General features: G+C 39.4%; 5 protein-coding genes across 12 annotated transcripts in view; 1 reads left to right on the top strand and 4 right to left on the bottom strand.

Annotated features, from left to right (window-relative positions):
• The first annotated feature begins 353 nt into the window (after nucleotides 1-353).
• cd9b (CD9 molecule b) lies at nucleotides 354-19,958 on the top strand. Of its 2 annotated transcripts, none has more exons than XM_017693988.2 (8): nucleotides 354-568; nucleotides 12,648-12,750; nucleotides 17,283-17,380; nucleotides 17,539-17,613; nucleotides 17,780-17,881; nucleotides 17,969-18,058; nucleotides 18,638-18,721; nucleotides 19,439-19,958. In XM_017693988.2, exons 1-8 carry the CDS (start codon nucleotides 500-502, stop codon nucleotides 19,502-19,504), a joined length of 687 nt encoding a protein of 228 aa, XP_017549477.1. In that variant the 5' UTR covers nucleotides 354-499; the 3' UTR covers nucleotides 19,505-19,958. The 2 variants fall into 2 exon arrangements, with proteins under 2 accessions (XP_017549477.1, XP_017549476.1); XM_017693987.2 differs by lacking the exon at nucleotides 354-568 and adding an exon at nucleotides 10,242-10,465.
• Nucleotides 19,959-21,365: 1,407 nt separating this feature from the next.
• Nucleotides 21,366-26,293, bottom strand: LOC108425322 (small lysine-rich protein 1). Its single transcript, XM_037547734.1, has 3 exons — nucleotides 25,051-26,293; nucleotides 24,708-24,747; nucleotides 21,366-22,201 (listed from the first exon to the last, which is right to left on the bottom strand). Exons 2-3 carry the CDS (start codon nucleotides 24,708-24,710, stop codon nucleotides 21,944-21,946), a joined length of 261 nt encoding a protein of 86 aa, XP_037403631.1. The 5' UTR covers nucleotides 24,711-24,747; nucleotides 25,051-26,293; the 3' UTR covers nucleotides 21,366-21,943.
• A 2,560-nt stretch (nucleotides 26,294-28,853) lies between these two features.
• strip2 (striatin interacting protein 2) lies at nucleotides 28,854-78,940 on the bottom strand. 2 transcript variants are annotated; one of them, XM_017693989.2, is made up of 22 exons: nucleotides 78,730-78,940; nucleotides 69,545-69,614; nucleotides 68,586-68,660; nucleotides 64,683-64,817; nucleotides 59,670-59,790; nucleotides 54,725-54,793; nucleotides 52,996-53,102; nucleotides 52,783-52,910; nucleotides 52,444-52,632; nucleotides 50,954-51,004; nucleotides 46,802-47,034; nucleotides 42,716-42,781; nucleotides 42,500-42,563; nucleotides 41,093-41,164; nucleotides 40,338-40,412; nucleotides 39,604-39,701; nucleotides 37,883-38,009; nucleotides 33,545-33,645; nucleotides 33,379-33,445; nucleotides 33,134-33,238; nucleotides 31,399-31,603; nucleotides 28,854-29,439 (listed from the first exon to the last, which is right to left on the bottom strand). In XM_017693989.2, the coding sequence occupies exons 1-22, from the start codon at nucleotides 78,847-78,849 to the stop codon at nucleotides 29,189-29,191; spliced, it is 2,529 nt and encodes an 842-aa protein (XP_017549478.1). In that variant the 5' UTR covers nucleotides 78,850-78,940; the 3' UTR covers nucleotides 28,854-29,188. The 2 variants fall into 2 exon arrangements, with proteins under 2 accessions (XP_017549478.1, XP_017549479.1); XM_017693990.2 differs by lacking the exon at nucleotides 50,954-51,004.
• Nucleotides 78,941-86,649: 7,709 nt separating this feature from the next.
• On the bottom strand, nucleotides 86,650-129,661 carry ahcyl2b (adenosylhomocysteinase like 2b). Of its 4 annotated transcripts, none has more exons than XM_017693993.2 (17): nucleotides 129,279-129,661; nucleotides 104,345-104,453; nucleotides 103,859-104,002; nucleotides 101,875-101,975; nucleotides 101,656-101,758; nucleotides 101,478-101,572; nucleotides 101,007-101,113; nucleotides 100,272-100,388; nucleotides 98,076-98,139; nucleotides 97,738-97,826; nucleotides 96,232-96,302; nucleotides 94,061-94,155; nucleotides 93,564-93,662; nucleotides 92,195-92,263; nucleotides 91,334-91,412; nucleotides 88,127-88,247; nucleotides 86,650-88,025 (listed from the first exon to the last, which is right to left on the bottom strand). In XM_017693993.2, the coding sequence occupies exons 1-17, from the start codon at nucleotides 129,594-129,596 to the stop codon at nucleotides 88,019-88,021; spliced, it is 1,788 nt and encodes a 595-aa protein (XP_017549482.1). In that variant the 5' UTR covers nucleotides 129,597-129,661; the 3' UTR covers nucleotides 86,650-88,018. The 4 variants fall into 4 exon arrangements, with proteins under 4 accessions (XP_017549482.1, XP_017549480.1, XP_017549483.1 ...); XM_017693991.2 differs by having other exon boundaries at nucleotides 104,345-104,456; XM_017693994.2 differs by lacking the exon at nucleotides 129,279-129,661 and adding an exon at nucleotides 108,184-108,281 and having other exon boundaries at nucleotides 104,345-104,456.
• A 1,387-nt stretch (nucleotides 129,662-131,048) lies between these two features.
• tmem209 (transmembrane protein 209) overlaps nucleotides 131,049-144,179 on the bottom strand; it is a 15,699-nt gene continuing 2,568 nt past the window's right edge. For all 3 annotated transcript variants that reach the window (XM_037540158.1, XM_017693996.2, XM_017693995.2), the window contains 14 exons: nucleotides 143,123-143,261; nucleotides 142,984-143,042; nucleotides 140,691-140,822; nucleotides 139,507-139,733; nucleotides 139,199-139,403; nucleotides 138,539-138,714; nucleotides 135,691-135,762; nucleotides 135,472-135,568; nucleotides 135,265-135,390; nucleotides 134,590-134,687; nucleotides 133,267-133,381; nucleotides 133,075-133,172; nucleotides 132,899-132,972; nucleotides 131,049-132,731 (listed from right to left, as the gene is read on the bottom strand). In XM_037540158.1, the coding sequence (XP_037396055.1) occupies nucleotides 132,677-132,731; nucleotides 132,899-132,972; nucleotides 133,075-133,172; nucleotides 133,267-133,381; nucleotides 134,590-134,687; nucleotides 135,265-135,390; nucleotides 135,472-135,568; nucleotides 135,691-135,762; nucleotides 138,539-138,714; nucleotides 139,199-139,403; nucleotides 139,507-139,733; nucleotides 140,691-140,822; nucleotides 142,984-143,042; nucleotides 143,123-143,261 (1,673 nt within the window). In that variant the 3' untranslated portion in view covers nucleotides 131,049-132,676. The remainder of the gene's footprint in view (nucleotides 132,732-132,898; nucleotides 132,973-133,074; nucleotides 133,173-133,266; nucleotides 133,382-134,589; nucleotides 134,688-135,264; nucleotides 135,391-135,471; nucleotides 135,569-135,690; nucleotides 135,763-138,538; nucleotides 138,715-139,198; nucleotides 139,404-139,506; nucleotides 139,734-140,690; nucleotides 140,823-142,983; nucleotides 143,043-143,122; nucleotides 143,262-144,179) is intronic.

Genomic DNA, 144,179 nt, shown 5'->3' on the forward strand with positions numbered 1-144,179 from the left:
CATATGCTTGCTACAAATCTGAATACACTCTGTGCACTAAAGCAAACAAACAAACAAGCTTAAGTTTCAGAGAGGGACATCAGACCAACCCATACTGTGAGCACAAATTCATGCAGACTTGCTCTAGTCAAAGAGCCACAGTTTGGGTCAGGACTGTGGTTGATTTCTCACTCAATAAACAGTCTAATAATAAGCAGTGTCCACTCCCGGGTCACGTACTCTCACATTTTAACGGAAAAAACAGAGTACATAAAAAACACTGGCGCTGTTCTGAGCCCCCTCTTTCTCCTCTGTGGTGGGAGTGCACCGTTACTCACGCGGTCATCCCGTAGGCGGAGCAGCGCTGACCAGCGGAGAATAAGCGAAGTGCATCAGCACAGCCACTTTTTCATCAGCACAGCTTTTTGGGGTATAATCGCTTTAGAAGCCGAAAGCGGGAGAACAAAAGGTCGTGCTGACGTTGATTAGGCTGCAGGTCGCAGTTTCAGCACCGGTCATCATGGCAGCGCTGACCAGCGGAGAGGTGTGCATCAAATACCTCCTCTTCATCTTTAATTTCGTCATTTGGGTGAGTTTCAACAAACACTTGCCTTCACTTTCCTGTATTTAGGATTATATTAAGGTTCTTCTTTATCTGCTTTGCACTAAAGAGCGTGTTGAATCATATCCACACCCCTCTTCCACAACAGTCAACAGTCTGGAATCACGTGTCATATTTTCATTAACAGTCATTTTAATGTTCATTTATATTAAGTAATAGGTAACACAATGTAGACCTAAACATTATAAGCTGGATAGCAGAATGTTTGACTGTATATTAAATAAACATGTCGGGGAAAAAGTTATTAAATGATAAATCATATACTGTTAGAATCTGTACAATAATGTTTGTCCTTTCTCATAAGATGCCAAGATAAGATGTTTTGGAGGAGTACCCTCAGCTGGACTGAGCACATTCTTCTTTAATAAAGTTGATGGAATACAAAAGTTTGGGCACTCTTGTAAATATTATTTAAAAATCATATTTTGTAGAATTTTTTTTGTAAGTAAAAATAATTCAACACATTATCTACGGAAAACACACTGCTCGAATTGAATGCACAACTACTGTTTATTTGCTGATCTGAACTGTCACACTTTATCTTCATGGTCCTTTACAGTTACTTCAATTATTAACTTTCTGTTGAAACCTAGTTGATTATTAACAACATTGTGGAGAAGGTTTGGTTTAGGAGTGGGTAGGTTCTGTGTCGAAGTTAAGGTTAGGTTTAGGTTTAGGAGTAGGGTTAGATATAGAATCTGTCGCACTCAACTTTAAGTTCAGTTGCATTTAATAGAATATAGCTGAATGTTACTTAAAGACAGACTGAGCATCTACAAACCATCTACAGTGAGATGTCAGAATAAAGTGTCACCAGAATTATTTTCACTTAGAAAATGAACAAAACACAAATATGACTGAGGAGTGTTCAAACTTTTGCATACCGCTGTGTATTTCAATGAATTTAAAATGTTTTTGTGATAGCTGTGCAGGATTGTTTGATATGAAGGAAGCGGCAGGTTTGCTGTGTGTTTTATCTCAACATGACCATCTTTGTAGAGAGGTTTGAATTGTTTATACAGCCCTTGTTGCTCACTAGCAGCTCAACACCGAGTCGCAACATTTCACACACAGAGAGCCAACAGTGTTCTGGTTAATTTAACAACAGAGTTACGGAGAAAGATCCTTTATTTGATTACATAAATTCAAAATATCCAAGTCGATTTCCATTCTGCTGGTGGGATGGCCACTAGAGGGTCTGCACAGGGAAGCTATGTTACCTGATTTGAGATTTGATTCATTTTGATATACAAGGCATTATTTATTCATGTTCTTGATTTAATTTTTGTTGCTATAGAGGTTTCTCACTTATTGTCATGGTCCAGAATGGGAACATCTGGCTTAGTGGAACTAGTACACACATATATTAGCAGCTATAAAAATAGAAAAACATAAGCAACACACTTATGATTTCAAATTTCATGGCCAGCTAGACCAGATTCTGCATATGATGTTGTGGACATGTTCAAAGTTAAGGTGACAGTTGCATGAGATCAGTCTGTGCCTTTACACACAAAGTATTTGCTGATATCTGTGAAACTTGCAGATTACGTTTCTCCTGTTTGTGCCCACGATAGATTGCATTGCACTGAAGTAATGTCTCTGCTCTAAGTTCTGTTAAGTTGCTGATAGGTGTTGATACAACAGGAGGCATCTACATGGTGATTTTAATATCTGAAGGGGGAGCAGTGATTTATATGTCCAGCTTCTGTTTAAGGCTATATTTTCTGTGTTTTTCCACACTCATTTCCATATATGGTAACTTGATGAACAAAAATCACTGACCACAGAATTAAGATTTTGCCTTGGTCGCCCCAGATCCCTGATGTTAAGCCCTTAGAAAACCTGTGGGATGAGCTGAAGAGGACAGTCCACAAGCATAGACCTTAGAAAGTGAAGGGTCTGAAGAGGTTCTGTATGTTGGAGTAGCCTCAGATCTTTTGCCAGGTGTCTCAATAAGTCTCAATATGCATTATAGAAAAAGACTCTTGGAAAGAACTCTAGGAAAAGCTGTTAGCTTTACACAGTATTACATGAAGGGGTGCCAATAATTGTCTCACACAGATATGAGAGAAATATGTATTTTCTGATAAGATTTTTTTTAATCAATGTACTTCAAAAAACATTAGATTTTATGAATAATTGTTTTTATTCTTGTGTGCAGTGTGCAGTATGCAAATTCGCCTCTATCCACACACACACACACACACACACACACATCTTCTAAGCCGCTTCTCGTTCTGGGTCGCGGGGGTGCTGGAGCCTATCCCAGCTGTCATTGGGTGAAAGGCAGGATACACCCTGGACAGGTCGCGAGTCCACTGCAAGGAGCACCTAAACAATCTCACACAATGTTTTATTGTGTGCTGTGAGCATCCTGACCAATCCCAGATGTTCTGTGGGCACTGGGTTGAATCAAGTCATCCACATGATCTGACAAATTATTTTGGTAAAAAGAAGAAGAAAAGCAGTTTCTATAATCATCACATCAATAGGTAATCCATGTTTTTTCAACTGTAATATGTAGCAATATAACTGCAGTTTGGTTTAATTGATTGTATTTGTCCATATAGTGTCCTAAACAAAATACTAAATACTGCCTGTGAAAACCCCTCAAATTGCTACTGACAATTCAGCACATATGAGAATAGCTTATCTATGTATCTTTTTGACTACTTCTTGTTTTTGTAATATCAAATTATTTATTATATTTTTCCCCAATGTTGTTAATCCCTAACTCAAAAGGAGCCATACTACTGCTCATCCGAAGACAATGGCTATATTCATGCATTGAAAAAAGGACACCCCAGTGATTAGTCAATAAAAATTTAATTTTTTTTTAATTGAAAAGAGGAATACTTACAGATACCACAGTAGAGATTTATTCATGATCAGTATCCATTAAGATTCAACCAGCGGTCGAACCAGGGTGCCACTGCCTATCCATTTAATAGCCAACACATGATAAAGCTTCATGAAAAAAATGTTCATTCCAATTTAATCAATACTCATTTTGGGAAACCGAAAGTGTCAGCAAGCTTGAAGGAGTTGACTCTCTTTAATCATTTCCAATAGGCCTAGATATAGTGCGGTACATGCTTAAAAAGAATTCTACAAAGTTTCTTTAGTAAAAGCAATGGCTATATTTAGGACCATGTGTTTTATATAGAACCATTTCATGCTTAACGGTTCTTTGAAAGGTGAAATAATTTTTCAGATTGATGGAGAATTGGTTGTATATGGTTCTATATAGAACATTTATTCTCAATTACATGTAAATTTTGTATGTATTTGTACTTTCCTGATTATTTTTCAAATGATAATACTTTTATTTGTACTCAAGTATAATCATGAAGAAAGTTACATTTTAGTCATTAGCATATGAGTTTCTTTCCAAAGGAATATTAAAAAGAATAAGAGCTGATGTATAATGGAAAACACATATTAGTTCTCTAATAAATGTAGTTTATCATAATATAGTTCTTGTAGTTTTATATGTTGACGCCCAGTCTCAATAACATATAAATTGAAATACATTTTGAAACAAAATCTCTCATTTACTTCCTAACTGTTTCTTTTTCATTTCATTTCATTATGTTATTATGTGTATAGTTCCACAAGTTACTGAGTAAATAGGCTGTATGTGATTCGCTAGTTTTGACCTGTACTTAAAATAAGCTTTTGGAAAGGTACTTTTACTTCACAAAAGTAATAATACTCTAGCGTGTTTGAGAAATGTTCTGCATGTTTACTCTGGGTCCTCCAGACCCTTATTCTGAAGAGTAGGTCTAGGTACTCACTGTGTTTATGCCTGTAAAACAGGATGAACTGGGCAGTCAGAGCACTGAGGGAGTGCAGTGAGCTGAGTGTAGAACTTAGTTAGCAAGCTCTCTTTTTGTATGGCGTAGCTGTAGCCAACTGTGGCTTATTAATAAAGCCCCACAACTTGTTCATAAGTTGTTTTTTCTTTTGCAGCAGTATTCGCTACAAAACTTAGGCCCAAAACATACACTATATTGCCAAAAGTATTCACTCACCCATCCAAATAATTGAATTCAGGTGTTCCAATCACTTCCGTGGCCACAGGTGTGTATAACTGAGCACCTAGGCATGCAGACTGCTTCTACAAACATTTGTGAAAGAATGGGTCGCTCTCAGGAGCTCAGTGAATTCCAGTGTGGTACCGTGATAGGATGTCACCTGTACAAGTCCCTCAGTGAATTCCAGTGTGGTACCGTGATAGGATGTCACCTGTACAAGTCCAATCACGAAATTACCTCACTACTAAGTATTCCACAGTCAACTCAGCCATGAAGTGGTAGGCCACGTAAAATGACAGAGCAGGTTCAGCGGATGCTGAGGCGCATAGTGCGCAGAGGTTGCCAATTTGGTGCGCAGAGGTCTGCAGAGTCAATCACTACAGACCTCCAAACGTGAGCGGGGTTATGATGTGGGGTGGTTTTCAGGGGATGAGCTCTGCCCCTTAGTTCCAGCGAAAAGCCAAGAGATTTTGGACAATTTCATGCTCCCAACTATGTGGGAATAGTTTGGGGATGGCCCCTTCCTGTTCCAACATGACTGCGCACCAGTGCACAAAGCAAGGTTCATAAAGACATGGATGAGTGAGTTTGGTGTGGAAGAACTGGACTGGCCTGCACAGAGTCCTAACCTCAACACGAGTTAACAGCTTTGGGATTAATCAGAGTGGAGACCGCGAACCAGGCCTTCTCGTCACAACATCAATCTGACCTCACAAATGCGCTTCTGGAAGAATGGTAAAAAATTCCCATGAACACACTCCTAAACCTTGTGGAAAGCCTTCCCAGAAGAGTTGAAGCTGTTATAGCTGCAAAGGGTGGGCCGACATCATATTAAACCCTATGGATTAAGAACAGGATGTCAATCAAGTTCATATGCTTGTGAAGGCAGACGAGCAAATACTTTTGGCAATATAGTGTACTTCACAAAGGTCGTGAACACAAATGCCTTGAGATATCCAGACAGGGTTTAGTGCGTAGGTTCATTAAACAATGTATCACGACACATTTCATAATGCAACACATGTGCAAGCTGCATTCTAAGCATTACAGCAAGGGGAGCTATAATGACAGCCAAGCCTGTCGAGTGGTCTTTCTCAACTGCCATAGCAGAGGAGCAATTGAGTCTCATGCAAAGATGGCTTACATAAACATAAAAATATGATATATTAACACCTTTGCATTCCAACAGAAGAGGTAAAGCAGCGTACTTTCCTCTATTATAGTATTTAGCTGTTGAGGCTGTTGGAATAACAGTAGATCCCACTCTGATCCTTATTTTAAGTGCCACATTAACATAAGAATGCATGGTGAAGACGGAGTGTTCGCAATGTGTTGGCTGAGTGCTGTCATTTGTGTTGAGTGTGTCTCTGGCCATGACCACTGAAGGCCAGACTGTTGACATACAACAGCCTACATTAACAATATGGAACACCACCTTTGCTCATGTATATGTACACAGAAAACTGCAGCATTGCTGCAAGCACAGTCATGGATTTCATGGTAAAGCCATTTTGTTTACCTTGCAAGTTTAGAGTAGTAGTTTCATTGTTGAAAATAAGGCCTTAGATATCCTGTGTTACAAATCAAAAAAGGAAATCAAAATGAAAAAAGTTTACTTTTTACTATACTGGTAGTGGAAATTTAAGTTTCATTCAACAAACCTGAAAAATCATTCCCAGGCTTTGGCCCAATGAATTCTGAACCAGACCACTGCAGTCAACACATTTTTTTACCTGCTCCAAACTGTGTATGTTTCAAGCATTTAAATGGGGTTCTTTGTGTCAGTGACAGTCAGCTGTTGTAATCAGAGTCCTCTCTGTGAGTTTTAGGAAGGCAATCCCTCCCTCGTTCCCTTGCTTCGGTGTCTTAAGTTAGAGTTTAAAGGACAGTCATTCCAAAAAAAGTTAACATGGTAAGCAGTAAACTGAAGATAGCAGAGAATGAAAGCCAGCTCTTAGCATGTTACCTGAGTGTACTCTTTAGCTAATCAATTTAGTTAACGTGATCAATAGGCTTGTTTTAAAATTTTTACTGTAACTTCTACAAATCCATTTTCGTGTGTATATATACAGTATCTCACAAAAGTGAGTACATCCCTCACATTTTTGCAAATATTGGCTTGCTCTGCTTCAGAATATCACAGTACATGTTGGAATTCATGTTTCCCTCAATGAACTGCAGCTCCCCAGTGTCGGCAGCACTCATGCAGCTCCAAACCATGATGTAACCACTATCATGCTTGACTGTAGGCAAGAGACAGTTGCCTTGGTGCTCCTCACCAGGGCACCACCACACATGCTGAACACCATCTGACCCAAATAAATTTATCTTGTCAGACCACAGGACATGATTCTAGTAATCCATGTTCTTGGAATGCTTGTCTTCAGCAAACCGTTCACAGGCTTTCTTGTGTGCCAGCTTCAGAAGAAGCTTCCTTCTGGGACGACAGCAGTGCAGACTGAGTTGATGCATTATGCGGCATATGGTCTGACACTGACAGGCTGACCTCCCACTTCTTCAACCTCTGTATCAATGCTAGCAGCACTCGTTTGTCTATTTTTTGAAGCCAACCTCTGGATATGATGCTGAACACATGGACTCAACTTCTTTGGTCGACCCTGGCAAGGCCTGTTCCGAGCGGAACCTTTCCTGGCAAATTGCTGTATGACCTTTGCCACCATGTTATTGCTCAGTTGCAGGGTGTTAGCAGTCTTCTTATAGCCTAGGCCATCTTTGTGGAGAGCAACAATTCTATTTCTCACATCCTCAGAGAGGTTTTTTGCCATTAGGTGCCATGTTGAATATCCAGTGGCCAGTATGAGTGAATTGTACCCAAAACACCAAGTTTAACCATTTTATTTACTACCCAAAAAACAGTGAACCGACTCACGTTCCTACTCATGAGTTTTTAGATGTATAGTTTACAATGGAAAAATAGAAAATCTGAAAAAAATTTACACTGTTCAAAAAAATAAAGGGAACACTCAAATAACTTATCCTAGATCTGAATGAATGAAATACTCATTGAATACTTTGTTCTGTACAAAGTTCAATGTGCTGACAAAATCACAAAAGTCAATGGAAATCAAATTTATTAACCAATGGAGGCCTGAATTTGGAGTCACACACTATCAAAGTGGAAAAACACACTACAGGCTGATCCAACCTTGATGTAATGTCCTTAAAACAAGTCAAAATGAGGCTCAGTATTGTGTGTGGCCTCCATGTGCCTGTATGACCTCCCTACAATGCCTGGGCATGCTCCTGATGAGGTGGCGGATGGTCTCCTGAGGGATCTCCTCCCAGACCTGGACTAAAGCATCTGCCAACTCCTGGACAGTCTGTGGTGCAACGTGCCGTTGGTGGGTGGAACGAGACATGATGTCCTAGATGTGCTCAATTGGATTCAGGTCTGGGGAACGGGCGGGCCAGTCCATAGCTTAAATGCCTTCATCTTGCAGGAACTGCTGACACACTCCAGCCACATGAGGTCTAGCATTGTCCTGCATTAGGAGGAACCCAGGGCCAACCGCACCAGCATATGGTCTCACAAGGCGTCTGAGGATCTCATCTCGGTACATAATGGCAGTCAGGCTACCTCTGGCGAGCACATGGAGGGCTGTGTGGCCCTCCAAAGAAATGGCACCCCACACCATTACTGACCCACTGCCAAACCAGTCATGCTGAAGGATGTTGCAGGCAGCAGATCGCTCTCCACGGCGTCTCCAGACTCTGTCACGTCTGTCACATGTGCTCAGGCAAATGCCAAGCGTCCGCCCGGTGTTGGGCTGTGAGCACAACCCCCATCTGTGGATGTCGGGCCCTCATACCATCCTCATGGAGAGGGTTTCTAACCGTTTGTGCAGACATGCACATTTGTGGCCTGCTGGAGGTCATTTTGCAGGGCTCTGGCAGTGCTCCTCCTGTTCCTCCTTGCACAGAGGCAGAGGTAGCGGTCCTGCTGCTGGGTTGTTGCCCTCGTACGGCCTCCTCCACGTCTCCTGGTGTACTGGCCTGTCTCCTTGTAGCGCCTCCAGCCTCTGGACACTACGCTGAAAGACACAGCAAACCTTCTTGCCACAACTTGCATTGATGTGCCATCCTGGATGAGCTGCACTACCTGAGCCACTTGTGTGGGTTGTAGAGTCCATCTCATGCTACCACTGGTTCCCATAACCACCACTATAAGCAATTCTGACTCAATAAGTTTATCTAGAACTGAGCATTTTGCATCAAACCACTCTGAATGACTTTTAAGTTATAATCCAAATCATTTAATTATGAGAATGTTGAAAATTCATTGGAATTCCTTTTTGATCTCCCCATTCTTTTTCTTCAGAACTACTATATGTTACAGGCTAAAGGTGAAAAAGCCCTGAGGCACAACGGCAGTGTTGTTATTCATCAGATATCACGTTTTCGACCTGTGCTGTGAAACAGTAGGCTTGTTAGGCCTTATTCACACATGCTACCTCTGCATGGCGTGAGCGATGCAGCATGAGCACTATAGCTTGAACACACTGACCTTTCATACATAAAGCATTTGAGCTGCGAAGCAGAGCAGCGAAAAAGTTACACAGATGTTCCTTTTAGTAGTTCACCATGAATTAAATTAAATTTAAAAAACTTAAATGGCCCAGCATTAACTGCTGAATGGGAAATTCAAACAAGAAGCTGGCAAATGTCCTGAGAACATGTTGCCAGCATTAAAATAGTCATTAGAGTATTTTGATAGCCTAAATTAGTTTATGAGGGGTCAGGAGTAATATTAAGCAAGCCTGTACTCAATTAGCCTGAGTGCAGGTAAGTTTATAGGGCTTTTTTACACAAAGATGTATCATGCCGGAGTGTCAGATGAAGAGCAGATAACTTAAAAGTGAAAGCTATTTCTTTTTTTCTGACTTTTTTCATCTGTTCATAGAAACATCACACTGGCCAAGCATGCTGGTGTTGGTCTCTAAGGACGCTGCCCGTCCGATGACGTCAATTCAGGGCGCAGTAGCATGAGCTTACATGCAGCAATTTTCATGTTTTTACGCTTTAACGACCTCGTTATTCAGAGGTTTCAGTGATATTCGAGAGAAAAATGTCCATAGCAAATTAACGTGTCAGCTTTGCAGCATTTGTTTTATTTACACCAGATGCGACAGGGGGCATTTTTGTTAATTCCATTCATTTTTCCCATTAAGAAATTCCTTTTATAGCTTACAGTTCTGTATGTGGGTATAAGAGCATGGCGCCGACTACAAAATGAAAATGAAAACACGACTTCGGTCAAGATGCGGTAAACCGAGACGCTGCGTGCCTGTTCGAGTGAACGGGGCGAAAAGGGGCTCGTTTCTTGTGTGCCCTGCGTCAAGCACTTCGCCCCGCCCCCATTTCCCAGGGCAACAGCAGCACTGGGCTGAACAAACACCGAGCAAAACAGGGTTTTCTTAAAACCAGCTCGTCTGAAGAGCGTGTTTAGGCTCAGAATACTCACAAGACCCTCGTGCTTACAAAAATGGCGACAACATCTCTGTGACCTTAAAGAACGTTAATCGTCTGCCTAAGGGTGGAGCATGATTCCCCCGCCCCCACCCAGCCGGCCATATAAACACCGAGGTCGTAAGCCAGAGACGCTTCTGTTTTCCCTGCCTCGCGCTTTTACCTAAGGCGGGAAAGACCGTGAGAGACCAGAGCTGCCTACACACTGTCCGTCTGAGTTAAAGTTCAGGTTTATTTTCTCTTCGTTTGAAAACTCTAACGCTTGACCATGGGAGTCGTAACAGGAGGTGTCAGTTGTATCAAGTACCTGATGTTTGCTTTCAATTTTCTGTTTTGGGTATGTATAATCTTGCCCTCTCAGGTCCTGGCTTGAGTAGAATGTATAAACATGAATGAAATATGAATATTACTTACTTTGAACTTCATTTTATGTGTGTAAGGGTACGGTATGATGTTTATTACTGATGTTTGTGGTGTGAGAAGGCTTTTAAAATGCAACTGAAGCTATGCAGCAGTTTTTAATATCACTTTCGCTTTTCAGGGAACTTGTGCCAAACATGCCTTTTAGACAGATTAGCCTGCTAATGGACATAAAAGCAGATCAGAAGAGTGGTATGATGGCTAGACTGGAATCACTAAGTGGAAGAGGCTATGGATCTATGAATCATGTCTCTTTCCCAACACTGCAGTCATTAGAATATCAAGTCAAGGCATGTTTTCCAGCTACAGCTCTTATAGGCTCAGAAAATAGAGGTTTTGTTTTCTCACTACATTGATATTGTCTGAGATCCAGTAGATAAATCCAATGTGACACATGTGGTCACATTTTGTTTTTGACCCAGTTTCTATACCATCAAATGGCTATAACACTGAGAGATAACTGCCTAGGAACACAAAACTTTGACCTGGACTATGTTGCTCACTTAATAGTGATTTTTCATGGGTCATCCTAGGCTTATGCTCTGGCAATGAAAAACCTGTCCTGCAGGTTTGGGCTATTGTGCTTGCAGGCCTGTTTGACCTTACAGCAGGGATTTGTGAATTCATGACCATTCTCAGTACTCTGCTGATTAATAAAGGCCAAACAAGCATGACAAACAGGTTCTAACACGGCCTAAAGGGCACACTACAACACTGAGATAATGCTTAGTGGTTGGCTGGTTTGTTTACAGCAAAGTTAAACTTGAATGGAACCCACAGAAGCCCATTTCCTAGGTTTATCTTATTTTTCCCTGCTACCCTGTTTCTGGCAGATTGCTCTCAAAATTGGCATTTGGGATGCTTTCAAATACACATTTGATCTGTTTTTTCCCAAAATTTTGAAATAATGGCTTGCTGTGTTAAAATAGTTACACATTATGTTGAAATTTGACTACTTGTATCTCAAAATAGTGACTGTCAAAATAATTACTTTATTATTAAATTACACACGTTATTGGTCATAATTTATAATACAATTCATACAAGTCCAAATTTTGAGAAAATCAATCAGTTTTGGGAAATTAGTTTTAACATGGCAAGTCATCATTTTGAGATACTAAGTCAAAGAAAATGGCAAGAAAAAAATTTCAAGAAAATAAGCAATTAATTTGAACTTCCTGCTGCCAGAAACAGAACAAGGATAAAATGTTGCCTTTTTTCCTGTTCTACCTGGCATGAATGGGCCTCCTTGGAAACCAGCCACACCCTAGACTCAAATCTGTTTAAGCATGAAGTTGTTTCAATCTAGATGTTAGCATAGTGGAATCTAGCTGTTTAAACCTAGTAAAGAAAGCAAAGATTGACACCACTACACCATAAAGTTTGTTCAGTTTTGTGTACATATACAGATTTGTGGTTTTTAAATAGCTATGAAGGTGCATCAGGAAGTGATATTTCCCACATTCTGACTTGAGTTGATCTGTGATGGCTATGATTAAGCAGTTGTGTTTATGGGGGATGTCTGCAGCCACGTTTGTTGTGTAACATGGGTGTTGTGTAACATTATTGTATCTAGGGGAATTATTACATTTGAGCTAGTCAGTCTTCATTGACGCAGAGGAAAATGACCACATCATGGCTGATGACTCTGTGTCAGCAGTATGACTTTGATCTTTCATTTTACAGCCTAGGTGTCAAATTAATGTTAAAAAGTGTGATGTCATAATTATTAAATGCAGTCCATGTAAGGTGGCTAGCTAGTATGGTGGGTTGGCTTGCTTGCTTTATATGTAGGCCTTTTTTTTTTTTTTGTTTGTTTTTTGTTTTTTTTCCCCCCAAAAACCAATGATGCCATCTTTTCTAGAAGACTTGCTGGACTTCATTCCCTCAGACTGAGTTAGTTTCACCTCATGCTTAACCTGCTGTTCTTGTTTTCCACACAAAACTGTACTAGCCAACTTCCTACATTAGCTGGAATGGTAGTGCTCTGTTTACCAGAGAAGGCTTTACTAGGCAGTACCATACACCAGCTCCTCTTTATTTTGCTGCAGGACAGAAACTCAAACAAATTTTATTTGCATGTGTTGTGATCTTATCAGCTTGCAGGCACAGGAGTCCTGGCTGTTGCACTATGGCTGCGTTTTGACAAGAAGACTGAGGGCCTTTTTCAAGTAGAGGGCTCGCCTTCTGCATTCTTCACAGGTACCTGAAGATGTCCCTCTATTACATTTCAGTTATTAGCATTAAGCTTACAGACACCCCACAGATTTAAAATCAGGACTAGCCACACCTCGCATGACCACACCTGCATTCAGCTATTGGGTTTGTTTGGGTATGGTGGTAGTCATGGGAACAGGTCCCACCCAAAATCAGCAGACAAAGTTATTTGAATTATCAGCACTTAGATTGCTACACAGTCCAAGAGAATGAAAGAAAAGTGTAAATAAGGAAGTTCTTCGTAATCTACATCAAGATAGAAATAATGTTCTGAAAGACTCTGGGAAATATTTAAAGCTGTAAAGACTGTCCAGAAGGTATGGGACATTTCTGTTGGCCTGGCCTCTCTATGGGCTATCCATTTATTGGGGGGCGGGGGGGGAAATAAAAATCTAGCTTTCTGTAATACGTTCCCTGGGATACATAAGCCCAGTCTTGGAATAAATGACAGTCAAGTCAAGTTGCTTTTGTCATTCCCTCTATGTACAAGTACACAGTGGAGCGAAATTAGGCCCCATGGTGCAACATGGAACAAGACAAGTGCACCTTAAGTGCAAATGTGCAGACGTAAGTGTGCACTTCTTTAGTCTAGGAATAAACTCAATTTAAATCAAGGATTTGTGAATACTCACCCCTAGGGTCATTCTGAGAGCAACTTTAAGACATGACGTTTCATGGTAAACACTTGCATATGGATAATTCCTTTTTCAATGAAGGAGCCTTATGTTAGTAGTTAAGGTCAAAGCAGTTTATTACCATGAACTCTTTCTGCTTGCATCCATCTTTAGTACTTTAATGGTGAAATGTATTTTAAAAAAACTGTAAACATGTCTGACATTTTAGCACTCTACTAGTTCTGGGTGTTGCTGTTGAGGGCATGTGTGTGTCTACTGACAGAATGAGTTCTTTTGTTGCGTAGGAGTAAGAAGTACACAGAGCGATAACTGAAGTTAAGACACCTTCACATATTTGCTCTGTTCTCTGGAATGCTGGGGGTTGTGTTTTAGCTTATTTGCACTTATGTGAAACAAGTGAGTTGTAGTTCTTGCTGAATAGCTGTGAGGTATATGCACTTTAATGCCCTGAAAACAAGTGTGCTGGTCAGTATGACTCTGCATTATTTCATTACCTGTGGAATTCTGTCCAGGCATCAGAAACCTCTAGGGGAACTTCATGAAAATACAGATTTTATCATGTATACAATGTCTATGTATGATCCTATAATGTTCAAACATTATCCAAAATATTATGCACATTAATATACTACCAGCTTAAGCCTTTTTATAAATGTATAAAACGTAAATGTACAAAAAACATTGGAAAAGTTTATTCATTCATGTATGAAGTTCTTATATATGAGCTCTACTTTTATTTGTAAAAACCCAGTAGGATTTAAACTAGCAGTTGACCATTGCATCCATTGGTCTGTGTGTTTAATATTTTAATATTTCATTTTAATATAACTTTTTTTTTTTTTTTTTTTTTTTTTTTTTTTTTTTACATCTACCTGTGCAATGTTTCCTGTGACCATGGCAACCACACAACTCTAAAGCATAATAGATCCACCCCCATCTATCCCCTAGATGCACCTTTAGTAATTGTGGCCAAAGAGCTCCATTTTTACTTCATCAGGCCACAGAACTTGTTTCCAAAATGGCTCTCTAGATTTTGTTTTGCATACTTCAGACAGTTTTTGTGATGAGGGTGCAGGTTGGGTTTCTTTCTGACGACTCGTTATTGCAGGTCATGTTTGTGCAGGCATTTCTGCATAGCAGAATTGTGCACCACCACTTCTGTGTGACCTAAACCTTCTTGCAGATCATTTGTCATATGGGGATTTTGTCTTGCCTTTCAATTAGCTTCATTTTTGGATCTTTAGTTGTTTAGAGAAGCTCATGGTTATTGAATGTTAAAAGACTAGAATTGTTAGAGAATTTATGATGCTTTGGAATGATCAGCTGGTGACAATTTCAGATGACCTGCCAAACCAGTCCTAATGAGTCCCTTAAGGCATAATGATTTAATTAAGTAAAGGTCTCCTAAAGTTTTGCACATGACACAACTAACTTTCCCTCTATTTTTAAAAGATAAGCAAATCTAGATTAACTGTGCATTAACATCTGCAGAAAACAAATTTTAACGTAGCTTTTTATTTATTTATTTATTTATTTATTTATTTAAAATACCAGCAAAATATGTAATTTGGCCCTGGGTTCCCAAATTGTGGACCTGTGGCTTGCAGTTAGGACTGTTGAGACTACAGGGAATCCCAGTGGTTGTAGTTATACAATGCATGCTGGGTACTGTAGTGAGAGAAGGATGAATGAAAGCATGAAAACAAAAAAACAAAAAAAAAACTGAACTTTCTCAAACTAATGAAGCTGGGGGCTATATTTCCAGACTACAGAATGGTACATAACATGGAAAAATAACTAATAAAAATACTGTTATTTTTGGCTGGAATGCCTGTTTGAGGTGAACATTTAGCCATGTTTTAGGCAAGTCTCATTTGCCTAGAAAATGGGTGAAGTGGTTTGAGCTGAGCAGCTGGGACAGTTGGGGTTGTTTTGAGTTTGTGCGGGGTATTTAGAGAATGGTCTTCCAGGGTCATCACAGCTGTGCTGTTTAGCTGGGTGAGGCTAATGAGACAGTATTTGTCCCCCTCCCACTCACTCTTTCCCCAAACCCTCACAGAAGCGCCTTTCTCTGCACCCCCACTTCCCCAACAGAACCCACATTGTTCAATCCTGTTTGTTTGCCTGTCAGGAATTGAGAGGCTTGCTCTCAGTCACTCCCTCCATTTCAGCAAGCAAGTTTGCAATGCTTATAGCACCACTCTGCTGTGAGAGAGGGCTGCCCTGCAATGCAAAACATCTTAATGATAGGCTGTCTGCAACAATAGCTAGAGGGTGGTGTTATGTAGACACACCACTGCAGACTTCAGCATTGGATCTATTGTTTTCTGTACTCTGGGCATACTGCACACGCCCATGCTGAGGTAATAGGATGGCTTCAGCATGAGGCATGGTTTGTGCCTGAAACTGCCTGTTTTAGCCAGGGCCGTATAAGAGTCCAAACCATATATACTGTGTTTTTCTTGTGAGCTGCCCTCTAAGTATTAATTTGCTAACAAGCTCAAAGTAATTGATGTCCCAACTTTGCTAATTAAGTTGTAAAACTTCCTCGCTACTAAATATTCCACTCATCTGTCAGTGGTATTATAAGAAAGTGGAAGCAATTGGGAATGGCAACAACTCAGCCATGAAGTGATAGGCCACGTAAAATAACAGATGCTGAGGTGCATAATGTGCAGAGGTCAGCAACTTTCTGCAGAGTCAATCGCTACAGACTTCCAAACGTGCATAGAGAGCTTCATGGAATGGGTTTCCATGGCCGAGCAGCTGCATGCAAGCCTTATGTCAAACACTTTTCATTGTGCTTGGTGATATAAGGCTTGCATGCAGCTGCTTGGCCATGGAAACCCATTGGACTCTAGAGCAGTGGAGACTTGTTCTCTGGAGTGAAGAATCACGCTTCTCCATCTTGGCAATATGATGGATGACTGGATTTGGTGGTTGCCAGGAGAACGGTACTTGGCTGGCTGAGTTGTGCCAAGTGTAAAGTTTGGTGGAAGGGGGATTATGGTGTGGTGGTGTTTTTCAGGAGTTAGGCTCTGCCCCTTTATTCCAGTGAAAGGAACTCTTAATGCTTCAGCACCAAGAGGTTTTGGACAATTTCATGCTCCCAATTCTGTGGAAACAAATTTCCTGTTTCAACGTGACTGTGCACCAGTGCACAACGCAAGATTGGTGGATGAGTGAGTTTGGTGTGGAAGGACTTGACTGGCCTGCAGAGTTCTGACCTCAACCTGATAGAACACCTTTGGGATGAATTTGAGTGGAGACTGTGAGTCAGGCCTTCTCGTCCAACATCAGTGTCTGACCTTACAAATGCACTTCTGAAATGGTCAATGGTCAAATTCCCATAAACATGCACCTAAACCTTGTGGAAAGCCTTCCCAGAAGAGCTGAAGCTGTTATAGCTAAATGGGATCTCGCTCACTTTCATATGCGTATAAAGGTAGATGAGCAAATACTTTTGGAAATATAGTGTAGGTACGCTTCTCCATACTGTTGTTTAAAAAAAAAAAAAAAGTACAAAAGAATGCTTCATGGCTAAAATGATATTAGCAATTTTGTCGGCTGAATTTTGTCCATACCATTGTCATACACTGTCAGAAACCACATAGGTCTATTTGTGAATATATAACCTTGATGTGGTTCAAGAAAAATGTTTTAATAGTGAGTTAGGCATGCACAATGCTAATTGGCGTACATAAAGTTCTATTTATAGTTGGCTACAGTACTTAACTTACAGTAAATAAATAAATAAATAAATAAAATGGACAGACGGATAGATAGCACTACATTTGGATTATGGGCAAAATTTTGTCAATTATATTTTTCATCAGACTATTACATCATACATCATTTTGTTTGTGGTTTTTTGCTGTTTAGGTGTTTACATCCTTATTGTGGCTGGTGCCCTCATGATGGTGGTTGGTTTCCTTGGCTGCTGTGGAGCTATTCGAGAATCACCGTGCATGCTGGGATTGGTGAGTCTTCCAAAAACTGGAGACCTCTTGCAGAGTACACAAATTTGACCTTTCAGATGTTCTGGATACTTTTTGATTTTCAGACTTGAAATTGGTCTGTGATATTTTAAGACACAGTAACACCTAGTAAATATAATTTTGTGTGTGTCTTTATCTAGTTCTTCATTTTCCTGCTTATCTTATTTGCGGCAGAGGTAGCAGCTGGAATCTGGGGACTGTCAAATAAAGATACGGTTAGTAACATATCTAAACTGAGGCTGTGTGCGTGCGTGCGTGCGTGCGTGCGTGCGTGCGTGCGTGCGTGCGTGCGTGCGTGCGTGCGTGCGTGCGTGCGTGCGTGCGTGCGTGCGTGCGGTGTATTTATATATAACAATGTCTTGCTGTCTCTTGCTTCTGCAGATTGTGAATGAGTTGAAAGATTTCTACAGGCAGACCTACCAAAATTACCAAGATACAAAGCAGGAAGCCCTGAAGGAAGCTTTGCGAGCGATCCAGTTTAGCGTACGTGTGAATTTGTATGTAGTGTTGGTTAAATATCTGGACGTGTAATTCAACCTGAGTAAGCACATTTCTTTCCACCCTTATTAGCTTCAATGCTGTGGTACCACTGGAACAGCTTTTGATGCTGCCCAAGACACGTGTCCCACGAAGGAGGGTTTGCAGATTCTCATTACAACGGTAAAACTGACCTTCCTTTCACCTGTCGTCAATTGTCTCTTTTCCTCCCAACCTGCTAGTAGAAATGCGATCAATATTATTTAAGCGGCGACCTGAATAGCCTAGATCAGGGTTGCCAAAAAGGATGTTTGATTTAACATGTTCTTCCTTTTTTAGCTTCTATATAGTCTAATGTTATAAAATCAAATGTAATGAAAACTGACCCTTGAAACCCTTCAGCTGTGACTGACTGCAGCAATGTAGTTATGAGTTAACATGGTTAGCAGTTATGAGCTAATGGAGAACACCAACTAGGAGTTTTAGAGACTACCAATGAAGAGAATATCTGGTCTTCAGCAAGAAGATAATGTGAGTAGTATGTAAAGAAACCACTCACTTGTATAGTTTCTCCACATTGACAACATGCAAAAACAGAGCTAATGAGTTGCCTTTTTTTTTTTTTTTTTGTTTGCTAGCCCACAACCTACATTATACTTTGGACACCAGAGACAAAGTTCGTAGACCCCAGCCTGATTCCTGAAATTTCATGCTTTATCTATTTATGTATTTGGTTTTTTTGTCCTGCTGCCATTTGTTTAGAGTTGCCCAGCTGCCATAGATGACCTGTTCAACTCCAAGCTGCACATTATTGGAGGTGTTGGAATTGGCATTGGTGTGATCATGGTGAGTATGACCTTTTTCAAAAAGAAATTGACTAGTTCATTCTCTGCGCTCTTTCATAGCTACTGTTACCAGGTTGTTCAAGCTTTACAAAACATTGGCAAAATTCTGTTTTTGCCTCAAGTTTGGTCTAACATGCAAACAAAATATATATCAAATGACTCCTTAAATTCATGAGTGTTGTGCTACAGTTTTGCATTAGGTTGATGAAGGGTGGAAATGTTCTGAATAGCTTGTCAACCCTAGCAGCAGTTGCTGTGAAAGATCTGCAAGGCTGTTTCTGAACATTTGTGAGCCCCAAGCAACATGCAATTATTTTGTATGCAGGAATGAAAACAAGTTAATACTTAACATTTATCTGGAAAACTTCATAAATACTAAAGAAACTCCAACTGCTGGGAAATAAAACTATATAATGGGGAAAATAGAATATTGAAATGACTATTTATATGGGGGGGGGGACAAAAATAAATTTGAATAAAATAAATTGGTGTGTCTGGCATGTGGCTCATTTCTGAACCTTTTTTTTTTTTGTAATCATTGACTACTTCCAGATGTCTTCATGCTAGAATTCAGTCATGATCATGACCAATACAAATGATATTAAGTAAAAAATACTGTAAGAAACTGCTTATATTGCTTATAGTGAAAGGGCATAGATGTGAATTGGCTTCATTAAGAGAGATTTGAATTATTAACTGCTGGCTTTCTCTTTGGCAGATCTTTGGCATGATCTTCAGCATGCTGCTGTGCTGTGCCATCAAACGAACCCGAGACATTGTGTAAAGAGCTCTCGGACTCTCCGTTGTTACACCTGCCTGCTGTTGATTTTTAACTTTAGTCATGTTTCCCATGCCACAGACCACTGCTTCAGCACTCCTTAAAATCATGAATAATTTCCTGATGCTGGCCAGCAATGGCCACCTCAGCTGAAAGTTTATAAATGGCCTACAGAGACAGACTACTGACTTGCTATCAAAATTATTTTTTAGAAACCAGTCATACCCTTTTATTATCATAGATGATTGCTTGGTCTTTTTTTATTTTTATTTTTTTAATTTATTTTTTTTGCCCTTCCCCCCCCCACCTTATGTGTGAATAAGCTCTTGTAAACATTGATTTTATTTCTTTTTACAGTTCTAACTTTAAGAGATTATAATAAAAATTTTTTCTGCATATTCCAGTACTAGACTTTTGATGGAAAGTAGTTAATGCTAAATAAAATTGTCTAATACCAACACTGGGTTTAACTGTGTCAAACATTATGATGCACTAGATCATTTCTCTCTTTCTTGTGCAGACAGTATCACAAGGGAGAAAGAGAGGCTCTCAAATATTTAACTCCTGATTTTGTACAGTTATGCAAATAGTTTTTTTTTTTTTTTTTTTTTTTTTTTTTTTTAAACTTAATCAATTTATAGATGTATCTATCATGATGCTACTACAATCATTTCTATGAAGCAGAAACAGTTTGGCCATTCTCTGTTGACCTCTCAACGAGAGAGCATTTCTGTTCACAGAACTGCCACTCACTGGAATTATTTTTTTATTTTTTTATTTTTAATTTTTTCTTTATTGCAGCATTCTAAGTAAACTCTAGAGACTGTTGCGTGTGAAATCCCAGAAGATCAAAAGCTAAAGAAATACTCAAACTAGCCCATCTGGCACCAACAATCATGTCATGGTTACAATGACTTCTGTTGGTTGATGTGCACATGCTACTACACTGCTGCCACACATTGGCTGATTGGATATTTGCATGAACGAGTAGGTGGGTAATTCTACAGAAACCTCCACTTTCTAACCATAGGAGTCACTGGTGTTACCAATCCTCATTGGTGTTACACATAATATAGGTATCAGAGACAATAACACCAGTGGGTTTTTTTTTTTTGTTTTTTTTTTAAATGAATAATGCATTTTGCAAAAAAGACTGCTACGGAGCATCAAACCAATCATGAAATATCCATCCATCCATCCATCCATCCATCCATCCATCCATCCATCCATCCATCCATCCATTTTCTAAGGCGCTTCTCCGTCAGGGTCGCGGGGGGATGCTGGAGCCTATCCCAGCAGTCTTCGGGCGGAAGGCAGGATACACCCTGGACAGGTCGCCAGTCCATATCCACTAAAATAATTAACTGAATCCATTTGTATTCTATTTTTTTCACAATTACCTAAGAATAAAGTAGGTCATACCAGGGACTTAAACTAAAAACTATGAAATCATGAGCTAAATGAGAATGTGATAACTGAAAGACAGTGGACTTACCATGCGCTTTTCTTCATAGATCCTCAGAAATTAGGCAAAAGGATGTCAAGTGACGTCATCAGTGTGATTTTTATTTCAAAATAAGAGGTTTTTTTTTCTTTTAACACCAGTGAAATGACTCCTGAAGACCACAACTTTTATATATTTTATAATATTTGTCATTTGTTTTCTTTGTCACATATGGCCTCACCCTTTACACATGACTGTGGGGACGAGCACTTCCGTGGTGCCTGGAATTCTGTATAATTGATTTAAAACCTAATACTGCTAAACTGATAGCTCAAGAGGATGCCATTGTTAAGATAACATTGTTTTGTTTTAAAATGTAAATACATTGTAACCCTAAAATGCTAGGGCCACAAAAATGGACGTTTCTGTAGAATGACCCTGGTGTCAAGGTGTTTGTATAAAGTGCTTGGGGCATGTAGACTGTAAGGCTTTGACTAATAGAAAGCCTTTTTACTTCATTAGTGTACTTCAGAAGCTCCAGCACTGTATGTCCAGAAGTATCCAGGCACCCCCTATAAACAGTTAATTTAGCCACTCTAGTGCACCCATTGCTGACACAGGTTTTCAGTTACCTTGCTCTTTATGCTCTACTTCTGAGAGCTTTTGAATGCCTTCATACAATTGCTCATCAAACCAATACTTTTAATATACAAATAAATTAACTGCAGCACATTAACTGACAATCCATCTTTAAAAGGTCTTTTTCCTTCGGATTTTTACCCAGTTCTAGGTCAATGGTCTGGGTGATGACCATTTTTTAGCACAGAAAAATCACTAAAGGGTGTCTCATGCGTATTTGTAGCAAACATGCATGCTTGAAAGAAAAGTCTGTTAGCAAAAATATATTTAATCATCACAAATATACAAGACAATGTTATCCATTCAGTATCTATCCCTGAAAAAGCATGACAATACGTAGCTTCTCACAATTCTGTCTTTCTTTATTTTTTACTTTTTTGTTTTTTCGATTTCTTTCCTTTTTTCTTAGTGGCCTCAGGCCACCCAAAGCCCCTGAACTCCAGGCAGTCCACAGCATTATGGGAAATGTAGTAGGCGTTCTCCATGGCAGCTGGACTGAGAATGTCCACCTCTGGCTGTGTGGGTTTGGCACTTGCTGACCTTTTCTTAGTTGACCGCTTCTTCTCACTTTTCTTCCTAGGTCTGGCACTTTGGGCCTTGGACTTCTTGGCTCTTGTAGGCTGTAAAAGTACAAATGGAGTCATAAAATAACTTGTTTTGGATTAAGACCATGACCCTTTACCTAACTTGATGTATTTTTCTATATTTCCCTACTGTTTCATGTGATGAAGCTTTTGCACCTCTCCACCTCATCTCCTCTCTATTCTTCCTGACCTTTACGCCTCTGTCTCAGGCCTTCAAGGCAGACCTTCTGACCTCAATCATAGATCAAAGGTTTGGTCTGCATATGCAAAATAAAAAGTGTTTTAAATGATTGCTTTTAATTGATATTTTCTTTGTTGAGATGCATGGCAGTTCAGCCAATTAGAGTTTTTTATTCATTGCTGTTCAAAAGTTTGAATTCACTTTTTTTTCAATGCTATTAAAGTAATTTGTCGAAGATAAAGTTATTGTATTAGGATGCTACTACTCTACTTACAATACTTCCCAGGAAATTGCAAAAAATTTGGACATTTAGATATTACTGTGCTTACTGGGGCACGCGTGGGCTGGAGGCTAGGGATCCAGCCTCGTGACCGGAAGGTCGCCGGTTCGATTCCCAGAGCTGACAGCACATGACTGAGGTGTCCTTGAGCAAGACACCTAACCCCCAACTGCTCCCCAGGCGCTGCAGATTGGGCTCCCCACCGCTCCGGGCAAGTGTGCTCACTAGTGCGTATGTGGTGTTTCACTTCATGGATGGGTTAAATGCGGAGTTGAAATTTCCCCATTGTGGGACTAATAAGGGTCACTTAATCTTAATCTTAAAGGTTACTGGGTAGAAGTTACTGGGTCATTCTATACCAGCCCACCTAGTTCATGGCATGGATTTTGTTGAGAAAATATGAACTACTAACTTCATGAGACCTTGCAAAATCCTATAGCTCAATTCCAAGTGCTTTGTTTAGTTACAAATTTTTGATGGCTTTTCATCATTTTTACGATTTTTGTACTACTTGTACTACTACCACTACTTTTCACTTTCTTGCAACCACATTTTAATGCTATGTAGAATTAATTTAGTTCTATCACATCTAGAGTGATAAATAAAAATAAAAGACTCAGTGCCACAGAGCTCACTGTAAAAAATGGCTTGTCAGTTCAACCAAAAAAATGTCACATTGTAACAAGCAATTGAACTAGTTTTATTCAACTAAAAAAATCCATTCATTCAAAGTATTTATTTAGTTTCAATACAACTAGTTAATTTACATGTTACCACTTGAAGTAATTTTTTGGTTAGATCTGAAGAGCCACTTTTACAATGTATCTCTGAGTGACACCTACTGAGTCTGTGTTTCACTGGGTTCAGGAAATTTGCAACTTGTAATGGCTTGATTTGTTGTACGCTAGATGATGTCACCTTGCTCTGTGTGTTGTTAGTGAGACACAGGTAAATATAACACAACAGGATGCACTACGACCATACGCTGGTACTTAATAATACTAACAACAGCAACAAGAATGCCTTTGTGAGCAATTCACAATGACTGTCAAGTGGGCATTTTCCATCCTCAGTGTCTCGTGGTATTAAGCCAACTAAACCTCCAGAAGGCTAAACAGTGATTTCTGGCATCCCAGAGACCCTTAACCTAAATTTATAAATATACGGTACTGAGTAAAAGTCTAAGCACATGGTTTAAAACCACCAAATAACATTATTTAATAAAATGTAGTATATAATAATAGAATATTTGGAAATAAAAATTAAAACAGTGAAAAGTAATAGAATAGTCAATATTTTATCCTAGTTGGGAGACCAAAGATTTAGTTCCAGGTTTCTCCCTGAAGCCTCCAGCGATCATATAAATTTGTTTTAGTCCACGATACAGCACATTTGAACATAATGAAGTGTTAATTAGGCAAATACAAATAATACCAGCTGCAACATCAGCCTCTAAATTTGAAATATTTATCATCATGCAAACTGCTAAGTGATCAGGGTAATCAGTATTATGATGTATTGCAATACAAGTATTGTATGTACTCAGATACAGAAATAAAGTATCTGTATTCATTCCAAGTTACATTTTGTTAAAACAAGATTCAGAATACAGTTACCTTTACATTTTAGGAGAATGCTTTTGAAATACCTATTCAGTAAATATGAAAACATGCAATCTTTGAAAGAAACACCATCAGTGGGGGGGGGGGGGGGGATTAAAGCAGACAGGTGATGAGATTAAAATGGAGCTGCAAAAATCAGTATGAATTAAATAAAAACGACAACATAGCATAGTTTTTCAAAATGCCTTCTGAGGATGTAGTCCAGAATGTATTGTAAATAAATTCTGAGTATGTTGCTTTTTATGCATTGTAATGGAATACATTACTGAATATATTTAGACATCATATTCAGTATTCAGCCATCACTATGTTCTAAAGTGATAAAGTATTTCAGGCCAAGTTTTTCAGTAATTTATTTGAATCATCCCAACAGACCTAAATGACACTTATATGTACCTGGAGAATTTTCAGGTCAATAAAATTTCAGTTAAATATTGTTTTCATGTTACACTAACTCACCATTTAACAGTCTCAGCTTTTTACCCAGGACTTGAGGGACCTGCAGACAGGAAAAATCTATAAATCATGTAAGAATTGCCTCCTTGGCCATTCACCTTGGCATACCTCCATTGCCTTCTGCCAGTTAAGGCCTATTGACACCTCAGTTTTGTCTAATTATATTCTTTTTCATCACACACTGTGCTGTACTGCATAATCATGCACACATACACACACTACTCATACAGCTGTCTAAATTCCTCTATCTGTGCACAAAACAGAATAAACTCTTGTTCCTGAAATCACAGGGAGGACAAATAGATTTCTGCCATTGTTGTTAATAACCAGAGAAAGCACATCCTACCGGAGAGGAGGGTTCTTCCACGTGTTCTCTGTGCTGTGGGCCTCTGTCTTCTGAATAGTTTTTGTTTGTAGAGGGTTGTCGTAGAGACGAGACAGCAGCATGCCATCCCGGCCCTCTGTCACCAGCTCACTCTTCAGGTTGGCCCAGACTGTTGTTGGTTAGGATGTCATCCCCCACACAAGCTCAGGATAATCCATTGTTTGATCAGTCAGCATCAATTTATAATGTGATAAGACTACCAGGCCAACACTTTCGCTGCATCATGTAAGCAAGTGAGCATAAATAAAAGAGAGTAAGCAACAACGACTCCATCTAAGAAAGAATCTGCACTAGACATGACCAGTCTGTCACTTAAGTTGGGCTGTTCTACACCAACATAAAAAGTCCATACAACCATGCAAACCTTGAGAACTGTTCTCCAAATAGTATTTAAGTCATGATGTTGTAAAGTTTGGCCATCCAGTTCTAAATCACACCTTAAATAATGAGTTTAACTGTTTACATCAGTGGGGTGTCCAATCCTATCCACAGAGGGCTGGTGTGGCTTAAAGTTTTCACTCCAACAAAGCAGGAGGTCACCTGATGAAATGTTTGAAGGCTAAAACCAACTGATTAAACAAGTAGAATCAGTTTTTCTTCAGCTTGTTTGGAGTGGAAACCTGCAGCCACCCCGGCCCTTTGTAACCTTAATATCAAAGCATGAAATCTTCCACCTTTGCAATTTAGTCAGTGTTTGTTTTGATTTTTCAGTTTCTTTTTGCTAAACTTTGGTTTTATGCAGTATTACAATATTTCTATCAAACATATCAATTATTAATTTCTGTATGTGATATTTGAAGCTACAGTATGATGTGGAAATGGCTTCACACACATAAAATGCACCTTTGTGGCCCTAAATCCTACATTCGTCAAACTTTTTCCTGAACAAGGAAAGTTCTATCCTGCTGTTCACATTTTTTTATAGAAATGCACACACTGATCTGGCTGGACTCTTGAGGTTTTGCAGGGAATCATTCAGTTTTCTCCAGCTTTAGGGTTACTTCTTGTATATTTCACTAAATATACACTAAAATATACACTGTTCAAACTGGGGAATCAACTTTAATCAGATGACAAATATTATTTAATTCTTCACATCATGCTCAGAACATTTAGTCCTGCTGAAAAATAAGATGTGCTTACAGCTGCTACTTCGGGCTTTTTCTTCTTAGACATAGTGAAGTCTTTGTATCTTTTACACAGGGGCAGAATGTTCTATGCTCAGAATTGTTCTAAATACCTCTTTCTGCTGGTGGTCTTCTACTGGTGGTCAGTAAAAATAAAGGCATAGTGTTCTCCACTAGATGGTGATGTCCATTTAAACTGGGAGCAGAAGAAGAGAGATAACTGTATCTTAAGATACGATATTTTAATTCTGGGACAATGACACCAAAACAAAACTGACACATGATAACGGATTTAAGGTGAAATATGTCTCTCTGTAGCTTCGTCAAGACAAATACAACATTTACTCTGCAATAAAGACTCATATTCTGTACAGTAAATCAGTGTGTTTATAAAAAGGGCTAAATTTGGCATGAATCTACAGTTACCTCACTGTTAGGTAGATGATTAACACCAGCACCTTCCATTTTTATCAAACACTGGAAATGGTAATAAAAATTATTAGAAAACATGAAAAGGGGAGAGGGCAAGAAAGAGAGAGAGAGAGAGAGAGAGAGAGAGAGAGAGAGAGAGAGAGCAAGAGGAAGAGTGAGACAAAGGGAGGGGAGAGAGAGAGGGAGAAAGCGTGAGAGAAACCGTGGGGAAGAGATAGAGAGAAGGTGTGAAGGAATATGAGACGGGGAGAAAACAAAAGAGGGAGAGAAGGGTGGACAAGCAAGAAAGACAGCAAGAGAGAGGAAAGGAGAGAGAGGGAGAGGGGGAGAAAGTGTGAGAAAGAAAGAGCGAAAGAGACTGGGAAGAGAGAGAGGGAGAGAGAAGGGTGGACAAGCAAGAGAGAGGGAGAGAGATAGACGTGGGTGGACAAGCAAGAAAGAAGGGTGAAGAGAAATAGAGAGAGAGATAGATAGAGAGAAGGGTGGACAAGCAAGAAGGAGAGAGGGGGAGAAATCATGGAGAAAGAGAGAAAGAGTGGGCGAGAGAGGGGGAGCAGTAGAGAGAAGGTGTGAAAGAGAGGAAATGATGAAAGCAGTGTTAAAAATCAGCACCATGGTGTGGGAAGTTTGTTAATTGTAAGGTGGGTGATACTATTCACCAAGGACACTTTTGTGCTGTTGTGCTGTGCTGTGCTGTTAGGGGCCCATTCTATGTGTACGGAGTGGGAGGAAGCGCTTGACATCTGAGAGACAAAGAGAATTGAGACTTTACTGCTTTCTCAAGGACGTTCCTGCCACACGCCTCGTCTGTATTCACAGAGACAGCAGCAGTTTCTGAAAGGAATCTTTAAAGACCGGTTCTTCCGGTCCGCTGACACATGAGCTGCCATTTTGGGCTTTGTCTTCTTGGACATATCAAGTCTCTTTAGCACAACAACAGGGAAAGAATGTGCTAAGCCCAGATATATTTTCTTTCCATTCTATTTATATACGTGTGTATGCATCAAAAATAAAAGTTCTACCAGCAGTTCCAGACTGAGAGAGATAATGATAAATAAATAAATCCCTTCACTCTTTTCATTAGAACTTACTTATAATACTTCTAGTATTTGAGCATTTATTATTATACAATAGAAACATATAGAAGATACACAGCCAGTCAAATGCTTGGGGTCACTGTTTTAGAAGAGGAATTCCAACACTTTTTCTAAATGTATGCATAATTCAGTGGTTGAGACGTAAACAGGTAAACAGGTTTGATATAAAATGGTGCACTGTGTATTTTTAACGATGGTCGTGAGAGGATCCTTGGGTTGTGGTGTCTATACAAACATAACCCTTTTATATACCATCCAAAGTGACTAGTTAACCCACATGTCTTCTGAGTTTTTACATGTAATGTTGATTACAGTGGCAGAAGTTCTCTTTGGACAGTACTTTGCCTTTTAATGCCCTGCATAAACCTCTCTGCCATGAATGTACTTTAAAAATGTACTTAATTTTGTGTCAAAGCCTTATTTTAAAATGGCCATAAAACGCTCAGTCTCAGGCATCAGGCAGCATTTTTATCACCTTTTCATGAGACAACCTGCTGTGATGCAGCTGTTAGACACAATAAACGCTTAAGACGTCTGGTTCCTATCAGTCCTATTCAGACTGAAGTAAATGGGTAAATGTAACGCTGCTGTAGCTGAAAATCACAGGACCCTCCCGGATCTCCTTGGAGCATTCTGGCTCTGTCCCTCATTATGCCTAAATCTGCTAAAAGGTATGTTTTATTGAAAATTAAATGAATTTTGCTAACTTAGTTCATTTTAGACATAAAAAACTGATTATGCTACTGAATAAAGAGCCGCTTGGAAGCTGAAAGATTATTATTATTAAACATTATTATCCCTTATCGGCGCCAAATCGCTGAAAAACGCTGGAATGTCCATCACTACCTTGTTGTGATGCCAGCACTCATCGTCACTCAAACGTCTCAGCTGTTTAAAGCATATCTGATACAAAAGACTTTCAATCTGTGCTTTTAAGAGTAGTTTGGGAAACTTCTAAATCAAGAACTGCTCTTCATAAACAAATGTTTGCAAGCATTTGCATATATTTTTCTTACATAATTAAAAAGTAAAAGTAGGATTTTCATTTAAACTGAACACAGTGTCCCAAAACTTTGACCGGCGGTGTACGCCGTCTCTCATACTGTAGTGAGGAGTTGACATTGTGATAAATATTAATATTTTTGTAGCATCACTTAATGCATCATGCCCAGATAATGTGCTTATATTATCATCAATCACCAGTAAAGGAGGGTTACCATTTCAAAGCCCATACACTGTATTTGAACATCTCTATTTACAAGCATTCATTTACATGAAGAATACAGTTGGCACAGGTGCTCTGTCTGCATGCTTGCGTGTATTTAAGAGACCAAGTGTGGGTACTTCTGTGCGTGTGAGCTGCTTGTAAACCCAGAGTAAGTTGTTTCAGTCTAGTTTGGGTTAAAATGTCCTTTTCCACCTCTATTTTTCACTGTAGCTCCATCACTGGGACTGCAGCAGGCCCTCCCACTGGATGGGCTGCGAGAAGACCTCTCTCTCCAGCCACATCTCGTAGCTGTAGTGGAAGTCCTCAGGCAGCTCCACCCGCTGACCCAGCACACTCTGCAGGCAGTTATCCACGGGCGCAAACTCGCTGTTCTGGTTCTTATCGTAGCGTCTGGTGTTGAACTTCTCGATGCTCTCCCGCAGGGCACACTCCTCTGCCTGAAAGTCCCATGGCCGAGCATCGATATCTGACAGTGAAGAACGAGAGAGAAATGTGATAGCCTCTTTCTCAGGACTGTCCACATTCACCTGTTTTCATTAATTTCCTGGTATGACTAGGCAAAGGAGCATGGGAGGGAGTAGTTCATCAGCACTGTGATGTTATAGATAAGTTAAGATAAGATTAGGCTTATCTTATCTATAATATGATGAACTACTCCCTCCCATGCTCTGTTGCCTAGTCATGAAGCAGATTCTGTCATTTGTGATAACTCATGGAATTTAAAGTGCCATTGCTCTTATACAACAGAGGAAGTAAAGCTAAGAAGCTGAACACAGGCTGCGTCCAGAAACACCCAGAAAGGTACTGCTTTTTCCCCACTGGTCTTCCTCCTCTCCTCCATGACCCAAAGATCAATTTCGAGACTCATCCTAATACCAGAGGAGATGAGAGAATCTGCTTCAAACAGCTGCTGGAGTTGTTTTAAGTATCACTGTATGCATGACCAGAGGGGACCGATACGCTCTAATAAAAATGAAGTACAACACTGCATGTGTGAACAGACTCTGTATAGGGCTCTGTGTTGCAGCTTAGGTGTGTGGCTTAATCGAGCACTGTGGTTGGCTCATTTCATCAATAGTCAACATCAAATTAAATGACGATGAAAAAACAGCTCCCATTTCCCAAATTTCCGCACACTACATTAACAAATGTAATCATTCTAAAAAAAAAACTATTTTCTAAGTTTCTAAGACATCAGTGCTATTAGTAAACCTGCTGTTTGTCTGCTAAATGCAGCTTTTGTCATTTTTCCCTTCCGCTTGTTCATTTCGTTTCCCCTTTAGTTTACCGCTTGCCACAGCAAGCAACTTAGTAAAGCCACAGAGCGTTATTTCTCTTCTCATGCTGTGGCTCAGCACTAAACCCTCACTATCAAGAAAAAAAATCACCACAATGTCTGCATTTAGCAGACAGATTTATCTGCAGAGATGAACACAACCAAGAAATAACCACCCGAGTGGGTTTTCTGTAATCCTGCTTATAATCGTTCCTGTTTTAGCATATACATGTAATCTGAATACTGCCCTTTTCCTGTAACTATAACAGAATCTAGTTACTTTTTATGTATCCTGGTTACATAAAACTGTTACATGTATTATGTTACTACTCAGTCTGCTAAGCTCTGTATTCCATTTCATTGGGGCAGTCGTGGGCTGAAGGTTAGGGAACTGGCCCTATGACCAGAAGGTGACAGTACATGACTGAAGTGTGCTTGAGCAAGACACCTAACTTCTCCCCGGGCACTGTGGCCAGGGCTGCCCACCGGTCCGGCTCACTGCCCCCTAGTGTGTGTGCGTGCTCACTAGTGTGTATGTGGTGTTTCACTTCATGGATGGGTTAAATGCAGAGGTAAATTTCCCCATTGTGGGACTAATAAGTATCACTTAATTACAATTTACTTTCTGCCTCACACTGTTTTGTCCTGTTTATTTATTAAGTTATATTTATTCCTGAGCTCTGTACACAGTTTTGTGCTGTTGTGTGTGTATATGTCTATGTCACTGGTCACCTGTACAGTACTGTGATGTGTTTGGCACCAGGGCCCTGGAGAAATGTTATTTCATTCCTTTGTATTCTTGATTGCAGTTGGGAAGACAAGGTTTTCCCTGATGTTGAAATGAGGGTATGATCTAAAGTGGAATGAAATCTTTTCTTTTCTTGTGTGTCTCAGTGGCCTGTCAGTAATACATTTTGAACAGCTGCATCCTTTTTTCCATGACAGCTGGTTTTGAAATAAAAAAATCAAACTTAAAATAAAATGAAAAAATCCATTTTTAATCAGACAGGAAGACGAATTTTGATCTTTTTTTAGCTGCCTTTATAGGTTATAATTCTCTTATAAGCTGAAATACTATCTTTCACAAACAATACACTGTTCTTACTTATATAACTTGACATGGTGGACTGAAGATGCCATGGTTCTTACCATTCCCATAGGCCCAGTCATCATTAAGCCGATGGCGGACCTTCTGATAGATGGCTGACATGGTCTTCATGTTGCTCTTTCTCCACTGCCGGCCGAGGTACTTCGTCTGAATCTTGAGGAGTTTGAGTACGTAGAGCTGCATCATAGCTTGCTTGACTTTTAGTGCCCTCTTCAGGATTGGAGCAGACTTAAACACCACCAGCATCTGGAGAAGACAGCATAGTGAGCTTCTAGCTGCATCCAAGTTAGAGGTATCGAACTCCACTGACCCAGAACTAATCCTAGTGCTGTAATATGAATTTTACCACATGAGAATATTTGAAAAAAAAGAACAGAATCCACTGCACTAAACTAAACAGCCAAAGCTAAACAAAAACAGTGATCATCGCTACTATTTTCTATTCTGTACTTTTGCTATTTTTATCAATAACTGTATGTTATACAGTGTCAGAAACCACATAAGCAAATCTATTATAGATTACAATCATAATGTGGATTGAGGCAACTGTGTGATGATTTGGTTATACAGTTTGCACAAAGCTAATTGGTGGAATATAAGCTTCAGTAACTTGTTAGCTGTATTAGCCTCACAGCTCCACCTACACCAAGCATGTTGGCTGATTACAGACTATATTTAGGGAAAGTGGAAAACTATTTGTCATTGTCGCAGAGGATGGATTTAAGCATATCATGGATACTGTAATAAGTGCAAAAATGCCAAAACAGAAATAGACCCACTCCCAAAATAAATTCTTATCATCATCATCATTTATCAATACTGTTGAGGTTAGTAATAATGTTTTATTATTATATTATTTGTAATAGCTTCTTTTTCATTATATCATGATATTATATTTCCATTGCCAGTATAGTGGAAGTGATCATGACATAAACTTGAGTGCATATTACCAACCCCTAATATCCCAATGGAACAAAAATATATGTACATATATAAACAAAATATGTGTCACATTACGCATCAAGTCTAATTAAGTGACAATGAAATCAGAAATTTTTATATTAGTTATTTATTATTTATATTCTTCCTTAAGAGTAATACTTGGTAATCAAGGCTAAAATCTTTATTCAAGCTATCAAGAAATGACTTGGCTACAAAAATCAGCGCTCGTTTTAGTTTTTGAAATTCTTTTGTGACTTTGCACTCCTTTTCAAAGAACTGTAATAAATAAATAAATAAAAACGCTCACAGTTACTAGGTAGGGGTGGTTAACATTTGTCAAGAGGGAGACAAGGGTTCAAGTCTCGCTTCAGACAGAACTTATTCCAAAAATCTTATCTCCAAAATGTAACTTTACAGGAGAAGGAAAAAACCTACTTTATTGTTAATATCAATGGAACCAGAACCAGAATTTCTTCAAGGTCATTTTGGGTCAGTTGTTTTAGTGCACTCATTATGATTTACACAATATAAAGGGTATTTTCAAATGATGGCAAAAACTAAAAAACATACAAGATGGAGATATGAGGTTTTCTTCTGACAGCAGCGATATTTATATAAGTAAATATATTCAAATATATAGGCATTAATAATATTACATATACATAATGGTGTCCATTTTTGTAATATTTTTCCTTCATCACCCCACTCCTGTTTAAAAACTGAAAAATTATTATTCTATTTAGGTTACTGCACAGGACTGTAACACTTTAAATTAATCTAGAAATGCAAAATATAAAATATCAAAACATGAGAATGCTAGATTTTAGATCTCACCATCGTCCTAGAGTGCTTCCACTTAGTGAGTTTGTTGAGAATTCGCAGTAGATTGATGCAGGAGAACAGATTCCTCCAACAGAACTGATTACTGTCTCCAGCTTCCTGTCAACATAAACAGACACAACCAGACAATGTATGTCTCAGAGTTTTTCAGACTCACTGCTTATACCTGTTCAGACCATCGTACAGATCAGTAGCACTGGTGAAAGAGAATACTGAGAAGAGTCAATAGAGAGTATTACCAGGCTTTCGGCAGTTAGCTCGGGCATCTCATGGACCACACAGTGAGGGAAATCCAGCACACATATACTGCAGTGAGAGCACACAGTGCAACACAATGATTAAACATGTATAAACACATCTGAGAATGTTTGGTGTTGGAGAAGCAGAGGCCTAAACATGGCCTACCTGTTTTTGGCACTGATATAGGACATGATGTTCTGATTGAAGAACTTGAGAATGAGGGGGATGCAGTTGGCAAACACCAGATGCTGAGACACATACTCAAACTGCACGGGACAAAGCAAGCACAGTAATTACATCTCAGCTCAGTCAGAAGATCTAATGTTTCACTGCATTCATATTGTTTCTGTGCGAAAAAATCTTTTAAGCTATTCAGAAGCATGTTTAATTATCATAAATCACCAAGGTGTTCAGAGAAGAAGCTAGGCAAGTTGATCAAACTCATTATTTTTGATACTGTTTGACATACTGTTATAAAAATGAGCAAAAGCATTTTTCAAAATTCAGACATCAAGATGGCTACTACAGGTTTTAGCCATGCCATGAACGTCTGTATTTTGTGCTACAAACATTTTAATAGACAACAGTACATAATGTGGTGTCAAAAAAACAAAACCATGTCAAACAATTCTACCTAGTTTGAGGCAAAGATTTTTCATTTAGACACACATTAGCACAAAGCTATTAATGCTAATTCATTACCTTTAGCTACGCTAACCTGATAGCTCCAGCGCTAAACTAAAGAAGTGAAATTCAAACACCAACCACGTCTTGGCTGGTAAACATTTGGGGTAAAATAAAAATGGTGTAAATGTGAATTTTTGTCAAACTGTTCATTTAAGATGCATTTGGCAAGAATTACCACCAGGAGCTTGAGGTTATGTCTTGTTTCACTACTTCTTAGCTACAATAGCCTTATAGCTCCAGTGCTAAACTGAAGAAGCCAAATTAGACACCAAACATGTCTTGGCGGATTTAACATTTTGGGTAAGACAAAACATTTTTTTAATGTGACATTTTGTCAAATTATTCTGTAACACTGTACTGTAGGGTGCTGATCATAAGGCTACATAACATCAGCATAAGCTTCTCATGATAACTTACATAGCCCTACATAAGTTTTTATAAATGTTTATTCCAAAACGCGTCATTTGCTGTAAAGGTTAAATTGGCCAATTTCGATCAAAGTCAGCTAAAGTAGCCTTTATGACAGATGATGCCTGTTGTAATAAGCATTTACGAACAATTATGTAGGGATATGTCAGTCGTCATGACAACCTTATGTAGGTGTCACTTCTAATGAACAGTGCCCTTCAGTAAAGTGTTACCTTTCCTTTAAGATCCAGCTTTGGCAAGAATAAGCATCAGGAGCTTGAAGCTCTCAAAGGTATAAATACATTGGGATGTAAATCTACTGCTATTCCATCGGGTTACTATTCGGTTTAAACGTATGATATGCTTTTACCCATGTTCGTACGTAGAGTAATAATGCTGCACCACAAAAAAACATCTCATAAGGTTAACCCCCCCAAGCCTTTCCATCATTGATGAGACAAGAGGAGGAAAGCCCTTCATTTTAATCACATCTTTACTGTGGCTCTGTTTCTAAGATGAGACTCAGGCTTCAGGGTGATTTTGCTTCATGATGAATTGCCGGCATTTGATTGCTGTGTTCCACATTTACTGCATCTCCAAACATTAACTATCCAGTAATCCTGAGACATGACAACACTACTGAACACAGAAACCAAGAGGAATACTGAATGGAACAACCACATTACCACAAATGCTTTCCATGAGCCAAAACTGGACAAAATGTAAGCTTCAAGATGGCTACTAATACTGTGTTAGCTATTCAGTGTATTTTTATCATTCACAGTATGTGACAGTCAGAGAAACGACACATCGCTGCTGTCGGAGCAAAACGTCATATCTCCAAAACGATAACTTTACAGTAGAAGGAAAAAATATACTTTACTTTTAATGTAAGCTAATGGAACCAGAGCTTTTTCCACGTAATTTCGGGCCATTTCTTTTTGTCCATTCGTCATGAAATTAATCATGTCAAAAACTGAAAAACAGCAAAAAAGGATATATGAAGTTTTGCTCCGACAGCAGCGAAATGCAAGTCTATTTGAGATAGCAATATGATGTGATTTGTGGCGAGTGACTGATGATTTAAGCACGCAGTTTAGTTTAGCACGCCCAGTGTTAATAGGTGCGATATAAGCTTCCATATCATGTTAACTACAATAGCCTCAAAGCTCCAGTGCAAAATTATACCAAACATGTCTTAGTAGATTGACTGCATCAATCCATGTAGTCCATGGATTGATGGTCCATGTACATGGTCCATGTAGTTCCCGATCTGTTCTCTAAACTATTTCAGACATACAGTTAGGGAACTGAGCCATTACATCACAAAGTGTTTAAGGTGATGAAGACATGTTTGATGTCTGAAGTTTGCTTCCTTAGTTTTGCACTGGAGCTCTAAGGCTAGTGTAGCTAAAAAGTAACAGAACCTTATTATTGAGCAAACTGCATGGTGATGTAAATTAAAGATTCTCAAAATTAAAATGCCATGTATTATGCAGGATAAACCATAAATAAAGGCCTAGCACATTGAAGTAAGTGCCCTAAAACAACCTCAGTATAGTGTAAGAGAGAAGACAGATGCTTTATAAGGAGTGAGTGAACTTGTGAACCTTTCAAGGCCAAAAGCCGAGATGGAAAAGTACCAGCATGCACTTGGCACAATGTTTTTAAAAAAAGGATTCAAACTAGACTTGGAGATAATGGTTCACACAAGACCCTATTTGATAGACATATGAAGGTCAATTTGGATATAATGGTGGTTTTGTGAAATCAGGAGATGACAAAAAGAGGTGGGGCGATGTCACCCCACCTTCACCGAGGGTATAAAACATGTACAAATTCTGTATATTTGTGAGTGTGTCCAAGAGCCCTGCGCGGCGCATTCTCCATGCTGAAAGAAGAATAAAGACCCTGCACTTCTGAATTCTGAAGAGTCTTCTCGTATTACTTAGTTCGTTCGATTCTTTCAACAAACAAATTGAATTCGTTTTATTTTACAAACCATAGATAGAACTTAGGCTTGGTGGTTAAACAAGTGTCGAGGAACGACAATGGATAAAACATCACTTGCCTTAAAACTATGTTTTGCTTTTGTGTTTGTGACACAGCATGACATACTGTTATCTATAAAAAGGGGTAAAAATGTAATACATAAACAGTAGCTGCCATTGTGAAGTCTGAGTTTTTGAATATGGGAGACACATGGCATGTTGTAGTTGTATACGAGGCCTTTAAACACCCCCAGTCAAATTACATGTTTTGTCGATTGAAGTGAAAATAAGTGACTATCCTAAAATATGGCAAATTTCTGATTTTGGTGCACAAGTTGTATTTATTTGTTAAGTTTAATATTGGGAAAAAAGTTTCTTTGGACAAAATTCAGGCTTTGCTACCGTTTAAGCAATATACTTTGATCTTACAGCAAAAGGTGTGTCACAAAATGTTGCATATGACTATATGTTACACAACCTGTATGCATGTGCATCACCTTTAGTTTATTGTTAATCTCTATTTTGAACATAAGAGTGCAGGGTGATCTAACCGCTTTCCTTCTCTATAAGCAACCATTACTTTTTAGCTACTTTAGCTTCATAGCTCCAATGCAAAATGAAAGAAATAAACTTTATCGACCACAGTTGCTAATTCAATTATGCCTTTAAAGGCAGGTAGAGTAGTAATTAATGCTGCAACAGCGCACTAAAGGATCCGGCCAAACCCTCTGCAGTCCTCTTTGCAGCCTGTTCCATTCTCTACCTGCAGATGGCGCCAATCTGCGCAATTCACATAATCCACTTCACACTAGCATAATCATAACAAGAAAAAATGAGATTGTCTCACTCATCACACAGGATTAGACTGAAACGTCCTGACAAGAGTAGGCAAATCACAGCCCAGAACACTCTGTTCCCTGCTTTTTTTTCCATTCTCCTCAATCTAGGTCTCTCTCGTCCCTCGTTCTCATGCTTCTGCGTCAAGGTGATGCCAGAACATACCTTTTGATGTTGAAGGGCTCAGTTATCATAAGTGTTGAGTGTTTTACTGGGATAGTTGCAGAATCTTCTCTGCTGTAGTCAAGATATAAGCTTCCTCACAATAGGCCCTAAATCCCCTCAGTCTAGAATAGGAGAGATTTGCTTTTCATTGGAGAAGCCTCATTTCTCATTTCTCTCTTTCTCTGCTGGAGATGGACAGTCCTTTGACTGTGTGCCTATCAGCACAGTGCAGGATCAGTTAGCTGCAGGAGGTGAGAGTGAGGAAGGGGGGGAGTGAAAAGAACCGAGAAAATAACAAGAGAGGGGGAGATGGTTGAAAGAAAGAGGTAGAAAGTGATGAAGAAAGAAAGAGAGATGACCAGAAAGACCTGGGGAGATACAGAAAAGGAGAGAAAGGCAGAGAGATGTTTCTGACCTGGTAGATATGGTTGAGCTTGAAATGCTTGAGCAGCAGCAGCAGCAGAGCAGAGATGGCCTTCACAATAATCTCCTTGTGTCTGTTTACGTCAATGCCCAGCTTCATGCTCTGGAGGACAGTGATCCTACAACATAGAAACATACATTAGTGTATATATATATATATATATATATATATATATATATATATATATATATATATATATATATATATATATATACACACACACACACACACACACACACACACAATATTTCTATATAAAAAACACATATACATATACACACACATAAAACACTTTGGAAATGTTGACCATGATTTCCACCCTTTCCCCATTGATGTAAATGCAGGTGTCACTTTAGACACTGTTTCTACTGAAACACTACACCAGGGGTCATTATAAATGAAAGGAAGTCTATTTGTCTCCAAATTTTCATCTTTCTCTTTGCCTTTTTTAGCTACCTTCAGGGTTACAGGGTGAATTTGCAGTTATGTATTAACTCCAGCGTTTAAACCCATTTACTGTTAAAACTGGACTGGACAATCAGCAGAGCTTTATTTTACTGCAGAGGAGGATTTTTACCTAAATCTAATTACCTAATCTAATTCTGCTGTGGAGCCACAACAGGGCAATAAAAGAGCCACATATGACTCTGGAGCAGCATATTGCCAGCCCCTGCACTAGACAGTTGAGCACTTTTTGTGAATCTTTGGGCCTAATAATGAACCTTTTGATTTAAAATCAAGGTTAAAATCTGGGTCTGCTCAGCATTGTTTGTACATGCCACAGAGCACTGTAGGATATTTACTGCTTAATTCTGTCATGCAGTGCACCTTGTCTGGAAGCATATGTACATTTATTCAGATTTATTCCTATATACTGTGTAAAAGTTTCGCCACCTACACAAAAAAGGTACTGAACTGTAACTGGGGTGCTGCCCTCAAAGTTACGTCTTCAGTATCTTCAGTTAGAGAACATAATTGTACCAAACATACTGCAATTAGATTTTTTAAATAATACTGACTCCACACGCCCTGTCTTGTCACCATCTTTATTTTATGTTTTGTTTTGAAACATTAGGATATGAAAAGGTACAAATGCGCATTTTTCCTCTGAGAAAAAAACATTTAAACCATTAAAATTCTGACGTATTACATATGAAATTTCAATTCTCAGTAACTACAGGGTCTTCAATGTAAATTGGCTATTCTAGGTTACACAAGTTTGTAATAAAACGTTGAGGTCACCATAAATAATATATTGTACTTTTAACACCCTTTCTTTGTAATATATGTAAATTATCTACACTGAGATTTTATAACCACTTTTCAAATTCTCTGCTCTCTAAAGACCAGATTTGTTATTCACTCTCAATATTGTACAGAATTTTCAGTTATCATGCAATCTGCAACCTTGTTAATCACTCTGGACTCATTTAGCATTTCTTTTTTTTTTTTTCTTTTACATCTTCCTACAGATTACAGAAAACATTTGACCTTATAGAGCACCGACATCATAGAAGTCTTTTTATTTTTTTTCCATGCATGTGCAACAAAATGAGTTTTGAAGACATTCACAGTTCTGAATGGTAGTGTACACAGTCCCACAGGTCAGAAAACAGAATCATGTTGGTCTTTAATGCACCACTCCACGCAGAGTCCTTGAGGTGCTGTGTTCAATAGTGTGTGTGTGTGGGTGTGTGTGGGAGTAAGCTTACGGCATCTCTTCGGGAAGAACATCAGCGAGGATGTTGATAGAGTCAGTCTTGGCCTTGGAAGTTGGTGCTGCAGCCAGAAGAAGCTTCAAAAGGGCAATCTACAAACAGAGCAGTGGAAATGTATCATTAGTTCCCACCGCAGCCTCCTGTCCATTAGCCCATCCAGCAAACAGAGATATGGATAGATATTGTAGCCCTGTTTCCAATAAACCGTTTAATGATGGACATGACGTAATCCATCACTGTCCAGCTGAAAATTCATATGTGTCAGTTATACTAATGTTGTAGTTACAGTAATGTGCAAAAATGCTTGAGTAATTGTATTTCTGCCTGTTTTGCAGGTCACTTGTACATTAAAGTGCTGTTCTTTTACTGGGGCAGTTCTACAGGGTCATTTGATATGACAAAAGCTGCAGTGACTTTTATCTCAACACAACCCTTTTTGTGGAGAGGTATAAATAATTTTTACACAGAGGGTTTTCACTTTTCCTTTCATCTCTCATTTCTCACTAGCAGCTCAACACAGAGTCACAACATTTCACATTCAGAGATCCAACAGTCTCCTAGTTCATCTGACAGAGTTACGCAGAAAAAATATTATATTTGATTGTGTTTATTAAAATATCCAAGTCAACTTGTATTCCCCCCACGGAATGGCAATTAGGCGGCCTACAGAAAGAAATGAAGTGTTATTTTTGGAAGATTTTTTAAGGTTATGGGCAGGAAACACTCACCACATACTGAGAAAGGCTGGGGAGCATCCCCACATATAAAATTTCTGCAGGAGTTTCTTCCACTTCCTCCTCCCCCTAGACAATCACAACATTTAGTGAGTCAGTGAGTCAGTGACTGGTAAAAACAGCTGCATTTTTTTTTAGAATTCAACTAGAATTAAACTGGGTTAGACAGCAATTTGTCAAGCAATAATAAAAAGTATATATGCAAAAGATTAAATAAAGATAGATATTTATACAGTTGCATGCAAAAGTTTTAAAATCTGCATTCAAATGACATTTATTTTGTTTTTTTCTAAGTGAAAATATCGCATCCTCTACAGAGAACAAACGTAAATATGGCATTTTTCCGCTAAATTTAGTATATGGTTTCCATATCTACTGGGGGGGAAAAATAAAGCAAAATATAAATGTGACATAACGCATGCACATTTATGTTTTGTTTTTCCCAGTATGATAAATTCAGCAAATAGTAGTACACAGGAATACTGCAATAAAAAGTGCAGGAGTGTGTTCTCTGTAGCGGACGTGTTAACTTATTTTCACTTAGAAAATCAACAAAACATATAATTTGACCAGGGGTGTTCAAACTTTTGCAGACAACTGTGGGCACAACATCTGTTCCACGTTGGCAAGCTACCTTAGCTAATATACTTCATTAACGTAAGACAGTTTTGGTCAACAAATCCAGTCGTTCCTTTACGTCTGCTTTTTGAAAGATTTTCAACATATCAGAATTCTTTCTGACCACTCACCATGGTCATTGGGCACTGTTGCAGCTCCTCTTCTCTCTTGATCTGCACTTCAGCGATGGAGACGTACTTATGCTGAGAGAGCCAGAGGGAGAGAGGAAGAGTGTATTGTCATGGTGACCGAGAAGGGCAATCTTGTCAGAGTGAGTGAAGGAGCGCTCATGCTCGGCATAAAGACATATCAGTGTCCTGCAGCTGCTGGACTGCAGCGCGCCGATGCTAAGCTGAGGGCTAAGCTTTGTCAGTCTAACACTGGCTAATGTGTCAATCATTCGCCAGAATAACACAGACTGTCACTAGAACACATCTTTGTGTTAAAAGTCTGAACCCAGTGCCTAATAATAACTAGTTGCTTAAAAATGAATTCAATATTTATTGCACTTAACACGTCTGTTGTGAGTGTAGTGGTGGAATGTAAATGTACTGTCTATATTCAAAGGTTTAGATTAGGAAGCTGCTCTTGGAGGTCTGCACCTTGCAGATCTCAAACATAAGTGAGGGGTGGTGGGAGGTGGATCATGATATTACTGGTTAATATTATCTTGCCCCACTGATGCACGGTCACATAACCAAAACTTAGAAGTCAGCAAAACTTTACTTGAACCCTACAACATTAACACAACAATGACATAAACATGTCACTGCAGATCTCATATACAGTCATGAAATATCATGACACTTATGTTCACTATTATATTACTCAATATTAGTATCATTATCATATTACTGGTAATTGCCATGACATATAGAATGCAAATGAACAAATGCTAATACCTGTGGCTAGGTTAGCACACAATATCATGCAATGCTTAGTGGGTGGAGCATCTGAATCTGAGACCCCAACATTGATCCAGTTCAGCCTCTCTTATAGCCCCTAAATCACCAATGAGGCATCTTTGTTAGGGGTTGGAACCAAATTTTGTAGGGCAGCAGAACGCCTAAAGCAGCACTGCTGTCTGATACACAGTATCAGTCAAATGTTTGGACACACTTGATTCCAATGATTTCACTTGATTTCAATGCCCCATTATCAATGTTTTTTTAGCAGACAGCAAGTACTCAGCACATGTGGATATCTCAGGTGACTCCTTACGAAGTTGCTTGAGAGAAAGCTAAGGGTGGGTGAAGCTGCATCAAGCTGCAAATTTTACATCTAAAAGAAGTTTGTTTAACATGTTTTTGGTCATATTATTTCATAGTTTGGATGCCTTCATTTAATTGTTTTAAAATATGGACAATAATAAAGATAAATATAAATCTGTGTGTCCAAAATTCTGAATAGTACTGTACATTATTCTCTTCTGTATAACAAAAGGATATCAACTGGAATACATAGAAGCAAATAACACAACAGCATTGACATTTTAAGACAAGATTGATTAAGGATAAAAACCTGGAGATGCACCTCACCTGTTTAAGAGTCTTCACACTCTCATGAATAGGCCTGGGAAGCCCAACCAGTGTTTCTGTATCACTGCAAATGTCAGCAAAGAACCACTTAACAAGCACTAGAATAACATCCCACTAGATTACAGCATACTACAGTACTAGGGCACATGATGATTAACATCATTATTGCCATAATGCCACTGTCAGTGGCACTGAAGGCTGAAAGGTCAGACTCACTTTCCCAGAGTAAAGCCGATGAACTTGTTCCTGCTGGACTCCAGAAAATGTTCAATGTCCTTCTCTCTGTGGAAGACAGAAAACAGCAGTGTTTACTTATTTTCTTACAAGCTAAAGAAAAAATATTTGTTATGACAGTAATGTGAAACTATGAGCAGCACCACATGTGTACTTTTCAGATTATAAGTAAACGTGCGCTGTCCTTAGGCACACTGTTTACTTCCATCATGTTTTAATACAGCAGTAATCATAAACAGTTATCACAATTATTTAAATTTGAAACATGATTATTACTGGGTTTCATATAGAGATGGATTATCAGTATTGATGTGTATGAGGCTGATATCAGCAGAAAAACCTGAATTGCATGTTAGAGAACAAAAGAATACATTCCCTTACTGAGAAATAAGCTCTGCTCTGATTAGCTGCCCTAAATTGTGCCTCATTCAAATAGCAGCCTGAAACACTCCTTATAACTTCACTGTTAATGGGAGGGGCTAAACTGCTGTAGGCTGAACAGTGGATTTATGTAAATGTGTTAAATATATTTTAAAATGGCAGTTTTTGCAGCTTAGTTTCCATATAAGGTCTGTTCGGACTGGGAAGTGAATGCTGTGCTTTGAAACTTGTTTTGTTTCAGTCAAACTCTTTTAGTTCAAGCAAGTGAGGTTTCCATTAAATTGGCCCTTTAAGTGAAATACTTTAATTAAAAGAGCTCAATTTAAAGAAACATTTTATGGCCGTGTCGTGTGATACTTAAGGTTCAACAAAGAAAAAGTGGTATCCTGCCTTCTTTAGTTTTATATCATACTATATTATTAAAACCAGTAACCATCACATGCTTATTTATTAGAAAATTTCACAACTGCCACAATATAAAGTGGTTCTTGTAGTTAGAGGATATCAGGCCTGTATCACACCCTGCAGCTACAGCAGACTGCAGGTGTTCGCTTACTATACCTGTGTCTTCATGACTAAACATAAATTCATTTGCATGTAAAAAAGCATGTGCAGGTGTCCCTGGGGGTCCGTCCTCATACTCGATGTGTTTGCAGAAAAGGTCTCACCACAGTGATAAACACTTAAAGCCTCATCAGTCATGCTGCAATGCCCCCTCGCTCTCTCTCTCTCTCTCTCTCTCTCTCTGTTTCTGTATTCAGCAGCAGAGCACAACGCTGCGCTATGTTTCATGAGTAAACACACATTTGTAAAGTCGCAGTGGCTATGGTAAATAATGCATGAGCTTAGAGATAACGAGGAGTATTTGATAAAGCCTGCGACTGCGCTCACAGCCATGTCTGCCCCAGATCCCTCTCTTTATGTCTCTCTCTTCCTCCCTGTCTCTCTCGCTCCCAGCCCACAAAGTCATGCATTATTCATGTCCCAGGTGCATACTTAAGTAAAATTACTTGTTCTCCAGAGCTGTGGCAGGGCTGGACATATTTGAGGGGTTAAAACCTTTATTCATTGGGCAGAGTTCGTGAAACCTGTCTCTGTCTCACAGACTGAACCTACAGCAAAGTGACAATGCCTGTAGACACCTGTGCATCCAGCATTTCTTCTGAAATTAAGGATACTGACAGGGAGTTTGTTCCCACTTTGCTGCTGCTAATCTTCTGAGGAGGCTTTGCTGCTGTTGCTGATGTTGGAGCATTTACAAAATTTATGATGATTTAATTGCATTCAGCCACTAGAGTATTAGTGATGTCCGGTACTGATGTTGGAGTGATACAGTACTACTCATCCAACTCGGTACTTGGTGGAGCTCCATCACCCCAGAGAATGCCATTTCACTGCGCCACAGCATAACGCTGAAGGGTTTAGACTCCTCTAGCAGACACTTGGCATTAGGTATAGTGACTTTAGGCTCTACATTCCATTAACAGTGTTTTTCTAAGGAGATTATACAGCTATGCCTGCACACAGAACATCTGTGCCAGCAAAGAGTGCACCTTGAAGTAGCTCTATACTTCTAAGGGTTAACACTAATGTAAAGGTTGCTCCCATGTATCACAAGCCCATCTCATAATGTATATCTAGTTCAACTCCACAGACCTCTAATAAACATAGTTTTACATGTTCTTTTCAAAGCTATTCATAACATATTGAAAAGTTGAGGTTGATTAGCTCTTAGAGGTCTAGAGTTATTATTATGCTTTTGCTTATTTGCTCTGATTGAGGGCACTGCATTACGGGTACTGAAGTGAATTTACATTACTAGCTTGGAAACTAGTCACTACTGCAATGCAAAAATGCTTTCTTTGCTTCTTGTTAGCAAGTTTAAAAAGGGAGTGAATGGAAAAATTGCAGGACACCGCATCTTTAATCAGCTTTAACATAAAATTTCAACACCAGTCTATTTCAATGCCCTTCTGCCTCATAAAAGGGCCAGATATATAGATATACAAAATCTGATTCAACTCCCTCAGTGTCCATTTTCTGTCCCATTATCAGAGTATAAGAAGACCCCAAAGAATGGCCAGCCACTTATTTTGACTGAATCACCAGACAGGTAAAGCTACTCAGTACTGTCATCTATTTAGTGAACATTAGCTTACGTTGTGATGAAAATGCTCAAGTCTATAGCCCTCTATTACACTGCATGATATTAGCTCTACTATTTACAATATGCTGCTTGTTCTGTATCAATCTGAAGCAAATACATATGAACTTCCCACATAACTATTGTCATTGAAGAGCTAAATGCTTAAGTATAGTTGTACTTTTACATGTTTTTAGCAACACTATTACCATTACCTTCACTGTTTTCTAGGGGCTTGAATAAGTTATCAGTCTGCATCGACAGAAAGTGCCTAGATCTGGGAATGCCAGAGTAGCAAAAAAGGTAAACTCGCTCTGCCCCTGGAGCTAGCTATGGGAAAAGCTCCTTTGAGTCACTGTGACCACAGCCTGGAGGTAGAAATCAGGAAAGGTGAGCAGCAGCAATTACTCCAATACCATTTAGCGGTGCCAGGATCGATACGGCTTCAAATAAAAAGGCTTTCATTACAAAAAACCTTCAGTCTGAAGGACAGAATGAACAGCTACATGCAGCAAATTTGGTATTTAAGAAGGAAAGAAGGCGAAACTAGCAATAGCTAATTTAGCCATCAGCTAATATAACTAAAGTTTTAGTAAGTTACACATCGCATTTATCTAGAACTTGTTTTAAGTTTGAGCTGCATTAGCTGTTACACTAGCTAGCAAAAAAACAAACTATATTTAGCCAACCCCCTGATTTTAGAACTACAACTTTTAAAAACAATTATAACAGCAACTTTCATTTGAGCAAAGACTTGTGTACTTGTTTTAGAGTGGAATTTGTATTTTTCTATTTTTATTTTTTCAAAACCTGCAGTAGCTGTGCACTATTTAAGTTAAAGATGATGTTTTTAAACTTTTAAAAAATCATCTTACCTAATAATAACATTTACCAAACTAGCTCAGCGTGCTGTCCAGCGGTAATCTCAGCACGTGATTGTTGACACTGTGGATACAGTTGGTTACCAAGCCACATGTCAACAACCTGACCGGTCACTGCTCAGCTCATTTGCATAAGGGATCATCCAGAATAAGAGGGCAGAGAGAGGATGTGCATCAGTTGTCTGATGTGTCAGTCCAGTGTATATAATATTGCCTCTCGCCTCATTATAGCACAATATGACATTCTGTTTGAAGTAAATCATCAAAAAAATTCTAATGAAAAAAGACAAACAGTTTTGTATCTGTATTTGTTTGTTTATCATTCATGTTACATAGACGCTGCTTACAATTTCAGTACCCACAACTTAAAACACCTTGTTTTAAGCAGTTTTTAAACAGTTGTTTAAGCACTGTATTTACTGCATGTAAAACATCTGTCCATAAGACTGGGCTTCAAGGCTTTTGCAAAAAAAATATTGTTATTTAAAACTTAATGGGTGTAGCTAATAATGAGATGGAAATTCTCTGCTATGAAGTAGCTTGTGAACAACTCTTAGAAGAAATGAATACATTTTTAAACAAGTTGTAAAGAGGTACTCAGTACTTTCTGTATGGTCTTTATAGTAGCTGTGATAAAAGAGGCTGTTCACCTGTCTGTCTTACCTGACTTTAGGGGCCCATGGTAGCCCTTTAGGGAAGGACACTCGGTCAGTGGGGGGCCGCAGAGGGGGCGGAGGGGGTGGAGGCTGGATAATGACATCACGGTCCAGAGGGTCCACCTCGCCCTCAATGCCGCTATCCACATCCTCACCGTCATCTTCCTCATCCCGTGCGTCATCGTTCTTGAAGGGGTCACGCTCGTTATAGGTGTCCAGGCTGTCTTGCTTGACCAGGGGCTGTGAGAGATTAAGAAACTGTTTTAAACACTCCTCACACTGATTTACACCAACAGCCTGTTACACACTGATGCTACATTTCTATGCAGACAACAGAAGTCATTCTGGACGCTCAAGCTATGTAAACATGACGAAGGAAATAACAGAATTTTTTTTTAACCTTTCAGTTTTTTAAGCTAAATTAACAGATGTTACCTAAAAAGCAATATTCCAGAATTTTGCCTCTCCATCTGCCACATATTAGCATGTGATTGATTACTACATTCATTTTGACATGTTAATCCGTGCACAGAAAAGAACAGAACCTGATGACTGTGAAAGACACTTAAAATAGAAGCCAATGAGCAGTTGCTGACACCTTCAACAGTTTTGTAAAATTCTCACATCTAATTCATTCTTTTAGAGACAAGTTGTCCAAAAGTAAGACTGTGCTAATATGTCACCAGTGTAGTGTGAGGTGGAATTTTCTCTGCTTGATACCAGCGAACCTTAGAGCAGAGGTCTTAAACTCAAATTACTTGGTGGATACTAGACAGGTGGTCTTCTCCAAGGGAAGCAGCTGAAAAAAATGCAGGGAAAAAATGTCCCAGGATTTTTTTCAAGTATGAATTATTACTACACAACATGTATACTCATTTAAGTGCCTCCTAGTCAATGTTTATTAGCAATTCTCTCTACAAGCAACAGTTACTACTACAACTACAACTACAACTACTACTACTACTACTAATAATAATAATAATAATAGTAGTAGTAGTGCTCAATTTATATTTGACAGTAGAATTATATAGGACTGTTATTGTGAAAGCATTTCTGCTGAACACAAGTAAAGTTACTGGGAGTTGATGAAGTGGTTGATTCTAATATCTGCCACTTTGTCCTAAATTAATTCACAATAAAAGCCAATGTTTAATAGCTAATCACAACTATGCCTGCTCAATAAGGTTTCCACTGGAAGGGTTCCTCTTGTATGCAGCGCTCCATCAGTCTAGGCTGATTTTACATACATTTAGCTTATGTTTGAAAAACAGCTTAAGTGTCTATTGGGTAAAGCAATTCTACCCATTAGATGTAAATTTTTAGCCACAGAAAAAAAGATTTGTGGCCAGATTTCAACATAAATTGTTAATATGTGTAACGTGACAAGTTGTCTTGCTGACCAGGTGTAGCTCTCAGACTGGTAGTATGAAAAATGCCTACCTCTTCAAAAGTTGGACAAAGCTTCATAAAAATAGCTTGGGTAAGACATTCTCTCAGGTCTGTGTCATACCAGGACCTTAGAGTGTAGTGGCAATTCAGCAACTGCCCACTGCATCTGCTTTGAGTTTTCTGTCCTTTTCTAAGCAAAGGGAATGTGTTGAAATGATACATGCATATATGAAGCTGTACTATTTTAAAGTTGAGAGAGACTAGCATCAGGGTGATCTTCAGGCCCTCTCCCAGTTAACAGGGCCTTCTTCTTCTTTTTATCAGGCATTCCTCTCACATCCAGGTCCAGAAATCCATCTCATATAAGACATTTATTATCTCATCTTGAATCTCCCCACCTTCAGGCTACATTTCATGGACTTACCATCCACTGACAATCCATCCATTGGGAACAATACAAAAACCCTGCCTGTGTTCTAGACATAATGCCACAGTTCATTTGTGCATTCCAGTTGTGCAGATTGCCAGGCACAAACAAGTTCTTCACATCTCTAGTGCTGTTCAAATGCATGAATGGCATGAAAGTCCAGAGCAAGCATCAGGCATGGGTTGCATTAGTGGATCGGGTGTTTGGTGTCTTTTTTTCCCACAGGTGTGATGTATGGGTGTAGGTGCGGTGGCCTGGTGGGTGCAGTGCAGAGGTGGAAAGTATCAAATTACAACTACTCCTGTTATTTTAACATGTTTTTCACATTAAAAGAACTTTTATGATTAGATCATACTAATACATTTATTATTTCAAATAAAGTCTTTTTTATTTAACAACCTTTGAATGGTTAAAAACTGATTTTAAAACAATTAGAACAAACCAGTCATAAAACTTCAAAGATTTGATTCACCTATCCATACTTCACCTGCACTTGTGATCTTTTATAGCAACCGTTGTCAGGGTGGACAAGCATTACAGAACACTGGCAAAAATTCTATTCAAAATAACAGTCTCTGAGTCAGAGTCTCTACAGGAGGTTGATTTTGCAGCTTAAAGGGCTGAGCTACAGAATAGGACTACGTTGTTGTGGTTAATCATATTTACAGTCATGAATTTGCCACCATGCAATCCTTAGCTTGATTAATAAGAAATAACCATGAATAACTACACCTGCTCCATGGCAGCAAAACACTTTTGGAGCAACGCTGAAACCAACTATATTCTGGACGAATGAAGGATTTAAATATTCTACATTTTTCAGATGATACATGTTCATATTTTCAGGTAAAGTGGCGCGAAGCCTGGTTGCAAAGCAGATATCCAATTATTGTCTGACTCATGTAGACCTGGAGTTTCATATTATCTATTACTCAAGTGCATGCTGATCGGCTTACTGACAAAATCAGATTTTCTTTAGTTATCAGATTATTAAGTGCATGTTAACGCAGTCATCTGAAATTAACACCATTCTAAAGTTGTGTGCCAAAATTTCTCTTTAGCCTGTATGCTATGTTTGCCATTCCTTCTGCAAAGCTTGATCAACTTAGCAACAGTGGCTGCGACAGATCGCATTTGTGGGCGGAGCATAGATACATCAAATCTGAAAGCCAATCAAAGCCAGATGATTTTTAAAAAGCCCATTTATTAATCTATACTAGCAGAACATGTTTTAATCAGTCACAGCTCTCAAATGTTTCTTCTTTAGTAGTAATTATGCTTTGTTTTTTATTTATTAAAGTGAGTTAGGACGTTTTTTTCAGCTTGTGTTGACTGTAGATAAAAAACTGGACTTAATAAATAAGTAGATTTAATCTCAATCATGATATCAACACAACTACATAAGTGGTCTTTCAAAAAAACATTAATTTTATTTATTAGTACTTTTGTATGCATTTAACTGAATTATCACTGCATAGCAGCTCCTATGTAGGTAGGACTTTTCAGTACTCTTTCCAGCCCTGGTGTAGTGCTGTGACTATGAGCGGAGGTGAATCAGCCGTGACCGTGTGCCATCTATGAGAGAAGCCATTCTGCCAGCTAGTGAGAGAGAGAGAGGGGGGGGGGGGGGGTAGAGGTGTACATGTGGAATTAAGGCCTAAAACAAAGTGGAGATGAACATACATGAGAGAGCAGAAAGAAAGAGAGAAAGACAGAAAAAGGAGGGAAAGAAGGAATGTGTGCATAAGAGAGAGAGAGAGAGACAAAGAGAGAGAGAAAGAGAAGGTGAGAAAGAGACAGCAAGAAAGAAAGAAAAGAAAAATAGACAGAGAGTAAGAGTCATAAGGGTTAACAGAGAGAGAAAAAGAGAGTGTGAAAGATTAAAGAATGAAAAAAGAAAGGGGGTAAGAAAGAGAAAGAAAAAAGAAGGAAAGAGAAAGTGTGTGTATGTATGTGTGTGTGTTTTAGAGTGAGTGAGAGAGAAAAAAAGAGAAAGAGAGAGAGAGAGAGAGAGAGACTGGGAGGGAAAGAGACTGAGAGAAAGGGATAGAGAGAGAGATAGAGAGAGAGAGAGACTGAGAAAGAAAGAGAGAGAAAGAGAGAGAGACAGAGACACTGGGAGGGAGAGAGAGACTGGGAGAAAGGGATAGAGAGACATCTAATGTTTGGTGCTTTTACTACATACTACAGCCATTATGACCACAGCCAGCCTTGTTTCTAAGACCTCCCACCAACATAAGGCCTTAAAGAAAACTTAAGAGTGCGAACTGCAGTGAGAGAGGAGAGAGGAGTGCAACAGCCCAAGACAAAGAGAATGCACACAGAGGGGTTCTGGGTAAAGACCTGCTTCTTGGCAAAGGGACTGTCTCCTTCCAAGCTATCAACAAAGGCACTCTGTAGGGACACAAGGAAGAGAGGGGGATGAGCCATAAAGGAAAGACAGAAACCAAAGAGAGGGGGGGGGGGGGTGCTGTGCCCCAATTGTATACTAATCAACATACTATGTCGTTGTTGTTGTCGTCATGTCCATAACTGTTCCTTCTCCTATAGTTGCAATTTCTTAGTATTATACTTCTTTGAGATATCAAAGACATTTCTGTAGACGAGTTCTACTTTACTGATCTTACATTCAAATACTAATTTGATCTTGTTAGCTAGCTGGCTGTCAAGCATCCAACACACTTTCAAAAGAAGCTCCTCCCTTTTATTTGATTGCACTGTGGAACAGTGTGGTACATCAGCATCATATGGTGGGTTTTTGGAGTATTCTCGAATAGGTACTGGTGAACATACTACGTACAATATACTCAAAAATGTAGAGTTAGTGTTTAGTAGACAATTGGAACCTAGCAATGGAGAGGGTGAGAACAACAGAGAGAGGTAGCAGGGTTGAAGGTTAGAGAAGATGAGATCTCTAACAGGAATAAAAGGTCCACTCATGTCCGCTGTGTAAGAGGGAGGCAGGTCAGTCAGTGCACTGCTACATCTTATTCACATTCTGCCTCTGCTACTCCAACGCTACTGCAATGTTTTAGTGACAAGCAAATTAGTGCTGCAGTGTGAAAACAAAGCAGCCGTTTTGCTCCTGGTGCGTGAGCATATGGAGTAGATTGTGTGAGCTGTGTAGGCTGAGTGAGCATATCTGTAGCTAACATACAGTATATTAAAAGATTTGTAAATATATGCTGCCCATCAAACTCTTGGGGCCACCTTGCTTCTTTTGAAATTGTAATTTTATTATTATACCTTTGAATAATTTCACTAATTAATACCTGCAAAGGTTGTGTTAATGTAAAACAGCTGCTTGCTATTTTAACACTCAGCTTCGTGTTCATCAAAAAGCTTTCCTGCTATGAAGTCGAGCCTGTGAGACCGGCCAATAAGAATGAGGCATTGCCAGGATTTGAATTGCGATCTACAGATGATCAAAATAACAAAACATGTCTAATGTATCCAAACATAATCTATAGCATGAGAAGTGTGTTTGTGAATAGTTAGATAGCTAATACCAAACATTAAATTCATTAAATTACGTAGTAGTTCTTTACGAGTATAAAATGAGCTTTAGTTTAATGTTTTTCAGCATTTTATGATAACAATGCTTTGTGCCATCTGTTACGTGATGCTAGACAATGCTTAGTTTACAATAGTTCACAGTCAACAAGTGACAACTATTGGAGTATAAAAATAAAATCTAAAATATGAATTCAATAAACTCATAGGTATTAAAAAGGTGTCCCCAAACTTTGGACAGGCAGCATAAAAGGGCTGTTTTTCTATTTCTTTGTTATTTGTCACACAAATGCTCTCTATTGTGTGTGTGTGTGTCATACCCTGCGGCTCCTGCGTCCTCTCTTCTGTTGCTGTTGCTGCTCAATGAGCTCCATGGCGGAGGCTGGAGGTGAAGCGGCCCTCATGTTTCTGACCACCTTTATACTGTCCTCTGGGAGTGGGGGCAGCTTCAGCTTCTCTCTGCCCCGAACCTTCATCGCCTGCAGCTCCTCAAAGCCCCCTAGAGTGAACTAAAGTGCACACGCAGGTAAGTCAATGGACAAATTAATCAAATCAAAATTTGAAATTGCACTGAATCACAATCTAAAGCGATTTGAGGTTAACACCCCTGGAATGTGTTGCAAGACAAACTGTGAGTGTGGTGTTGGATGGAGGCTGACCAGCACAGTTTTCCACAGCAGCAGCAGCACTTTCTTCATGGGGAAATGGGGGGCGCTCATGCTGCAGAACTTGGTTACCATGGTGAAGAGCAGAAGAGCAAAGGGTTCACCATTGTAGAGTGGTGAACCTGTGGCGGGGAAGAGGAAGGTCAATCACAGTGGACAAGTGGAGAGATTCCACTCCAAGCATCTCACATACACACACACACTCACCCAGTTCGGTTTTGAAGGCCTCTCGGGCCATCCGCCATTCCGGCCTGTCATCTTCCATTTCCACACGGATCGTCTCCACCATCAGATACATGATGCTCAGCAGAACCCTGAACAACACACGCCTTCACTGCTCTGGAGTTTCATATACATACTGCATGTGCGCATACATAGTGTAATATTCGTTGCAAAAGTTTTAGGCGCCAGCTTACAAGATCTCTACTACCCTTGTCTTTTATTAATGGCATTAATGTCTATAATATGGGTTATTCTATAATTCTATGAATTGGTTCTATTATTTTCTGTTCTTTTTAAATTACCTCAATTAACAGTGTGACAGTGTATAAGATTAAAAATGCGGCAGATAAAGATTGGCCTGAAAAATGCTTGACAATTCCTTTAATGTGTCTTGCTTAAAGTCCAACACATTGATTTGGTCATAATTATTACATTTCTTGGATGATATGAATGTTTAATTAAAAACACACAGGAACTCATCTGGGACATGTGAGAGTTAGTCAGGATGCTCATGGCCCATAATAAAGCATTTAGTGTTTTGTTTACACGTTACAAGCTTTAGCAAGGTCACATCTAAAAGACCAAATAATGTGATAATGAATACCTTTTAACTTTTAGTGCATTTCTTATTCCACACTGAGAAATGAAACAGGATTTAGCGCACTGTTCATGTTCCCAGATGTAGTAAAACTGCTGAAAAAGTGTGGACATTTGTACTCTCACTGAATCAAACAGGAGGAGCCATCAGAGGAAGTAGCAGCTTGAAATATACAGTGCAAATTAAGAGCAAAACGTTTAGGGTGAACATTTTATATTTTAAAATTAACAGTTGTTTTTGTACTGAAGATATTCAGGTGTGACTCAATAGTGAGCCAAGATGGGTTTTTTATTATTTTAGGAATGCAAATTTGTTTTGATGCATTAAATTATCAATATACACATGTGAAAAGTGAAAAGTCACCATCCCTCTGCCTAGGGATCTACTTTGCTGCAAGGTTTAGTTCCAACCATCTGCATTCCCCAACCCTCAAATAACACTAATGTATCTGATCCAGCCAATCAAGCACATCTAAAGTTAATTAGCCACAGCAGGTGTGGCAGAATGTGGTTGGAACTACACTCCACAGGATGGTAGATCTCCAGGAACAGGGCTGATGACCACTCCCTTAGGAGGACACCCAAGAACTTTTCAGTTGCAGTGGAACATGAGGATGTTTGTCATTTAAATTCAGTGATTTTTTGAAAAGATGCCACAAGATAGCACTAGATAATGAAGTCCATGGTGTATAGTGTACAAACATAATGTAGTGCATAGTGCATGAACTGAGACACTGGGCAAGTCTCATCAAAATGCAGCCAGTGTTTTAGCAGCCTAATCAACATGGCAAACAACACTGGGTCTCTAATTATGTCCCATTTACCTACAGGGATTTCCTACTGAGTGCACAATTAATCAGAGAAATGCCACCGAAGTGAGAAGCAGAAGAAAAGGACAGTGCTCAGCACTTATGTACCAGCAATGAGGCTGGATTTAGCAATAATCTCCCAGTTTAGACCCTCCATAGTCCCTCTACTACACCCACAGCACTCAGGCTTACAGATAGGAGAAAAGTAAACTGAGAGCTGGATGAGATGGTGAGTGTGTGTCAGTTGTAGCTGCAGAGTGTGAGGGAGGTTACATCATGAGGAAAAACAGTTCCAGAGGGCATCTCACCTGAGTTCTGTGCTGTCTGCGAGGGATATGGCAGGTTTCCTGACAGCACTGCTACATGCCTGGTTATTACTAGACCAGAATGACACACAAGAAACACAGCCACCGGTAAACTCATACTGCATTTGAATATTTCAATACGCATCGTACAACACATGTAGAAGATGCTACAATTAAGCAGTAGTTAGCTCAGCAACAATGAGCTTTACACAAATTTCTCCCTACCTCAAATGTAGTCAATCAGCCAAATGTGTTTGGTGTCTAGAGTTTGTTTCTTTATTTTGTGCTGGAGGTACAAGACTAATATAATTAACAACCCTGATAGCAAGCACATCAGTCCATTGGCTTGATAAAGTCAGCATGCCACTGTCTGTATGCCTCTTCTGGTCCACCACCCGGATTGCTGTCCTGCATACGACACTTAATTACTTTTGAATCTCCTTAGACAGAAATGCAGATATCTTTTTATACTGAAAAATAAAATTCAACTAGTATTCATATAAAATACATTTTCATTCGTTGCTGACACTGTACTAGATTGATTACCGCTGTCTCGTCCGTATTAAGTGGTGCTTAGAGGAAGCAGCTCGGCATTCTCACAAGACCTGAACGTGTATGTATAATTTACTTAATTTACTACTAATAAAAAATAATAAAGTAATAAAAATAAGTAATAAAGATAAAGAAAGTAAGATAAATAAATTTTAAGTAAATTGTGTGTGGAAAATAAGTAGCAACCAAGCAACGCTGTATCTAAAACTAAGCTAAACTGCCAGTGGATTGCTTGGAAAAGCGATGAGAAAAAGCCAGCGCGCTGCTTGTGGCAGTCAACAGTGGGCCACCGATTTTGGTGGTTGTATGATGCTGATTATGCACAGCACAGTGTTATCAATAAAAATTGAAAAGTTGTATAGCTAAAAACAGTATCAGCCCCCTTGAAGCCTGAATTTCGTCTTTTTTATCCATTTTTGTAGATAACAGTATCAGACTGTGTAAAATACCATATAATTATGGTTACTGTTGCCTTTCTAGCATCTGGATCCAGTCTGCCCATTCTCCTCTGACCTCTCACATCAACAAGGCATTTTCCTCCACACAACTGCTGCTCACTGGATATTTTCCCTTTTTCAGACCGTTCTCTGTAAAGCCTAGAGATGGTTGTGTGTGAAAATCCCAGCAGATCAGCAGTTTCTGAAATACTCAGACCAGCCCGTCTGGCATCAACAACCATGCCAAAGTCACTTAAATCACCTTTCTTCCCCATTCTGATGCTCAGTCTGCACTTCAGCAAGTTGCCTTGACCACCTCTACATGCCTCAACCCATTGTGTTGCAGCCACGTGAGTGGCTGATTAGCTATTTGTGTTAAGCAATTGAACAGGTGCACCTAATAAAGTGGCCAGTGAGTGAATATTTTCATTGTAGCATGAAATAATGAAATGTATTGAGATTAACTGTACAATGCACAACTGAAATGTAAATGGTAGTGACATCGTCACATTTAGAAAACAAACTAGCAAGAAGCACAAAAAGACCAGCAGTATTCAATTTAACACACTCTACCATCCCTCTTAATTCCAGCTCCAGCACACCTGATTCCACTTGATCACTCATTACCAAAGCTCTGATTAGCTGCTTCAGGTGGGCAATGATTTCAGTAGCGTATATAATATCTAGAGGACTGACAAAGAGCGAAAGTAAGTGTAGTAACTCTGGGGGCCCATTTATCTTGGCATGTTTTTATAATCTGATTAGTCTTTGTGGATTTTTCATCTACCCAAAACAAATCCAATCCAAACCCAAACAATAAGCTTCACACAGCCCCTGCCTCAGATGGTGCAGTAACAGCTGATGGCTGAAAGAGCCAAAGCAATTAGAAAAAGCTTGAAAGCAGAGCACACTAGCATAGAGGCTAGCTTGTTTTTGAAGTGGAGATCACAGGCCGCCCGCACACCAAGCCACTTCGCCACAGTGTGGAGAAAAAAAGAAAGACGGAGAAGTGGAGGAAAAGGCTGGTGTCTCTTCTGCCTAGTAGCTAATGATTTCTTAGGCTAAGATGGCAACAGGTGCAGTGCTTCATCTGCATTCCCTTTTCATCCCAACTAAATTGAGTATAACACTGCAAACAAAAGGGCTTCAAAGCTTTCAGTGGTGGGACAAATAATCAATGTGGTAATATATTGCAAATGTTCCCCTTCAGTGTGAGACTTCAGTGATGCTAGCACCAAGTATTACAGTTTTCATGAAATGTCCAGGTGCTATAAAAATCTATTTTCACTGAATTAAATGGAAATTCCAGTGATTTCTTTATAATTCATTGGCTGAGATGTAAACAAAGTCATTCAGAGTAGTCTGATGTGAAATGGTGCATTTGCAGAGAAATATAGAGACTCAGATTTCTTTAGCCATTTATATACTATTCAAAACCACCAGTGATGGTAAAATACTGGTAAGAACATATGAAAAAAATATGTTTATTTGGGAACTATTTTGCCCCCCTTCACAAAACTACTTTAAAACAATGTTGCAGACACATGCATGGTGAGAGTTGCCAGGGCCCTAGCTAAAATCTGAATGGTCGCCCAAGATGGCAGTCCCAACATTTTTGCTACATGATTGGCTTCTACCTCACTGTGGGGCAAGAATTTGGGCCTTAAAAAGGAAAGGCGATCAGCAGAACAACTGTCCAGCCTTTGTGTGTGCGCGACACAATCGGTTACACCACCACATATAAACAATCTGATTCCACTTATCCTTCTGGGTCACAGGGGATGCTGGGGCTGGATACACCCTGATGGCCACCAGTCCATCACAGAGAAATATATACATCCACACACACACACACACACACACACACACACAATCACACCCAGAGGCAATTTAGCATGTCCAACTGGTCTTCCTACATGTTTTTGGACTGTGGGAGGAAACCAGAGTACCCAGAAGAAACCCACACAGATGGGCAAACTCCACACAGACGGGACCCTGGTCGCCTGACCAGGGACCCGAACCCAGGCCCTTCTTGCTGCGTGACAGATCTACTCACTGTGCCACCATGTCACTCAGTAACTTTACAGCATAAAGAAAAAATATTATCCCAAAAACTGTTGGACCATTGCTACTTATCAGTTTATAACGAAATGTTCATACAATGTAAAGCGTAGCCTGCATCTTTAAATATTATGAAAAAAGTAAGTAAAAACTGAAAAATTGAAGCTACAAGGTTTAATTATGACAGCGACAACAACACAGTGTTGAGCTCATTTCAAGGCAATATTTGAGGAGTGTTGGGCAGGGCTTGCTATACCAGGCTATTTTCTCCAGCACTCAGCAGGCTTTTGGAAGGCCAGAGCAGAGCTGTCTCATTAGAGCACCTCTGAAGAGAATGCCACAAATCCAGTGCCAGCAGTCAGGCCATGACAGAGCTGTTTCCAGCCTGCTCCCTCAGGAGACAGAGGGAGAGAGTAAAAATAGAATTCACTCCTCTCCACAGAGCTGTGAGGGGGCTGGAGGGTCTAAGGCCACTGCCCTCACACTCAGCACTGCTGTCATGTTCTAGAGTGAAACACTTGACCTCAAGTTGCTCTGGAGCAGTACACTGCCCCTCATCCTGGTTTGAATCTGAGTAGTCTTGAAAAAGAGAATCAAGGGCTTTTTAACCCCCCTTCTCCAAATATGTACACTCTCGCTCTTCAAAAGTTCAGGGACAGTGACTAAGCAGGTTTATTTTGAGCAAACAACATTACATGTAAATACTTGACAGTACTTGTCAGTGCTACCTTCAGAGTAATGCCAAAGATCCTCAATGTAATTTCATCATTCATCAGCAGGGATGGACAAAGTGTAACACTTCTCTACTTAAGTAAACTCCTGATAAAGTTTTACTTGAGTTAGTACAAGTATCTTATCTACACTGTGTGCAAAAGTTTATATGCACCTGCTCAACTAACAGTTCTTCTGAAATCAAGGATATTAATAGTGTTAGCAGAGGGAGCACCCTAAAGAAACTGCATAACTAATAAGAAAGGATTTAGAAACTTTTGGACATATAGCGAAATGGGGGGGGTGCGTGTAAAGGTACATATATGACCAAAAACATCACCATCCTGTAACATTTACATAATTAATGTATATAAATGTACACACTATTTAAACTATAGATGAACAAGTTCTATCATGGAGATCTGTGTAAGTGTAAGCATGAAAAACTACATTGTCTGTGTCTGTAGTCACACAGGACTTTTTCATCACGATGAAAATAAACAATGGCTGAAAGTACTTTTTCCCTTTTGATACTTAAGTGCATTCAAATATAGATCAAATACATGTACGCTTACTCATGTAACATTTTACCAAAAGTATTTCTACTTTCAGGACCTTTAAATCCTAAAATACTGTTCTTTATCCACCCTCACACATTAGCACTTAACACTCTCTGGATCTTTGTAACCAATAGATTTTCAGTATGTGCTTTAGCAACTGTTTGGGAAAGAAAACTGTTGGAATCATTATTTAAGCAAACCTGCTCTGCGTTCTAAGGAAAACTCTATGTTGAACATTAGGCTGGGTTTTGCTGAACATACAAATGTTTAAAAAAATGATTTTCTTACTTTACAGAAATGTTTTAACACTTCATATCTCAAAAAGTGCCTCTCTCCTCTTTTTCTCTTTGCCTCTCTCAGGACTGAGCCTGGCTCCATCACTGAGTCTCTGAACAGAAGATGGCTTTAATCAGTTAGTTGGGCCCTCAAGGACAACGTGGGTTTAAGGTTCTGAACTTAGTGATTAGCACAGGGATCAAAGAGGGCAGAGAGAGAGAATAAGAAAGGAGAGAAGAAAAGAAATAAGAGGACAGTGATATGACAGTTGAAAATGTATCACTGGTGACATTCAACATGCATACACCTGCACGTGTACATAGAATAACTGTAAAAAAAAAACACACTCACTCGATCTCCATGCTGAGGAGCTCCAGAAGAGCAGTGAAGATGCCCATGTCGTAGAGCAGGAAGATATTGTGTCGAGACCAGTGAAGAACATCTGCTTCTGTGTCACACTCATCAAATACACCTTTATATACACAAACACACAAATCAGTATAACTAAAGCAGTGCAGCCTAATAAAGCAGGATGTGTGTTTCATAAAAGTAGGGGTGTTGTGGGGGCTGCAGCATCATGATTTCAGGATCATTTAACTGCAATTAGTTGTGGGCGAGGTACCGGTTCATCCAGTATACCAGTCACACTTATTTCTCAAAGTATAATAATCAGTTATATAACAGTTTTGTTATAACTGTTATACCAATATGTATCATACAAGAAGTGCAAAACACGTTTTGGTGTTCGTCATGATTATAATGTAAATGAAAATGCAGCAGGCACAAAAGGAATGGTCAGTCATTTTTAGGGTTAGCCTGAGCCTAAAATGGACACGTAATTTCCTCTCATACCATCTAAGGAGCCGTCTGACTTAGCCAGCTGCATCAGATGGTCTGTACTCGAAACAAGCCGTAGATCAGTTGGAACTAATGACATGAATGACTGTAATATGCTCCAAATTCCAGTGGTGTCTGACTGTGTAAGTGAGATACCGCAGCTCATTTCTCCCCACTGCTGTTTGGCTTTACAACCAAAACCTCCCCAAGCAGAGACTCAGACACTCTCCATCATAAACACACTATGGATTCACACCTCACTCTATCATAGTGCACTCTATCACGAACACACCACATAAACCTATATCTTATCCTACCTCTAATTAATGTGCAATATCTGCTGCTGATATTTTTTGATAGATTGATAGATTACAAGTGCAATACATACGCAAGTTCTGTGCAATATCTATAATCATTACTGTGCAATATCTACAATTTCTGTGCAATATCCAGTCATTACCTGCTCACAAATGTGCAATATCCATCTATTTTTATTCTTTATATTTTTCAGACGCCTTGTTTATTTATTTCTATAGTATATCTTATATTTTGTATTTTGTATGATGCACATCTTTGTCTACTTACTGCTCTTTATCTGCTTACTGTGTATTCTGCTGTAACAATGCAAATTTCCCCCAGTGGGATAATAAAAGTCTATCGTATCTTAAGACACGAATCTATTAGAAGTACGTATGAAACAAATGACTTGGGAAATTCAATAATGCTTAAATTGGTTTCTTATTCAAATTGTTGAAGCAGTTACATTCAAATGACTGTACAGGTGCCATAATGTAACTGTTACTCCATTTATAATTCAAACAAAGCTGGCAAAAAAGATGCCAATTTAAGTCTTATAGAAATTGAAACAATATTTAGCTCCGTTTTTCTGCGCCTGAGGAAATAATGCTAGAAAGTAACATTTTGCACAATAAAAAATATATCATTGTTTTTAGTTGAAAATGGCTCTAATTAAAAAAGAAAGAAGGGACATCCCAGAATAATATATATATATATATATATATATATATATATATATATATATATATATATATATACCATGATACATGCCGAAACCTGCTGAAATGTTAACTATAAACTATAAAGTGACCTAAATTCTTTGTCTTACTGCCCACTCCTAACTGCAACTGCTAAAAATGATAACAGAAAAATAATAAAAGAACAAAACGTTTAAGTATTATGAGCATAACCAAGAACCATGTGTGCTGGAATGGACTTGGTATTTTGTAATATTTTTAGCCACGCACTTTTAAAGTGAATGCTGTGGACGTGAACTGCTTTACTCGCTGCCTCAACTGTTGCCATGTCACTTGTGCATGTTGCTATGGCCATTTCACTAAAACACAAACAGGAGCTGTAGGCTAGTTTTGTGCCCTGAAGTGGCCTATTATTGTCTTAGAACATTTCACCTACCACTTTTTTCAACCATTTCCCACTAGATGTGCACATGCAGCTTGATTATGGGCCTGACACAAGCATTTCCTGACCTCACAATAACCTCACAATCTGACTGGTCAGCGCTCAGCTCATTTGCAAAAAAGTTTGTCCATTAAGACAGAGCAGAGACAGCAGGGTGAGCACCAGCTGTGGTTACTGTGTGAGTTACATGTACAGCAGTATCTTGTTAGCTTTCTCCAGATAATTCAAATGAAAAGATTTTTAGTAGGACGTCATGGTTTTGTTACATATATTCTGCTAAAAATTTCACCACCCCCAACTTAAAACACCTTCCTGCTGGTTTGTTCTGTTCATACAGCCAGTGTTCAAAATATTGGAAACAACACATGGGATACATGATATCAGTAATAGTAGTTAATAATAGTAATCGAATTTCAGAAACTGTTTATAGGTTTATGCTTTACTTTTACTTTTACTGTATACTTTTGGTAGGCTTATCATTTCTGACTGTAGCCGAATGCTGATGTGCAGTTCGTCAGCTCCTCTCTACCCCACCCATCAGTGGGAAAGGACCACCCTGGAGCAAACAGAATTTGAATGGTGGCTCATTCTCAGCACTACAGTGACACTGTCGAGGTGGTGGCATGTCAGTGAGTGTTGTGCTGGTATGAGTAGATCAGACACAGCAGTGCTGCTGGAGTTTTAAACACTGTGTCCACTTACTGTCCACTCTATTAGGCATACTTACCCTGTTGCTCCACCTCATACATATAGAGACTGTACCTCATATTTTTTCATTCCTTGTGTTTGCCGACTTCTAGGCCTTCATCAGACATCAGTTTCTGACCACAGAGCCACTCTTAGCTGGATGTTTTTGTGGAGGACCAGTCTCAGCCTAACAGCGACACTGATGTGTTTAAAAACAACAGCAACATCGCTGTGTGTGATACACTCATACCAGCACTACCTACACCACCACATTGGTGTCACTGCTGATTCACCAGCCAAATCATATCAAGTCAAGTCAAGTCAAGTCAGTTTTTGTTGTCAATACTACAATATGCACAAGACATACAGAATATTGAAATTGTGTTACTCTCAGACCCCATGGTGTAGTGATAACATTAAATAGACAAACAGGAAGATTGTGAACTTAAATAGACATTAATTGTAAAAAGTCTAAAAATAATAATACATATATAAGAAGGTCTCTGAAATTAACAATAAAGTGACATAAGGCACATACAGATTAAGGTTTTTGAAATATAAACAGTAGTGCCATTAGAATAAGCTTCTAGTCAGTAGTGGTCCTACAGTGGTTCCTTTCCAATAAGTTGAAGAGGCTGATAAATTGAGCAGTAACAGATGAGCTACAGCCATTATTCACACCTACACGTTGCACCTCTGCAGTTATTTTTAATAATTAAATGGCCAAAGTGAGAGTATTTCATGTGATTCTATTATTCTGTACACCCCCATACATAATTAAGGCATCCAGATATTCTGTAGTCCAACACAGGATAGAGTGAAGGCGTTACAAACATGGCTGTATTTATTTTTTTTTCTCTGAAATGTGCTCTTTCTACAGAGAGGAATTTATGCCAAACTGAAAAGCAATTACTACCGTGGAAAAATGTGAAATGCAATACGCGCAACATTACTTTTCCACAGTGACATGCGCTATTATGTGCCAAAATGAAAAGTAAAACTTCTGTTTTCATGTCATCTGACCTCTTTACTGAAAAAAGATATGTTGAATTTGTTTCAGAAAAAAATGCAATTCACCCTGAAATGCATTCAATACAGCTATAATGCTTTCCACCCTGCATTTAAACAACTTTAAATGATTGTAATGAATCTTTTACTTATCATTTTGGCACATTTTCCACACGTCACCACTTAAGCACAACCTTGTGTTCACTGCAATTCACTTTCTGTTGTGGTTGTATTTCAATGAAGTACAAAAGAGGAGGTAAAGGATGTTAAAACATTGTAATAGAGGTTTTACTTTTCATTTTGGCACATATTTCGCATGGCACTATTGAAAAGTAATATCATGTATGTCACAGTTCTCACTGTTATGAGTGTATTTCAATAAGGTGTATGTGTATGAAGTGGTGGAAAGCAATACAGCTATGTTTTGATGGGTGGATTGCATTCATTTCTGACACCAACTCAGCATTTTATTTTCATACAAATGTTATAGAAATACAAATCCTCACGTACTGTCGTCCAGTGAAGAAGTTATGCAACTGTGAAAAAGCCACAACCGAGGTTTTGCTTTTTATTTTGGCGTGTATTCTGCATGACACTATGAAAAAGTAATGTCATCTGTGCATTTCATTTCGTGTTTCTCCACTGTAGTGACTCCATTTCAATTTGGCCCAGATTCCTCTCTATGGTTTTCTAAAGCTCTTCATTAAATTAGCATAAATGTGTTTTAGGCCTACGATTTCTTCTGTATTGCTTAGAAACAACTGCAATCATAGCTGTCTAGAGTGCTGTGTCCTGTCAGGACATATAAGTGGACTGATGTTATCTTGTGATTACTGATGTTATTCAATTCAAATGTGTACATCATTTCCACATGAATACAATAACACCAACACATATTTGTCTCTCAGTTTAGTTACTTTTTTGCCAATAATTGTGTAGATGTGTATTTTATTCATGTGGAAATTATATACATTTGAATCACATAAATTCAATGTGTAATTCCTTCAGTTTACTGCAGGTATGAATGTACTGTGTGCATTAGTGTGCACAATGTGCAGAGCTGAAGCAGTGAAAAAGCTTTCCTCTCCATAATACAGGCCAGCTAAATAATTTCTGATACTGACACAAAACACTAGCTGAAATATTAGATGTTACACTTGACGCAGCAAAACAAAAAAGGGCAGCAGTTGATTTGAAGTGTTTGTTAGCGCGGACAGAACACACCAGCTGATTTGCTATCATTTTCTGGTCAAATAGACATTATTTGACTGGTTTAACTGCTTGTTATACATTTTATACTGACAAAACATTCACAGGGTCTATGGAACGCTTCAGAGCCCTAGAATTACTAAATGAGTTTTTTTGCTATAGTGTGTTGCGTGTAAGGTTTAGTACCCTGAGCCAGGTAGAGGATGGCGCGAGCCACTTTGAGTCTCTTTTCTCTGTCGGTGACCTCCAGAGCGTCCAGCAGCCTCATGACATATGCCCTCTGGTCATCCACACTGAGCTCCACCCATCTCCTGCCGTTCACTGACACACAAACACACGCAGACAGAGAGAGACATGAACATCTGTAAACATGCACCTTCAAACACCCCCAATTTCACTCTCACTTTCTCTCTCTCTTCCGCTCTCTGTCGTTCACACGTGACAAAGATTAGCGAGAGGGATTAGCATTCAAGAAGACGTTCATGAATAAGGCAGGTGTGCGCGCTGTCACGCACATACTCGCACGCTCACACAAGAACATGTACACGCACACATGAGCGTTCATACTGTACCAGTCAAACACCTGGACACAGCTGATCAATGAATGTTTTTCATGATCTAATCTTTTAATCTAAAGACTAGTGTTGCAGTCAAGACCATTAAAGCTGAGTCTGAGTCAAGACCGAGACCTGGAGTGGTGAGACTAAAACAACGATGAGGCTAGGTTGAGATTTTTTCAAAATATGAAAAGCAGAAAAGAAAAAAAGTGAAATTTGTTTGTGGTTTATAATAAATACATTAGCATTGATTATACATTATATTTATTAATAAATAACAATATATTTATATATATTGTATAATTATATATTATATAATTTATAAAATATAATGTTCAACTGTATACAGCATGAAAATATTATTATTAGTAGTAGTAGCAGTAGTATTATAATCTTTGCCATGTAAATTTAAAGAAATTATGGTAAAGTTATTTTCAGCATCTTAATAAAACTTTCAGAAAAAAAATTCAGAATCACCATCAACTGCAGTCAACTGAATGTGAAAAGAACAGTAATAATAATAATAATAATAATAATAAGATTCTGATCTGCCCTCAGAGGATGTTTACATTTTAGAAACTAATGAACATCAACAAATACCCAGTTACATAACAAATTATACCCAGTCAAGCAATCAAAGAAAGATCAATTAGATCTTCAAACAGCAGTGAACACATTTTATTTAAACATGTTAAGAAAGAACTACTTTATTCTGTTTGAAGGTTTTGTTGATAATCAATAATAATTTTCTAATTATTGAGGCTGAGAAAAGACTGAGACTGACGCTAAAGACTTACTAAAGACTTACACTTAAATGCATAAAAATTGTTTCCTAAGAAAAAAGAAATAGAATACTTTTCACATACTAATGAAGTATCTTCTTCAGTCCTGGTGGAAAAACATTTAGAGGTTCTCCTCATGATGCTGCTTTAGCACCAACAGTGTGGAACGCTAGACAAGGGAGGGACAGTTTGAAGAATCTAAAATATAAGATAGTTTAATTTGCTTAAAAACTTTTTACTGATTCTGTAATTCCACATATGTTATTTCACGTGTTTGATGTCACTGTTATTCTGAAATGTGGAAAAAGGGAAAAAAAACACAGGGAGTAGGTGTGTCCTACCTTTTTTTCCCTGATACCGAAATCTTCAGTATCGACTAACAGAGATACACATTTAGCACTAACACTGTGCTGAATTTCACTATTTAAAATAAAACAGTTGCAGTTCTAGCTTAATATTGTATTGGGGGCAGTCATGGGCTGGAGGTTAGGGAACCAGCCTCGTGACCGGAAGGTCGCCGGTTCGATCCCCAGAGCCGACAGCACATGACTGAGGTGTCCTTGAGCAAGACACCTAACCCTCAATTGCTCCCCCGGCGCTGTGGATTGGGCTGCCCACCGCTCCGGGCAAGTGTGCTCACTGCCCCCTAGTGTGTGTGTGCTCACTAAAGTGTATGTGGTGTTTCACTTCACGGATGGGTTAAATGCGGAGGTGAAATTTCCCTAATGTGACTAATAAGGGTCACTTAATACTGAACTGTGTGATTATTATGTTATTATCTACACCACAAAAGCCCACATTTGACTGTTCATTGTTGTTTTTTTTCCCCACACCGTCAACCAAATGAGAGGATTTGGTTATCGGCGCAGGCTCCCCTACTGCATTCGTTAGTATTCCACCATACAGCAGCCTCAGTCTTCAGTCTCCAGAACACACAAAGTGCATTACATATCTCAGTGAGAACTGTCGTAGCCTAACGTCGACTCGCAGTGTTTGCATTATCCTTTGAAACTCAGTGCACTCAACTCCTCTGATAGCTGCAGAATAACGTCTCTGGACAAAGCAAAGCAAAGTAGCTGGAGAACTGACAGAATCTACTAACAAGGAGTTGAAAGATCTGCAGTGAGGAATACTGCAAGCTCAGAGACCACTGGGATTTCATTTGGAGAGGGGGGGGGGGGTGGAGCTCTGGATATGACAACTAGAGAGAGACAGGAGCAGATGGAGGTTGTGATGTCCGCTGTAAACACATTTCCACACAAATAATACATAAACACACATGAATGAGTGACAGAGAGAGAAATAGACGAGAGTGATGAGAGAGAGAGCATAAAAAAGAGAATGATGGTGATGGAGAGAACGAGAGGGGGAAAAAGGAAAGGAGCACAGAGAGAAATGAAAATGACAGAAACAGAGAGAGAGGAGGAGACAAAGGGAAAGAAAGAGGGACAAATAATGACAAAGACAAAGAGACAGAGAGAGAAGAGTGAAAAAGAAAGAAGGAGAGAGTGATGAGAGAGAAACAGGGAGAGAGAAACAAGAAAGAAAGTGAAGGGAGACAGAAAAGGAAAAATAAAGTGAGGAAGATAAAGAGAGTGACGGAGAGAGAGCAAAAAGAAAGAGTGATGGTGAAAGGGAGAAAGAGAGGGGAAAAGGGAGCACAGAGAGCACTGAAAAATGAGAGAAAAAGAAAGAGGGACAGAGAATGAAAAAGAAAGTGGGACAAGGAGCAAGAAAGAAACAGAGAGAGGAAGGGATAATGAGAAAGAAAGAGGGACAAGAAGTGGGGAAAAGAGATGGGAGGAGAAAGACAGAGAGAGAAGAGAAAACAAGAAAGAGTGATGAGAGAGAAACAGAGAGAAACAAAAAAGAAAGAGGAGGGACAGCGAAAGAAAAAAGAGACAAACAGGAAAAGAGAAAGTGAGGAAGATAAAGTGAAAAAGAGGGATGGAGAGGGAGGCAGGGAGAGAGAGAGCGCAAGAGAGAGAGCGAGAGCGAGAGAGAGCGAGCGAGAGAGAGCGAGAGAGAGCGAGAGAGAGCACTGCAAGGTCTTGCAAGGTGAGTTGAGTTTGTGCACACAGCAGATAAGCACAACGGCAGGTTAAACTTGCAACAGCACACACAAACAATTACACCACCACTCCCTGAAACACACACAGACACACACACACACAAAACAAATATCCCACCACCCCCAAAAGACACACACACACACAAACACACACACACTCAATAAATATCCCCCCACCCCCAAAAGACAGACACACACACACACACACACACTGCACTACTGTGCTGACCGTTGATTTGGGTACACTCTCTCTCTGTGCCAATGTAGGAAATGTTACACCTGGGACTGTTTTAATTAATCAGCTCCTTCTGTCACACTCAGTACACACACACTCCAACTGTAACACTGTACAACAAATCAAAACCACTCACACCTCATTCTACAGCTCTTTATTTTCTTACACCTTCCTACTAATTACTTAAAATGTGAATTTGCACAAGATGAGCTTATTAGAATCACTGTATGTCTTTATATTATTGTAAACTGTATTAAACCGAGCACACAACTCACACAACTGTTTTACTGGTGCATTTGTCCTACATATCAAGATACATAACATGTAATGTAAAAAATGCCATCAAATGACATTACAATTTGTGCTACATCACCTACGCTTAGTCCAGAGCCCACCCAGAAAGCAGCAGTACATCAGATTGTGATGTGCTAATACTGACAGTACCATGGCTTCTGAAGTCCTCCTCAAAGTAGTCTCTGTTCAGACTGAACTCCGGCTCCTCTGTGTAGCTGTACAGTTCTGAAAGATAAAAGAGAAAGGAAGAAATAATGATGATACAATAGGTACAGTGTATTACAAACCGCTGAACATGTGTGCACAAGCGCTCATTAACAACTCTAAACACACTTAAAATCCACTGCGACCATTCAGCTTGTAAAATGTCATACAGAAATGAAACTATTACTTGCCGTACAGAACACAGCTGTAACAGGCCTAAAATAGCCTTAACACTCTGTAAGGTCATGGTAATTACTACATGATAGGTGAGCAAATCTTAGAATTGGTACAGAGGCTCATGTTTTCAGTCCAATTTCCTCACGAATGAGCATGTCCTGAATTTATAGAAAAAATCTTGGGAGAGATTATACAATTAAATATTTTATTCCAATAAGGATACTTTCCATCCTTTATGTAAGATACTTTAACTTATTTTAGATTTTATCTATTTTATTATTAATTATGTGATGGGAAGACCTAACTAGCAGCTGGGGGAGTTGACCATGACTAAACTGGAGAGGGGGGCTCCACAAAAAATTATTACTTGAAGTCTTATAGATATAGCTATAATATTGCACTGTGGGAAAAGATTCAATATCCTTTTACAAAAATATTTCAGCACTAAAACTCTTTTATAAAAAGTTCTGGAATCAATCAAACATGCACAACTGTGCAAAACTACTGTGCAAAAGTACCTGAACAAAAACTATTTATTTGGACAATAAATGTGTTTTTGCTTGTAAAAACACTTATAACATAAAAACAAAAGCTGTTGGGACAAAAAGCTCATATCTCCATTTTTGTCGTTTTTCAGTCTTTGACATGTCTTTTGTCTTTGCACAGTACTGTATATAACCCCATGTTCTCAGAAGGTATAAAAATGTGTGCATGTGTGTTTGTCTCACCTGAGAGCTCCGCCGTGAGACTGTCTGTGTCTCCATATTCAAACTCCAGGTTGGGGGATTCCATGGAACCCTGAGGAGCAGAAGGAAGTGAGTGAACATAATGACCACAATCTATCCCACACACAGTGACAGCATTCTGCATAGACGGCTTGCCAGGAACACACAGTTCAGGTTCTTCCACTGTTTTCCCACTCCGGACATGCCAGCCATGGCAGAGTGTTTTCTGTGTGATTATGCAAATACAGTAACAGGAGGATGGTGTGTGTGTAGTGGAGATGTAAGAGTGAAATAAAGGAGAAACAGGCAGAGAAACACAGAGAGCGCAGGAGTCGGTCTGGCCTACATTTCTGCATTTCTACCTGGATTAACTGCCTTTTCCAGCCAAAGCTCTTACAAACACTGTAGCAGGTCTCACCCAGGGATTTACCCTTTGGGAGTGCGACAACACTGTTTATTTTCTCTCTCTCTCTCACTCACACACACACACACACACACACACACACACACACACACACACACACACACATATACTAGAGTAGACACAAGCACTCTAGTATTTTTTTTTAATAGCTGCATATAATGAACACAAAAGACAATTAAATTGTTAATCACAATTATTTATGTAACAATTAATTGTCACCTAAAATGTCACGACAGCCCTACTTGGTGTCTGAATTTAGTGCATCTTTACATTGGAAAATAGATGAAGTATTTTATGGAAGCACATACCACATAAAAACTGAACACGTAAGCAGTAAATATTAGCTTGTCAGTTACATTCTAATGGCTTTGTCATTCAAGCTATGAAGCATGTAAGTTTGGTCTCCAGGCTGTTAAACTGCTGGGGAGACACTGTATACATACTCCAAGAAATGCATGCTCCAGTAAAGCCTTGACAATGTAGATGTCTGCATTAACCATACATATCTGCTCTCAATTCTTATGCATAGTGCCGCAACACACAGACACACAGCACTCACATATTTAACAAACACACGGGAGTGGAAATGTTAGTAGCATTAAATTACTTGGTAACATTAAAAGGCTGCATTTCCACAGAGTCTTAAGAGCTGGCAGCTTTTGGAGGCAGCACTTCAACATCTCCTGCATTTCCTTCACTCACTCAGTCACTCACTCACTCACTCTTTATTCCATCAGAATGGCACTGACTCACACAGCGTACACACTCCAGCAACTCAAAATAACACATCGACACAGACAGCCAGCTCAAGATATCAAGCCTCTTTTAAACTCGACTCCAGACGTAATCAATATGCAGATGCTACAGAACCCTGAGTGATACGAACAGTAAGACAGCACAGTCCCACAAGAACCAGAACACTGCTGAAACGAACATACCAGCATTATGTCTCAATCACAGACTGTATATAGAGTCTATGGGTGGTCTGATCATAAGTGGACAGAGAAAAGTTCAGGTATGAGCAGGGCCCAATTTTTGCCCATTCTTCCAGAAGAGCATTTGTGAAGTCAGACACTGATGTTGGACAAGAAGGCCTAGCTCATAATCTCAATTCTAGTTCATCCTAAAGGTGTTTGGTGGGGTTGAGGTCAGGGCTCTGTACGGGCCAGACAAGTTCTTCCACACCAAACTCACACAAGCATGACTTTATGGATCTTGCTTTATAATTGAAATGTGTTTTCAATTACATAAGTACGATAACACTTTTTTAATTATGTAAGTACGATTGCACTTACGATAAGGGTAAATGTGTCTGCCTATTGCTGGCTAGCAAGTGAGAGGATAAACAAGAAAATTCAAGATGGAAGGCTGGATTTCCCCCCCAAACCTTCATGCAGTTCAGGCCATAGAAAGCATCCAGGCTAAGCTTGTTGATTTGTACCATAACAGGAGTAAAAAATAAAATGGAAATTACACTGAACATTGTTGATGTTCTTTGTGCACGAGAAAGTAAAAATCGGGTCTGGTCCTTCTGGGGATTTTAGTAAAAAATGCAAGGTGTAAACAGCCTCACAGTGCCTAGGAGATGCACTGTCATCTCATCAATCTAACCTTCTTCAGAGGTGATTATAGACACATATAAACACATATTTGCAGTGTGAACTGGGGCTGAAGATGAACTGTTTTTATACCGAAATTGCAATTTGAAAGAGTGCCATTTTCAAACCACAAGAGCTTTAGTTTTTATTACTGAATACATTATCAACAATTTTTGAGTTTTAAATGGTGAAAAATTAACCTAATAACAGAGATTGTGAATTGCTTGTAGACTCGTTCATTAATCAGAATCTGCAAAACACTCATGTTCTGTATACGTGACATCACAACCATCACAACTAGCCGGTAATTCAATGCACTCAACGTTCAAACTTCATGCCAGAAAAAAGCATATGTTCTGCTCTTCTTGGCCAAAAACAGGCCTGTAAATGAATTTAAAGAAAATGATTTTCTATGCGTTTAAATCATAATCAAAAAATTGGTCAGAAAAATCTCAATGAGATATTTTCCCTAGTGTGAACAGCAACCTTAAACAACTCCATCATCACCGCAGCAAGTAAGCAGCTGCTTTGTGCAGTTTTTCTTTGTCTCCTCAACCCTTTGTTTATAAGCTGCATGATCAGTCCATGAAGTCAAGTGGTTGGTCACTGGAGGTGCATTCAAGACACACTGGCACCAATACGTGTCTTAGGTGATCCCATTATAAATGGGCAGTACAAGTACTAAATACAGGTTTGAACGGCGACCAGGAGTAAATAGCTGCATGCCTCACTGTCTGCTTATGATCAAGTCACTGTTCATAGCAGCTGTAAACAGGGCCACACACCTCTGTGATTTGACTTTGATTCTTCACGAAAAGATTTAATTCACCATGAAATCTCAGACTGACACTGAATGTATAAATGTGAAAGGAAGAAACTTTTACACAGTAGTGCGATATAAACAATAATTACACAAAACCATATGGCACATTTATTATTAAGAATTATACAACAGTTAGTTCCGGCCACGCAAGCTGATTGGTTGAGAAGGATTCTAACCTTGTTGTTATCTCACCATAACATCACAAGTTTTTCACAAACACTGTATCATTCCGCTTAGATGCCATTTGAACGTTTTCACTTCTTACTTTGCGCACAATCAGAAAATGGATGCTTTTAAGATGACATTTAACCGACAGCCGATTCGGTCAGACTCTGAAGATGAGACTACACTAAATTCCCAAACTGTCGGCTGGTCTGTGTAAGGAGCTGGAGAACGAACTTCCCGCTGTGCATCAAGTGAGTGGAGTTCGTAACTCTGACGTAGCAACAAGCTGCTTGTTAAGGAGCTATAATTTGGCGAAGGAACTGCAAACATTAAAACATATTAAATCAAATTTCTTTATTTATTTAACTGTTGTACAAAAGCAATAGAACACTCGAGGTTGTGTGTTATCGCGATTAACATATATGGGACTAACCTTCAGCTCGTGCCTGTGACCAAATTTCGTGATAACACACTGCCTCTCGTGTTCTATTGCTTAAATGGCATAAGCAAAAGTTTAGGCACCTGAAAAAAAAATGGGCAAAAAAATTTGTGTTTATTTGTTAAATAAAACACTTCAATATAAATAACATTACAATAAGTAGTGAATGTCAATGTGTTTGTTCATGTGTTGTATCCATCATCCAACAGTTGGTTTGGCTAAGCAATTTTATTATGTCAAAACTGGTGTGCTGGTGAAGGAATTTCACGGCTGGGGGCCGCGAAACTTTGTTTTTCAAACCAGCTTTTTTTGAAAAAAGATATTCTTATTACTCTTTACTGTGTAATTTGAATTCTAATTCCACATGGCAAGATTATAAGCAAAAACACACAGCCAAGATAAATGGTTTTAAATAAACTGCAGTCACACTAGATATCTGCAGTTCATGTCGTGTTGCCAAATGGGTGACCATAAGACTGGTGATGAAAAAAATCCTCCATGTCAGCGCAGCACAAAACGGAAATTAAATATCAGATTATCAGATAATTATATGCTCATTGGAGTTTAGCGCTGCACACTAACTTGTAACAAAAAATACAGAGAACTGATGTAGTTGGCATCAGTGGGGTGACTCTGCTACAGCTGTGGTTAGCCAAGGAGCTAAAATAGGAGTTAGTAAGCTGGCTAATTGGCATAAAAACAGAGCTAAAACACAAAAGTCAACATAATTATATGAGATACCTATATAATTGTCATACCATAGTGCTAAACACTGATCTGTAGCAGAAGAAGTTGGTGGTTAGCAAGATGGCTAAAACAAACAAAGAGTAAAATCACAGCAGTAAAGATTATAATAAGTCATATTACAGTCACTGGCATCATGCAGTCTGTCTTTTACTTGCTTATTCATAGCCAGTGGAACAGAAATGGTAAAAGGTTTGTACTACACCCTAATTAAACTCCATTTTTCAGTGCATTGAAGGTCAACTCAGCCAAAGTAGTACCGCTATTTGTAGAAGACACTAACTTACATGTCAAATATCACCAAAATTGAACTTGATGTGAAATTTCATACTCAACCTGGAAGTCCCGTGATGTGAAATCAGCAAATATTTTTACTGGCAAACTCTTGTGTGAATGGGCCTTTTGCCCAGAGCTGTACTTAAATCTCATTAAAAACAGCTAAAATCACTTCTAACATTCCAAAATGGACACAGCTGAGTTGCCACCTTCAGAGACTTCATAGATGCATTTGTGCACCCTTGCCACCCAGTCTTCTGTGTTGTGTTTTAGAACTGTATCAACTGAATAACACCAGGGACCAGGACAACAAGATGAGCCTAAAACTGAATGAGACATCATTTCCCTTAGGATCACAGCACGCTGCATGCAAGATTGTGCAAGGACCAATTAGGGACCATAGGCACATTTACAGAAGCATTCCACGTATGGCCAAGTGCACCAACAGGCAGTGATGGAGGTTTAATATGGAAATACACACACAATCAGTGGTGTTTTATTTTGGTCTCTGGGAGCAGATGGCACTGGTTGAGAGGCGTAAGGGGTTTTCTGTGACAGCCACACACACTCACACCTTTCCAGAAGGATGCTCCCTCTGAGCCACCGCCAACCCACTCTCCGCAAGAGAGCCACTCCATTACTCTAATCACCGGGGACGAAGCCAGATCAATGACACACAATGCCATTTTCTGAAGCCACTATCAATTTATTCACGGCACACGGGTCAGGGTGTTCCAACACGTAAATCAACAGCAATCAAGGTGAAAACAAACGCATCGTTACAAATGCACTGCACACAGTGAACTGTAAGGTACCGTGTGGCTGTGTGAAGTATGTATATGTGTAAACTTGGGCCCGGCTGACATGATCAGTTTGGCAATGATTTTAAGGAACTAAAGGTTCTGATAACTGTTCATATCAGCCATTATGATTTTATTTAATCACAACTGGGCCCATCACATTGATTATTACATAATCACCTAATTTGCAATTATTTGAGAAATGTGGGCTCTGCCTGGCACAGGTTACAGGTAACCTTATAGGTTACTGTTATAAACATAAATCTACACTCTATATTGGCCCCAGAAAGGTCTGGATTATGCTTTCCTGCAAGAAATATTTAGCTTTTGTGGATAGTGTGTCTGTGTGTGAGACAAACACTGCACACACATACAAGGAAGAGACATAAACTATGTGTGTAAAACCTTACAAACTGTAAAGAACTTTATCTCTGCACTGCGTTTCCAAAATCTGCTCCATTCTTGGTTGCTATTCTGAACTACAAGGTCAAGTTTGACCCTAAACAGTATCTTTGTATCCAAATGTTGTAGAGACTTTATAAAAAATTGGTCATCTTCATTTTCACACATCCTTATCATCACTGTTGGCGAAGTCATCGAGTTTCATGAAAAACTATAAAGTGTAATGGTATTTTAGAGGCATGAAAACCTGAAAAGGGTCAATTTTGACTCAGAACATGATATGAGAATCAATAGTTGCAAACAATGAGCAAAAGAAGACAATTAAATCATTAATCGCAGTCATTTATAAGACAATAAATGGTCTGCCAAAATGTCATGATCATGATGGGCCTAATCACAGTTTAAAGCTGTGATGTTATTCGTAAATACCTCATGCACACTAGCTTGAGTGTTCTATTGCTTTAATACAACAGTTCAGCAAAATGAAGCAACAAAGCAAAGAAAAGAAAAGAAGTCCTAATCATTGGATCAAGTGTGCTTTAATATTGGCAACTCCTTCCACCAAAATAGTAGCAGAGTTGGTTTTATGCAGGACATTCCGTGGATATTCATGATTTTTCATTAATTAAACATCCAAAAGTGATCAAAACTACATTTTCTAACTCCTGAAAGACCGAGAACGAGCTACAACCAATTATACAAAAAATGACTGTTTTTGAATTTTAATCAACATAATGTTTTGGAAATGCAGATCACTGATGCTTTGGTCATTAAGGGATTCCCACATAATTCCCATTCATTTAGCTAAAATAAGGTAAAATCATATCAAATCACTTGTAGCAAAATGAGGGGCTTTCTTTAAAAAACATTACAAATCACAGATATGGGAATTTATCTATTTATTTACATATTTAAAATACAGTGTAATGCAGTATCAATGCACCAATAATGAACTATTTAGATGCCAACGCGTGGTGACCTATGTGGCATGGGCACTACAAAGGGAGTGCCAAGCCATGTGAGATTCAGCCAAAGTTTCTACTTTAGCACATACAAAAAACAAAAAATGCAGATGTTACACAACTTCTACAAGCTAATATTTGACCTGCAGCCTGTTTGGTCAGATTCAGAATAAGAGTGACAGCAGGACTACATTAAACGAACAGAGTACAAGTCAGCAAACAAGGTGGTCTCTGAAATTCTTTACAGATTGGCTGGAACAAAACAACATTCAGGTTAATCTCGAAAATACTGAAAAAGCTGAGCTGAACTTGATATTGCAACAGTTTTATGGCTAGTTCCATACAGCAAAAGGTCACATCTTTCTTCACAGGAGGGATTACCAACATCGAAGCATATTTGATACAATGTTCAGGGCTTCTTTGCTTTACTTAATTCTTTATTTTGCTAAATTTTTGTTTGTTTGTTTGTAAACAACATTGACATCGGACCTTTACATATCACATTTTATATATATATATATATATATATATATATATATATATATATATATATATATATCCCAATTGTCAAATTTGTTACCCTCATACACTTTTATAACTGTTCATTTGAATCAGAATCGTATCATCATATAATCGTATCGTATCATCATTGCTTTCAAAAAACTGGCCAGCATCCTAGAGCTGCTTAGATTTGACCAAAATCCAAAATGATATTTGATGATGTATTTAAGGTACTCTGTAAGAATAAAGTCTTCAGGCAACATTGGGCTACTGCACTTACATAACTGCATTTTTATTAATTTTACAGTATTTGTAAGAAACAAATGCTGTTTTTGTCTATAATGCTAATCAGGGTAGATGTAGTCCCAAGTTCATTTATAAATGATTATGTATCAGCGTCAGCAAATATGTACATGAAGACTACTGGATATCAGCTTTGGCACACAAATCCCATATCAGTGCTAGAACACTGCTTTCGATGGCATCCATAGCTTCCGTATCTTCATGTGATTCTCATTCTCGGTATGTTCGGTTGTTACTCAAAATAGCATCATATAAAATTTGTTTTTTTTTCCCACAACATTTAAAACAAGATTATTGGAGCTTTATCGGCAGTATTGTTGCAGATGCCGCTAAATCTGTAGACATTAATATCAACCAAACAACATATCGGTCAGGCTTAAGTGCAAACATACTTCCCATAAGGAAAAAGGCCTAATTCAGGTTCTGTTTATGTTGTAGGGGTATTTGGATCTATAACTGAACTCATCTCCCGCAGCCTGGTGAAGCAGTCTGTTCCCAAATCAACCCTCACAGCACATAAACACCAGAGTCTATAATACCCGCCTCGGCACTGGCACAAACAGAGCCGTGAGCAACGCCAGGACACATTCGCTGGGCTCTACATCAAAGGGGCCCTACCCAACCACTCCTTGATGCATATTCCATAAATACCACACAACCAGACAGTGCAGCACAGAATACACACATCACAAGAGTCGTGGCCTGAAGCGAACGGGTCACTATGATCATATTCCATCTGACAGATACCTTATTTGACCTCTGAATGAGACTCAGACAGCTTTATTCATGTGAGCCCAGGGACCAGTGGTGCACAAGCATCATATTGGTTGTAGTCATTTTGCTCCAGGAAGACAGACATGGGTGTGTTTTTATGCATTTACATCCAAAACCTCTCTCCCCACTGTCCTAGAAAACCAGGGCTGCGGGGGCAAAAACACGCTCCAATTCCTTCACACACATCATCCAATATGCCTCAACTGACACAGCCGAGGAATTCACTAGGATAACTTGGGGGCATGGGGGGGGGGGGGGGGGGGGTATGCTGTACCCAGCCACAGCATAATGAGGGGCCGCTTTCCTTCTGTAAAAAAAAGATCAGACCTGCAAAGAAGTGAGTAAAAATGCATTTGCCAGCTTTCATTTTTAATGGCACTGGCTTATATGGCAGCACTGGGGCAGCAGGGACATCCCGGCACTGTCTGCTGCACTCCGGTCTGCCCTGAAGCAAATGATTCCAGGCGGCTGCACTGGCACAACACAGCTGACCAGTGATTTCTAACATGCTTCTCGATGAAGAAAACAAGACTTCATTGAAAATTCAGTTCAGTTCAATTGAGAAAAAAAATAACCCACCCAAATCAGCTCCTCACAGCAATTTCTCTTTCCTTCTCTACCTATCCATGTGAGCCTGTGTACACACACATACATACACCGGCCATCCCATGTATGCCTACTTATAAAGCCAAGCCAATACAGTAATCCATATGGATGATTAGATCATGGTTGGATGCACAGGAATTTGTAATGCATGGTTGAGTCTCGATCAGTCATATCAGCTGCCTTTGCAACATTCAAACGATCTTTGTGGGGTATTTTTAGCGAGGACTTGCCCTGTCGCCAGAATAAGCACTCGGAGGGCACAAGCTGAGGAGCAAGCGGGTATTTACAGCAACCCAGCAACAACACACACACACACACACACACACACACACACACACGCCCAAGAACCCCCTGTCCGGACTGGGATTTACCTCCGAGTCTTTCTGCTGGTTTCTGAATCCATCTCTGCCCTGCGCTCCGCTCCTGTGTTTGCTGCTGTTGTTGTTCAGGTCGTTCAGAGCGGGAACCTCCGCGTCGTCGCTCTGCTGCATGGCTGGAGACGCGTGAATGTGAGCGCCGCTCCGCTGACGGCTCGTCCGCTGCCACACGGAGAGCGGAGCGCGGCGCCGGACCGCCGCTCTGATTGGCTGCACAGTTCTGCGAAGAGGGGCGTGGCCTGATGTACAGAGTGGTTGGCGGAATGAGCTGTTAGCCCCGCCCCTTCTCCTAAGGCAAGGCTTGAGGCGGGCTACGATTAGGCCGGGCTGAAGGTGTAGCCACGCCCCTCCTCCTCCTAAGACGGACTTTAGGTGGACTTCCATCATTTTTTTTTAACTTTCGCATAATTACATCGTGAATACGTAAACAAGTCACAAAGAGCGGACTGATATTAAGCGCTGCGCACTAGTGAAACTTACCGAGTCGGAGTTGTTAACAGTGGTGGTGATAGGAACCAGACGTCTGAAGTGGTTAACGCCTTTAAAAGCTGCTTCACAGAAGGTTCTTACATGAAATGATTACTAAGACGCTGTCTGAGACAATGTTTTGCAAAAGTTCTGAGACTGATTTTTGGCCTATTTCTTTCCCTAATTCGTTTATAATGCACAGCATTTTTAAAGTAAAATAGAGCAAAAAAAACTGACCATTATCAACGTCACACATACAATTCAGAAGACACTTCTTAATCCCCAGGGTATATTTAGCTTTTTCCATATGAATTTACATGCCCAAATCGTAAGACAAATTGTTCAGTAACTCCATGAAACAAATGTAAATTTTAGTTTTCATTTATTTTGCTGAAAGCCAATATAAAACAATAATTTTATACAGAGCAGATCACTAATGAGACATCATTTGGGATCCAGTTTATAGTTCAGATTTGTGGAAAAATGGGTCGACTTTCAGTAGAGAAAAAAGATAGTGAGTTCTATTATATATTATATTTCTATTATAAAGTTGTAAAATTACATTTCCCATCTGTTTGATTGGAAAGAGGCCAGTTACAGCCTCATACGACACCCACCTTTTAAATGTAGCTTATGAAATATGAAAGTTATGAAGAATATTACAAAGTGTGTTTTGGAACCACCAGTGGTCTGAAGTAGCTGAAAAGGTTAAGGCTCACTGGATAATAAATAAAACAACTATATTTGCACTGCTGCCATGAGTGGGTAAGTTTCTCTACAATTAACCATGTCAGGCTGACTTTGCTTACTTCTCAGCTATTGAATTATGCAGAAATTTAGAAACATTGGTGGAATTCCTCTTTAATGTAAGCCAGTTCTTAGATGGACATCGGGCAGGGTTTAATATTAGGCATTTTTCTCTTTCTCCTAGACCACAATAAAGGAACCCTTTCCTGAATATCAGATCAAAGCAGAGCAGACTTCTGAAGATGTCTGTCATTCTGCTGGGCCTAAGCAGTTTTTTTTTTGCTATAGGAAAAATAAATGCTGTTTTCCAAAAATCTCCCTTATCATGTCCTGTGGTAAACAACAATGTTCCAAAGCTTATTCATTTTGCCATATGTACATCTTTCCTCTGAAAGTCATTAGACCCTCTGAAGTATGAGAATACTGGGTGTAATAGTGGTGATATTCAAAAATGCAGTTTTTTTTTCATTATTTCATTTAAAACATCAAAATCCTGACTTCCACTGTTTTACAGCTTTTTTGCTATATCTACTTTTAACAGATCCTACCCACCAACTCGATACATATTCCATAAATATTACACAACCAGAAATAAAACGATAGTGTAAACCACGGTGTAGTGAGCATTTGTAAAATGAACTGCCAGAAGGAGGTAATCGCCTTTGAGAGAGACGACCATAGCAGATACCATTCTGAGGTTTTTAGAATAAAAAGTAACATGCGTGACACACACATCCTGTTTGCATTATGAGGCTGATGTTTTGAGGCTGATATTTTGAAGTCACAAAGGCGTGCTGTATCTCATGCAGTGGATGGAGTGCAACCACCGTGCCTCACCTCAGAAACTGCCACCACCATGCTCCTGCAAGATTTTCATGCCAATTGACATGGTGATGTTCTGCATCACCAGCGAAAGTTGGACAACATTTCTAACCAGCATGCTTTGAGTCTAACATGAATTGTGTAAAGTCACTGCTTTAAGTTGACCACAACCAATGTAGGGATGAGTATCGGTACCAAGTTGGATCTGGTTTCTGACTGGTCAGTAACAAAATATTTATATAAAAATACTTCTGCAACATTCATTCTATATCTATCTATCTATCTATCTATCTATCTATAAAAAATACTTGTTAGAATTTTCCAATTCCACCTTAAATGTTGAGGCAGTTACACACTAGCACTTCTGCCATTATAATAACTGCTACAACATTTAAGGTGGAACAGGAACATTTGAGCAAGAAGCTGGCAAACTTTTTTTTTGCACCAAATTATGAAGAGTTGTATCAATAAGAGTATCGAAAAGTATCAGTATTGATAAAATCCTAACGATACCCATCCCTAAACCAATGTGACTCCACAGCAGGTAGACTATAGGAATGGAGCCAGGAGAGACATTGGTCTTTGCCTCTTTCTGCAGACCCCCTAATGGCGAGTCCACTTCCAGAATGGGAATCAAATGTGATATTTTCAGTGAAAATGATCAAATACAGTACTTTACCCTGTAATTCTTATCATATTAACTAGGACACTGTTGGCTTTGTCTTTGTGGGTTAAATGTGAAGAATCTGTATTGAGCTGCTAGTGAGCAAGGAGTTTGAAAGAGGAGGTGAGAATGTCCTGAAGTGAAAAGACAACACAACTTTCTGCATAGTAAACAATCCTGTACAACTAACATAATACAAAATATAATTGAAAACACTTTTTTCCCAGATCTGATTTTTTTTTTCAGTTTTATAAATGTTGATTTGCTTGCTCACATTTAGTACTGTAAATCATAGCCATCAAAATATGTTTCATCAATGTTATTGATGAAAAAACGCATAGTTAACTGAGGGATCTCCAAAGGTGGAAATTGGCTACTGTGAAAAAGGGGGTTAAAAAGTCAAAGATGTACTGGTTGTACTGTCTCAGAAATGAATAAGCAAAGCTTGTTACCTTTGATGGGAACTGAGAGAATGCTGTGTTACACCATGTGGGTGTGATGGGATACAGACACCTCAAACTACCTTAAAGCTAAGCAAATTATACATTTGTGTGAGTTTGTGGGGTTGTGTTGTTAGGCCATATACAGTTAGGCCCACACTCATGGAGCACTACAGCACACTTGATCAGGTCGGAGTGAACAGTTGAATGAGTCTTGAAAAGGTCAGAGCCCACTGACACCTTGTCCTGTGGTTGTGTCAATTCTAAGGGAAGGTCAGTATTCAATATGTTATCCCTGTACAATAATTAATTATGGAATAAAAACAAGAAAGGAGAAGCTACAGGATCATCTGAGGTGACCAACTTTGGCCTTGTTCTGTGTGCTTGAAAACACTTGAAGCACTTTGACCATATGAATGTATGGAACTGTGTTTATATACACAATCTGAAACAACAGAAACCTGATACAGGTTCCTATTTTCCCATGTGGATTTATCAGTTCCTGTACAGAGGAGGAAGCCAAGGGGCCTAAATGCCCTTTCCTTACTTCTGGGGAATTTGAGCTTTTAAGATGATCTGAAATCAGCTTCATATTCAACCACTCAAAAAGGCAAATCTGCTCTTTAGTTTACACTTGAACATTCCATATTCACCAGCATTTGTTCTCTCCCAATGATAAGGGCCACAAACAGGCTATGCTCTATTGTAGCTACTGTTTCAAGGCTGGACAAGTTTTACTAGAGTGACCATATGTCCACATTTTGGAACCTAAAAGATTGCCCACAATGTTTGAGATTTGCCTTGGCTTTAATGTTGACATTTGCTTCCTACAGTCTGCCTTGTACTGCTCTTCAGCCCCGGGTATCATCTTTTTTTGTAAACCTTGTAAATTTTGTAAAATCCTATCTTTACAGAATATAAAAAAAAAATCCAGTTCAACCTACTGAGAAACTGTATCGCATTCCAGCTTTTGCCAAAACAGCTTACGAACATTTAGAGCAGGTTAATCATTTCAAATGATAATTATTTTGTAAGGGTGTAAAAGATCACAGTTAAGATATATTATCTGTAGTTTTGTTGTCATGTAATTGGGCTAATGTTAGCATGGTGGCAAATTCATAGTTGTGCCCTTCCTGCCTAGTTTAAAATAGTTATAATGACAATCCAGTTAGGTAGTGCTGCATTTAAATAAATACATAAATAAATAAATATTTTCAATGTTATGTAGTGAGTCTAAACTCCAGCCTGAATTCATTACAATGACCAAACTTCTATAAAACTGCCAACTGTAACTGGGAGTTACATGACTTGGTAACTAGGTAACATGGGTGTCTGTTAGTTAATGCAACAGAATTGGCCATTATATTCTCCTCTAAGCATGTTGAGCTGACAACTTCATTAAGACAGTGCCCTCCAACCCTGGCCCTGTAGAGCTCCCATTCTGCCATTCTCCCATGAGTTCCAACCTGTATCCAATAAGCTGCACTGAACCCTTTCTTAACTCTAATACATGTGATTCAGCCAATCAGGGACTTGGGAAGAGGTTTATCAGCCGGAGTAAGTGTGGCAAATTGTGGTTGGCACTAGGCTCTGCAGGAAGGCGGCTCCCCAGGACCAGGGTTGGAGACCACTGCATTAACAAAAAGTACATAAAAATGTAGTGGCACTTCATGTGACTTGAAGGATATGCTAGATTTTACCCTCCCGGCTTGGTTAAAAGCACAGATTAAGTGCACAGAGGAGTGTACTTGACCTAACCACAGGTCTAGACTGAAGGGGCCTTAAGGGGAGAGCCCACATCTCAGCCAAAGCCTCGTCATCCTTAAGCTCAGTCTGTTGCTGACCCGTGACTCGATGACAGATGTGTTTGGGTGGGCACAAAAAACAGCGACCCCAACTCAATGCTGACTTGCTGAAAGCCTCAGGCTGTACACTGACACACAGCAAGAGAGAGTGAAGAGATTAAGCCAGTATGTGAATGGCGACAGCAGCTGCCCTTGTCCACACTCGCACAGTCATGTGGCCATAGAATGGGCTATTAGCACATACTCCAATTATAACCCTTATCTGTTGGATCTGCAGCCAGGAATTTGCTAGGAGGTGGCTAAGAATAGACGGCTCAGTCAGGGTTAACCTGAGCTTGGCATGTGGCTGAACTTCCAGTCTACAACATTCTGTCTTAAATGTCTTTTAATGGGCCTGTATCATGGAAAGCTTAAGAACTTTAAGGTCAAAGTTGCTATTCTGCCTCAGTCTATACATGGTTGGCCTTTTCCAACCCAGGGAGAATGAAGATGGTATAAATACATGGGTAAACACATTTGGCTGTTTTGTCATCATGTGCATTTCACCATTTACAAGATGTTAAGCGCTTACAGAACAAATCTAAAACTCAGACAAAAAATTAGCAAATGCAATAAAAAAAAAAAAAAACATTTTAATTTTAAACTAAAGCTATAATGGATTAGTGAACTGAACTTGTTTGCTCGCTGCTGGGAGGGCGTTACAGTTCACTCCCCACTAATTACTTTTAGACGGCCCCCAATATTTTTTTTCTCACCACATCCCTGGAGATTTCAGTCCAAGCTTGATGGTCTGTTCTGTATTTGGATGCCAGCCCAGGTTATGTGCCTCATTTTACTCTCATAGGTCAGTTAATCATAACAGGGGTATTTGCATATACAAATCTTAAAAGGTACAGTAACAACTGTTGATAGGCGAAAATATTTTGGCATATAAAACCTGTTTTAAGTGCATTTTGAGGGGAAAAAAGAATATAGGGATTTTAATGCTATGTCCCAATATCATTCTAATAAGAGATATTTCACAGTATATTCCTGATAGGCCCACAACTTTTACTGATTGATGAAAAACACTTGTTTTTTTGTTTGTGCTTGGGGTCATTGCACTTTAGTTGCCGACAAGAAAAATTTGACATCCCCCACTTTAGACTCTTTCTATAGTGAGTAGCAAGTAGGCCCTTCATCCAGTGCAAAAATAAATAAATAACAATAAATTTTAAAAACCACCCTCTGTCAACAGACAAGGCAACAGAGTCTACAAATACTAGTGAGAACAGGAGTTACACAAAGCCAAACTCTTTATATACAACTAGAACTCCCACACAGATCACTGGGGGGGCACACGTTGCACAGTTCAGTGCAAAGGCAACATAGTCAGCAATTACCTAAAACAATTACCTCTGATACATATTTGAGTTTCACTTTTTATTCTTTAGGGTTACATATTATTGCTCATCTACCATTATCACTTGCAATATTTAAACATTGTTTTGACAACATTAAAGATTTTCTTTTTTGTACTGAATACAATAAATACAGTAGAGTGGATCTGATTTAGTTTCTATTAAACTCGTTCTCCTTACGAGATGCTGGTGACGACCTGATGTGCATGTTGCTATGGGACCACTGATCGTGTTGGCCTCACAGGCTCGGATCCTGAGTCAACTGCAACACAGCAACAAAGTTCTGGCCTTCCAGGAAACCCGTACACACACACACACACACACACACACACACACACACACACACACACACACACACACACACACACACACACACACACTCACCCGCCTCAAATACTCATGCACACAGTTTTTAAAAAAAAAATAAATAAAAAAATAAGACAGTGGGTTTAACACGCATATAGACAACTACATCTGCTCTAAACAATGTTTGCATGAGGCCAATTAAGAAGAGTTTTGTGCTAAAGGCAGACAGATTAGGAGACTGACAGATTAAATCTAAAAAAAAATCTGTCAGATGGGGAAAGACAGCGTAGGGTATCAGAACATGTACAGCTTTAACACCAAATATAACCAGGGCACAAAACACAAAGCTGTGACGGCTTAGGGATTTGGAAAATATAATAACGAATGCAATACGGCAGACTTAAGGTTTGTTTGGACAGGGCAGAAATGCTGAGGGGATGTTCAGGAACATCTTTTCTACTGATTTTTCAAAATGTCTGCTTAATTCAATCATGGTGATGTAAACAAAGTAATTTACAGTGGTTTGATGTGAAAAGGTTCCTTGTTTAAAAAAAAAAAAAATGCTATTTTCTTGGTGGTGATACAAGCCATAGGACGCAAACAGCCATTTTACATTTACATTTTATTTACTAATCAAAACAAAACAAGCAGCCTCTGGTAAATCTGAGAAAAAAAAACGCTTTTGGGAGGACCACTTTGTCCTACAATGCCCTGCACATCCCTCTCTGCCAGGAATAGTTTAACAAAATATGTTTAGGCTAGTTTATCATAAAACTATTGTAAATGTCTCAGGATGCAAGTATCCTACTTGTAATCAATTTTGTATAACAACTTTCTGTGAGGAAGTTTTTGAGAGATTCAACTCTTAACACATCCAGTTACTTAAGTTCATTTAAGTTTCTCTAATCACTCTGAATGACTTTGTTCACATCTTAGCCATTGAATGTGCAGAAATTTTGAAACATTTGTTTCAAAAACTCCCCTTTAGTTGGACCAGCCAGTCCACTGGTCTGCTTAACACTGTTCTGTTGTTAACAAGTAATACACAAACTATATTTGAACTGCAAATATGTATGAGAACTTGGCCTGGCCAGCTCACACAACGCATTTTAAAGGCCAACAATGACACAACCCAAAAGACAGAGAAGCAGCCCGTATCAGCACAAAATATGTAAATGCAATTCATTCTCTTTGTGAGAAACACAGAGGTCGCAAAGGGACGAGGCAGACAAGCTGCCCATGAAGATCTTTCAAAAGTGTAGTAAAATAAAGGTCCCGATTTTATTACATTTGAATAGGCCAGTCACAAAGGCAGCTTTGCACTTTACAGTCCTGCAAACAACAAAAGCCGAACCGGTTCACTCCAAGCACCCGTCCAGACACTGAAATGTGTACCTACGTCACTCTTGGCTTCAGTTAATCCCCTGCTCTCCAATTCTGCTGTTGCTCACATCAGCAGAGGACCTGGCAAAAAAACTTGGTACCGGTTTGACTGTACATTTGGTATCTCATTGAAATAGTCTCTACTTCACAGTATATAAAATGAAGGTTTCAGTACATTTAATATTACACTAGAATATCATAACATTTAATTGCTTATCTTTATAATGACAGAGGATGATTTCATGGGAACAAAAATGGGAGGCAGAAGATAGAAAAATCTTAAATTTCTGTATAAATATCTAAATATACACCCCTGTGATTGACTATACAGCCTGATAAGCGTCTGCAGTAATGTAATAACATGGAAAGGAAATCAAGACCTAGAGAATTTGTGAAATGCTTATAAGGAACATTTTAAAACATCAATACTGGCTTTGTTACAACACAGAAACAGTGCGTTCATTTTTGGGAGACACATTGAGATGGTGACACCAATGAAATCTTTTTTCTTCCAGTTTGAGTGACAGCTGGGAAAGAGGCCCTGCCCCACATCTATCAGTATCCAGTTAAAATTTTAACTAGTCTACTTTAATTCTGAACCAAGAGAACAAAATTCTAAAATTTTTAGTAAAAATCAATACAAGTTTAAAAAGTAAACAAAGAAAAAAAAAATAACACATTTTAATAATGTGATGGAAAGAAAAGCTATGATTAGGACTCTGTGGACCCAACCGTAATCTTGTCCCACCCCACCATTTCATAAAAAGTAAACAGAAGTAGAAAATAAAGACAATAGGACAAAGTACATGTCCGTCACAAAATCATCAAAAGGTTAAAGAACGCACATTTGTTTAGTTAGTTGTTTGTTTTTTTTGTTTTTTTTTTGTTTTTGTTTTTTTTTAGGTTTTCCAACATTAGCTTAGTCATAGTTAAACAATAGAAGATTTCTAAATGGATTACGTACTATTGACACATGAAGCTAAGAGAGGATGAAACAGTGAAATCTTCATGAAGACGGTGCTAGGATGGGCCACTAGCAGTAGCAGCTCGTAAAAGGATTAGAGTTATGTTATTCTAGCAGAAAATAAATAAACACTGCCGCAGCATCATTAGCCACATCCTTGGCTCCAGCCAGTCAGCACAGAGCCTCTCTCTCCCCCGAAAGAGAGACGCTGAACCCCAGCCTTGCACGGTACGGGCTGATGAGTTGCGCCAAATTTCTCTTCAATTTCCCACAGACCAGGTGGTTTAGTACCTGTAACACAAAACATTAAAGCACAAAGAATTTTAAACTAACCTAAAGGAAAAGAGAAAATACACAGAAATATATTCTATAAGCTCCTAACAGCTACTCGCCTGTAGTAATTTGGCTTGAAGGGGCCGTTCTTGTTCAGGCCCAAATACTTGGCCTGCTCATCAGTCAGCTCGGTGAGGTGGGCATCAAACGTGGGCAGATGAAGGCTGGCCACATACTCATCTACACAAAAACACATCAGCATTCAGCAATAACAAAGTAGATAATACAGAACAGGAGACACCTTCACCAGCTGAATCTAAGATTGATTGTCATTTAGGGAATAAAATCGATCCTAAACCACACATTCAGAGTAGTTAGTTTAAAATTAGCAACATGAAAAATTTTGGTTGCATCATAAAAACTTTAGAGGTGCGCTACAAAACGCAGAGTGATGATTTTCACTGTATGCAGCCCAACAGTATCCAGACATAAACAGAAAATACTGCAGCCATGATTATGACACAGTAAGGTAACTAACATTCATCTTTCAGTTTTACATATACATGCATCAGTCATCCAACCCATGGGCACCACCAATGGCCATAAGAGAGTGCAGGACCCTCACACACCGGCAAGAGCCATTAGTGACCGTGAAAGGAGGACGAGACCCATTAAGACAGCACAGAAGTTACGAAAACCGCCTCCCCGGTCCCACTTCCTGTTCCACAGCAAGGCCGCTAGGGTATGCCTCTCACGTTCGATTCCAATGGCCAAGCTGTGGAGCATGGGTGGTGACGAGGAGGCGGAGTGACCAGCTCTCTTTGCCCTTTTGGCTCATGAGGTCTTGCTGCCCTTAATGAGAGCTGGCTGAACCTGATCCGGCGTTGGCAGAGTGAGCCCCTTTAAAAAGGAGCAGAGAGGGAACAAACAGAGATGAGGGGGACAAGCAGCAGCTTCAACATACTGAAGTTTGAGAAAAAGAGAAAAACATCTAGTAACCACAGAGAGATGGCTACTTTTGATTTAGCATGATTTTATTCATGTTTTTTTTGTGTGGAAAATTAAATGAAACAGCTTCTGTAACCCTCAACCCTGCCTCCAGTGTCCTTCCTCCACCTGAGGTAGGACATGGCACCACATAGTTCAGGGAAAGCACACCAGTCAAATCAGTCAACAAGTGACAGACATTCTGAGTGACTTTACAGTTGAGTACTCAACCTAGTTTAAAGAAAAAAGGGTAACTGATCACTGATTGTAAATTTGATATTTTGCTCTATTCACAGCATCCATGTAATAACAGGAACCACACATCAATATAATACAGTAAATTAGACAAACTGTTTAAAATTTTTTTTTTAAATCACTATTTTGCCCATGTTACAAAAATGACCTTAACTTCTATTGATGCTAAATGTGATTGGTAAGTAGTTTCCTGCTCTGCACACTGTGACTACATTAAGCCTTCTGGTGCAAGATACAATTGCTGGTTTGAAGTTAAAAAAAAAAAAAAAACGTTCTGAGTTTTGTTTGAAGCTGTTGGGCCACTCTTTTCGACCGGGTTGTTTTAGAGTAGCACCATTTTGACACATGGCTGTTCCTTTCTGTGACTGATTACTGTACATGTCAATCAAAGGCTCCCTTTAGCAATTATTATTAACCACAGGATGGTTCATTTTAAGGTTTCTTATCGCTCAAATCTACCAGCCATGTGCATGAGCACATTGTCTAAGATGCCAAAAAAAAAAAATCAACTGGTCAATCATCGTAAGATGACCAATCTTAAACACAGAGGTAAGTTACTTTTTTTCAGCATTAACATTACGCCACTTAGTCTGGCTTGTAGTTGGACAACATGGATCTAATCTAAAGAAGCAGGTCCAACTTTGACAGGCTTACAGAACAATTTTCAGGGTCGCAAAAACACAGATGCAGTTAACTTGTTTCACTACATCAGTTAACAGCTTTCACTGTTGATCCTGATTTAGATACTCAGGCTGTGATTAATCTGCATGCGCATTGTAAAGGATGGCAACTCATTCTACAGCTAATTATGTGAAACATGAGGAGTCACCCCCCCCAAAAAAAAGCTTATACTGTCTAATTATGTAGAAAGTAAAGAATTTTCAGCAGTAAAAAGCTGCCGTTACTCACACCAGGGTAAGATCACCTGAGCTTAAAGTTAGCAGAGTCATCAAAAAAAGTGTGTTGTGAGACGGACTCCTGGATTGAGAAAGCTGAAAAGGGAATCTGAGAATCTGTAATTAAACTGTGGTTTAATAGAAGCCAGTTACAAATGTGTGTAATTTAGACAGCTTGTAGATGTCATTGTTATGAATTAGACTCTAATTTTACAGATGGGGGGAAGGTCCCAAAAATCCTATTTGAGGCCCTCAAAAGACTGGAGCTAGCCCTAACACCTACTAAATTGCTGGTGCCAATTTTGAGATATAAGTTAAAGCTACACTGAAACTACTTACTTTGTGAAACTTTACATTTTAGGAGCTCAAACACAAACATAGCGGTGGTTAACTTTTGCCTAGTTTGAACGTAAACTTGCATTTAGCTTGTACACGTGGCTACAGGCATCCAAGCACAGCACAGAAAAAAGCATAATACATAATTAGAGCGAAACACAGGAAGTGACTTGGATTAAAGAAATGCTTTCATAACCTGGACAGAATATATGCTAGTGCCAGGCTGGCAAGTGGAAAGCCTAATTTGGATGAGTAATGAAGTGAAAGCCGAGACAAAAGAATAACCTCTCCGCTTCAATCATTGAGAGCATGTGTGATAAGCGCCTAATTTCCAGTCTTTACCAACTGTAATTAGCTTCCCCATATTTATCCTTTTCCAGACACAAAACACCTGTGTGCTCATGCCATCTCCCAAGATAAACTTCTCTTATTTATGCTATTCATGACGTACAGGATTGGCAAGAAAGGGGGAACGAAAGACAGAAAACTGAAAGATTATAAAGACTGAGATAGCAGTGAATGGCGCAGTGAGCAGTAGCAGCAGTCTCTGACAGGCTGACCTATATTCAACTCCCTCATTCTTCCGTCTCTCTGCAGGGCCCATGCTGGGGCCCACATGGCTAAGCTCTGAACAGGAGTCTGAAGACATGCTGAATCTTACATTATAGCACAATTTGCTGAAAAACGGCTACTAAAAACCATCTACTGCCATTAGTGACAGCAAATAATATCTATCTACATAGACACCCAGTGTAACTTGGTATAAATTGTATTTAAAGAGCAGTTTAGAGTCAACAATAACTGTCTTCATGACATTGCCTGTGCTCATGTGTATGTGTGTGTCTCTCTTACCCATTTTCTTAGGCAGCAGGTAGACGTCCTGTTTGTAGCGGCCCTCTGGAGCATTGTACAGTTCGATCAGAGCTAGGGCCTGGGGAGAAAGGATCCAAAACTGGGTTACTATGACAACAGTGGGGCTGAGCGCACACACACACACTACAGAGCCTGGAGACAACATGCTGCTGCAGAACACCCAGGCAAAGACAGCCATGTCATTTAAGTAAACATACACACAAACATGAGCACATTACTGGGGGTAATGCAGTATAAAGTATTATGTTTCAGTAACAATAACTTTTTCATGTAACAAAGTTTACATCTTAAATTCTAGTAATCACATTTGTCATTGACTTAAAAGGCAATGCAGGTGATGTTTCAAAATTTCTGCTTAATTCAGTAATTAAGATATAAACGAATAATTCGGATTCAGGTTTGTTGTGAATTGTAGAGTAACAAGTAAACTTAAAGAATCCGAATTGTTCACAGTGGTGGTGATAAGAAAGCAGATGGCTGAAGAGTTTCAAGTCTCTAGAAGTCCCCTCACCGAAAGTTATTACATGAAATGGTTACGAATACATTGCCTGATATCTGATACACAATTTTTGGCCTGTTTTGGCCTAAAAGGGAGATACATGCAGGACGTTATAAGGCCAATAACACCAAGAAAAGAACTGTAGGTTCACAGGTTGTTGAAATACAATGGTTTTATCTGTGTTACTGACTGACTGTGAATGACTGAATTATGCACAAATTTTAATAAATTAGAACTGGAATTCCCCTTTTAAAGGACTTCTAAGTTTTCATTTGTAAAGTTGGCAAAGATGTGTGGGTTCAGTGCCCCGAATAAAAATAATCCTGTCCTGAGCCTCTCACCTGAGTTGTGGCTGTGATGGACAGGACAAATGTGGGCACAGTGGAGCAACTCAGGTTGAGGAGCCGACCCTAGGAAATAACACACACCCCCACACACACACAAAACCAAATAAATAAAATAAGGCAAAACACGAAGACATCACTGCTCTTTATGCATTTAATTCTCTCAAGGTTGCACTATGTAAGAATTGCTTTGTTAAAATTCAAAGAACTAGTGCTACTAGTCAGAAGAAGAAGAAAACACATGCAAAAACATTGTGTCTGTGCGCTGCAAGTCATGATGTAAAGCCTGAAATAATAATTTAAAAGCCTGAAATAATAATTTAAAATTCATTCAGAATTATGGGGGTTTTTCAGACCACGTCATCTTTTATGTTTTAACGTGACTTGCACATGCTCAAAAAAAAGGTCTGGCTTGATGTTTAGGTCTCAAATGCCAAATAAACATTTTAGCCATGTAAAAATTATGACAATAGTAGATAATTCATCCTCGGAAGACACAGTTTTGAGCTCTCTTTGAATTCTCTTTCAACATGCTCACCAACATCAGATTCGTCCAGATTTATTCAAGCCATGTGCAATTACGCATTTTCACCTGAGAATTTGGCAAATGTCTAAAACTATCATACTGCAGCTTTAACCATTTTAAGAGAGGAACCATCACTGAAATGCACCACACTGCGATTACAGAGCTTTATAAAACAGTTAGTTCCGACAAACAATTTGTTTGCTTGAGATCTGCTCTTGTGCTGTTTTTTTCCCCAACAATAATGGTATCACTCATCTGAGTACCAGTTGCTAACTAACATCTTGCTTTATGCTGCAGCTAACTATTACTGATTTTCTACTTCAGCAGAAAAATTCCATACAATAGAAAGCATGGGTAAGACAATATTTGACCTGCAGCCAGTTTGCACAGATTCTGAGGAGGAGTGTGAGAGCAGGAGTACATCAAATTTCTAACCTGTCCTTGCTGCTAAACAAGCTTTTTAGGCGGCTTGACAGAGTAACAACTAAACAAACTAGAATTAGATAAAACAGGATACAATTGAGCAAACAGGATGGGCTGTGAAATTATTTTCAGACAACATTCAGGTAAAAACAAACCAAAATTCATGTAAAATAGAGGCAAATACTGAAAAACCTGAGCTGAACCTGAAATAGAAACAGTTTTATGGCTTAATCTAAACAGTAAAAGGCTACTGCTTTTGGCGGCTGAGATGGCGTATGGTACTTGACTTTGGCTCATGCCTGAAACTAAATTCACCATAAAGCACTGGCTCTCATAGTTCATTGCTTTAAATGAAAGATGAAAACCTCATGTTTACTTTTTCAAAAGCATTTGAGATGGCGTCAGTTATGACCTCACCTCTGCAAGAAGCACTATCCTCTTCCCATCAGGCCAGATGACATGGTCCACCTGGGACCTCACACGCTCCCAGGTCAACTCAGGGGTCCGCAGACTGGCCTGAAATTCATATTATATAAGAACAATACATTCCTAGTGTTGAACTGTAATAGTGTTAAAATTGTGTTTAAAATGTATTAAAATATTCTTTCAAAAATAAATCAAACTCACAAACACACAAATACACAAAAAAAAATACTGTACTGTTTTACCTGAAATTTACTTTACTATTTTTCATGAAATGTGCATGTTAGCTCCAGTCACATTGGTGCAGTGTGTAAAAATTTTAAAAAACAATACCAAAATCATATCAAATTGAATTTATCTTCATCATAATCATAATCAAATGCTTGTAAAGTAAGGGAGAATGGGATATCCCTACGTTTTAACTATTTTCAACATGCATGTGGGCGCACATCTCTTCTAAACAGTGACTGAGGTCAATGAGGTTTGCTCACCACATCGATCTCTGTGTTAGAGTGGCCCATGTTGCAGACGATGCAGCCATTCTTCATGCGGTCCAGGTTTTCTCTCACCACCACATTCTTATTACCTAAGAGCAACACACACCAAAAATGAGCACACCTCAGAGTCAATTTCTAATTCCATTCAGTACAGTTGGGGAGAGCCCTGAAAGTGATATTGATCTGGAAAAAAAAAAAGAGACTGGAGCAATCTCTCTCCAGGTCTTGCTCACAGAGTCATTACATATGCAGGAGTAAGTAGAATAATTGTTTCCGTGAAAGCAGAGCTCTTTTCAGTATGCTAAGAAAGTATAAAAGCATCCATAGTATAACAGTACAATCATCAATATAGAGGCACCAAACTGACATCAACTCTAAAGTTTACATTTTTGCTTTTCTTCCTCTGATCATTGACTCAAAAGCGTTTTAACATTTGACATTACTGTGCACTTTCATTACTACTATTAGTAGAGGGAATATATAGAGAAATTCTATCTAGGTGAAAGTAAGTTGGGTTTTTGACTACCGTGTCAAAATCTTACCAAATAAAAAATTGAAGAATGGAGACCACAGTGTAGATTATGTATGTGTCTATATATATATATATACATACATACATACATACATACACACACACACACACACACACACACACACACATTTTTGAACACATTCAAGTATTCAAGTATATAAAGTAAAAAGTAAATACTAAATTAAAAGATAACAAAAATTAAAAGTTTTCAGTTTTTGCTGGTGTGCTTGTGGGTCTGTTGTATGTAATGTTGATAATGGTATAACAGTGATAAATCATTTAAAAAAGTAACTTTTCTTTGGGAACTATTTTGCCTTAGAATGCCCTGCAAGTACATCTCCACCATGAATGAATTAAAAATGTTTTAGGCCAAATGCTTCTCTCATTATCACAAACCAATGTCTCAGGCAACAGGTAATGTATTTGTAACCGTTTGTAACCAGTAATAATTTTCTATGAGGGAGCTTTTAGAGGTATTAAACTCTTCAGAATGTCTGGTTCTTATCACCACCAATGCGAACAATTCTGAGTTGGCAAGTTTTGCTAAAACTTAAATGTGATATATACGACATTTTAAACTTTAATATAGCAGCAAACAACCGTTCTCTATGTAAAGATATAGTGGTGTAAAGATACACCTCCTTTCGTCACTCCAACAGCAGAGATGACTGTGATGGTCAGAGTTTTTATATGATTATAACCTAACTGCTACACCATTTAAGGTGGAGCGACAATATTCAATATTCATTTGTCCGCATAACGCTTGTGAAAACTTTTTGTGGCTAAGAAGATTAATTAATTAAAAAATAATTATTGAGTACAGTAAAGTACAATTAATCAAATGTGTTTCACCACAATCATTAGTAAGTGACAAATACATGCACTCAAACAACTATTACAAATGATGTGCAGTGCTTGGTCCACAACAGAATATAAGCTGGTCAACTGAAACTGAGTGCAATTCAGAACTATGTAAAAAGACACTCAAACAGTGAGCAAGACTACAACATGTACCTGCATCTGTGCATGTGGAATTTTTTTTTAATGTGTTTATATTCTATGCAACAAAACACTAAATACTTATATCAAAGATATCCATGACTTGGCCATAAGACCCTTAGATTAAAAAGATAAATACAGAAAATGATCACAACAGTGATACATATATCAGACAGACACAAGCATAAAATTATTACAGCAATACTACAAAATACAAAACTTCTTGAATAAATGTGCAGCTTTAAAACTGATAAGATATAGACAGAAAACCTTGCCTTGCTCATTTAAATCTATCTATTGCTAAGGTTGAGGATGATCATTTCAATTTGCTTGTTTGCTCTCTTCAAAGTTAGTTCTTATGTCTCTGTAACTGCTTTAAATGACTGTGCAAGACTGACTGCGGGAGAATTAATGAACAGTGAAATTGCCCGAGGCGTGCAGTATCTCAGTGGCAATTAGCTTGTAATCTCGGCCAAAATCAGAGCACAGAACTGACAGTAATTAGAGCCACTGTGCTAAAAACAAAAACCTTGCTCTCAAACTTGGCCAGTGAGTGTAGCTTGGTTCAACAAGAAGAGAGACAGAGGGCTAGAAGGAGGTGTGGTCAGTAAGTAACAGAGTTAGTAAATCGAACCTGTGCAGGTGATGACAATATCCACTTGTCTGATGACCTCATTCAGCTTGACCAGTCTGAAGCCGTCCATGCTGAGAGGTAAAGAGACAATGGTAAAGAGAAAATCACACTGGCTATAGGACACAGAGGTTCAGCTTCATACCAACCATAAGCCAATCATCTTATGAAGGAAAAAAAATATTGCATTGCAATAGTCTGGCCAATAATCAAATTTGTAACCCAAATGTAGCCCAATCAGGGAAGACATGTTTAGTGTTTAAGTTTATTTCCTTAGTTTTGCACTAGAGCTATGTCTTGTATGTAGCTAACTTCTAATGGAAGCTTATAACCTCATGTTAAGCACTGTGCAAACTGTATACCTAAATCACCGGACACTCGTCTCAAACCTCACCAACGTGTTAAGTAATCTCAGACAGACTTGCTTATGTGGATTCTGACACAGCCAGACATACTGTTCTCCATTAAAAACACACAAAAGTACAGACAAAATTCAGGCATCTAGCTGTCAATTTTTATATAACAATATAATTCCTTACATGACATAAAGGTCTGCATGGGTATGAAACTGAAGCCTAAGATCTGCATCCACAAGGTTGAAATTTTAATTTGAAACCCAACTCCGACCTGAAAGTGGTATTTTACACAACTGTAATACACTTACAATTTTTTTTTAATTATCTTTATGTCGCTGCTGTTGGAAGAAAACCTTATCTCCAACATGGTAACTTTACAGGAAAAGGAAAAAAAACTGCTTTTAACATAAGTCAACGGAACCAGCCCCCCCCCACCAAGTCATTTTAGGTCATTTCATTTAGTCCTTTCAGGTCATTTCATTTAGTCCTTTCATCATGAAATTTACACATCCTTCATTGTTCGTACATTTTCCCTCTGAGGACCACTATAAATTATTTTTACTTGTCCATTTTCCAGTTTCTCTTTAACCCTTAAAAAATTAAACAGCCTGTTTTTGTGCTTTTAAGACTGACATGTAAATTATTGAAACTTTCACAAGTTCCTCTCGCTACTGTAGAAATACTTAACACACTTAACGTGAACTTTAACAAGCCTACTTAACACAGAAAATGCATGTGCAAAATCTCCAGAGTCCAACACTGCATGTGAAAACGTGTCCCGAACCCGACTCAAACCCAGATACTCTGTCAAGCCTTGTTGGGCTCAGGTCGTATAGCAGACATCTACTCAAACTTCAGATACCAAACATGTCTTTGCTGTGACAATAACGGCTACACTGGGGGTTGGGGGAGCATTTTAGTTTTTGGGCAAACCATCACTTTAACACATTAGATTTCATGCTGCCATTCAATAAAGTGTTAATACTGCTGTTCACACGACCCAATTCCACAGGATAAAAAGCACACATCCCTTATCAGTGCAGAGGAGGTAAATAATGTAATATGACACACTCGCCTTCCCCCTTATCTACAAAAGCATGTGTGCCTATGTATCAGGTCCCCTCCCCCCCGTGCCTCTGGATTGGAGGCTTACCAGGCCTGCAGGGCACAGATGGGGTCGATCTCTGTGACATACACGATGGAGCCCATTGCCTTCAGAGCAGCGCAGCAGCCCTTTCCAACCTAAACACACAGACACACAGACACATGGTTTAGCCTGTTCTTAGACTACACTGCATTACCAATAGTGATCCAGCATTTATAATTTTAGTCTTAGTCTGGGTCATAGTCAGGTCCTCATCAAGAATCAAACTAGTACCACAAATGCAGCAATGTAATCATGAAAATGTATGCGTTTTTGACTGCGTGGTGCCCTCTAGTGGCCATCTGTATTTTTATGTGCTGGGCTTTACCCTATAACACCATTCTTACCTCTCCATATCCACACACCACCACCTGTTTTCCCCCAAACATGACATCAGTGGTCCTCTTCAGACTACACACAGACATACATACAAATACATTTATTAGGGCTGTCAAACTACTAATTAATGACATTATATTACATAGTTAATCATGATTAATGACATTTGTTTAGATTTTTTTCCAGTAGGAGCATACTTTACTCCACTTGCTTAATCAGTTGGTCTCAGCCAAACAAGTGATTCGTTTTAAGAGGTGCACATGAGCTTGATTACAATAAGAGCCTGCAGACACGCTGGCCCTTCGCAGATATGAATGGTGAACCCTGATACACACAGTCAGTGGATTCATCTGCTCCACAACTGTAACCTCTCGCTCTCTTACCACTATGTTATGCTTTGTTTGAGAGGAACTGCAGCTTTTGTTAGTTTGTTCTCACTGATTTACCCATAGTTCAGGGGTGGTTTTTATTTGTAAATAATGTTCAGTCTGGAATTACGCTGGTAATAAACTAATTCCCATCAGTGCAGTAGCTGAAGTAACACTGGTTTTATCAAAAGAATCATCAATTGAACTCGCCATTGAAAAGCTATAATTGAACAACAGGGCTACAGTCAGAGTCAGTAACAGAACCATTTAGCACATGAGCAGCTGACTTTTGCATTGGATGGTTCAAAGGGTCAAACTACAAAAATGCGTTTACAGTAGAGGTGGAGGGAAAAAAATTGATTCTTAGATGCATCGCGATGCAGATGTGAATGATTCTGAATCGATTCGCAAATGTCAAAAATCGATTTTCTAAATATATAATTTCTAATGTAATGTTGACAGAACACAAAAGGTGGAACCTGGAAGCGTGGAAGTGCAGCGCCCGGACACTCTGCACACATAACAAAAACATAACTGGATGAGCGAGAAGTCCGACCAGCTCTGCATTAAAAGCCAGGTTAGGTCAGGAGTCACAACCCAAATGTTAAGAAGAGCCATTTTGTCCTTTCAACAAAAATCAGACCACCTTGGCAGTCACAACATTCATGTCCAGTATGTCTCAGTGTGTGATAATGTCCTAGTATAAGTTAGGATAAAATATAAATGGAAACCCGAACTTCCTTTGTTCTGTTTTCAGCTTTAGCTCAGCTATAGTCGCTTTCCTCCCGTCTCCGCCAGAAAACTTTTCCTCTAAAGTAAATCAGTTTTTTGTAAAAAGTCTCTCAACGTTCGACTCTTTTACGAGGCTCAAGTCGCTTCTTGAATTTTCCCGTTCCACATTAAATTCTGACTGATGCACTAAATGTAAATGCGGCAAAATTTGAAAAGAAAATTTGAAAGAGAAGTGACGTCATCTTCACAACTTTCTAGTGTTTGACAGTCTCTCCTGTTGCAGATTTAACTTGCCAGGAAACCAACTGCGCCGCTTATGAATGCGAATAATGCATCGTTGCTAGGTGACCCGCACTCTGAGTCTCAGTCGTAGCAAAACAGGGCTTTCGCACTATATTGCGCTTGTCCCATTTCGAAGATATTTTACTGACACAGCGATCCCCCCACTCTCTACAAGGATACCAAAACCTAAGATATAAAAACACTAAAGAAAACAGGCAGGACGGCTGTAACGTGCTGTGTGGACATCCACCGCCACTGGGTCTTTCACTGTAACTGCATTTTATCACAGATGAGCAGCAGCAGTGTCTCATGTGCTTCAAGCAATAGCAGTGAATGAAAGCCTTCAAGTTCACTTGCTACATCACTTCAACTTGATTTATTAATAAAAGATATTGGAAGTAAATTCATTATGGATCATTACAAGTATTTGCTTTAAAAATACCAAGTCCTGAGACAGCAGGAAAATATAAATCCTGTATAGAAAAAAAAAAAAAAACGATAATCGTTTTATAATCACATTGCAGCCCTCTGAATCACAATCAAATCGAATCGTGAGGTGCTTAGAGATTCTCACCCCTAGTTTACAGCATCAAAAGTTTTTAGTAATTTTGATACCAGAAATATTTATGGAAATAAAAACATAACATTTATTCTGACACCAGTAACATTTGTGTCAATACAGACAGCTAAGGCAAGTATGAGCTGGACTTTAGACTTTTTGGGACATTTGGAGAACAGGTTGGTTTTGATTACATGTAATATTAAAGAGATATGCATATAATTAAGTAACATTATTATGTCAGTTAATAACCCTTAACCTACCCATCCAGGATGGACTCCCGGCAGCAGTAGAGGTTGTCAAACTTCTGTTTGGTGACAGAGTCATTGACGTTCATGGCAGGCACACACAGTTTCCCAGCCTTGGACAGTTGATATAATCTAGTCACAAAGAGAAGAAATAAAGCGAATATATATATATATATATATATATATATATATATATATAGAGAGAGAGAGAGAGAGAGAGACACTACACAACACACATATCCTAATCAGATTCTCTTTTTAATGGGATTTTATTAAAGGCCTGTATAGGCAATGGTGTTTTATTAAGCGAGAAACACTGCAAGTTAGTCGATAACTATAAATATAACCAATTATGGGATCATAGTATTTGTTGTAATTGGCCATTAAGCAAAAATAAAATCAATAAAATAATAAATAACATTCTTTTAAAAGTGCCTCTGATCTTATTGCGTTTCACATTAAACTCGCTTCAGTGTCAACCCCCTGCAGTAATAGTACACTGTGTTCCATAAATCAGATGAAGGAATTCCTATACAACACCAGTAGATGGCAGTATATTATCAGGAATAAAACGCCAGAGACACTGAAGAGCCATGGGTAGATACAGCTATAAACAAGGATATAATAACACACTCAGTGTATGTGTGCTAACATAATAACTACTGGGCTAAAACATCCACAATACTATGCTTGCTGAAGAGGTTCAGGACTGTATGCAGTTAATGAGATTTTATGAGGCTCACTGCTCACCTATGGACTCCAGTCACACTCTCCTCCACAATGCCTTTAATCTTTTTGAACATGTTTGGGTACTTCTTATAGATCCAGTGAGTCAGGTCCCCGCCATCATCCAGAATCTGAGAAAGATTTGACAAATGAAGACTGGTGGTCTGTCTTTTTATTATATGACTTATTCTTTTATTATATGCAGTCACATCCAAAAGTTGAAGAACTTTAAAAAGTTGGGGAACAAATTTGAATAAGGCATTGTATTGCAAAATTTAGTTCTGAACATATTGGGGGGAAAAAGAACTAATACAAAACATATATATATTTTATATAATTATCTTCTTTTATACGTATTTTGGACTACTCTTCCTCTGTAATGCACACTGAGCTGCTTGTTTCTATGAGATGCACTGTAAAATAAGTATAATTATTATTATTAGCTTTTTATGAAATGGCAGATAGGGTGGCAAGTTTCCTCTCTCTCTCTCTCACCATGTTAGGTTGCCAGCCCTCTAGGTTAACACAGCGATCAATGCACCACCAGAAATCATCTTCAGACTCCCCCTTCCAAGCAAATACAGAGAAACCTGCCAGAGAGGGGACATGAAAGAGTTAAAGCGAGTGAGAGGGACAGATTGCAAAGGAAGGACTGAATATGAAGGAGACTCACCTCCCTCTGCCAGGGCAGCTGCCACCTCGTTCTGAGTAGAGTAGATGTTACACGCAGCCCACCTGCACTGAGCCCCCAGAGCGGAAAGGGTCTCCATCAGCACCTGGTTTTATACGATCACACAAAAACGTGTTGAAGTCAGACAAGGGCATGATTTGTGTGAGCTAATTCAATGAGACATGTGTGATTTAAGTGGGATCACATTCAGAGGCTACTCACAGCAGTCTGGGCTGTAATGTGAGTGCAGCCCACCACTTTAGCTCCAGCCAGGGGCTTCTCTCCCTGAGCTCTCTTCCTCAGAGCCATGAGAGCTGGCATCTCTGTAGAGCGTGCACACACATACACGCACACACTTGTTTATGACCTTGAGACTAACATTCATACACAGTATCAAGATGATATGCAGCTCTGCTCGTTCAAAATTAAAGGCATAATAATGCGATTTCTCAGTGCTGCTGTCACATTTATTTGATATGTAAAGAAGGGATTCTAGCAATGTTGAAAACATGAGCTTGGGGGGCCATTGCCAAATTCTAAAAAGAGAACATCAGAAAGATGTACAGGTTACAGAACAGCACAGTACAGGAGAGAATAGAAAATGGTGTGCATGTCTAAATGTGTGTGTACTCCATCAGTATTTGGTTGGATGGTTATTAAGGGGGTGAAGTAGGCAGCACCCCGCAGCCTCTCAGTACAGTGTGAGCATATGGGCCGCTCAGTAGAGCAGGAAGAACACTAGAGCACATTTTCATGCAGGGCTAGTTGGTGGTGGATAACTTTCTTCTTTCATTTACAGTGTTTAGTCAGCATGTCTTTATCTTATACTTACTTATGAATACTACTTACAAATCAATTAATTAAAACATAAAAAACTGAGACTTTAAGACTGCACAATATCACTTGCTAACTGTTATGAAGGTAGACTGCAGATTGGATATAATTCTTGGTTACCTGTTCTCATCCACAAAGGGCCAGTGTGGCTGCAGGCCTTTAATTCAACAAGGAGGTAGGTAGTTTTTTCTCTTTTTTCCATACTTTTTATTAAATGTAATTTTGAGATGGTCCCCAACACTGATGCAGACAATGAAGTAAATGAAGTGATGGCACAACTTCAGACAAAAAAAAAACAAAAAAAAAAAACAAAAATGTTGTGTTTGTAGTACTTTGACCTAAAACCTCCACATAATATAGGTAGTTTTTGTACAGGCAGGATATCTCTTTGCCGCAACAACAGGGTCCATCCCACTGAATAATAAATGATGAATGGCTTAAATGTGGCCTGTAAATGTGAAGAGCTGTAACACAGCCCAACATTTTTTTATATGACAAACTGAGGTACTGGACCAAATCAAGAACCAAATGGCAACTACATAAAAAAAGTGGAACTTTTCTTAAGCCTGCCTTCTGTTTAATTTTTGAGCTACATTAAGTAATATGCAATAACTGAAAATAAGTCATTTAATAATATATATGTTGATGTTATAGCTTCAGGCAGCAGCATCGTTTAACCGGTTTACAGTTCAACGTGCTAGTTCACTCGACAAGCTGAGTTTGACGTTTGGTAATGTTTGTAAGAACATCAGCTCATTCTGACAAATCACGTACAGGGTAAACTGTGCCTCCTCCAAGAGCAGTTAAGTTCATCAGAACACCAGCATGGAAGTAAAGCCACTGTTTACTGACAGTTCTGCTGCTTCAGAATAGTCACTAGGATGCTTTCATTTCTAGTGGCTGAAAGCAACGCTGTTTCCGTGGAAAGCCAAGTCAAACTTGCATATGTTGCATATGACTACTTCATGCTTCATTTTAAGAAAATGCTCCCACACCTGACTTCTTTTTCAATTTTCAAGTATAATTCATTTTTTTCTTTCAGCACCTTCTTACATAGGTACGACACCAAGTGAACTGCTGCCCTCTTCAGGTTAAGTTGTTAACTCACTCTAGGTTGGAATTCACTTTGAAAATCTAAAGCAAAAAAAGATAGGCAAGATTTTTTTTTTTATTGCTGACATCAACAAAAATGTTGAATAGCTGTCTTAGCCCTAATCAATACAAATCACACTATGGTACTTTATACATATCATGTAGCCCTAACCCACATGAACACCTCACTTACCCATATGTCTACACTGTGCCTGTAAGGTCCTTTGAGGTCAGCCCTAAACTCCATGAATTTTATGAATACAGGCGATTTCCCGCCTACCTTGTTCAGCAATCTCAATCTCTCTGCGTCCAAAGTCAGCCTGTTTGATGTTTTTGATGCAGAAGTCTCCATTGCCCTTGGAGTTCTTCTGCTGCTTGTCACGAGGAGAGGTTTCATCATCTGAGCTGTCAGTGTAAGAGGCAGCTGGAGAGACAGAGATCGGTCTGTGAGAACAAATCCAGACTCACACTACTAACAGCTCCACCGACTGTGTGTCTGCGTTGTGGCCTCAATGTTTATAGCACGACTTACAACATCCTTTGTCCCTCTAAAAGTATGTTCTCCTCCATCACTGTTGGTCTAACCCTCCTAAAGAGGACTATAAGGGCCCAATGAAACTCCTTCTCTCTTACACACAGACATACAAAAATCCTGGAGCTCTCAATACACTTGACCCATTGTAAAGTGAAAGTCGGTGAGAGTGTGGGTGATGGCACTTACTGAACCAGAGTGTAGGTGTGTGTGTGTGTGTACACATTTTCATACCTGAGCTGTAGCTGTCTGTAGAGGACTGGGAGATGGAGCGAGACAGAGATCGGCGGCCTATCTTGGTAGGTCGCTTGTTGAACTCCTGCTTCTGGTCTGCAAACTGTATCTGCTGTGCACAGTGAAGAAAGAGAAAAGGGACACATCACTGATACAACATCTGATACAACATTTTGACGCTGTCATAAGAAAACCTTTCATCTCCAAAACAGTAATGGTAACAGTATAGTATAAGGAAAAAAGCTTTCTTAATTTAACATTTGTTAATGCAACTTTATAAAATACTTGTCTTTTCTAAAATACTTCGCTTTTCAAGTGTCCTACTGATCATTTGGTAATGAAAAGTTCAATCAATGTAAAGGGCAGCTGGCAGTTTCAAATAGTATAAATGACAGAAACAAAAAGACAAACAAGTTTTATATACAATACTCATATATATATATATATATATATATATATATATATATATATATATATATATATATATATATATATATATATATACACACACACACACACACACACACACACACACACACACACACACACACACACACACACACACACACACACGACACTTTATTAGGTACACTGTTCAATTGCTTGTTAACACAAATAGTTACATGGCTGCAAATCAAAGCATTTAGGCATGTAAAGGTGGTCAAGACAACTTGCTGAAGTGTAAACCGAACATCAGAATGGGGAAGAAAGGTGATTTAAGTGTCTGAGTATTTCAGAAACTGCTGATCTACTGGGATTTTCACATACAACCATCTCTAGGGTTTACAGAGAATGGTCCAAAAAAGGGAAAATATCCAGTGAGCAGAAGTTGTGTGAACAAAAATGCCTTGTTGATGTGAGAGGACAGAGGAGAATGGGCAGACTGGTTCGAAATGATAGAAAGGCAGCAGTAACTCAAATAACCAACCAAAATCTTTGAGGAATGTTTCCAAAACCTTGTTGAAAGTATGCCACAAAGAATTAAGGCAGTTCTGAAGGCAAAAGGGGTCCAACCTTTTACTAGCAAGATGTACCTAATAAAGTGGCTGGTGAGAGTGTGAGTGTGAGTGTGTGTGTGTGTGTGTGTGTGTGTGTGTGTGTGTGTGTGTATGTATATATGTATGATGGAACTATTCAAGGCGACCCATCTTTTAGCATAAATGGTGCTGCAAGAAAAATATTCCCCCTGATGGAGTTGTATGTCTGCCGGCAATAAGTCATATTTCATTAATGCTTCAAATAACACATATTGAGTAACTTTTTAAAACAAAATGTTGTGGACAAAATTTTGGTCAATCCAGTGACTGCTCTTAAACTGCTGCTGGTGCTGGCCAGCATAAACATATATTTGCTTCACCGTAAGACTGTTAAAAACCAAATGTGTGTATACACGGATGTAACTGATGAAATTCTGATAGCTATGGCCAGCTTAGCATGAAATATATAAATAAATATACATATACATATATACAGGTGGGCAGCATGTTTGAGGCACAGACTAAAAAACAACCAACTCTACAACAAAACGACCAGCTTCTAAAACCACTCTGAGATCATCCTGCCTGAAACTTTACAGCCCTACTTAATTACAATTACTTACAAGGGCAGCAACAGCAGCCACTGGGACATAGCCTGCAGTAATGGCTGATATGTTGGTAAACTCAAGTTAATATTCGTGGGGTGGCAGCTGCTGGGAAGGAAATGCCGTCAGAGTTGTGTGAGGATTAAACTACAGCGTGGCTTGCCTCTGCTGATGGTATTATCTGAATGAACAGCAGCTCTCAAATCCTCTACTCCATCAAGAGATTTTAAAGCAGCACTCTTGCATAAGCCCATGCATCAACAACCACATCAAAGTAGTATTAGAATGCAAGATGATCAGTGATGATTAGTGATGATTAATGGCAATTATTAATTTATAGGATCTATTCAATGAGTTATATTTCAACGATCATGAAACACCAACAGCAGATCAACAGCAATTTAATCATGCAATGGTCTTGAAATCTCATATGTAAAAACAGAATGTCTCAAAAACCCTTCCACATACAGTTTCAGACGCCAACACAGTTCCCACAGATTGTGACACAGATAACCAGTCTACTAAAACTACTGATGAATGAACAGTATCCCCTGAAGTTCTAAACCTTTAATTAAAAAAGTGGCAAGTAATCAGAAAATTTGCCCTTTCTGAGCACTCCCTTCTCCCTGCCACCACAGTGCTAAACCTTCCCTTATAACTCTAAATGAAAATCCTCAATCCATTTCCTCTACTGCTGATAAGTTCAGAAAAGCCAAATAAGTCCAGAAAGTGATATTTTTAATCAGTGAAAATGATATATGAGTGAAGCCTGTGTTTTTTTCCGTTAAAGCCTATAGGGGAAGTGGTGCTTTTAAGCTGAGCAGGAACAGCCGTGGTTAAGAACAAAGCTCCGAGTCATGCAAAGAAGCCCACATGCGGTGCGGCGCACTGAGGATATAGCCATGACTCAGACACACAGTCTCTCCGTTTCTCACACACATACGCAGAGAAACCTTGAATCACGCAAGGCCTTTTGTGTATAGGACCCAATCACTGGTTTCGACTCACTGACTGAAGAGGTTTTGTAACACAATAGCTCAGATTAAACAGAGAAGGCCTTGACTCATATGGGAAAAGAAGGGCCACATGAAACAAAGTGCCTGAATCTGACCTCTCGTTATCAATGTTTTATGAAGTGGTAACTTTTATTGTACTGCAAGCTCACACTATGTACTGTACAGCCTCAGAGGAACAAACTGAGACGAGAAACTGATAAAGCAATGTTCAGTGACACTCAAAGGAGGCGATATAGTGACTCCAGAAAAGACAAGTGTGAACGTTCCCCACAAATAAGCCAGAACAAATGCACATAACTCCCCTTGCATGCTTCTAAAATGCTCAAATAGCCAGACACACCCAAAATAAATGTGCAGGTTCTCACTTTACAACTTGCAGCCTCCACTTACACGCATAATCCAGTGCACATCAGCACACAATTCCACACACAATGAGGCCTCCACCAGCGTCAGGCTAACACAGGTAAATATACTCCATTTGGAACTCTGGCAGTTAGCCATGAAAAGTGGAGGGTGCTGACAGGTCAGGGCTGAGTGAGGTCAGCAGCGCTGTGAGAGACCGGACAACCTCCATGCTACAGGCCACAGGACACAGGCTTGTTGACTGCTGATGACTTGATAGCTATTCATTGTTAACACATGTCTGTCATAGGGCTGTAACACCTTGACTGTACTGTGTTTGAGAAATGAGACAAAGTGCATTAACAATATGAGCTGCATTCTAATAATTATGCTTTGTAATGCAAATGTACTGTTTCAACACCAAAGGCCACAATTAGCTTAAAAGGAACTGGTTCAAATGTGATTGATTAGCCAAGACATGTTTGGCGCTCCTTCAGTTTTGCATAGGAGCTACAAGACTAACGTAGCTAAGCAGTAACGAACACCTAAGTCACTGAAATTCTTATTTTTTAACCTGATGGCTCCTGTGCAGAATTAAAAGAATAAAACTTCAGACATAAACATGTCTCGGCTGATTAACTATATCTGAAGTAGGGGTAAGACTATTCTATTTAAACCACACCAGAACAACCAACGTCTAGCACACCTAATCAGTTTTTCAATGACATGAAGTCATAATTTCTTTAAAAATATCATGAAAATACTTAGTTGTAAACCTAGTGTCACAAACTGAGGGCATCATTAGCCCTAGTCTGCAGGCAGTCACTGAAAAAGGAGCCTAAGGAGGCACCTCCTGCATCCTAAGTTCCACAGCCCATTGGCAAAATTGCTCCTCTTACCTTCCTCGTAGAAGGCTCACCATTCTCTCCATCCTTCTTTTTCTTCAACATGATGGAGGGATGGAAATGAAGTGTGAGGGCAGTACAGAAAGAAGGACCCATGTGCTGGGCCGTATCTTTTTATACCCGCTTTACTCAAGGCCAGTCCCGACTGGTCCCGCTGCCCGTCAAGCACAATGCACAATTGTTCCCTTTTTTTAAATTCCTCACCCATCACTCCTTTAATTGTTAATTGTTCCGAGCCTGGAATGAATACAGCTGTTTGAATCGAGAGCCAATGGTGGCCTGGCTGGACCAACGTTCTAACCAGGTCATTATGTGGTCTGCAGTGTTCTCGTGCACATGTTTGTGTGTGTTGGTCCTTTTTTAGGGAGGGTTTATTAGGTGATTACAGTACTTCAGGCCCGGGAGAGTAGACTCTGCCAAGGATACCTGCTGCCACCGCTGTCCCTGACAATGGGCTCATTGTGTGTGTGAAAGCTTAGAAAGGTAGGACGCATGAGTGAGAAGAGGCAGATCATGCTGCATATGCTGTCGCGTGTCACTCGGAAGGCACGCCATGCAGATATCATGCCAATATAAAAAGCTTCCCATATTATGGTGTGCATTTCAGGACATCCTCAAACCACAGCGCCTGACTGTCGAGCATCTTGGAAAAAACGCTGCCTTGTATCAGCTCTCATGCAATTTCAAAATGGTTGATAAGCCAGGCATCTCAACTCCTGTCCTGGGGAGTTGGACTGACCTGCACAGTTTCACATATCTAATCCAGGCCAGCAAGCTCATGATAATTAAGTGGATCAGCTGGGGCAAGAAAATGTTGAAACTGTGTAGGTCAAGGGTCTCCAGGACCGATGCTCAGAACCACTTGGCTAAGCTAAGTGGCTACAGACACCTCAGCCATGGCTGGTAAAGTTTGTGATATTCACAAAATCCCAATCTCTCTTACAAGATAAAATTGATTACCCCAATCAAATTAATGGCAATATCCTACAACTGCAATTTTACTGATTAAGCTTCAACTCATGTACTCAATGGGCTTGGGTGCACGTCTGCTTCAGTGTTAGGAATCATCTCAAAATGGTCAGAAAAGCACATATGTGAACACTTTGTGGAAATAAAAAGACCCAAAGACCTGATTTCATTGTTTACTAAAATCTGAATAAAGAAAAATGCTGACTAATCATGCTGTCGTACAACATACTAACAACGCTAAGAGCTGGGAAGCAGGAGAAATGCTGGACTGAGTTACTAATTAGTGCTAACAGTTTGCCAACTTTGGAACTCAAACAATGCAGCTGCATTAGATGGTATTATTAATAGATTGTCCATTCTCCACAATGCACCCTGTACCAGTTTTGCACCGTGCACCGTTACACCTCTCAGTGCTAGGAACTCTGAAGGCACTCTGAAGACTACAGCTTTGAAATGGACTCCTTCAGGCTTCTCATGTGTCTTAATATAACAAGGTCAGTCTGATCTGGACTGTTCTATCTTGACCTAACCAAAGCAACAACAACATTTTGGAAAAACAGAGATGAAGGCTTTAGATAACATCATTAAGAGCTGAAACTCAGCACATACAGTTTGTTTCCCTTTTAAATGACAGGGATCACTAAGTGCAGAGGGTGAGGTATTTTAATCTGAGAGATAATATGGGTGGATTTGTGGATTACAGGAGAAAAGCTCCATTTCTGGGAATAAAAAGAGTGGCAATATGTTACTGCAAAGGGGCACATACCCAGGCCTGAGCACATCAAAGTGAAATGATGTGTTATGTAAGAGGGTGATGCAGGGGTTTTGTGTGTGAGAGAAAGACACAGAGAGATACAGACTCACATGCATACACATGCAGCATTCTAATAGCACCAATTGCTCGAACTGTTGGAGAGTCGTGATGATTAGCAGGCACAGCAGAAGAGCGCACACACATCCTGAGCCTTGATGCCAGTCATATTCATCCAGAACAAAGTTATCACATGTTTAAGGTAACGCTGAAAAACAGAGCACGTGTTACACGTTACACAAGTGAACCGAAGCATAAATGATTCATCGTTCATTTAATGCTGAATCACTTGTCGATGTTATTCAAGGACATTTGAGCCACATGACTGATTCGTGATGGGCTCTATGCTAAAACGTACTGTACCGGACCTCACACAAGCAATAATTCATCTCTCATTTGTGTGCATGTTAAATACATAGTATATTATAGATGCATCCTAACTGTAAAGCCGAGACCAACATAACAGATGCTCTCTGAGGAAAAAACACCATCGCCACATCAAACCATACAGACAGTGTGGGTGCAGGACAGCAGCCAAATAGCATGCCAGCAAAGCAGGCTCGCTTAGAGCCAAGTAATGCCACTTTTGGAGTGCTACAACATCAGTGAGGAATACAGGCACTGTGCCAGGGAAACACTTTACTTAGAATTTGAGGGGTGGCTGGGTGAGTGCCCTGGTACAGTATAATAACTTCACAACATGGCAATACGTCTCTAAAGGCATTTTTACCAGCTAAAATATTCAACGTTTTAGACATGAGAGCCATACATAAGCGAATACGCCAACGGTGGCCATTCATTTCCAAGTTGTCAAATATTCACCTTCTTGTATACGGTGTCCACTCACACTGACGTGAAGAAGAACTGCATGAAAGGAATCATGTATCCCTTTTGGTCAGACAGCTGGAGGGGAAGGAAAAACCTGATATGCTCACTGTTCAATGAGAACTGTTTGAGACATTATCTTTGTAGCAGTATGTAGCTTGAGCAATGGACTCATGCTAGACACGACTTGCATAAAATCCATGAGCCATTCCATTGGTGCTTATGGATATTACAATTTAGTGTTTTTATTCTCCTAATTTCTCTCAACTCATCAGCTGCCAGAGACCTGAACCAAGATATACTAAGTCAGCAGTTGCATCAGCTAACCGCTAACAGCTGATCCTCAGTTGAGGTATTTTTGGTATCAATCCAGTTGCACAGTTCAGTAAGCAAATAAACGATTAAGTAATCCTGTGCCCCCATATTCAAAAATCTATTTTAGACACAAGACAAAACCTAATTGCACTAAAAGTGAAGCAGGATTAAGTGGGTGTGGGTAAGTAATTAAACACTAGTTAAAGCTCCATCTTACATTTTTAGTTGCTCATGTAAACTTTCCTCACTCTCTTTCTAAACTGCAGAGGACATGCAAATTCCCTCACTAAATTCAATTCTATTACTAAATACATCCTGTACACTCCTTGCAGCGTGCAACTGCACTGGAGAGCACCCCACTATCACGATGTAGTCAGAAATAATAAATAGTACACGTGATGGAAATCTGATGGCAGGATAACAAGAACCTCACAAACAACAATCACAGAACTGCCACATTTCTAACAGTCTTCAGGTCTGAAATAACACTAAGGAAATAGAGTCTCTGAACTTTTGGAAAGACATTTGATCAGTACTGTAACCTAGACTCTCAAGAGAAAGCCTCCAGTGGGGAAACAGGCCAGAACCAGGACAGGAAAAACAAAGCATCACAATCTACAGTGTTTTAAATACCGAACTGAAATAAACAGCCCTGATGAACCCGAGGGGACTGCCAAAAATAAGCATGTAAGCGTCCTTTGACTTTTTCATCAGAGAACTAGAACAGCAATATCCAGGCTATAACAGCAGGCCTTATGGGCCTTAAATAACTGAAATCAAAGAAACTGATAGAAAGAATCCCCTCCTTCCTTAATGTATTACAGAATATGCTGCTATGTAATATATGTAAATGTACCACAAGTAAATGTTTATTCAAATGACTTCTTTCCTTTAAATACAGATGACTGTCATATAAATAAACTGTGATAATTTAATTTTGTTTGCTTTCATACCCATACCATACTTTGCACAGACATAAAATGATGGTGCATGCACACAACCTTGTATCATGAGTATCTACAGTTACATAAAATCATGTGCACAGCCAAGCAGAGCTTACATGTTTTTCTTAAGGCTATTTTTTTTTATTATTTCTCTTAAGCTGACTGATGAAAACTAATCCATTTAACATTCTGGTTCTTGTGACACAATATGATTATGATCATGAGACTGAGGACCACGAAAAATAATTGCAGTCACCATAAATATTTGTGGCTCTCTCAATTAAGTGTGGTCAGACAATAATGTAATAATTGTGACAGACATAGTAGACGTTTGCAACAATCAGCAATCCCCTAATCAAGCTGCCTGACACTGCCATTCACACAGTGGCTTGAGACAAGATAGTGGCTGGTCTCAGGTGATGGGAATTATGATGAAGTCAGACTATAACATGGCAAAAACAATGGTCATGTAAGTTTAGCCTAATTCTGTTTGTCTCAGGATAATCCACACCCCATGTTCACAAGATACTCATTGTAAAACTCACATAAAGAAGCTAAAGACAACATTATCTAGTCACAGACAGGCATCAGCTTTGCTGCCCTCTGTCTGACAGCTAATGAGCCTGTAGGCCTTCTTTATGCTTTCTGATGAGGCCGACTAGCGACAGAAACATGGGTGAAAGAACAGGATGGGGTTCATTTTTATATTCTCCTCTGGACAGTCACAAGAACAGACACAAAGCCCCTTCAGACAATAAGGTTCACACTTAGCTAGCAGAAACATTGGTGACATATGATCCACAATGGCGCTTTGTTAAAAGAGGGAAACTAGAAGCAATGTTTAAGATGAGCACTTCAGAGATCTCTCATTCTGAGACCTGAGGAACTAGACCAGAAGGAAATCTTCTAAGCCTTTTAGTTTTCTTCAGTAGCCTTTACTTACGTAATACTACTTCTGAAATTTTCCATATCATTAAAATTCAACCCGTTCCCTTTTCAATGATTATATACACCTTTGCACACTTCCCCCAAGGACAATATAAGATCAGCAGACTTGGTAACCAGCTTGACCTTTCCAACAATGAAGCACTGAAAGGCACTCAAGCAGTGAACTAGGCATGAACTTTGATGCCATTTTTGCAATCCACAGACACAAAGGTGAAGTCCTGTGACGAGTCCATTTGAGTGTGTGCCCAGTATTCATAAACACAGGGCGGACCAAAGGGCTGCAGTGGAAAGTCACTGCACCAGATGGTACAGCAGAGTAGTCACCGAATGTGATTACACCTCTCACTTTTCAGCTGCATGTTATTCCATTGCATTTTCTTTTCTTTCTCTCTGTACCTTGACCAGCTTTCTTTTCCCTTCTCCCTTTTCTTTCTCGCACCGGAGCATCCTTCAGTTACCACAGTGTAACACTACGCCTTTGTAAAACGAAGGGACACCATGCAGTGGAAAAGGATTTTGAGAGAACGGAAAAGGGATGATTAATAAAAAGTCTTTACGTTCTCCTGACATTGCGCAAGTATGTGTGTAAGAATGTGTGCGTACACATTAATCTCTCCATGTGAAAAGTACTCCGTTGCTCAGCTGCAGGGTAGCAGGGTGCCACATGAGTCGATTAAAAAACTGCCATCTGATACGATTCCCCGCCATTACAAAAACAAACTCACTCTTGCTTTGGCAGAGAGGAGCCTCTGGATGTTGAGCTACAGCTGTGCGTTGGGAAAAGGCAGAAATGTCAGTAACATGTATACAGTTCATTGCTCAACAGCCTCCTGATTTAGGGTCTCAAAACAAAGTGACCACAGGACATACCTATACTGAAAGAGTACTACAAAAAGTAAATGTGCCACATAGACAAAACAGATGTTTCTGAAAAGGTAAATAAGCTTGGAGACTTCATCAACGGGTCCATGAGTTCAAGGCTGCCCATCAAAGTATAAATCAAACGAATGAATCCACCCAGTTTGGTTTCTAATACTCAATGTAAAAGGACAAAGGCCATCCTTTGAGTACGGCCGAATTGGCGGCTGCTTCAATAAAACCCTGAGTGCACTTCAGCCACTGTAAACCTCTTCCTGCGTGCCAGTTCTGAAAATTTCCTTCACAGATGAACACAAAGAAGCAATCATTGTCTTGAGGTTTGTGGATAAAAGCTTCTATTTATGTGCCAGATGGTGTTCCTCTGAGATTCTGAGTAAGCACTGAACAGCAAGAGTGTGATGTTCCTGCCAGCCTGGATTGGGGCCTGTACCAACGTTGAACATGTCTTCTCACAATTTATGCTAGATCTTCCATGGAGATAAGAACAGTGTTCAACAGCAGCATGTTCTGAGGCAAAAATAAATACTTCATGGAAAATGTGCAGAAGAAAAAAAAAAAAAAAAAGTTTGTCAATGTAGGCTATAGAAACAGAAACTATCATTAATATTTTATGAATGTCAACAAACCTTTCTTCCGTTCAAGCCATTTACCAATACTTAAAATCTACTGCAAAAACATAATTGGAAATTTATTTACACAAATTACACATGCCCCTTAGAAGAAACTAGCTGGAATGAGAAGACGGTGAAAGCATTTTTAAAGGAATGTTGTAACTTTTCAGCACTTACAGATAGAAGAAAAGGCATTCAGAAAAGGCGAAAGCTTTCAAAACAAAGTGCTCAAACAATTCTACATGGTATAAATCACTCGCTTAATGGTTCAGGTGGAAAAAATAGAAAATGATAAAAGTGCATCCCAATGTTTTCATTGGTAGGTTATGGGGAAGTCAAAAGTACACAAGTTGCAACATACATAAAATTTGAAACTGAAACATGTTAAATGCAACTTTATTTTATCAATAAACAAAAACTTCAAGACTTTTTGTGCAGTCTGAAAAAACGTGCTTTTAAAAAGCGGGTTATCGCTTGCAATTTGCTAAGAGATTGCACTGAAACATGGCTGCTGAGGACGAGAAAATACGATAGGTCATCATATTTTACTACCTCTCATTCACCACAAGTGAATTGGCCTTGTTTTTTCTTCCCACAGAGGCCCAACTACAGACAAATATAATGGAAACTATGGAGAGATCAAAATGTACCCTAATGCAAGGTGAACTCAGTAAACCACTCCCCACAGACTCCCAAATCTAGAACTGCTGACAGGACTACATTCCCATCAGAGGGCTTTCTCTTCTCTGTGGCCTAACAGATCTAGGTACATAATGTTTGGTTGCTACTTTGTGTTCTTTAATGTGTTGAGAAAATTGTCACCTTCATGCAAAATCACCACTGGGAGACCTGATTCTTTAATCCTGACTCAGGATTCTCGTAAGTTCTTGTAAGGAGAGAGTTGTTTACAGTGCAAACCTAATTATCCAACTACTTACTGTTGCAGCAATGATGGTAAAGACACTGCTTTGGTCTTGTTCTATCAACACTGAATGTAACACATTTCGCAAGGTAAATCTGCAGGCCCCTTGTCATGTCACATTAACGGCGTTTTGGTGATTTAGACTCTGGATTTACATAAGCTATACGGTTAAACCAAACCACACAATTTGTGCTACTGACTATTCTGTTCTGTTCTGTGATGAGAATTAAATGTCTCACATGTAAAACTAACACAACCAATTCCCAATTGAGCACCATGGTGACAAAGACGCACACGCAAAGAAGAAACACTCGCACATTTCTGCTGTCCCACTGCTTTGACTGAAAGGAAAAGGATTTCCCAAGAGATCATGTACATTTTGTAAATAATAAGGATATAATAAGGAAATTATAAGGATTAGGTGCTTCATTATGATCTATTTAATGGGCTTTCCTATCCAAGTACATTCATACCAAAGACACAATAACTGGCACTTCTTCCCATGAACAATGGATTCAATTACATATATTTTATTTCAAGGCACAAAACACATTTAGGGGTTAACACGTCCTTGTGCAAATTCAAAATAAACTTACAATCTCAAAAAAAAACGGCACCTAACAACATTCAGGCACAAATAAGGCTGACTTTAAGACTGTCTCCAGGAGCTTCGGCATGCTAATTTTGGCTTTTGAACATGCAGACAGACTTTCAGCAATCATCAATGCATCTGTCACACAACCACAATCTTCTGTGAAGAGGATAAACAGAAGCAAGAGAGAGCCAGAGAGGAGATCTTGTTACCCTAGTCTGTACCTGATTCCTTATTCATAAGAACAGTCTAGCCTTGTCATCTCCTCAGTGTAAACTAAGGTAAAAGCAGAAGGCGTACTTCAGACAACACTAACCCATACAGCTACAGTCAACTGAGTACTGAAATGCCATAATATTAATTTCTCTAAAACAACTATTACAGCGTTGGACTTTGGAATGTTTTTGGGGCGAATGGCTAAGATCAACAAGCAAGTTCAACTTTTAAAAAGAGCACAAGAAGAGAGGAGATGGTCAAATGACAAAGAAACTGTGTAATGAGTAGAAAAACAAGAAGAAACTTCTTGTAGTAGCCGTTCACAATGGCTCCAACAAGCACCAATAGACTTAACAGGGCATGAGACAGGATTCAGAGCATGCTCACCCCCCGGGGTGTGAAATGAAGGAAAGGGAAAAAAAATAAATAAAAAATAAGCCATGTCATTCTGATTTATGCACACAAACAAATATTCCTGTAAAGAGAATTAAACCGTACGTGCTATAGTCACTGACATTACAGGATTCTCCAGATGCACAAGGGAGATTGGGAGCTTCAGCTAATCATGTCTTTTGAGCATCAAGACAATGTTTTACCCAAAACCAAGAACATCAAAATACTAGGGCGTAGTATTTACTTCGAATAAACCCATAACTGTAGGTTGAGTCAGTGAAGATGGAAGGGCTGAGACAATTGCAGGACAAGCCCATCACACAAATCTGCCATTTTACTTATTGTCTAGTAAATCCCCTCGAAGGTGGCTCAGCAATTTCAAGTTAGAAAACATTTCGTAATATCTGGCAAAACACTCCTCATATTGTGGCAGCTGTAAAGAAATTATAGGCTCAAAAGGAGGAGGAAAAAAAAGAATAAAAGAATCCAGTCTCTGTGTCTACCCCAGAGTCTCTAAATGGTAGTGCGGAACAATTTGGTGAAAATATCCAATTGTGTTTTTCTGCCCAATATTATTATGATGCCACACATGTTTTTTGGATGCTGCTGACTGGTCAAACTCAACTACAAGCAGTTTACGCATTTGTTGTTACTGGCCTGAATTTTCCCTCATAAAACTAAAGACAACATTATTAATAATATAGGCTACAATTAAACTCGTAGCTCTTGCAAACTGAAAAATGCACTTTGTGATTTTGATATAAATATGATTAAATTAATCAGCACTACTAAACTGGACAAAAATCAGGACGAGCAGGCATCTGTACTTTCCTGTCAATCACACCGTGTGTTTACAGCAAACAGCAGAAAACCATACACTAGCCTTAGTGTCATACCTAGCTGGCTACAAATATGAGAGTTAGTTCTTTAAGGAAACAATATCAGAACAGTAAAACATCAAAATTGTCAATTCCACCAATATCAGACACTCTCAAACAAACCAAGTAAAGAAACACAAAGGAGCAGAAGTTAAAATGAATAATTAGGGTAAACATTGGTGTTGCTTTCCAGCTCTGGAGAGCCAAGGGAGCTGCAGGGCATAATGTGCGATGCTGACCTTGCTCTATATTTTGCATATTTCGTTAATTGGTTAGTTACCTAATGAATTTGCCAACAAAATGTCAGCTAGCTTATGCTGTAATATTAACTAAGAAAGTCAGCTAGAGAGAGAAACCTATCTGAAGCCAACAAAGTGGGTTATGGGCTCTGACTGACTCCAACAAAGTTAAAGTTAGTTAACCCACTCTGTTTATCCACAGTAAACCAAGAACCAAAAAAAGTTTGATAATGTTTACAAAGGATTCAAAAGAAAGGGATGGTACAGATGTGACCACCAAGACAGACCGAATAAAAGTAGCTGCGTTTCTGTTGTCTCCACTCTGAAAATGATGTCCCCACTACAAAGCTGGGGATGGAGAGCTTAGGCTATAGTTAAATTATGGGTCTCCTTGGACAGGCTGTTGAAAATAGCATTCTCTTTCACCCAAAGCTATAATTAAGTTAAACACACTGTGCTGTAAAAGTCATTTTTAAACTTTTCACTTTGGTCAGCACTTTGTTTAATAGACAGCAGGGAGTCTGTAGTCACACATCACGCGCTGCTGTCTAGAACACCTCAAATTAATTGTGGGGGAAAAATGCATATGAAGTTATGTCTGGTATGTGAGGCAACAATATTTGCCACACATGAATTTAGCAACCTGTTGATGACTATGAAATGTTCAGCTTCACCCAGACCTGTGCAATAGTCTCTGCCCAGTTGTGGAGTACTACAGCCATGGCTTGAGTCTCTTAGTCCTGGTCAGAAAGGAAGCAGGCCAGACAGGACCATGGCTCTTCTCTGAGAGTCCTTTGTGATACAGCACTTTTTGGATACAACGAGGGCTCTTTGTGCATGGCTAATGATGGGGTCTAAGCTACATTTCACTCTGTGGAGTGTTCACTGTGTGCAGTACACTTTGTCCACCAAGCTGGCTACACAACCATCAGCCTCAGGCTTCTACCTGTAAACCAGGATTCTTACAGAAAACATATTTCAGCAGAAGCAGCACAAACTGGCCAAATCCTGGTTGGGCTATGAAAGGCCAGTATTTATTATAGCACATTTAATTTTAAATAGCACGCTGAATTTCAGTCTGAATATGAGGGGATTTATGTCAGTATGGGTGAATCATCACATAGGAATCCCAGTGATGAAAGCGGAAGAACTCATATAAAAAGGGAAGTATTTCGGACATGTTTCTCCCAGTACGGACATACATATCCTGAGAGATGTGAACTTTATCCATACTCCAACTGTTTCATTTTACTGTTATTAACTGTTAGTTAATATTTCATTCTGTTCGAATACCAAGCATAATTTCAACATCAAGACTGGACAGCCAAATGGAAGACCTGTTAATGAATACACAGGAGCAAAACCTACTGTTCTGACTACACTTAGGCTCTAGGTTGGTAGTGTAGTGGTTAACACCTCTGCCTTCTACGCTGTAGACCAGGGTTCAATCCCCCACCTAGGTAAGCACCCGACACTATACCAATAAGAGTCCATGGGCAAGATTCCTACCTTCAACTACTTGTGTAAAATGATCAAGTTGTAAGTCGCTCTGGATAACAGCATCAGCCAAATGCCGTAAATGTACACAACCTCAACTGTAGCATATAGATGGTCTCTCAATGTCTAAACTAGAGGTCATTTTTTCCTCATCCATCATTGCAAATACATTGGTACTATTACTGACTGCTAGCATACAGAATCTCTTCCATAAACCATTTCATATGAACAAAATGGGAAGCAAAAAAGAGCTGTAACAAATCCTGGATCACAAAAACCTGAAGAGCCATGAAATGTGGTCACATCTGGGGGTACATGCTCCAGCTGAGGGCCTGCAGAGCTTTGAGTTGTAACATAGCAACATATTAAAGCAATACTTCACTATCTGACGACTGCTGGACAGAGCAAAGCTAAGTAAGCAACACCACATGATCACAACACCTGCTGAAGAAAGGGCCAACTGCCATCCTTACGAAGGCCCAGTGCTCCTGCTGTCCATAAATAAGCTCAGCCAGGAAATACCACCAGCAATGCATTATTTGATTTTTGCCTTTTCTCACTATTCTAGTTTGAAGCTTTCTTATGATAAAAGGCAAGCATGTCACTCTGTGCACTCTATCGGCTTATCAAGAGCAACTGTGAAGACAAAACCCTTGTGCATTGGTTTGCTGGACTAAGGGAACAGTATAATATGATTCAACAGCACAAAGTACACTCACTAATCTCCCAAAGTACAAAACATTGGTAGTGCAATTAAGCCATAAAAAATATAAAGAGTGGCTCAACACCCTAAAAGTGCACAACAAGAATAAATGCTCACACAGGAAGCAGTACTTACTTTCGTGTTAGTTTAGTTTGCTAGCGCACAACGAGCCTCTACAACACAGAATTATTCCACCCGTGATGAGTCTGGCGTAACTTCACTAAGTAAGGTTGAAAGATTAATTGCTTTTATATTGAAATTGCAATTTGAAAGAGGGCGATTTTAAAATGCAAATGTTGTAATTTCAATTATTCAAAGTTGTCATAAGTTTTAAACAGCGAAATGTAACCTACTACAGGAGAAGTCATGACATGGCAAGTTCGACACACTGCATTCATGCATCAAGCCCAAAAATAAAAGGACACGCTCATGGCAAACGCAAAATGCGCAGAGACTTTATAGAAAGCACTTGTATTTAAAGTGCCATTGCAATATTACTCAGAGAAATCAAGATTAGATTTTATCACCAAATCGTTTTGCCTTATGTCTAAGCTGATGACAGCCTGCTGACAAGCTAAGCTGAGAGCAAAATCTCAGCTGAGATACAAGAAAAAATGATAACTTGTTTATGTTCTGAGTGCACCATTATGGCACACTGCCAAGGTCACCAAATCAAAATTAAATGTGAGAGTAGCAGGAAATGGACATATAAATGCATAGAGATTCAGTTTCACAGACAAAACTAAAAGCCCAAAAAAAAGTGATAAGGCAACAGATTCAGGGGCATGTATTAAAAATATATTTTAGCAGCAAGAATGTAATAAATTTCCATTTGAAGTTACACACTTGTAAACAGTATTGTGAAAGAGGTGAAAGACCATCAGTCAACATGAGAAACACACAAACAAAAGAGATAAATAAATAAACTATGAAACAAATAAAAACAGATGATCACTCAACAATGCTGGTAAGCTATAAAGAGATGCATTAAAACAGTTGCCAGGAAGGCTGTCTTCAGCTGTACGCATGCCAGGAAAAGACCCCATGTGAATGCTGCATGCAAGGAAGACAATGGAGAGAAGTGCAGCTTTTACTGTGCTCACTTACAAACTCAAGCAAAGCAGAAAAAGTACCATGTAACCAGTCAAATGGGACACAAACCAATGACACATTTGAGGTGAAAACTATAGTTACACCATGTCCATGACCAAATCTGATAGCAGTGGATCACCAATGATCTCTGACACCTATGTTCCTGTTAGACTTCATTGCAGCAATTCTTAAAAGCACAACCAAACACAAGAATAAAAGAGACACAAGTCAATGACTGACAAAGCAAAAGGTGTTCATAAATGTTAAGTAATGAGACCTTTGGTTGGAGATTAGCCTTGGAACCAGACACCATGAGCTCCACAAGGAACTATAGCAGGAGGAAATTTTTAACTTTGGAATAGAAAAGAATGGTATCTGGCTCTGTGTGACGGCTTGTATCACTAATGAAATCAGGTCCACACGTACACCCAGAGAGTCCATCAAACAAATCAAACAATTCCCTGTAGTAAGCAAGCAATCTTGGCTTTATCTAAGATGCGTACTTCACCAGCGTGCTAAGTTTGAGAGAAGACATCCTGTTGTCTACTGTTGTCTATGCACTTGGTCTTAAATCACTGACTGAATATCAGTAAAGTGAAATTACCTGACATCTCCATGGATATTTGCTCATCATTAACAGGCTTCAATGATTACGCTTCTCTGTGGCCTGTAGTCATTTTGGACTGGTCTCAAATTCCAGGCAATATTCTAATGTGTTATATTCATTTACACAGTACTGTGCTTACTTTAAAAAATGGATTCTGGAAACAATGCCTTAGAAGAACCAGTTTTTTTAGGGACCTCAAACTTTCAGTGTATCTCTAGGAAGAACCCTTAAATTGGTTTAGAGTCCTTACATTACATTACATTACATTACATTACAACAGCAGTGGGCACCCATCTTGTTTATACGAAATGTAGTAACTTGTTAATTCATGGAATGTAAAGACATAATGACAGGATTTTTGAGATCTCGCTGATAATTTGACTCTCCTTATACTTCAGTAGTGAAAGGCAGCACACTTCAGTGCACTTATGAGGGTACCATCCCCCATCAGAGCTGCAACCACTACTTTTTCTCTGACCAGTCACCGTATTAATAAACACAGGATCACGTGTACAACTCTCCATGGTTCATCCAAGCGTGTCTAGTTCCGTTTCCATCAGCAGGTTGCACATGTGCCTTTGGTTATCAGCTTTCAAGCATTTCCTGTGATGTGTGACATGAATGAAACATGTCAATGTATGGACAGAAACAAGCTATTCATTGGCCATGAACATTTATTCACAGAGAGAGAAAGCTTTTCAGAGAGCTATGAAATATGTTACTGCACTCTTTCTGTTCCTGCATTCCTCAGAGTGGCCAGGCTTCACACCATGGTGAGAAATATTTCCTATAGACAGATCACTCTCTGAGAACAGAGTGAACAAATCTCAGAGAATCTCAAGGAGAAACACACTGACAAAACATTTCTGAAGAACGAGTTAAGCAGCGTGGAGTTTTATTTCTTGAGTAATAAATAGGCCTGTAAACGAGGGAAGATGAGGTGGAAGAAGTCTGCCGCATCGAACTACTTCACGATTTCTACATGGAACATCAGACAAAAAATTTATAACCTCTGCTCCTGTGAAATATCAAGAGGGTGTACAATACCTAGGAACTTCTACACTACACATAAACATGTCCTGCTCCGAACGCAGAATACGGAAAACAGCAGAAGCAGAAAGAAATGATGTGTTGGTTCTGTTGATCAGAAGTAACTTAACTTACATGGGTATGCGCATGTTAAACTACTTAATTCTCCTAAAGTACTGCAATTTTTGAAAACATTGTTTTCAGGTGAAACAAAAATCCCATCAGCTCAGCCTGGAAACCTGTTTACACAGAATTGAGATAAAGAGGCTTCATCTAGTGAAACAAAAACACCATCAGACTAACACGTTACAATGCTGAAGCTGTTCAATGAGGCAGCAGCAAGAAGAGCTTTGTCATTTATTTACATATTTATTATTACAGAAATAAGATGTTAATAATTATTTCTCACGTTATTTACTTTACATTATTTTGATTTTTTAAAAAAAGACTTGTGTTAACTTGACTGTCAAATACTGTGTACAATATAACCCTCTGACTTAATTTGATTACAATTCTTTGTAAAATTCACAAACTCTCAAACTATTCAACTACTGCGGTGAGATCTAGAGTTATTATTAAGACACATGTGGATGGAGATACAATATACCAGACATGTTTGTAATTTTACTTCTATTTTTCAAAGTAGTTCAAATATTATTTTGACCCAAAAATGATCAGCTATAATCAACTTCAATGTTCCAAAACCAATGTAGTTAAAGTGCCATTTTTACACCTCCATTAATGAATGATGAAAGTTCTGGCTGTTGAGATGATGGAGGAGGTGCTGGTGTCACAGAGGCTTTGACTCATGGGAGGCCCCTGCAGGGTAGCTGCTGCTGACCAGCACGAACACAGTGAGTCATGGGAACCCGACACGTTTCACTACTGCAGGACAGAGCACGCTCCCTTACGTCACGAAGCTGAGTCTGATCCCCTTACTTCATGAGATAGAAAACCAGGACCGCAGCAAAAATAAAGACTTAGATGTTCCCCCAGCCCAAGGGACAACCCAAGATGTCCTACATGTCTTTGATGCTGGTTTTGACCACTATGCTGTATATGGTAAACTTTCTATGAAAACCTATTCACAGGCTGGACTGGCTCCTTTACTTTATCACATGCCAGCTTCACAACTTTATACATCCACCAATAACATCCGGTTTCTAGCTTCATATCTATGGAACATGTACTCTATAGACAGTCCTATTCTAATAATGGAAGTATGTACCTATTTTTACCTACCAGCAATCCTTTTGCAGGGCTCTCCCTGCACACTGTTGACATCACACTATAAGCCTGTTAACCATACAGGGAATTACGGCTTAAAAACATAACGTTACAAGAAGCTGAAGAAACAAGTAGACTACATAATTCAGATACCAGGAGTGGGAAATAAATTGAAATATGTAAAGTTTTTTTTTTGGCATTATATACAGATAAGTACACCATGGATATCAGCAGCAGCTCTACAACACTGAGCCACTACATGCATCATAAAAATAGCTGTTCCTACCTATTCAGAAAAGCAAAATATTGCGAGATGTATCATGTAAATGTCTTCAAGTATCGTGATGAGGTATGCACAATGGCACTGGTATTAGCAGATATTTGCTTCAAAAGAAAAAAAATTAATCTGACAGATTTGACCAATATTTCAAATTAAAATTTGAAGAGCTGATTAACTGCAGTGTGAAAAAGTAGAATGAGTGACACTAGGCCATTATACTAAAATGTGGCAATTTTATACATTTTATATCTGATACTTTTTGCATGTAATTTTTCACACATTTCACACATTTACACTAACAACAATTCAATATTCTAAATAGATTATTCAATAGTATCAAACTCTGTATCAGAAAGTACTAAAAAATATGTACTCAGTCTGAAAAAATCAGTATTGATGCATGTGTGTGTGTGTGTGTGTGTGTGTGTATACACAAACACTTGCACTTTTCCAATTGTTTGTGGTTTTATGCAAATGCTGGTGCCAGCTTCAGCTTCACCAAACATCACACATCAGTTGTCCCATATATGTGTCCAATACACTCACACTATCAGACACTGCTGTAGTTTTACCAGCTCTTCCACAGCTTGCTGCCACACAAGGCCTTAAGACCTCAGCATGGTCTGCAGCTGACAGAGTCCAGCTTCAGGTGGTACAAGGCAAAAGAAGCAAGGCAATCACTGGTGTCCATGTAAAGGTAAGGATAACCTCAAAATTAGACCATTCCTTTATGTCTATTGCCTCAGAAACAAAGTGGAGAGTCCAGAGTCTGCTGCTGAAACACGTCTGCTAAAGGCAGTAACAGTGTACTCTGCACTCATTTGAGGCATACCAGTGTTACAGTTATGACAAAGCTCATACCTGAGGTAGAATTTCCACTGGTATGCTGCCCACTTCAATGTTCCTGTAACAGCACTGGCAGACACATACATAAACAATATTGTATATGTGCATCCGGCCCACAGTTTCCATAACAGTACATATTATATTTTATGGCCCACTATGGCAGCGCTATGCCAGTTGACACTGTAATATCAGGTCAGTGTTAGCTGCTATCACTGGACGCAAAGAATAAGTACATGGCTGTTATCACTCCATCTCCCACACATACACTCGCTGAACTCCAGGTGTGGGACGTTCATGACAATTTTGGGACACCCTGGGTTAATACCATAATCATCACTTCTTGTAAACTTGAGCCACTGCATACCTATCTGCGGTTAAGAGGGGAGGGCAGCTTAATCTATGCTGCGTTAACATGGGTAGGCAAGGATTAGAGGCATCCACCCATGTAACACAAGTACCCCGCCCTTGTCCGCACCAGAGGATCAACAGCTCTGTGATATAACAAACGTTTAGCAAACTGGCTATTGCAAAAGAGCTACAAGCCTGCTTTTACAGACAGGAACATAGGCCAGCTATCAAAGCTTAGTTTCTCTGAAAAAAGGCTGCGCCGGTCACAGTTATGAAAGTACTCTCATACAGTGTAGACTGAGCTAAATGATGATAACTGAGTAAGTTTTAAGAGTATTTTTGGGATGTCGCCAATATCCCCTCAGAAAATCCAGCAGCTGCACATAACAGCATCCTCTCACACTGGTGTCCAAGTCTAACAATGCCAAGCCCTCTACCTATGACAGGACGTGGTTCAAACTAGGTGTATCCACCATCTGCCATCTTGCTGCAGTTGGAAAATTAATTAATTTTACTGCCATGCATTAAAAGATAAAATCAAGCAAACTCATCCGTCCTCCCTTAAAGTTTGGTTCTGTCCGTGTGTACACTATCAAAGAAAAAACCTTCATCAATTACCAGCTATAAATCTTAAGCACTGATTATGAGGGTTATTAACAGTCCTCTCAACTGTATCCTTGAACTACAGACCCTGTATCAGATCTGAACAGTGACTGGTAGGGATACACAACAATGTCTGATTTATTAGCAGATATTTGTCTCTCTCTCTCCACCTCTATATATACACAATGAACAGGCATAACATTATGACCACCTCCTTGTTTCCACGCTCACTGCCCATTTTATCAGCTCCACTTACTAAACAGGTGCACTTTGTAGTTCTACAGTTACAGACTGTAGTCCATCTGTTTCTCTGCATACTTTGTTAGCCCCCTTTTACCCTATTCTTCAGTGCTCAGGACCCCCATGGACCCTCACAGATCAGGTTCTATTTAAGTGGTAGATCATTCTCAGCACTGCAATAAAACTGATGTGCTAGTGGTGTGTTAGTGCATGTTGCACTGGCCTGAGTGGATCAGAGACAGCAGTGCAGCTGCAGGAGTTTGTACACACCTCAGTGTGACTGCTGGACTGAGAATAGTCCACCAATTAAAAATAACCAGCCAACAGCGCTGTGACCACTGATGAAGGACTAGGAAGACCAACACAAACTGCGCAGCGGCAGATGAGCTGTCATCTCTGACTTTACATCTACAAGGTGGACTGGCAAGCTAGGAGTGTCTAATAGAGTGGACAGTGAGTGGACAGTGTTTAAAAAAAAACCCAGAAGCACTGCTGTGTCTGATTCACTCATACCAGCACAACACACACCACCACACCACTGTTACTGAAGTGCTGAGAATGATCCACCACCCAAATACTACCTGCTCTGTGAGGGTTCAGGGGGGTACTGACCACTGAAGAACAGGGTAAAAGGAGGCTAACAAAGTATCAGAGAAACAGAAGAACTACAGTCTGTAATTGTAGAACTACAAAGTGCACCTATATAGTAAGTGGAGCTGATGATATGCCAGAGAGAGAGAGAGAGAGAGAGAGAGAGAGAGAGAGAGAGAGAGAGAGAGAGAGAGAGAGAGAGAGAGCGCGAGCGAGAGCGAGCGAGAGAGAGCGAGAGCGAGCGAGAGAGAGCGAGAGCGAGCGAGAGAGAGAGAGAGCGAGAGAGAGAGAGAGAGAGAGAGAGAGAGAGAGAGCGAGAGACAGACTATTATATTCTAACTAGTACTGCCCCTTTTCAAACACAACCAGTAAATGAATACATTCATGAACAGTTAACTGGTTAACCACAGGGGGAAAACGACTGGTAGGCTTACTTTTTTAGGCAACAACACTGGTGTTGCACAAAAACATAACAGCATGCAGAGGAATACGCTTCAATACATTTTATTACCCGAAAACAGGCTTGGCATACTGATGGATGTGGTTTTTTGTTAACAGAGGTGGTCTTTTCAGGTGAGCTAACAGAGATAACAAGCGTAATGCTGGACGCTGATGAGCTCTCGCTGCCTTCTACACAATGCCTTTTCTCCCCGGTGGACGATGTGCCAACATGTTTGTCAATATTTTCACCGTTTCTGGACGTAGCTAACATCAGCTAGAGTTAGTTAAACTGCGATTTCTTTGTAAAACAATTAATCTTTCAGCATGTCAAGCAGGTATTCGTTCCAAATTGGTCTTGATTTGCAAACCATCATGATGAATCAACTTTGTTTCATGCTAGCTTTCACACAAACGATGTAAGCAGCATAAACAACTCAAGGAAGACTAATAATAGTAAAAAATCTCTACCGTTGCACATCTGAACTCACGTCACATCCCAGTCACGGACAGACCCTACAGCGGTCCAGCAGGGAAAAGCCAAGCAGGGTGAAAATTCCCTTAAGTACCTAATCTTTCCCTGGCTACTTAAAGCTTATGAAAGCGAGAGGTGACAAATGTAGCTGGGTCACAGCTTACGTTTGCCCCTGCTGAGGAAGGCTGGTGGTCACTGGCTAGAAATGACTCAGCATCACTGACACAAAATGGTGGAGCAAAACTGATTTGTGGTGAGCTTTTCAATACTAAAATAACAAATGCTTTGCAAAACGCAATTTCCTTCAGAGAGATCAGAGGGATGAGTGCTGCGGTCCCTGGAGTGAAAATTTCACAAAATGTACTTTGATGAAAAGCTTGGGATGGTGTGTCCATTTCTGACTCACTCTCTCTCTCTGGGTCTTATAAAATGATGAGGAATAAAATGAATCTGGCTGTTCCAGGAGTCCCCCATAACGATCTGAATGACCTTGCTGTAACAGCGTGTAGGCCGATGCTGAAGAGACCCCCACGGGAAGCCAGGCAACGTGCAGATGCCACTAGACGCCTTGCATGCTAAGCAGACGTGACTGGGTTTTTTTTAAACGTACGCTTACCGTTATAACTGACTTAGTACACTGCCTTAACAGACATAGGGAGCACTTATGTATGTTAGGTATTTATCTTTGACATTAGATGCGGGTATCGCTGGTTACCACGAATGAAGTACCACGAATGCAGTAATTCAGGTAAATAAAGCTGGCACATCAGTTGGGAATGTATCAACATAACGTTGCGTTAGTGTATAAAACCATAAGTACCCTGCACATGCCACCTCACACGGGGCAAATGACGTAAAATACTGACAACCACACGTGTAATCGGACAATAAACACTATGAGGCTCGCGGTATCAGTCATACCACAACAACACAACTAACGTGAAGTTAACTAAATCTATACAACAGCAGGTCAGGCCGATATAGATTTCGTTACTCGTTGTTCACTTAAGCGAACTTGCTCCTCACATCTCCTCGCGTGTTTGTGTTGTCACGAACTGCAGCTTGTGACAACCTCCAGTTACACATATAAACAGGCGGAAGCCAAAGCTCTGCCACCTAGAAATTATATAATGTTGTCTGTATCGAAAACCAAACAGTCAAAACCCTGTCGAATACAGCAGAACTGTACACGCAGCGCCACGACAACGCACTGCGGACAAGTTAGCAAGCTGGCTAGGTCCATTAAATTAATGAAAGCCAACAAAACATTTCCTCTCAGTTGGCTACCGATAGCCTCGTCAAGTCCACACACACTAAAAGAGGCGATTTGGAATACTGACACTGTGGCGGCTCTTTCACATTACTAGACAAACCGCTGCTGAAAGACGAATAAAGTGAGCTAAACCTCGCTGCTACGCTGCTAAGCTAAGCCAAGCCGAGCCGACAAGAGTTCCGAGTCTTCTCACACAATGACCTGCTAGCTCGGCTAACACGCACGGCTGTTGTAAGAGTTTACTCAAGCGACTCGTGTAAAATTCCTCCAGGACGCGAGTTCATGATCTCGACCATACCTTTTTCATTCTCGGAGCCTCCGCGACCGTGCCATCGCGGTTAACGAACGCTTCGCCGCCGTTCTGCTGCGGATCCGGCCGCTTCATCGCGGACGCCTGGGGGATCTTCGCGGTGCTCGGCGCCGAGCTCAGCGGACTCGGGTCTCCCTTCACCGCGGGCTCCACTGCCGGAGATGTAGCCGAGGCGTTAAGGTCAGTGTTGGACAAGCCTTTCTCGTCCGTCTTGGGTGCCACCGGCGACACGGCCGACAGTTCTTTATTAGGAACGTCTTTTAATTCGACCTCGGCCATTTTCGCTGCCACAACCTGAACTGACATCGCTGCAATCCAGTCCGTTTTCACCCAGTACAAGCGAGAGCGACACAAACGGATACGACTAGCTGAGCGATTAGCCGCAGAGGATTGTGGTACATGTAGTCTTCAAAGCTAAGGGCGTCATAAATAATTAAAACCACGAGAAGAAATCCTGATACAGATTGTTCACAACTATATTTTGTCACACAACACGTGAAATATTATAAATATATAACAAATATAAAACATTTTATTTGTTCTAGAAAACAGTGTCTCACCTGAAAGATTGCTCATACAACTCTCTCATGAGCCAGTAGATCAACATGATTCACATGAAAAGTTTCCAATGTTTGCAATAATAGTATTATATGGTCTGTATCCTACACGTTTTCCATTAAGGTTCAGCTTATGACATTTGTGTGGACTGATAAACCAAAAACTACCATAATTATTTTTTCCATGGAAAAAAGGGAAAAGCAGACTTGCTAAACATAATTGTGTAAACCAGGTAAGCACAGTTCTTACGTTTGGAACGAGAGATTTAGAGGGGTTACCCTGGGGCCAACAACGCAGTACAGGTTTTTGGCTTCTGGATTGGATTACATCCTAAAATATTGCTGTTTCTGGGATTCATTTCAAATCAAAAGTCAAAACCAGATGACTTTTTAAGAAGGGAAAAAATAGTACCTGAAATTGTCTCCAATCAATTCCTTCACTTTTACAGGGCAACGTACCTTTATGCTTCGTAACTTTGTATGCTTCTAAATGAAAGTTCATCTCAATATCATACACACCTACTACCCATCCATCCATCCATCCATCCATTTTCTAAGCCGCTACTCCGTCAGGGTCGCGGGGGGATGCTGGAGCCTATCCCAGCAGTCTTCGGGCGGATACACCCTGGACAGGTCGCCAGTCCATCGCAGGGCAGACAGACAGACACAGACAGTCACTCACACACTCACACCTAGGGACAGTTTAGCATGTCCAATTGGCCTGACTGCATGTCTTTGGACTGTGGGAGGAAACCGGAGAACCCGGAGGAAACCCACGCAGACACGGGGAGAACATGCAAACTCCACACAGAGAGGACGGACCCTGGCCGCCTGGCCGGGGAATCGAACCCAGGCCCTCCTCGCTGTGAGGCGATAGCGCTACCCACTACGCCACCGTACCGCCCACCTACTACCCATTATCCTGAAATGTGAATGTGACTTAATTGCATTTTTCATCAGTTACTTTATCTATCTTTTGTCTAAATAGGATATAAGGTAGCACAATAATCTTACTCAAATATCTACCAACAAAAATCCTTTAGTTATGTCCTTCATAACATTTATAATCATTAAATGTTACCAAGTACAAATAAATGTCCACACAGCGAGCTTTAAAACGTGAATACTATACTGCCACCAAATGGTAAAACACAGTAATGCAGAACCAGATTGGAGAAGCAGAATAAAAGCGGACAAAACAGAAAATTCTGAAAAGTTTAATTTATTACAGCTCATTTCAGACCAAAATGTTCCTGTTCCTTCTCCCAAGAAGAACCAAAGACTATACAAATGCATCTTTCTGCCAACTGAAATCCAAAAAGGTGTTTGCAGCCCTGTGAAAGTTTACAGAAGCCCCTTACTGAAGGTGAGAACACTCACAAGTCACTATCAAGCAGTAACATGTACTACGCAAGAAGAGGTCTGTAAAACATGTTATCCCTTTAAAGGCCCCTATCATGGATCATAAAATCTATATTTTTACTCGCTCTTTTCTAATAAATGAATTTGATTCAGTATGTAAACATTTTAACGTATCAAAAGGTACTGTGCACTTCTCAAATCCATATATGGAAACAAAGCTGTGAGATCAACTTGTTTTAAATTATTTGTTTCTTCTTAATGCACAAACAATTCATTTACATCCACCTTCCTATTCAGTACACAAAGGTTTAGCTTCACCTTCACATTGGAGGTACAGGGAGTATTTCAGCCCAGACTACTTTAATAGGGCAATGCAAAATGAAGTAGAAAAGAAATAAAAAAAAAGTACATGGGCCCTTAAAAGAGTAGCCTGGAAAAGGACCTATTAGTATAAAAATGCATTATTTGGCACTGTTTTAAAATGTACAACTTGTATTAACCACTGCATTTGTATTCTGTAACTAAAACTAAAAAAAAAAAAAAAAAAATTAAAAAAAGTCTCAATTATATACACAGCAAAAGGATCTTCAATGTGATTAAAATAATTGCCCCCTCTGACAACCTCTACTCTGGGCAAAACTGTGGTTAGCCAGCTGAATACTTTGGCAAACAATCAAATCCTGATCAGCCCACCTTGGGCCAAAGATTCTCAGTGCTGGTGTACGAGACTGATCACTTACAGCAGAATGAGCTGTTCTCTCATCACTGCTGAAGGTAGAACAACCAGCAGCCAGTGAAGGCATTGAGGATTACCTATGTTTCCACAATAAATGACTGAATTTGGTTACTGTTGGCTGTTGTGTATTCAGTGGTTTCCACTTATGTAATATGAGGTTTGTGTTAAGGATACGGGAGGAAATGTAGACCAAAAAAACTTTTAGGGAAAATGCTTGCTTAGAGCATGGAACCCACAACGCTCAACTAGCTAAAGCCTGAATAAGTAACATTGTATATATATTGTGTGTGTGTGTATATATTTATTACACACACACACACCAAATATATATTAAAACAGTACACTACACACATTCATAACCAAAAAGTTCTACAGCTTTGTATCAAACAAAGCCATACATGCAGATTATGTACAAAGGCAGAAAACAGCCAATTTATTTTGTTGACTCACCCTGTAATCTAAGCTGTTAGCAGTTTCCTGTGCATCATAGCTTAAAAACATTCTTTACAGCACTTAAAATAGTTTCAGTGCCTCATGCTGGGCTACAGTTAAAGTTCCTGGTTAAGGAACCAAAGCACTGTGCATGTTTCTCCAAAGCATGCAACATCACCACAAATTATAAGAGCAAAAATATCTAAATATCAAATTAGTATAGGACATACAGACGTGTGCAATGTATTGCTCTTCAAGTGACCATTTCAGTGTTTGATTTACTTTGTAACATGGAGATATCAATCCCCAAATATCCAAAGAACGTTCACTCCTGAAAGCCCCAGATTGACTCTCCTGTAGAGAAAAATTAAAATTCCATTCATTTCTTGTCCAGCCTTATGAACTGTAATCATTTAATTCAAAGCCAAAAACAAACCATTTAGTTCAAGGAACAACTCCAAACACTAAGAAAATTACTCGAGTCATATCAACTGCTGAGAAAAATTTTAATTAGCACTCACCCCAGCATCCCAGACTCCTTGGTTTTGATGATGAAAAGGAACATAAGGACCGTGTGGAACAAATTATTTCTGCCCTGTGAACACAACCATGCCAAGTATGAGTCAGAGTAATTCAGGTAATAATTAATGGCTGCAATTTTAGGCACCAGGAGAAGTGTAGTGAGAACACACTATACCTTGGGCAGACTGTAGATATGGCCCTGATAGATAAGCTGATAGTGAGGTGGGTTGGTACTGCTTTGATGGATGCAGAAGAGGTTCTCATTGGAAAGATCTGTTTGAACCACATGCACACATGGACATCTTGGGCTTCAAAATAATGTAACACTATAAGTAATGATGTACTATAAGACTGTATATGGCCTTACCTGGTTTGTGTGGCATCTGGATAAAATGCTGAGATGTAAAGGTCTTCCCATCCGGGTATTTTGGATGGGGAGGAAGCCTGGAGTCCAGGTATGTACACAGAATATGCATAAGGATCTACAAAAAGAAGAGGGATCGTTTAGTTTGGCCAGTTTTGACAGCTGTTGACAAACAAATGAACAATGGTTCGCAAAAACTTTCACATCTCTGTCCACCTTCGAATGAACCAAGTCAAGCTCGCTGCTGATGGGAATGCATTTTTATGACGGTCCGCACCAAATGCGGGAATTCAACATCAGTACTGTACTGTCTACATAAACTGCCCATTTAAAAGTTGACTTTGAACAGGAGGAGTCAGTCCTGGTGAGAAGAGGCTGCTGCCCATTTTACAGTTTGCAGATGATGTCAACGGATAACGTATCTTCTCATTTCGATTTAACGATGCGCTTTTTGGTCCAACAAAGAATAGATTATTAGACTTCACATACTCCAAAAAACAATGAGTTTGTGTGAGCTTGCAAGTTATGGAAACAAGACACATATCAAATATAAATCATTGTATTTAAATTATTATTAGGTTTCCGTGTCCACGTCACTGATGATATGTAAAAAGCTTTTGGTTTTCTTAGCAGTTATCAACATTTGCTTTAAAGGCCAACAGTGGTATCTAGTGACAAATACTTACCTGCAAAATTTTCAGAAGGTAAGACATTAGCAATTAGCATACCCAGAAGCTTATTCTTGATATCATGTTGGTTTAATGTAGTCTTATTTCATATGTTTAAAATGACCGTAGACCGTTTTAATATGCACCATTTGAATAGTTTATCATGTATTTAGGTGGGCTTTGAACATTTTTGGCTGGAAACTTTAGAAGAAATCTTGTAACCCTGGTGTTTGGGCAGGCATGTCAACCTGGCTTCTTTCTGGGCCATAGCTCTGCAGAGATTAGAGTTTTCCCTCATCTAATGCACTGAATTGAGTTCACAGAGGCTGAGCTAATGAGTTGATAAGTTGAATCAGGTGAGTTTAATGAGGTGGAACACTAAAGTCTACAGTGCTGTGGCTCATGAGATCAGGAGTCTGACAAGCTTTGCGCAGAGCAAAAATAGGGCTCACAGTAACTTGCTGTAATTATCGTCTAATTCCCATATCAATGCAAAAACAATTAAATTTCAAGTTCATCAGCGAATACTGTATCTATTATGTTGAGCATCCCTAGTGAAATGTCTCCCAAGACTCATTTAATCCATCATGCCTGGCGCATGCAATACAAGGACAAAATATATATATATTCTTCATCCAAAAAGGATGGTGAAACTCACAGCTGAGTCAGTTGGGAGGTCTGTGTCCCACTTCCGGTTCTTCAGGTTCCCTCCTCCATTCCAGCGAAAGGAGCTCATGCAGCCACTGTGGGCCAGTTCTGGAACACAAGGACATTGACGATTCTGAAGTATACACAAGTTGTGTTTGACCAACCACTGACCAACTGCATATTTCCTTACAAAGAGAGCATCTTTAGCCCTGTATAATTGGATGAAGTGCAGTGGAGTATGTAAAACACTGCATAGTAACTGTATTTGTGGTTTTTGATGGTTGTTTTTAAACAACCTTATATTTGTGTGTCAGAATATTGTGATACATAGTGCATTGTGACAATTCTTTGAAATATTGTGATTCCTTTATTTATACAGTACATTATATAAATACATATAAATATATAAAAATAAATTTCTTTTCCTGACAATGTAAAATTTTCCAACTCAGATAAACAAATTTTTTTTCAGCTTGTTGACATTCATAAAATGTCAGACAATTTCCATGTCCATAGCCTAAAATCGACAAAAGCATCTTAATACTTTAGAGGTTTTCACTAAAATCCTTTGGATACTATCCTACAAACATAAAACCTTCTCAGGTATTTTATAAAAATGGTGGTTGCAAGCAACCCACCAACACTCATTACAACACATTAGGTGATGAGATCTAAAGATAATCACCCTTGATCCTCTCTACCAGATACTCTTGGTTGGGTGTGATGTCCAGGTACTGCACAATGGCATTAAGAGTGGGGATCGCAGAAGCTTTGACTACAGCAGCCTGTTTGAGACTGCTGATACTGGCCTCTGAAAACAGAGAAAAAAGAAACTGTAAATTTTAAAAACCAATTAAAAAGGTATAGAAAATAACTTATGGAAGAACATTACCTCCTATCTGAAGTTCAGGACAGCCCATTCTTCTCAGCTGGCTGTTGATGGATTCTATCTCCTTAACTAGATGCACCAGAATGGTGTCATTTATCCACTGTTATGTGGGAGAAAAGCACAAGTGACAAATGTTCAATGTGAAAAGGTACTTCACTTGTAAAATTTATAGCAATACATTACCAAAGTGCAAACAATAACAGATGCAGAAACCAAACTCACATTTCTTAGTTTGGCAGTCCAGCTGTCGATGCTGTCAGTGACCACACGACTAGTTGTGATGCGCGCCCATACCTGAAGAACAAGATAAGATTTCAGTCGACAAACTCACTAAAGCCTTAAAAACTGACAAAAGATACAACATGGCATATAACGTCAGCAGAGTTAGACTAATATGAACTGTATCTAACAATTATAATGGATTTTAGACTAGACACGCACTGGGCACTGTGTCCTTGCTAATATACATTAGACATGGGCATTTTATCAATTTCTGCTGGGTGATTTGATGGGAACCATATACCTGAAGAATTTAAAGCCTTTAAAAGCTACACTGAAAAATATAAATGCAACACTTGTATTTGCTCCCATTTTTCATGAGGTGAACTCAAAGATCTGTGACTTTTTCTATGTACACAAAAGGCTTTTTTCTCTCAAATATTGTTCACAAACGTGTCTAAATCTGTGTTAGTGAGCACTTCTCCTTTGCCGAGATAAACCTTCCACCTCATTAGTGTGGCATATCAAGATGCTGATTAGGCCGCATGATAATTGCACAGGTGTGCCTTAGGCTGGCCACAAAAAATAGGCCACTGTATTGGGGGGTCTGGGGAGGGTCAGAAAACCAGTCAGTGTCTGGTGTGACCACCATTAGCCTCACACAGTGCAACACATCTCCTTCGCATAGAGTTGTTCAGGTTGTTGATTGTGGCCTGTGGAATGTTGGTCCACTCCTCTTCAAAGGCTGTGCGAAGTTGCTGGATATTGGCAGGAACTAGAACACACTGTCGTATCAACGATCCAGAGCATCTCAAACATGCTCAATGGGTGACATGTCCGGGGAGTATGCTGGCCATGCAAGAACTGGGATGTCTTCAGCTTCTTGGAATTGGGTACAGATCCTCGCACATGGGGCCGTGCATTATCATTCTGCAACTTGAGGTGATGGTCGTGGATGAATGACACAACAATGGGCCTTGTCACGGTATCTCTGCATTCAAAATGCCATCAATAAAATGCACCCGTGTTCGTTGTCCATAACATACGCCTGCCCATACCATAACCGCACTGCCACCATGGGTCACTTGATTCACAACGTTGACCTCAGCAAACCGCTCACCCACATGACGCCATACATGCGGTCTGCCATCTGCCTTGTACAGTGCAAACCGGGATTCATCCGTGAAGAGAACACCTCTCCAATGTGCCAAATGGCATCGAATGAGAGCGTTTGCCTACTCAAGTCAGTTACGACGACGAACTGCAGTCAGGTGGAGACCCCGATGAGGACGACGAGCATGCAAATGAGCTTCCTTGAGACGGTTTTTGACAGTTTGTGCAGAAATTCTTTGGTTATGCAAACTGATGCAGCAGCTGTCTGAGTGGAAGGTCTCAGATGATCTTGGAGGTGAAGTTGCTGGATATGGAGGTCCTGGGCTGGTGTGGTTACACATGGTCTGCGGTAGTGAGGCCGGTTGGATGTACTGCCAAATTCTCTGAAACACCTTTGGAGATGGCTTATGGTAGAGAAATGAGCATTCAATTCATGGGCAACAGCTCTGGTGGACATTCCTGCAGTCAGCATGCCAGTTGCACGCTCCCTCAAAACTTGCGACATCTGTGGCATTGTGCTGTGATAAAACTGCACATTTTGGAATGGCCTTTCATTGTGGCCAGCCTAAGCACACCTGTGCAATAATCATGCTGTCTAATCAGCATCTTGGTATGCCACACCTGTGAGGTGGATGGATTATCTCGACAAAGGAGAAGTGCTCACTAACACAGATTTAGACACATTTGTGAACAATATTTGAGAGAAAAAAAGCCTTTTGTGTACATAGAAAAAGTCTCAGACCTTTGAGTTCAGCTCATAAAAAATGGGAGCAAATACAAAAGTGTTATATTTTTGTTCAGTGTACATAGAAGCTCACAAAGTTATTACAAAAATGGTTATGAATACTCTTGCTGATACCTGAGAAACTTTTCGGCCTAACAAATACTTTCATAGTGCGAGAGAAACGTATAAGCTGTTGTAAGACAAAAGTAATTTTCCCGATTTATCACTATTTTACCATCAACCACATTACATGTAAAAACTCATGTAGACATGTGTAGGTTCACTGGTCATTTCAGATAGTAAATAAAATGGCTATATTTGCATAGTAGACTTTGCAACCCGAGCTTCCCATCATTACCACCGTAAACAAATAATTCTGTAAAGAGTTCATAAGTTTCTCTACAATTAACCATTTCACATCAAACCACAATCAATACATTACCAACTAAAAAATGAAAAATTAGCAAAATTGGTGAAATGCCCCTTTAAATCAAATGCTTTGGGTATAAATACCTACATTCAAATCTGATAAATGCTTGCTTGCCAGCTTTACATAGCAGCTTATTAAACCCTAAAGTTAATATAAATACAAACGAACATGAGCTTAAGCATTTCCAAAGCTCTCCAGTGTTTACGGTTACCATCCAACACGTGCTTCAGCTAATGTATCCTTCATTTAACTAAATCAGGTGTACTGCTGCTGAAACTTAACATATCCACACAACAGCTGGGTAAGTTGAACCAAATGTAATTAAAGAGGCTTCATGATGCTCTTTTAACCAACACACTTAAAAAAAAAATAGAAATCATTGTTTTAGAATTCTAGTGTATTCTAATGCTATACAGCATCATGAAAGTCAAAAATCACACTAATTGCTGAGATAACCAGCTTTAAACAGGTTTTATGTCCACCCAAGACTTTTACCCAATCCTGTATGTCTGAGTGCTTAACAAACATCAAAACACCCCAGTGCAGTTCTGCGGGAAAAGTGGGATTAAAAATGCTCATCTTACCTCCTCAGCAGCTTGTTTAGAGCCCAGCTCAGTTTCATCTTTGTGAGCAGAGGGAGCCTGTGAGCGACAGGCGGGCTGGTACTGAAACTTTCGTAAGCTCTGGGCGTAGTCTCCCACTGAACGGTTGTAATTCCAGAACGTTGGACTATGTGATGGAGATGCCGACTCGGGACTCCCTGATAAAGAGTCACAGATCTCCAAAATTAGTTTTAAATATTGGTAGCATCAGGTCAGACAGTTAAAGAAACAGAATTATTTCAGCAGTTGCTGACAATGCATGACAATCTACAAAAATCCAAAAAAGTACACTGCATAGCCAACTTGAAGCCTAATATTTGCCCATTTGAATAGCTACACTGTCAAACCACACAAGCAAATTGTATTTGATATTAATTAACAAGTACACACAGTTTGAGGTAAGTGTTTGAAGATTTAAGCGAATAGTTTGCACTATGCAGTTTCCATTACTTGTTAGCTACACTGGCCTTGTAGCTCCAGCATAAAACTATAAAAGAAGTAGACTTAGGAAACCAAACATGTCTTCAATGATCGACTACACTGGGTGTGAGGGTAAAAGCTGTGAATTAGACATTTTTACAAAGCATTTCTTTAACTGAAAGCTATCCATTACAGACTGTCTGACACAACTAGGCCTTTTACCAAGTTGACTCCGATGGCTCTTCTCCTCTTCTGAGCGAAGGAACTTCTCCAAACTCTTAAGGTCATCCATGTAATCTTCCTTCCCTCCTGGAGAACTGAAGACAGAGGGAGAGGTCCGGTAGCGTGCCCGCAGGCTGGTGCCCTCCACTGGGCCCAGGCTACTGGGATAAGGAGAGGAGCTGGTAGATGGACTATAATTCAGCACCTAAAGAGAAACAGGTGCATGTATGTATTTCAATACAAATTCCAGTCCAAGGATAATATTTCTGAAGAGATCAGAGAAAACAACAATTTTTATGTGCACACACTTTGCCAAAGGCCATAGATGGGGAAAAGGGTCCCCCACTGCCTGGTGAGGAGGGGTTGCTCAGAGGCGGGCTGTATCCAGACACACAGCTGGGGGAGAACTTTGGGCTCGAGCTGGTGGGCCGTGCTGGGCTAAAACTAAGCACATTCTGTCCCTGCAGGGGAGACGACTGGGGAGGTACTGGAGGTTCTTTCTTCTCTGGCTTCTGGGGTGGGGAGGCCTGAATTCCTGCACACAACAATGTGACTAGTTCAATTTTCTGTCCAAAGGAGCCCAAAAAGAGTGCAATGCTTAAAAGGCCTATGTCGTACATTTTTCTTATATCCGTTTTTGCTTAACGTATGCTTATACTGTTCGCGTGATTTAATAATCTAAAAGTAGTCAATTCATTTTAACACTGGCATTTTCCAAACCTATTTTATCCCTTAGAATTAAATAGGCTGTTTTGTTTACTGTGTGTTTAAGAAGTAAATGATAATCTACTGATTGACTGCCCTGTAGTGTGCCTCATTCAAAAAGCAGTCCTGAAATATAAACTTCTTATGACATCAAAATTAGAAAATGGGACAAATCTTGCACATTTTATACATACACACACACACACACACAAACACACACACACATATATATATATATATATATATATATATATATATATATATATATATATATATATATATATATATATATACATACACACACACACACACACACACACACACACACACACACACACACACACACACATATATATATATATATATATATATATATATATATATATATATATATATATACACACACACATATATACATATATATATATATATATATATTACATACACACACACCCATTTGGAATGTGCAGTAAATGGTACACCTACATTCAACATCAAACATTTTTCTTACACAAAAGCAAGGAAAATAAACGTTTTCCATATTATGGGTTGTTTAATCCATTTACTTATCCCAGCGGTATACAATTAGAGTCCTGGAGGACCAGTATTCAGTTTGGTAATTCCCCTATTTAAACACACCCACTACACCTGTCAATTAACAGTTTACTTGAATCATGAGTGTTTGAGCAGGAAAAACATCAACCCGGAGGAGACCAGCCCACAGGGACCAGAGACGCATACCCCTGACTTATGACTTGAAACGTGTATGTTGGTCAATCATAATCACCAGAGTTGCGGAGACCAAGAAGACGATGCTGCTCTGGAGTGATGCCGATGGTTGAAGGTGCCATGGTGTACTTGAAGTACTTCCAAAAATCAAAGATTGCATTAAGGCTGAACAAGGAGCCCAGGGCTAGCTCTGTTAAATACAGTTGTAGTTAGAAGAAGAAACAGACATGTCAGTTCTGTCAAATAAAGCTGTAGTTAGAAGAAGAAACAGACAACATGTCAGGGAAATTGCACTGTCATTAGCTTAGTCGTGGTTTAGAGTTCAACCTGAATGACATGAAAGAGTGACATGGGTTCCCAAACTCTATTGCTGCATCCTTATAAGCTGCAGTTTAAAGCACTTCATCTTAAATTTGCTAAAGATATGGTTTTATTGAGGTTTAAAGAAAGATTATTATATATGAAGCACATCTTCAGCTCAGATATTTTAACAGTCCATACCTAGGCCCATATACTTTCTATCATAATGTTTGTGGAGTCCATAGCATGTTTTAATTTCACGCTATAATGCTTAAATAAACACATGAGGTGCCATACTAAGCTAGAGGAATTGTTAATTATTGCAAACTTGATTAGGCTTTTTCACAATGCATTATTCAAAGAAACTAAATATGATCCGTGTTTAGGCACTGGCCAATTCAAAATGATTTTCGATGCTAAGCAGAGTGCATTGCTTGAAATGTCTTCATTATTTGGCAAGGCTAGCAAACAGCTCAGCAGAATGCTTGTGGCTCCTTTATATCATAGCTCCACAGACAAAGTGGGCTCTTTGGAGATGCATCAACAGGTACTTGTCCAGAGTGCATCTTCATTCATGCCAGTTTTTGAAAGAAAGGCTACTTGGTTTTAGTTGATGTGCTTTAAATCATAGGTGGCATAATAGAAATAAAAAGCCAGTGACAGTGAAATGCACAGACTTATATACAGTATCACATTTCTGCAAATATTTTATTGTATCTGTTCATGGGACAACACTATAGAAACGAAACTTGGATATAACTTAAAGTAGTCAGTGTACCGCTTGTATAGCAATATAGATTTACTGTCCTCTGAAATTAAAATACAGCTTAATGTCTAAATAGCTGGCAACACAAGTGCGTACTCAGTGAACATGTATAAATTGTGCCCAACTGTGTCGTTGTCCCTCCCTGGTGTTATGTGACTCGTTAGAGTTACAAGGTTCCAGGTGTGAATGGGCAGCAGGGCTGTTAAATTTGGTGTTTTGGGTACAATTTGCTCATACTGGCCACTGAATATTCAACATGGCACCTCATGGCAAAGAACTCTCTGAGGACGAGAGAAATAGAATTGTTGCTCTCCACAAAGATAATTGCTAAAACCCTGAAACTGAGCTATAACATCATGGCCAAGGTCACACAGTGGTTTTCCAGGACAGGTTCCACTCCGACCAAAGAAGTTGAGTCCACGTGTTCAGCATCATATCCAGAGGTTGGCTTTAAAAAACAGACAAATGAGTGCTGCAGAGGTTGTGAGAGATTGTGATCCCCTCCCTCCAGAAACTGTGCCACATGGCAGTTTTCCAACACGAACCTGTGGGGCATCCTCAAGCAGAAGGAGGAGGAGAGCAAGGTGTCTAACATCCACCAGCTCAGTGTTGTCATCATGGAGGAGTGGAAGAGGATTCCAGTAACAACCTGTGCAGCTCTGGTGAATTCCATGCCCAAGAGGGTTCAGGCAGTGCTAGATAATAATGGTGGTCACACAAAATATTGACACTTTGAGCACAATTTGCACATGTTCACCGTGAGGAGTACTCACTTGTGTTGCCAGCTATTTAGACATTAATGGCTGTGTGTTATTTTCAGAGGACAGTATATCTATACTGATATACAAGCTGTACAATGACTAATTAGTTTAGTTTCATTTCTTTAGTATTTTGTCCTATGATAAATTAAAATATTTGCAGAAATGTGAAGGGTGTAGTCACTTTTGTGAGATACTGTGTGCGTGTGTAGATACATTAAGTGAAACATTATAATATTGACTCAAATTTGATGAATTTGAAAGCTATTATGTATGTATGCCTTCATAACACAGTTTTTTAAAGCTCAGTTGATCATGACTTAATTTTACAGTACATCTGGTTTAGTGGTGGATCAGGTAGACACGTGCTTGTTTTACCACAGCAATCAGGTGCGCATTGAACCTCTGAAGTTCCCGGTTTAGCCAAACCTCATCAGTTAAACTGAGACTAAAATGCTGCTAAGCTAATGACAGCGTATATGCCCTGTCAAATCTAAAAGAGCGAAACAATCTTAATATTTACTTACCGATGTACCAGATTGGCCAGTATGTTATGTTGTAGTATCTACTGAGCAGCTTTCCTGACCTGAAAAATACGATTTTGTTGTGAAGCAAAACGCATCACATTATCATTTATGGCTTACATAGGACCTACGGCACTCTTACATTTCTGTGTAAATCATCCCAGCAAGAGACACATTCAGAACTGCCCAAGCAAGGACAACCTGCCGCTCCTGCTCTTCCCTCCTCATTCTCATCGTCTTGTCGATGAGAGAAGGCATGGCTTCTCTGCTCGGTGTCATGCCTGCCAGTGTCATACAGTGAGAAGATTTAATAAAAGGATATCCCATCTCTACTCAACATTTCAAGCTTTAAGACTCAAAAGCTCTCACAAAAAAAAAATCCACTTACATTAAAATGTAGTCAAGCAGCAAAGACATGTTTGGTGTATGATGTTTGCTTCTGTAGTTTTGGCGTGGAGCTAATGTTACAAAGCTGACATGATGGGAGTAGCTACCTGTCTGGCCTTTGACACCTGTGAAATTTTAGCAGACAAACTGTAATCAAGAATGCCAATTTAATTGTCTTCTCCTATTCACGATTTCCAGCTATTTAAACACAAGCCTACAGAGGCCAAACTGGCTGCTTAGCCACTTCACTTGCTGGCTTTTACTCTGTAGCTAACACTGGTTGTACTAGTTAATGCTGCGCTCAGACTCTACAGCCACACAGAATCATGTCCTTCATGAGGGAGAAAACAAGGAACACACTCATGCTGTCAGTATGCGTGCTAAAAACATTAGAATTACCTACATAGCTAACAAATAAACCAATATTACTCAGCACTGCCCTCTAAACATGTTAGAGTACGAAGATTTTAGATTATAAGCCACAATGTCTCAGCGGGTGACTTTACCACTCTCATTAATTCACGCTTATTTGCCCAAACTCAAACCACTCGCAGGGTGTTTGTTGCAGCATTAATTATATCACTATAATCTAACGACTGCGACAAATGTTTGCAGTTAACTTAAAAAATTGCTATAGTAGCAAATTACCGCAAGTACTTCAACTAACCGTGATTAGGCGACTCAGTAATGATTGGCAGGCAGTACACGGCACAAAAAAGTGACAGACTTATTACTATGTAGCTACAATAGCCTTGTAGCAGCGGTGCAAAACTAAAGAAACAAACTTCAAGCACCAAACATGTTTTGATCCA

Source organism: Pygocentrus nattereri, chromosome 1, assembly GCF_015220715.1.
Source record: "Pygocentrus nattereri isolate fPygNat1 chromosome 1, fPygNat1.pri, whole genome shotgun sequence".
In the NCBI taxonomy this organism is placed as follows: Eukaryota; Metazoa; Chordata; class Actinopteri; order Characiformes; family Serrasalmidae; genus Pygocentrus; species Pygocentrus nattereri.

What these genes read in the sequence shown, in the direction of transcription:
- cd9b (XM_017693988.2), top strand. Translation starts at nt 500, where the DNA reads ATGGCAGCGCTGACCAGCGGAGAGGTGTGCATCAAATACCTCCTCTTC. An exon ending in GACTGTCAAATAAAGATACG is followed by an intron (nt 17,614 to 17,779) that starts GTTAGTAACATA and finishes TTGCTTCTGCAG; the next exon opens with ATTGTGAATGAGTTGAAAGA. An exon ending in TTGGCATTGGTGTGATCATG is followed by an intron (nt 18,722 to 19,438) that starts GTGAGTATGACC and finishes TCTCTTTGGCAG; the next exon opens with ATCTTTGGCATGATCTTCAG.
- strip2 (XM_017693989.2), bottom strand. Translation starts at nt 78,849, where the DNA reads ATGCAGCAGAGCGACGACGCGGAGGTTCCCGCTCTGAACGACCTGAAC. An exon ending in GGCCTTCAAAACCGAACTGG is followed by an intron (nt 52,911 to 52,995) that starts GTGAGTGTGTGT and finishes TCCCCGCCACAG; the next exon opens with GTTCACCACTCTACAATGGT. An exon ending in GAGGACGCAGGAGCCGCAGG is followed by an intron (nt 51,005 to 52,443) that starts GTATGACACACA and finishes GTGTCCCTACAG; the next exon opens with AGTGCCTTTGTTGATAGCTT.
- ahcyl2b (XM_017693991.2), bottom strand. Translation starts at nt 129,596, where the DNA reads ATGTCAGTTCAGGTTGTGGCAGCGAAAATGGCCGAGGTCGAATTAAAA. An exon ending in TGGTGTGTGGATATGGAGAG is followed by an intron (nt 97,827 to 98,075) that starts GTAAGAATGGTG and finishes CTGTGTGTTTAG; the next exon opens with GTTGGAAAGGGCTGCTGCGC. An exon ending in TATTGTCATCACCTGCACAG is followed by an intron (nt 94,156 to 96,231) that starts GTTCGATTTACT and finishes TGTTGCTCTTAG; the next exon opens with GTAATAAGAATGTGGTGGTG.